The 144179-nt window shown below is 33.6% G+C and overlaps 3 protein-coding genes across 3 annotated transcripts; 2 read left to right on the top strand and 1 right to left on the bottom strand.

The window, feature by feature from the left end:
- Positions 1-17121: 17121 nt before the first annotated feature.
- LOC129803130 (uncharacterized) lies at positions 17122-18765 on the top strand. The gene has a single exon (XM_055849518.1). The coding sequence runs from the start codon at positions 17122-17124 to the stop codon at positions 18763-18765; it is 1644 nt and encodes a 547-aa protein (XP_055705493.1).
- Positions 18766-43735: 24970 nt separating this feature from the next.
- LOC129800010 (somatomedin-B and thrombospondin type-1 domain-containing protein) lies at positions 43736-94891 on the top strand. The gene is made up of 5 exons (XM_055844357.1): positions 43736-44002; positions 56977-57513; positions 87409-87603; positions 87691-87811; positions 91865-94891. The coding sequence occupies exons 2-5, from the start codon at positions 57270-57272 to the stop codon at positions 92193-92195; spliced, it is 891 nt and encodes a 296-aa protein (XP_055700332.1). The 5' UTR covers positions 43736-44002; positions 56977-57269; the 3' UTR covers positions 92196-94891.
- On the bottom strand, positions 64658-66104 carry LOC129800004 (vitellogenin-1-like). Its single transcript, XM_055844351.1, has 2 exons — positions 65475-66104; positions 64658-65402 (listed from the first exon to the last, which is right to left on the bottom strand). Exons 1-2 carry the CDS (start codon positions 66063-66065, stop codon positions 64755-64757), a joined length of 1239 nt encoding a protein of 412 aa, XP_055700326.1. The 5' UTR covers positions 66066-66104; the 3' UTR covers positions 64658-64754.
- Positions 94892-144179: the final 49288 nt, after the last annotated feature.

Raw genomic sequence — 144179 nt, 5'->3', positions numbered from 1 at the left:
TTAATTGGAATGGACTTATCTGAAAATCTTTCTCCGATGATCTCTTTGTACTAAGACCTCCATCCTCACAATTACTTTCTTGAAGAATTCCCCGCTCTTATCTGAAGGCTTCACAATCTCCTGGCTCCACAATACGATGTCTCCTCCGCGTTGGCTTAGTGATCCCGCATGGACTCCCCAGTCATCTGCAGACTTTCCTCGACAGGAATGCTCCATCTTATCTTCTTTGTTCTCGTAGTATCACTGAACTTTACACATCTCGACCACAATGCAAGATTAATTAAAGTCTCAACACAACAACTGTAACAATTAATTCAACTGTTCTTTTCGCGATCCACTTTTGGGGATTGGGGATCCCACTTCTGAATTTGTAAGCCCAAATGGGGCTCACCTAAATAGGAAAATACAAACTTAGAGGGAAATTGGAGAACTGAAGGTGCCACCCATTTTTCACTTCATGAGAGTGAACTGTCCACGGCGACTGATGCTCACTCACTGAAGACTGAGGACATTTACCTAACAGTAAGAGCCCCAAAGCAACCTTTCAGCACCCATAGGGATGGTAGGGGTTGGGCGTGTCATAGGAATGAGGAATTAGGATTGGTGGGTTATGGCCGTCGACTGGGTTGACATACGTCGAATAGGCCATACGCTCTACAATATTTTTGCTGAATCTATTAGCAAAAATATGCTGACCGGTCAGCAATTCTCGACAAATAGTGCTAACTAAATATCTGAAAATGGCACTGCCTGCAAGTGTCATTTTAAAATTAGCAGTATTCAGCTGAATATACATATATTTTCAGCTGAATTGGAACCGGTTAGCATGTGATGCTCGCTGGGATGTTAATTATGCTTGAACTGGTTTGAACTTACCCCTTTCACAAGCAAAAGTTTTGTTTCCTTTTTCTTTTTGAAAATTTTATAAAGATTTACAAGATCCAATACACAATTCAAGTTAGGAAATTTCTTTAGTCACTTTTTGTCAAGTAGCTAGAATTCCAAATGAAATGAAATTGTTGCATAAAAGAGAAAATTTCAAAATCAAAGAGATTAAAGGGTAAATTTGTGATATAACTTTTCTTCAGGCGAAAAAGGCTTAAGGCTACACCCCTTTGAAAAAATCTTATATTTCTTTTTTTTAATGAGGGGAAGATTTTAACTTGGGACATTTATTTGTATAAGAATTCTTCCGGAACTTTTATACTCTCATACACTTTATACTCTAGAGAAGAAAGTATTATATTTTCCTCGGGATTAAAGGGATTTGACGGTAAACATGACATAGTACAAAAGCACTTTGGATAGGTAAAAAAAAAACAAGTTTGTCTGGGCTGGAAATTCATAGCAAAAAAAAAAGATAAAGCAAGGTAAGGCAAGATAAAATGAATGCTTTACTGTTTTTGTTTTGTCAACTGTGCTATTTAAAGTGTATGTTGCTCTAGAGTACAAATATCTTAAGGTTTATATAAATCGAGTATTGAAACTTTGATATGTAAGCAAAGTGAACAAGAACTATAGGGGAAACTGGGGCAGTAGTAATCATGAGCTAATTGTAAAACCTACGATTTATTTAAATAGATATCAATTTTCAGAAGACGAGACCTATATGCATTCATTGATACTATAGGGATCCTTGGCCAATGTAGAAATGGTCGCCATAAATCCAAATAAAGTAGACGTAAAAAAAATGTTTACGACTGCCCTCCCCTAAAATATTTCGAAATTGAAATACAGTAGACCTTCACTCAATCTTTATCTTCGACTCTTTATCAATCATGATACAATTCAGGTGGCTGTGACATTTCAAAAAAGTTTGTTGATAATTTTCACGTTTAGATAAGTTCATTTTTTTAAGCAAATATCTTTAAATTTGCTATTATTTTTCTTAGATCTATCGAGATTCTTTATCACAGACGATTTTATTGTGGAACTATGATTACAAATACGTGTAAATTTAATATAAAGCATACAGGTTAATAAAAAACTGTTGAATTTTGCATTAACAAAACATTTTGTTAATAATTATTTTCTGATGTGCAAAATAAAGTTAAGGGTAAATAGGAATATCTCTCTTGTCAATATACTTACGTCGTTCTCCGATTTGTTTTTCACAAGGACGAGTGATACTACTAAGGCGGTAAGTTTGAAAACTAGGAAATCTTTGCAAAATATTTATATAAGCTATTTATTGACGGCAAGAATCGTCTTGTTTAATGTTTTGACAAATATTATACACAGTGCGAAAATGCTGGTGTGCTACTGCAAAGTTTACGATTGCTCTGCGATTTGTAATACGCCATGAGAGCAAACATATTTGCTTTAATACTGAGTGAAGAAGAATCTCTGCAGCAAAGGATCCACTTGGAAAACATATCCAACATCTCTCTTTCATGTCTCTAAACTCACAGTTCTCTAGTCCATATTGTCAAGCTTTTTGCAGACTTTATTTGGTTGTGCCACTCAGGTCTGGAGGAGATTTTTCTGTCAGATGACGATGAGCGTCTTATGCAAATCACAAAGAGCAAATACTCTCATATTTTTATGCTTAGGATTTTTCAATAAGATTCTTTTCATATGCACTTTGACAAGTTTTATGTCAAATACTACAACTGATACGATACATAGTTTAAATTCTCGGGTTCTGCAGGCTGTCACATCCTATAATATTGCAACTGCTTTCAAAGTAAATAAATATATTTACTTTTATTTTATGTTGTATCAGTATCTTATAGAAATCAGTCGATGAGGATAGGATGGAATTCAATCGATTCCTTTGATTTGGGGTACCTCTGAAATACATGTGACTTTATACTCCTATTTTGTACAATGAAACTAAGTCTTATCATGATACAATTAACCCTTTAAAGACGAGAGGGTCAAAAATCGGGGGTCAGAAAAAATCACTTTTTCTGACTTTTTAAGGCGAAACACAACTTTAGATGACCGTAGGAAAAATTTCATTTTTGGGTCACCGGTGACCCAATCGTCCTTAAGGGGTTAAGCTTCATAATTGATTTGGGCAACTAAATTATATATTGGTAAGATCCACTTCCTTTTAAATGAAAGACTAAAAAGTCTTCTTTTAAAAGTATTCAAAGGTATCAATTCCCTCTTAACTATATGAAAATTTATAAACTGAACAATTGTTAAAGTACTAACAGGAGAAATTACACAGATAAAACTCCATTCGACTACGTCAAGGATGTTTAACCTTTTAGAACAAGAAACACACGGATATTTTTGCCAAAGCTTTCGGCACTACAACGTGCCTTCCTCCATATTGGCTTTTGATCGATATCCAGAAAAAATTCAAAGTTTTCCTCGCTGTATCCTCATTGGAAGAGGAGGGGTTGAGGTAAAATTTCAGAGGCATTACCACAATTTTCACCACTGAAGAAGGCGCATTGTATCGTCGGTCGATTGCTTTGGCAAAACTATCCGTGTATTTCCTGTCCTGAAAGGACAGATAACTCTGAAACAACTGAAGTGAGTTTTATTTTACTATTTTGCATATCAACTGAACAATATACAAGATGGCAAAGGAGCCTAGTGCACCATTAATTTTTCATTCTAATATCCCGCTAGTAAAATTTACTATCCGGATAATAAAATCTACTCTCCGACTAGTAAAATCTACCATCTGACTAGTAAAATCTACTATCTGGATATTAGGATTTACCATAGAGCTATTATAATTCACTATCCATAAAGTAAATTCTAAAGGCGAGCACGTATATTCTACAATTTTTGACAGTCCGATCTAATGTGGCGTTTGCTGGGTGACTTTTTTACTATCCGGCTATTAAAATTTTGTATGGAGGATACTAAATTTTACCATCCTAGTTTTCGCGGTGTGGTAAAGTAAAGAATTATTAGATAACATTTCTTGCTTTAACCCTTCAAGGACGATTAGGTCACCGGTTACCCAAAACCATTGTCTTCGTTTACCGAAAAGTAACTCACTTTAATTTGTATTCGGAAATATCGTTTAAAGGAAGGGGTGAAAAAAATGTGCCTGCAGAAAAAGCGATCGCAGCGCCATAAAGGATACAATAAAGAAAACTGAGTCTTTACGGGACTATTTAGATCCAAAGACAATGCCAAAACTCAAATTTTTCCTACGGCCTTCTGAAGTTGGGTTTTGCTCTAGAAATTTTTTTTCTGATCCCCAATTTTTAGCCCTTTCGTTTTTAAAGAGTTAAGACTTAAAAAAATTACCAAAATGTTTAGGCGGATCAAATGTTTTGGCCAATTAAACACTGTTTTGCGTGCTGCTAGAGGAGGAAATTAAAAGCTTTTTTTCTGAAAAAAAAGCTCAACAGTGTTGGGATCTTATTTTTCGGTGCTATAAGGTTGATGAATAAAAGTGAGATGATCGTCATGGGTAAAATGCAAAGTATTTTTTTTCCGGGAAAAATTTTCGGAAGTTTCGGAATCATTTTGCTTTAAAAAATTCCACTTGACTAACAGAAAAATTAAATAGAAATTATAGAGAAAATTCGAATTGTTTGAAGGTTCACTGTGCGCGAATCATGCCTACATTCCCCTATAGATCTCGTTTATTGAAGACTAATATTTAATTTAAAAAAATTTTGTAGTGTTCAGATGGTTTCACCCATATGGAAAAATGAATTTAGGAAGAATCTCATAAAGTAACAGACGGACAAACATTATGTATTGAAAAATGAAGATGTTTTATTGAAATCGAGCAATAGTAACTCAAGTAAAAGAAAACAAAGAACAAATATGTCGGTAAAATGAGGTTAAAATGAATCAAAACAACGAACTTGGGTACCAATTAAGCGCACCTTGATGAGCCACCCCTCGATCTGTGACATTGAGTATGATATTAAAAGTCACTCAGGGCGAAATGCACATAAAGTGTTATGGTAGGAAATTTCATTTCATATTGTGAAACACAAACTCACAACTTGTTGTGTATAATTAAAATGTCATTAGTGTGTTCATCAGTGTGGCATAAATTAAACCATTAATGTCTGATCCTCATAGTGAGAGACACATCACCGATTTGTCTTATGCCCTTTTCCGGGTAGGTCACGACGGCGACATGCAAAATAATTAATGAGAAGAGTACACAAAAAATAACCTCTCATCTTCCAATTCAGGAGAAAATTTAGAAATACTTTTCATCACCGAAAGGTGATGCGGAAAAAATTACTGTGCTTTCTTTGGACATCGACGTTCTTTTAAGGTTTAAGTAAAACGAAGATTTGTATTTGATTTTGCATGAAAAAATAGAGAAGTGAGACAATCTATTTTGTGCAATTACACGGAGATTTAGAGAGATTTTCTTCTGATATTTTATCTATTTTATGATAAATTGCAGTTCTGTAGTTAATTTTGAAACAATAATATACGAATTTTGTTATAAAACATCACATGATTTATATATAAAATAAATATTACATAGAAATACACTTGCTGTTTAAAAAAATAAATTTTTCGAAAGACAATGCACAAAGTCTCACGGGGTTATCACACTTGCACATTAAAATTTTATTGTGATTTACATTAATTGTCGCTTGTGAGCGTCCAAATATGTTATTTGCGTCTTTGAGTCACTTAATATTTGGGGTTTTTTCTATTTATTGATAAAGAAGTGTACTTGGCCTGCAAAAATAGTTAAAATTTATCTAAAGCATAAATATTTTTCACATTAAAAAATTAAAGAGAAAATCGCATTAATTTTTCGCATTAATGCTATAAATCAATTTATATCAAATTTTGCGGGCCAAGTCTACCTTTTTATCAACAAATAGTTCAAATTTTGAATATAAAATGATTCAAACGCACAAATTACACATTTGGACTCTCATAAGCGACAATTAATGTGAATCACATTAAAATTTTAATGTGGCAAGTGTGATAACGCTGTCAAAAATAGTAATTTACAAAGACCTTATATATACATGTTTCATTATTTTTCTCTAAAGTTTTGTTAATGATAAGTTAATACATATCCCAATGAACAGAGTCATTTGATGAATATTTTTTCTAAGGCAAACTTATAACATCCTATCGTCGAGACAGAATTACCCCTAGAATTTTAAGATCCCTGTTTTCGGGATCCTGATCAAGAACCATGTTTTCGAGATCCTTGGGTTTTAGGACTTCCCCGGGCTTTTTTGGGGTTTAGGATATTCGGAATTAGGAAAGAAGAGATTCAGATAGAAAGCTGTAATTTTTTATACAAAATGAAATTAACTGGTTATTATGAAATTAACTGGTCCGCTAAATATGATTATTTTATTTATTTTGTAAAATTGTTTTTCCTTTCAAACCTCGATACGACTCAAGGTTTTTTAAAATCTCTTTCTCATATCTTTTGTCTGTTTTGTATCAGCAGATATTTCATTCATATTCGAAAATGCTTTTTAACCAGTGTTTTAAGATAAAAATTTCTACAGCTTTTTTTAAGAACGTATTTCTCAACCGATTGGGAGAACCATGGATTTGTTAGAAAGGTCTTTTGTTTCTAATAAGTTCTAATTTTGAAATTACTTAGTTATGAACTATCAATAAATTTAAGCTTGAAATAATTTTGTACATCAACATTTCTTGGTAATTTTAAAGGGGATCTATAAGTCGGATCAAATCAGTTGTCAACCGGTAAACATAAAGCATTCGGCATATGAGCTGAACTGTTAAACAACATCTATTTTTACTTTTTAAAGAACTCGCAGGGTTACTGAATTTCAAAAGTATAAGGGATTAATTGCTTCTATATTCCATAACGCCTTATGTCAAATTTCTGTAAATGTATAGTTTATTTTGAAATTATACACAAGTTAAGTCATTAGACCTTAGATATGATGACTGCATAAGAGTTATTTAGATGCTGTAAGTCAATTAAAACATTTACGTTCCCAAAATTGTGATAAACTGGGATTTTCATGGGGGCAGGAAACAGGGCTAAAATCGAAGGATTATCATATCACACCTCAGTTTAATCAGCCACTGACGTATTTGCTGTATATATTTTGCTATATTAGAGAGAGATGGGTTAAAGTAAAGAATTAATTCTCTGAATTATGAGCTAAATGCTAAAAGCATTATATCCTAAATCCTTAGTGTCAAGCAATAAGAAAAAAACTAAGCATTTATTAGGATATCAGAAAATATAATTATTTAATTAGATTATAAATCAGATTGCTATCTGTGTTGTGTTGTTGGAATCTAAAAAAAAATAAATAGTTAAAATAGTTTGTTTTTCATCTAAGTTATACGAGCGCAGTAAAATTTTTCATGCTTTGAATTCAAAATTAAACTCTCTCGTCTGTGATATAGTAAATTTTGCATAATATTATTGTGATTTATATAGTATGGAACCATGGGCAAAAAGATTAAGAAAATCTTCTGTAATCCTAATACCACCCTAAAAAGCCTCAATTTCTCAATGTACACTCCCAAAATATTAAGTCAATCCGATAGAAATTGCCATTCCGATGGATTACACATAGTTGGGGTCACGAGATAAATGGCACAAAAGTCCGCGATACCAAAAATATCTCCTAGGATATTAGTATTTGTGTTTATCACATAGTCACACTCACAGTGGATTTCCCTGGAAGTGACAAGCTTTCAATCACCCAAAAGGGTCGGCTACAATAATCCATGGTACTCCTAAATAACTTTCTGTTTGTGTAGTGGCTTCTAAAGTAAACGAAATAGAAAACACAAAGTTAAAGTTTCATCGTGTCGAGGTTTTTTGTGTCAAGAAAGAATACTTCTCGGTCAGTGCATTTCACCTTTTCTCCCTCTGAAGTGTGGGTGGAGACCGCACTTGTGATGAGGGTGAATGAATAAATGGATTGAAATCTGTTGCCCTCGAGGGCAAACAAGTCCACCGTGTTCAGTTATAAAATATAATTGCTGACATAAACGATAAGAGATATAAATCCAATATTAACGATTAGGGACAAATAAAAATTTTACTATCTCAGACATTTTATGACACGGAATGGATTAGATAGGAATGGTAGAGCAGACTCTAAGGACAGTTAGGATCAATCAAACTGGCAGAATTTTCACAGATGACAATCAAAGTATTGGTGCGGTATCTTAAGCTATCATGAAAATAAAGAGCCAGACTCTTCGAAAAGACAGATTGGTAATACAACTAGTGATACATAAATCTGACTGTTTACAGCCTATAATCATTTAAGAGAAATACATAAATATTTAAGTTAAGGCAAGGGCTAGATTCAAATTTGGACGTTACTGTAATGAATCTTACTCATGCTTATTTGTAGCAAACATTTTTACAAGAAATTTGAAAGCTAGTTTAAGATAGTATTCAAACGAAACTCTTTCTATGAAGAATTACTTTAAAATAATAATGGACCCATTAGGTATGTATTCAGTTGAAATTTCAGTAATGTGTGTTTTATTCAAAAGTCCTGTATTTCGACTAAAATTAACACTGAATTTTATATTTCTATGATCAGAAAATATTTTTTGTATTATTATTGTATTTTGTATTTTTTAATACAGTAGACTCTCGCTAATTTGGCTCTTTTAAGATCGGGCTACTTTTTAATTCGAGGTTGATTATGATTATCGAATATGAAGCATATATCCTTAAATTTGCCATGGTTTGTTTTAGTAATGATGTTATTTTGCATTTGTAAAAGATCTTCTTGAAATTTACAATAAATATGAGTATGTGAAATTAATTTGAGTATGCAGATAAACTAAAAATCGTTGCATTTCAAACAGTTTGATGTCCGAATTTCTCTCTAATTCGGGTGACATTTCGGTCTCAAATGCCCGAATTTGAGAGAGTCTACTGTAATAATAACCTACTGTTTATGCAGTGGGCAGCAATTTGGTTAAAAATGGTCAGGTAATATCAATTTCCAAACATTAAAGAAACCATATTCATAATAATAATTATTGTTGTAAAGAAAAATTTGAAAACTTTTGAATCATCTTAATATTTCAGATATGGTTTTATGTCATTTCTGATCAATTTTACAATTTTTACTGACAAAAATCGAATATTTTACTAACCAAAATGGAATATTTTACTGCAACTCTTTTAATTTTTTTTTTCAAAATGTCTAATTTCATTTGGACTTTTTTATTAGTAATTCTATTAATCATGATTTATAATTTCAAGATAAATCTCAATATAATTTTGTATAATCCCGGAAATTTGTCTAATTTTAGGAATCACAAAAATACGATGAAATACGATTTTTTGTAAACTTGATAAACAATTATTTTACTTAGTTCCACGATTGTTTTAAAGAGTTAAATTAAATACATAACGTTGGAGACTACTTTTCTCTAGAAATAAGCAAAAAAAACATGCATATCAATGGAGCCCTACCTATCTCTATTTGTTGATCAGCTTTCTTTATGGATAAGGTTAATTTATTCTAATTGAGAATAATGTCTTAAAGTGTATCAACTCGCCAAGACCTTATTGATTTACTGTCTAAGTCAAATTATTTGTAATTGAAAGACACATGATTACGGTGATTAAGTTAGATGTATGTACATTATATATTTTTAGACAAATCCAAAATCGAAACTGTATTATTATTCTTAGCATTGATCTGTTAGAGGGTGTTGAGAGAATGAAAGTGTTATGTTTTCCTCTTGGTCAATTTCCGAAAGAGTCTGCTCATTTAATTGGATTTGCAGTGTATAGAGCAAACCTCCATCAAGTGTCACGTAAACTTCGATACGCACTCCAATTAACTTATCATCCGGCTTCCTGGGATATCAACACCTTCCGGCACTGTTTCTCACCCTCAATCCTTAGCCCTCATCAGTAGACTACCACTGCACAAACATCGTGTTTATTTGTCCGATTTCAATTTCCGCTACTGAGTGTCGGTTTGCTTAAATTGATTATCAGTGCAAACTTTTAACGATTTCCATTTCAACTCTCCCTTGTCCTATCGGAAGGAAACCGTATTGAATGTGAATAAATTTTGAAAGTTCTCTCAAAATTGAATTATCAGAAATATTCTCTGAGCGAGCTCTGGCTATTTCTTGGTGTCACAAATGAGAATTATCCGTTCAATTGCAATAAGGAAAACTTTCCGCCCATATATTTAACATTATAATGCAGAAGCGAAGAAATTTATGGACGATCCCTTGCACAAAAGTTTTTCATTGAAAACTTTTTTCCGTTTTGACGACAGCGCATATTTTTTTAAATAAAATCGTATTATAGGGGAAAAAATGTATGAGTAATTGGCAAAAATATATGGTACATCAGAATACCACTAAAATGAATTATTGACATACTTTTCAGGATTTTGTGCAGAAATTACGGTCTATTTGAAATTACCATATTTCACCACTGGACCAGTTAATTAAAAATTCATTCTGTCAATGAAAAATATCTTTGTGAGTTTACATTTTTATAGTGAGAATTGCAATAAACATGAATTTTTAAAAATATTTTCATTCGTTGATATGTTCTATGAATTTGAAGAAGAGAGTTTCATTGATAAATATTTAAAAGTATTTTTTATAACAAATTTAGAAGAATTCTGGCAGAATCAACATAGAAGATACTCAGGATTACATTTCGTCTATAGAAGATACTCCGTTCTGACTTCCTTAAGTGCCTTCTTAAATAATTTTTATTTAGTCGTTCTCCAAAAATTCAAAAACTTTATCGTATAGAGTAAACTTGCAACGAATTACTGAAAATCTACTTTCTAGGGTGGAGTAACCACTTATCGCCATGTTTAGGAAAAAGAGGAATTAATTTTATTATAACTTTTAAACTCTTATTACAAGTTAACTCAAATTTGACACAAAACTACTTAATGTATTGGCTCTAGGTTCGTGGAAAGTCCTAGAATTTAACGTGGACTACTTAAAAACCTGATTTTTATTAACAAGGCAAAAATAACCACTTCGTCGCCACTTTTCACCACTTTTCGCCAGTTTTATAACCACCTCTCGCCACCCACTTGAAAAGGTCCAAGCTCAATTATTTTAGGTAATGTTATAAAAAGAATACTTTCAGCATTTCTTTTACCTCATGATCACCTTATTATTACTCACTTTAAACGATTTTCGTTCACTTTTATTTAAGAAATCAAATTATAGGTCGCAGAAAGTAAATATTGCAGATTTAACAACTGAGAATCTATGAAGTGAAGTTAGCGTTGGCTATTAAAAATATATGGCGACAGGTGGTAAAATCAATTCCAGAAGATAACCACTTTTCGTCATGCATAATTTTTATATAAAAGTAATATAAAATAAAATATTAATTAACTAAATACAAATTTTATGTATTCCACAAGTGTAATTAAAGGGACAGATAATCCTAACCGGCTTATGTAGGTGAGATTCTTAACGTGAGCTAACTCGGAGTGCATGCAAATTCGATTTAGAGCTGAAATTGTGAGTCGCCATTCAGTTATCTTGAATCAAATTCGTGAAATTATACAAATTTTGTATTTAAACCAAAATATCAAGGATTTGGATGAACTGACAGAAAAGTGATATATGGATGAAATGTAGACCAGAATGTTCTCTACAATTTTCCCATAGAACATGATCTCATCGATTACTCAGAAGTCAAGATAAGCGAGGTTTTTTGTTTCTGAACTCGTTTTTTCACCCAGAGTTCCCCAAGTAGTCATTTGTTGAACTTCAACTATATCAAAGAATTGTTGTCTTTTGTGGGACTTTCCATTTAAAACCCTATTTTAAGTGTCTTGGTGGAGTAGAGGCAGTCAAATTGGCATCTGAGTGATTTCAAAGCGTTATTATGGGAAAAATCATTTTTTCACACTTAAACGGCAAAATCGGAGTGATAGCGTAGTCTGAGCGGAAAATGATGTATGGACGAAATGTAGAGACAAATGTCCTCTACAATTATGTCGAAGTAATCATCAAAATCGGTTCAGCGACAGTCGAGATAATTGAGGTTATGTGATATTGAAATTGGTTTTTCGACTGTGGCGCCCCTGGTGTTGGTCCCACGAAGTTCAAATGTTCTACAGAGTTGTAGTATTTGGTCAGATCTTTCGTTTAAGCCCTCATTCATCAAAATCGGTTACATAGAACCGGAGATATGATTTTTTGAATTTCGTGAACTTTGACCCCTCATATCTCCGGTTCTGTTTTAACCACAGCGCGCTTACGCACCATTTTGGAAACGTCCTAGACTGGACTACAACATACTAAAATTTCATTAACTTGCACAATGCCGTTTTTGAGAGAAGTGACTTTGAATTTCGATGAATTTTGACGCTATCACAGCGCCACCTGTGGTGACTTTTTGAACTTCCATCTGAAAGTGCTCATCGAGACGAAACCAAAAAGGTAAAATTTAGGTCGCTATGTTAGTTAGAACCGGAGATAGAGGCCGGTCAATGTTCGAACTTTGACCCCTTATAGCTCGGGTCAGGGGTTTTAGATCGACTTAAGGTTTTTTTTGTTTGATAGGTATAATCAACGGCTACAACATACCAAAATTTCAGCCCGATGCACAATGGAATTTTTGAGTTATTTAACTTATAAGATTTAAAAATTTTCTTTTTAATAATAGCGCCCCTAGCGGTGGTTTTATGAACTTGCGATGTTAGAAGGGGAAGTGGCATTTCACGAGAGCTTTCCAAAAAGCCCTCATTTTTTAAATTCTGACAATTAGAACCGGAGTTATGGCCATTTTAAGAAATTTTTTTTGGACCCTTATAGCTCGGGTCAGGGGGGTCGGGGGACCTTAAGTTTGGTATTGATGGAAAGCTCTAAGGCCCAGCTATAACATACTAAAATTTGAGCCCGCTCGATACCATAGGGGCGGAGCTATTGAGAAAACAAAAAAAGGGGGGTCTTCAAAATGGCGGAAGGAGGGGTGGAGGGTGGGGGGTCAATGCACCAAGTTGCAATTTTCACCCGATATATAACCTTTGCCGAAAACCGCAAGTCGATATCTTTTTTAGTTTAGGAGCTATTAAGCTCCAAAGAGCGGCCGGCCGGGAACGTAAAATAGCCACATATATATTCGTGATCAGGAAGTGGCGAAACACATTTTGGCCAAGTTTGAGGTCGATCGGACGACATGAAATTTTGTTAGGATTATAGTAGGTGAGATTGTTAAGAATCTCACCTAATATTCAAATAGACAAATTATTTATTCAAAAAGGTATTTTTGCTTGATGTAAATTTAATGACACTTAGTATATTTGGTAAAAAATATTGGATTCGATGCACATGCTTAAAATATTACTCTAAAAAATGTCCAAAATGGTAAATCCAAAAAGAATAATAATTATTTTTGACTCTATACGAAGCAGCAGTAAAAATACAAAGAATTTTGCGGCTAATTTATTTCACAAATCGAGAAAAATAGCGATTTCAATATAAATGGCGAAAAGTGGGGCACTGGCGAGAAGTGGTGATTCCACCCTATGTGAAGGAAATTTAACTTAAATTTAAAGTTTTACATCATACTATCATGTACTTTCTAGAAGAATATCATAAAAGTTTTGATTTAAAAAAACGTTTTTGATTAAAAGAACGATTGATGATTATGGGTTTTTCGCAAGAATTTTTATTTCCTGATTCTTTACAACTTTGTTCCCAAAATGTAGGTATTTAAGTAAGTCGAATAAAAGTATAATAATAGCAGATAGAACAAATATTTTTAATGTAAAATTCCTTGTTTTATTAAACATTTAATATTAAACACGAGATGACGTGCAACTTACCTGAAACGTTATCTATAAAACCCACATCTTAAAATTAAAATTGATTTATAATATCAAGATAAACCTTTTCAAATATAAATAATTTTATAATCATCTTAACATTTTGTGATTTAATTTTATGTTTGTTTTTTTTTAATTTTCTTGACAACATTAGATTTTATTGCTTGAATTCATAAAGCTTAAAATAAGCGTTTTGTATTTTTCTGGGATTTTAAGACTTTTAGAATTCATCCATCGCAACAATAAATCTTTTTAAATCGTTCCGAAAACGCGAAAATTGTTCGTAACTTTTTCATCTTCCTTCTGTACGGAATATTTCACTATTTTTGGTCATCGAAAATTTACGATTACTGTTTTATGTTACATTAGGGACCAAATTTCATTTCTACTCACCATTTTTACCAAAATATTGTCCAAGCTGCTGCAGTTTATAAAAAAATAACTTCCTTTTGATAACTCTTTAATTTTCTCAATATAATATCTTGTTATAAAGTCTTTTTCCGTTTATGAGTCACTGTGTTAACATGAACATACGCCGTAAAGTAACGGAAATTCCTCAGACGAAGCAATTTGGTGTTTATAGCCAAAGGAAGAAAAAAACGATGAATTCGGTGAATAGAGAAAAGGCCAAGAGGTCTCAATAAAAGTTCAATCAGGGGTTAATTATGCATGAAATAATTTTTTCGTCATAAAAAAAATCATACAAAACAGACAAGAAATTAAGGGAGGGACTAAGTGTGAAAACCAATAATGCTGTACGAAGAGCTCCTAATTGGGATAATTTTGGTGTGAAGTGGAGTGTTTTATGGAGTATCATATCCATTAGGGCCTATTTTAGCACAATCACTCAAATCACCCATGCGTTTGACCCAGAAAGTTATTAACTGAACATATCCCCAAGAGAAATTTTGTGCATCTCCCAAGAATATACGAATTGACTATTATTCGTTGAATGTGTCCAAGAAACGTTTTTTTCGTGACACTGTATTTCACTTCTTTTTCTTGAATCTCAAATATTGAGCTTTTAGAGTTACTTCGCGCCATGCATATATTGAAATTCATGTATAAGAGCTTTTCATCATGACATAGTGCCGAGACTGCAGTCTATTCAATATGTTATTACCCTTCAAGCATCCAACGAAGCATTGATGGAGGCTTACGGCAGGCTCCAATCATGCCGCTCAATGGAGCACCATTCAGAAAGTATGGAAGGTTCTCCAATTTTCATCAGCATGCAGAATTTTTGCCTTGGAGCCAATTTATCGCTCAAGTGGAAGAATATGTGTCTCATATAAGATATGTTGCATAGGAATTGTTGAAGTTCAGCTCAAGTATACGAGTATACTCTTCAACATGTTCTGGGATATTTGAACAAGGGTAATCCGCAAGAGAGAGCACTTTATTCATTGAAGTTTTGATAACACATTAAACATAATTATTCAAATATTGTTCCAAATTTGAGGTTAGACCGAATAGCCACGGCTTCCGGGAGATCCCAAGTCCCAAGAGGTAATGTATCCAGGGATGGTGAAGAAACCATAGTTGAGAACTCAAAGTTCCATTTCAATAAAACCCCAAATTTTCAGTTTAACTGAAATACTGTGGGAATAACAAAACATATTTGGGAGGTATCTAAGACCAGAGATTAGCGAAAATAACTAACAAGTACTCAGAAAACATAATAACAGAAAATCTTTCAAAAAATTAATCCAGTATAGTAAGGTGGGGTAACCGGATCGTTTTCCGAAGAGTTCTACTTAAACGCTTGTTTTTGGACTGATGAAATTCCTTTATACTTCTTCTAAATCCATAGAATTATTCACTGTTTCATTCAGAAACATAATATAAAAAAATTTCAAAAATATTAAAGAAAATTTATAAAATAATGATAATACTGAAATAAGTCAGCATGCACTAACTGGGTCGCCTTTTCGCTAATTCACTTTTAATTAAACATTTGAATTTAAAATACTTTTTTTCACAAGGAAAAAACAATAAATGTTTTCAATAAACCAGCTGCCATTAGCGAAAATATCATTACTAGAAAATTTTTAGTGAAAAACCCAGCTGGCACAAGATTGAAATGAGTCGATTAGGGTGGAATAACCGGCTATCGCCATGTTTAGGAAAAAATTAAATTCATTTAATCATCACTTTTGAATCCTTGTTACAAGATAAGTCAAATTTGACACAAAGTTACTTAGATGTATTGGCTCTAGATACGTGAAAACAATAATCCTAGAACATAACGCTGGACTACTTAAAAAACTGATTTTTATTAATAATGCAAAAATAACCATTTCGTCGCCACTTTTTACCACTTTTCGCCAGTTTTGTAAAATTTGTAACCACTTCTCGCCACCCTCTTGAAAAGAAAAACACTCGGTTATTTTAGGCAATGCTATGAAAAGAATACATTCACCATTTCTCTTTCCTTGTGATCACTTTATTATTACTCTCTTTAAATGATTTTTCTTCACTTTTATTTGAGAAATCAAATTATGGGGCTTTTGCAGAAAGTAAACAATGCAGATTTGACAACTGAGAATGTACGAAGTGAAGTTAGCGTCGCCTATTGAAAAGATATGGCGACAGGTGGTAAAATCAATTCCAGAATATTACCACTTCTCGCCATGCCTCATTTTCATACAAAAATAATATAAAATGAAATATTAATTGACAAAATACAAATTTTATGTATTCCACAAGTGCAATTAAATATTCAATAGACAAATTATTTACCCAAATAGGTATTTTTGGCCTGATGAAAATTTGACGACACTTAGTACATTTGGTAAGAGATGTTGGATTCGATGCACTTGCTTAAAATATTGCTCTAAAAAGTGATCAAAATCGTGAATCCAAAACGAATAATTATTATTTTTCGATTCTATGCGTAGAAGCAGAAACAATACAAAAAAATTGCGACTCATTTATTTCATAAATTGCGAAAAATAGCGATTTCAATGTAAGTGGCGAGAAGTGGGGCACTGGCGAGAACTGGTGATTCCAACCTACACTCACTTATTTAATGAATAAAAATATTATTTTTGTTTTTTCTCAAACTTGAATAGTTATATTATGTTACTGTAGTGACTATATTACGGAAATAAAATTAAAAATATTATTTTAAGTGGATCCCGTGTGGTTGGGGTACCCATCGGGCGCGTCCCAGGTGGCGGATAGGGAATGGCTGTAGTTGGTTTTAGAACTGGCTATAGTTTGTTTGGAAATAGCTATAGGCACGTATCGGCATCTTTGCGTCTACGAGAAGTCCTTAGTGAATACTAAACCGCGGACCACCCCAAAACCCGTGTCTCCTGGGTAAGGAGGCCTGTGCATCAGGTTTGCACCCTGTTGTCACAGTAACCTGTCAGCAAAAAAACACAACAAAGAGCCTCGGATGTCGGACGGATTGCACCGGAAACGACCTACGCGAGACAATGGACAAGCTGTTGCTTCAACCGCTGGTCCCGGGGTCGGAGGGCACCAGAGTAACGGAAGAGGCTCTGGAGTGACATCAGGTTTGACAAGCCTACCACGACGACAACGGCACTTCAGAATGGCTACATGGAATATCTTTTCACTCACAGGGAAGCACCAGGAGCTTAAGAGCGAAGCAAAAAGATTCCAATTAGATATAATTGGTGTTTCGTCTACTAAGCAAAGAGGTAGTGGAACTGTGGATCTTGAGGAAGGGTGGCAACTTTTCCTGTCCGGAGTGGCACCGGAAATGTCTGCACAGGCGGGTGTGGGGATACTCACAAGCCCTCGGCTGTCAGACAGGGTTTGTGATGTCTGGACACACAGTGGGAGAGTGATGGGTATCAAGATCAAACTTGAGAGATCTTCCCTGGCGGTGTTGCAGGTGTACGCACCGAACGCATCGTCAGAGTACCCAGCTTTCCTAGATGAAGTGGAGGAAGTCCTGAATAAGGCATCTTCTGAAGCGGATTCAGTTGTGTTGTTTGGGGATTTCAATGCCCATGTTGGTGTTGACTCTGAGACATGGAGGGGTGTGATTGGGAAGAACGGGGATAAGAGTGAGAACCCGAACGGTAAAATGTTGCTGGATTTCTGCGCAATCAAAGGTTATTCGATCATGAATACCTTTTTCCAGCACAAGGAGATTCATAAATACACCTGGGAAGACACAAAACGAGGACTTAAGTCAATAATTGACTTTGTCCTGGTTCCCGGTGTTGATAGAAGAATTGTCCAAGACGTTCGAGTTTTTAACAGTGCTGAACTGTCAACTGATCACCACCTGCTCTTTGCAAAAATTAACCTCAACGAAGATCCTCCCGCTCTACCTAAGGGTAAGAGCAAAGTGCTTAAATGCATTAGGTGGGAGAGTCTCAAGAAGAAAGACGTTGAGGAAAAATTTGTGAAGGGCGTACAAGAAAGGTTTGAACAAATTCCACAATCTCCTTCTGACATTGAGGCTGAATGGGCCTGTTTCCAAACAGCCATTTTGGCCTCGGCTACAGAAGCTTGTGGCGTTAAGCGCATTAATGTGACGAACAACGTGAAACGGTCATCTTGGTGGGGAACACCGGGAGTAAAAGAAGCCGTTTCAGAGAAAAAGAAGGCTTATAAGCTGTACATACAGCGTAAGGATTCTGAGTCTCGTGATCGTTACGTTGAAGCGCGAAAGGCTGCAAAGCTCGCAGTTAAAGCCGCTAGAGAGGAGGCGTGGAAAAAGTTCGGTGAAAAGCTGGAGCTTGACTACAGGATGGCAAACAAAACTTTCTGGCAAACAGTCCGAAGACTCCGAGGGAAGAAGAGCAATTCCATCCAAGGAGTAACATCTAAGGATGGGAATCTTCTGACTAAAGAGGAAGAGGTTTTAAGTCGCTGGAAAGAGTACTTCTCGGAATTGCTCAATCCTCAGCAAGGCACTGATGGTGACGTACCCATGAGTAAAGGCAGGGAGGAAAGTAGTCCTTCAGAGAGTGAAGTCCTGTATGCAATCAGTAAATTGAAGGATGGAAAGTGTTCATACATGAACAATATGCTAGTGAGCAAAGAGAAGAGAATTTATTAGCCCCTTGCGGTGCAACGACGAATTTATTAGCCCCTTGCGGTGCAATGACAATTGACACCGCACGGGCTTTCCTCTATGACGCGCGCGGCTACTTGAGCCATTTGTTTTTCTCTTCTCTTTGCTCATCATGCACTTTTTTAAAATAATTTTCCCACAATAAGAATGGATTAGTTAGCAAAATTATTTGTATATAAACCCGAAATTTTGAATCAATAAATCACTTCCAATTCCACAATCATCGTGGTCCCATCGAGACATCAAGCTTTTGGTTTGAAGAAATACTTTAAATCCAAACAGCAATGGAAACCAGCACCATTCTAAAGGAGCAGGAGAGCATCGCCAAGACCATCGAAAGGCTGCGGACGAACTTCAAGAAGGATGGCCCTAGCAAATGGAAAGCGCCTTACCTTGAAAACAAGGTTAAGGAGCTCAACTCATATTGGAGGCAGTTCGTGACCAACAATGCGACTCTCACATCTGAGCTCCCGGGAAGTCATCCTTATATCCTGCATAAATTATACCAAGAAACCAAAACCGTTTACGAGGATTTTATGCGAAAAATCAAAAACTGCCCTGAGTTTGAGAAAGACTCTAACTCAGAGTCGGACGATACTCCACCATCAGATGCGGGGTTACTTCGACCATCAAAACTTTCCAGTACTATGGAAGGTGTAACAGTGACGTCTGAATCTTCATCTGACGTCATCCCAACAACAACAACACCAGTAGTTACACAGGCCGTGTACACTGGGACAATTCCACGTCAATACGACAGGGTTGCGACAACCAGCAACAACGCAGTTACTACTACTAGTTCCAGATGGAATCATCCCATCACCACGACTGAGCATCCGCTCAATACAACTATGCCAACTTGGAATCTACCTTCTACAACAACAGGGGTGAACAACTTTCCGAACAACTCTCCATTTTTGGGAAACGTCAATACCTGGCCATCTTGGGCTTCATATGGTGTACAGCCAGTCACATCAATCTACAATCCAGGGCAATATCTGCCACCTTACGGGCAATATGGTGGACAACAAGGCCATCTCCCGGCTTGGCAAAAAACCCATTTGCCAAAACTCCCACCAGTTCAAATTCCAAAGTTTAACGGAATTTATAAGGATTGGTATAAGTTTTATGATGTCTTCAAAAGCGTCATACACGACAACTATAATCTGGGGAACGTGACCAAATTTCAATATCTTCTCTCTTACTTGGAGGGGGAAGCAGCAACCTTGGTTTCAACACTTCGGCTTAGCGACACGAACTACATCGCCGCTCTAGAAATACTGGAGGAACGCTACAAGAATCCCCGACGCATTATTACTTCTTACTTGGACATCGTCGTCGACCATAAAAAGTTGGAGCATCGCGTAGCAGAGGACCTTTCATCTCTTCATGGTGCCATTCGGGAATGTCTGACTGGACTAGCTAACATGGGCTACAAAACCAATGAATGGGACGCTATAATAGTGCACATCGCCATGAAGAAGCTGGACAACGAAACACAGCGTCTCTTTGATGAAAGTTTGGATTCCGCAAAAATAATGCCAACATTAAAGGTATTATTGGAGTTCTTGATGAAACGCCACCATAATCTGTTGAATTTCAACAAGGGCAAGAAATCAGCTAAGCCAGAGGCAGCTACAAGTTCAACCAACAAGAAAACCTTCCACTCCACAGTTCAGTCGTGTGGTATGTGCAAAGAACAACATTCAATAACTAAATGTGACAAATTCAAGGCCCTCAGCACATTGAACCGGAAGAAAATGGCTGACAAACTGGGACTCTGCGTAAATTGCCTCATGCATAAGCGCGATGAGAAATGCTTCAGCAAGAAAACATGCTACGAATGCCAAAAACCACACCACACTCTTCTCCACTTTAAGAAGGAGGCAGAGGAGAATGAGCAGTCCAATAATACAAACGAAACTGCTTCCGACACAGACACATCAAATGACGAAGAGGTCAAATCCCTTGCAATCCGCAAGGAACACACTGTCATGTTAGCGACAGCGCTCGTGAAAGTGAAATCAACATCTGGGCGGACGGAGTTACTGAGAGCTCTTGTGGATCCTGGATCACAAGCAAGTTTCATCACCGAAGATGCCGCTCAGAGTCTTCAACTTAGGAAGAACCGAATCAACACTACAATCTCTGGAATAGGAAAAACAACAGCTGGCTCATCCCGTTACAAAGTCCAGCTTACCATGGGTCCAAGATTTCCGTCATCTTTTGCGATGGAGATTTCCGCCTTCGTGCTACCGAAAATCACCAATTCTTTGCCAGAAAAGGCAATACAACTACAAAGCGAAGATAATCACGACAACAAAATTCTTGCTGATCCGACTTACATGACGCCCGGCCCAATTGATCTACTTTTAGGGGCTGACGTGTACACATATATCGTGGAGAATGACTTGAGGAAAGTCAAAGACGGACAGCTCACTATGCAAAATACCAAGCTTGGGTGGACCTTGATTGGGAAAACATCGACCACACCAGACTCTCCACGAGTAATAAGCATGATCTCTGTTATCAAATGGGATCAACCACTAGACCAACCTTGGGATATAAATGACGACACACCCAAGAAGGCAACTGCTGTGACTGCAGAACAACGGGCCACTACTAATAGAAATGCCTTAGAGTTCCGCCCCCCCGCAAGACCCCACTTTGGGGGATTCTCTAAAATTGATGTAAAATCACACTCGGATCCAGATGGAATAATCCAAGTGGCGACCGGGAAGTTCAGAGGATATAAGAAGGATCGACCAGTCCATAAGCTCTGCCAATTATCTACGAACGTCCATGATCAAGATTCCGATCTTTCCACTCGTAACAAGGATTTACCTTCAGGATCTGAAACTGAAAAGGCCAACTCGACAGATGCTCCAGCCAATATCAAAATGTCAAAGAGGCTCAGGAGAAAGAAGACATCTTCAATGGTTTCTAACCTAAAGAAAATTACAAAAGTTGCTCCTTGCAGATGGACAACATCAATACTTCATGCTGTACTCATGATCTTCATGCTGTTCAGCACTATTTTAGCTACGTCTAACAACCCAGACAAACCCAACATTGAAGTTTTTATTCCAGAACCGGGACTTTACATTGAGAAGATGGGGATTGCACGTCTACAACGTGGGAATCTTCAAGTGGAAATCACATATACAACAGCTGAATCTCAAAGAGATCAGGAACTAATCAACGCAATCTGGGACAAGATGTCATTGGCCTGCAAAACAGCAAGCGAAGCCGTGTCGGACGCTGATACTACTTGCACACATAACATCAATCACCTCCAACATAAGAGGGATTATTTACTTGAGGAAATCAACCGTATATCAGAAAAACAAGGTGTACGCAAAAAACGTGGATTACTTGGCCAAGCAGTGACATATCTCTTTGGGGTTAATGATCAAGTATATGCAAGCATTGATCAACTCAAGGAGAGACAGGAAGACACACAGAAGCTGATCAAGGAACAATCATTGATGCTGAGTACAAAGGTGGATCTGTCCAACACCATAATAGAAAACAAACTTCGGAAATTTGATGAAAAAATCATGCAGATCAACGAGGCCATAGGTGAAATGGCCAACTGGTATGTTGGAATAGACCACAACCGAGTGCGCATTGACATTTTAACCACCTACATCAATGCTGCTGACTGTTACGAGGAATTCGACAGGAAACTGACCAACATTCAACTCGCGAAAGATGGTAGGCTAGATTTACATAGCCTCGTCATGGGAAGAATTCTCCAAGATACCATTCAAAGGACATTGAGGCACATCGGTCCAGACTTTGATATACCCCGAAGGCAACGAGAGCCAAGTGACTATATCTTTCGGGACGGTGAACTTGTCATCTTCGGGAAATTCCCCATTCTCGAAAAGGATGAGTTTCACCTCATTCACATAACACCAATTCCCGTTGCAGTGGAAAACGGCACATTCATCGTGCCAGAAATAGAAGCAGACACAATGGGAATCGATTTCAACAAACAGATTTACTTCACATTAGAGGATGGACACAATCAGTGTTCTCCTATCGGTTCCGGGGAATACTACTGTACACTAAGTCTCTTGCACAACATGGATCAGAACCCTAACTGCGTAATCGACGAAATATATCATCGACACCCAAAAACCAAATGTGAGATGATAGCCATTCGCTTAGAGGGGACGTTGTGGAAGAGGTTAGCAATGGAAAACACGTGGTTGTTCATTGCTTCACAACCTACGTCCGTTGCAGTCATCTGTAAGGGGCATCGAGAAGAGAAGCTGCTGAAGAATGCTGGAATTCTCCGGATTAAAGAAGGCTGCGTTATCAAAACCAAAAGGCAAACCTTTCATTCAACGATAGAACACCATATGAAGGCTTCTGCTACATACATTAAGCCTTTAGAGTTTGCAGTCGTAGAGTCTTCTGGACTCAGAAAGATCGCTATAATTGATCCGAAGCCAATCATCAATGGGCAGAACTTATTCCACCAAGCCAAAAATGTGGAAGTGCCCGAACCACCAACATACGGAGAAGTTATAACCCATCCAGCCGTGAGCAGTGGATCCGTCTTGCTCATCATTGGTTTACTTTGTTGGATATCCCGGAAGCAGTGGAAAAGGCTCTGGAGCAAATGCCACAAACCAAAGGAAACACTGGCCGAAAAGTTTGGAAAGCTGCGGATTTCTCAACCAGCTCATACTGCCCCCGGCCAGGATGTTCATACATGAACAATATGCTAGTGAGCAAAGAGAAGAGAATTTATTAGCCCCTTGCGGTGCAACGACGAATTTATTAGCCCCTTGCGGTGCAATGACAATTGACACCGCACGGGCTTTCCTCTATGACGCGCGCGGCTACTTGAGCCATTTGTTTTTCTCTTCTCTTTGCTCATCATGCACTTTTTTAAAATAATTTTCCCACAATAAGAATGGATTAGTTAGCAAAATTATTTGTATATAAACCCGAAATTTTGAATCAATAAATCACTTCCAATTCCACAATCAGAAAGGCTGCAGGAATTGACGAAATACGTCCCGAAATGCTAAAACTCATGGGTATAGCGGGTGCCAATTGGCTCACGCGTGTCATTAAGGTGGCTTGGCAAAGTGGGAGAGCACCGAAGGACTGGCAAGTTGGGGTCATTATACCCATATTCAAGAAGGGAAACAAGAAAGATTGCTCCAATTATAGGGGAATTTCCCTTCTGAGTTTGCCTGGCAAAGTGTATGCCAAAGTCCTTGAGAGAAGATGCCGAGAAATAGTCGAACCCAGACTGGGTGAGGAACAATGCGGGTTCAGACCTGGTAGAAGCACCACGGATCAGCTTTTTACCCTGAGGATGATTGTCGAAAAGGCTTGGGAGTATGCAATTCCACTCTATGCTTGTTTCATAGATTTGGAAAAAGCATATGACCGAGTACCGAGAGAACAACTTTGGGATGTACTGCACGAGTACGGACTGGATGAGGAATTGGTGGGAGCTATCCAGTCATTGTACAGAGACTGTAGTAGCTGTGTTCGTGTAAACGGATCCAAGTCGGAAGGTTTTCAGGTGAGTGTTGGACTGCGCCAGGGGTGTGTTTTATCACCATTGTTGTTCATAATATATATGGACAAGATTATGGAACGCAGTCGGGGGCAGAATGCGATTCGTATTGGGGATTTCAGGGTGAGCCATCTCCTCTATGCAGATGATTTGGTTCTTTTTGGATCTTCCAAAGAAAAGCTTCAGCGCACACTTGACCGATTTGTTAATGTTTGTGCCGAAACAGGTATGAATGTGAACGACAAAAAGTCGGAGGTAATGGTGATTTCCCGAGAATCTGTGGGATGCACTCTACATGTTAGTGGAGCCTCATTGACACAGGTGAAGAAGTTCAAGTATCTCGGGGTGTTATTCACGAGTGATGGTAGGATGGAGGCAGAACTCTCGTCGCGAATCGGTCAGGCTTCTGCAGTTATGAGGGAGCTTGGCAGAAGCGTGTTGAGGAAGGCCGAGCTTAGTCGATCGGCTAAATTATCGGTTTTCAAAGCTGTGTTCATTCCTATTCTCACCTATGGTCATGAGATTTGGGTAATGACCGAAAGGGTAAGATCGCGAGTACAAGCTGCCGAGATGAGGTACCTTCGGGCGGTTAAGGGAATCACTCGTCGAGATCGAGTGAGGAATGTAGCCGTTCGTGAGGAACTAAGAGTCGAGGAGCTGCTTCTTCGGGTCGAGAGATCACAACTTCGATGGTATGGACATGTTCAACGCATGAATGAAGAAAGATTCCCCAGAAAAGCTATGCAAGCCATTGTGAGGAGACCTCGGCCTCGAGGCAGACCTAGGACAAGGTGGCTGAATCAAATTCAGAATCTTGCCTTGGAACGCCTCGGGATCGAACCCGAACATCTTCCTGAAGTGGCGGAGGATCGACAAGCGTGGGCTGCTAATTTGGATGTCATGGGCCCGCGACCCCAATAGGGATAAGCGGTTGAAAATGAATGAATGAATGAATTTTAAGTGGATTAGTCATAAACGATCCAGATAGCGAAGCGCCCGGATTAGCACACTTGACTAATATAAAGAGAAAGAAATTGAATTTTTGTTTGGCGTGAATAAAAGCCTAATTAAGCCTTAGATTTCATGTCTTACCTTTAAGGGGCGTCGTAGGTTTTTTTTTCGAAATAAAAAAATATATTTCTTAATAGTAGTGCAACGTGGCAAAAGTATTTTTGAGAAAATTGAGTGAAATTCAAGAAAATAGTCTTTAAAAATTTCTGTTGCTATAGGTCGCCAGGTGGGAGACATAAAATTTGGGTTATATTTTTCTCAAAACTCAATTTCATACAAATCAGTTGCCAAGATTTCTCGAAAACTAATGAACTGATTTTATTAAAATTTGAAACTCTTCTTATAGGTACCATTAGTACATTAACACTTGCATTTCTCTGCTTACTATTTGTTTTACAAGATGAAACTTTGTTAAAATACGCAGAAAATGGCGGTGGCAGCCAAAATCCCGAAAGCCAAAATCCCGAAAGCCAAAATCCCGAACGCCAAAATCCCGAAAGCCAAAATCCCGAATGGGCCAAAATCCCGAATGTTCGAAATCCTGAAAGGGATGATATTATATGGAGGAAAATGTTTAGAATAATTTCCCAAGACACAGAAGATTTCCCTTTGCCTCCAGCAAACGCGGGTGCAATCGTGGGAGTAGCTATGACACTTTTAAGAATGCGCGATTTTGGCTTTCGGGATTTTGGCTCATTCGGGTTTTTGGCTTTCGGGATTTTGGCGTTCGGGATTTTGGCTTTCGGGATTTTGGCTTTCGGGATTTTGACCGGGACCCAGAAAATGATACATTTTTTTAAAAAAAAATTATCCCAAAAATTAAAATTTCAGTTTCTCTAAAAGCCATTTGTTTAAGTATGAGTTTAACTTATCTTCAAACAGGAAATTTTTCATTTTTTTTTCGGTTTCCGATTACAAATGCGTAATCATAACTCTCGCAAACATTTTTTTTTTGAAAAAGGTCTCCGAAAATTAGATTCCAATGTCTGAATTTTTAATATTTTTAAATGATTTTTAAATGTTCGTAAAAAAATCTAGTTAGTTACAGTCTACCTATCAGGCTTAACCTAAATCAGAGCCTTTAAAGAATACCTATAGTGAGGTATTATCGAGAGCCTTAGTTTTAGCAATAGGATCCCCTTATTCTGTATCAGACGGGGTGTGATATAGTACTGTAGTACGACTGTACAGCTTAGAGAAGTTATAGAGAGAAAGCCCGTCTACTGAGATATCCGAAAAAGTTAAAATAACATTCCGGAAATGTTTATTTTACGCTGCAGTATTGAACCGAAATCGGTGTAAATATTATGATTTTTAGGTGTATTAGGCGTTAAAGTTACCCTTTTTTATATTAATTTTACCCTTAAAAAGGTGTAAAATTAACATTAAAAAATGTTGATATATTTTTACACCTAAAAAGTGTTAAAGTTATGAGGAAAAAAGTTAATCGCACCCCCGTGTTTACTCAGTGTCCTGACGAAGACTCTTCTAAACCAACGGTACCAATCACTGTTCAGCTGGGGTGGTGACTGTGAGAGGTGCCATAACGGCGGCTAACTTCAAGTTACGATAACGCTATAGTTCCGGTAAATAGGGTTGTGAGTGCTCAACGAGTTCTTCCGAAGGCACAATCGAATCGACTTCTCAGTCGCTCTTCACCAGTGAAATGAAAAGAACGTCAGATTCGTGGCTCACTTGGAATGGGTAATGGGTGCTCCAGCATGTTCGGTGTGGGCCTGTAGCATTCTTGCTACAGTACGATTTTATCAAAGACGGTGATGAGTATTGTTGGAATATCCACTCCCTTTCTCCAAAATTTCCGTGTGCCCACAACATCAGAGTTGATTGCAACATTATGCCGGCTTCAGATTGGAGGTTTAGCCTAGTTCCCGAAGGTGTCAAAAATCTTAGTTAGTAACAAGCAATTTTATTAAGTTTTCAAAATCTAATAAATCGTTTGTCCTTAATATTCAATCCTAAATAACAATTTTCCAAATAATCATGCTTCATGAGGAATTAGAGGAGTTAAGTGAGATAGCTAAGCCTTAAGTCTGAAACCCATATTAGAGTAATAAAAACTCATAGTAAAATCTTTTGCTAATCATGGATATTCTAATCACTAAATATGTGTTCAAATTTAAAAGCAGTACCCAGCGAGCACTAATTGCTAACCTCAAACGCAAATTCGTCAAGCAGTGCCATTTCCATATATTTGGTTAGCATTTTTTGTTCGGCGACTGCTAACCGTCCAGCACATTTTTGTCGATGGATTCAGCAAAAATATGCTAAACATGCATCGTTTTTCAGCTAACTGTGCTCGCTGGGTATTACAAAATTAAAATTTTTCAAAGTTTGTCCCTACTTTCTCCTTTAGATATCAATATCAGTCATTGTCACTATGTACCATGTAACTTTTATGTAATCAATAAAATAGTCAGCGGAAATGATTTGCGGAAAGAGAAGGAAATTGATCAAGGACAAATATTGGATTACAAACTTAATGACATCCATAACATTGCAGAAAATCTCAGAAAGCTCTCAAGTGCAATTCTGCGGTTATATTGTATGTTTGATTCCCTAACGGATACGTGTGAAAACAACTCAACAGTGGAATTGATTCTTTTTCGTGGCTGGCGATAAAATTCTAGTCTGGTTTGTAGCACAAGATGTTGAATTCTTTTCAGTATACATCACAGAAGTTTTATCCCTTTCAGGACGGAGAGAGATTTTCCCAATGATTTTGAGAGAGTCTATGTTAACTTTTCCCATCACAAACCCTCTTGACGGAAACTTTATAATTCAGAGTGTGTCTTCCCTAAAGGAGGATGAGTAAAATCAACAAAAGAGACTTACCTTAGGATCTATTGATATTCTTCCCCAGTAGTACACTACAAATCAATTTTATTTTGTAAATTGACAAATAGCGTTTTAGTTTCGAATCACTTGATGGTTTTCCAACGTTAATAAACCAAAACCTCAGAGGTATGAGTGGATGAAAGACTGCGTCATTGAAGTACCGTCACTTTTAATTATAAATGGAAAATTCTGCTATAAAACTGTATATGGCATGGTGGATTATAAACCATGAGAGATGTGCTCTCCATTAGAAAGTTCAAAGTGTTATCCCCACATGAAGATATATACCTGGGGTATGGATGGAAAAAGCTGAGCGATTAAAATAGAGTGAAGCACTTAAGGTTCATTGGATTGAAAGAGAACTTAAAGGTGTCATGTCAGTAGTGAAAACTTGATAAAATCACCCCTCGCTTCATTTCTCTTCAATTTTCTGTACATTCAAGTGCAATCGATATTTTCCGCTTTTCACACTTTTATCACAGTAATAATATGTAGAAGCAAATAAGGAAATTAAGCAGGAAACTTGCAAATATGTGATTTACTTTGAGGAGATATTAATGATAGACTTACTCCATCAATCGAAATTTCAATGTTAAATTAGTATTTCCTATTTCCTAATTTAAAGATATCTTTAATAAATATTGAGAGGTTAATTCAAATCAAATTGACGGCATCTAAATTTTCCGAAATCAGTCACAAGAGTTACTTAACCTTTGAGTTTGGAAAACCATTATTGGGAATGATTCAAGGGCTTTTTCGTATTTGGATTAAATGTCTGCCTAGACATGCTTTAAAAAATAAAGAAAAATCGTATGGCACGTTTTTGAGATTCCCAAAAGACTATTTTTGGTTAGAATCATCTCTGAGAAGAAAAAATGAATAAAAAAGAGATGAAAATTTATTCACATTCAATATTAATCAATTACTAGAAAAATACTTAAATAAAAATAAAGTTAAATGGAACTAAATTAAAAAAAGATCAAATAAAAAATGAGAGATAAATTTGAATGAAATTGTGAATATGAGGTATGTATGTAGTTTTGTCATGAAATTGAGAGGATTTACTCAAATATAATTTCCTGGTATCCTTATTAAGCATAATTCTTCATTCTGCTTATTCTGTTCTACTGATTTCCGTTGTGAACACCATAATAACCTCCAGGATATAGTTTGGGTATAACTTTCATAGATACTTTGAATGGAACTGTTCTTTTCACAAATAAATCTTTACCTTCCAACATTGGATGATGAATTGAGACAGTGAGTTTAAATAGCTATCACATAGGTATTACGTAATAGTACTTCATTTATCAATTCCTCTATTCCAACTCAGGGATAAATTTTCACTATATAACCATGTCAGTTGATATTAGATAATAAGGGGTACAAGAAATAGGGTTGAAATATACGACGAGCAATACCATTTTTCTTTGCCTGTATTTTTTTTATTTTTATTCAGAATAGTGTACATTCTCACAGAATTTTTCATAGATTGACGACCCCCTGTCGCGCCTGGAATGCCGCCATGGGGTTATTCCGGTGTTAGAAGGTGAATTCTAAGGATTGCGTCAGGGCTGAGAAATAAAAAAGAAGCACTTCTGCTAAATCTCCAATGAAAATAGGGGTTGTGTCGAGTTTTCTTTCTGGAAATGTGGTTTGGGTGTGAAAACACGATTTATGAGCTGCAGATGTAAAACAAGTACATTGAAAAAGAAAAGTCGTCTTCTCTTCCGAAATACTTGTTATTCTTCAACCACACAATCCGCAGCATGGTGAAGGAGTAAGAAAGTCATGGAATGTGTGGTGAGGAAGTGCTTGAAGTTAACATGAGATTTCAAAAAAAGAGCCTTCAAGTAACACTTTAAACTGAATGTGAATTAGAAGTTAGAACAAAATTTATGTTTATTGACACAAATTCAATGATAATAATTATATAGTATGGATATTACCATTATAGTTTTGCTATCAGATATCATAATGCTTATTTTGCTGTTATCAATGAAGAATAATAGTGTAGAGCCATATTATGAAATATAACTAGGATAGTTCATGTATTTACTGAAATGAAGACAATAATTGCTAAATTTTATGAGGTCTCTAAAATATAGCATCAACTTACGGGAGTGTGGGATAATTTCACTTATGAAATTTGAATTAAAGATTTGTAAAATTTTTGCAAATGGCTTAGCAAGCAAGCGGTCTTCAGATCGAAGGTTTAGCCCAATTTCTGAAAATCTGGATCTTCTAAACTCTAAACATTAAGCAATTGCAGTTGTTTTTCAAGATATATAAAGCTGATTGCTATACACATACTGAGCAGGATTTTGTCAAAAATATTGATTTTTAAAAAATTACAATAGTTAAGCTATGTGGCTGAGCCTTATGTCTGAAACCCGTATAATACGGGCTTCAGATCTAAGGCTTAGCCATATGGCTTAACTTCTCTATTTTTTTCTTAATCAAGATTTTTTGGAAAATTACCACTTAAGATTGAACAACATGGGCAAATGATCCTTTAAATTTTGAAAAACCAATAAAATTGGTTGCTATTTTGAATTTCTAGATCATTGGGACTGAGCTAAACCTGAGGTCTGAAGCCGGTCCAAGGCCGGTTTCAGACTAGAGGTTTAGGCCAGTTCGCGAATGCCTCAAAATCTTAAATAGCGACCAATTTTATTGCTTTTTGAGAGCCTAATAGATCATTAGTCCTTGATAATCCAATCCTAAGTTAATTTTTTCCAAAAAATCGGAATTGATAAAAAATTAGAGTAGTTAAGCCATATAGCTAAACCTTAGGTCTGAAGCCGGTCTAAGTCTCAGGACGCTGAATCCGTCGCTGACCAAAATCCCGAGTGGTCAAAATCATATTCATCATCGAAATTATATGGAGGATAATAAGTGTAAAAATTTCCCAAAACACAGAAAATCCCCCTTAGCCGCCAGCAAGGGCGGGTGCAAACTTGGGAATAACTATGACAATTTTAAAAATTGGGACTTAGAATTTCGGAATTTGGACTGGGACCACTCTGGATCTTAGATCAAAAAAAAATCTTAATTTTCTCAACTGATTTTTTATGAACCTATCCCATTGTCAAGTAGTTTAATCCGTTTAACCAGTCAAATTCAAACGAAAAGCTTTACAAAATTACGATCAATTTAAGTGGACATGAAACTTAGGAGCTGCGTAGATAACCTGAGAGTTTGAAAAGTCGTCACAAAATAATATTGAAATCTACATATTTAATATAACAAGTTGGACCATAACTCACAGTTTGGATTTTCTGTTAATTTTTTTTTGATGACGTCGGATTGGGTAATGGCCTCTACACACTAGAGATATTTATGTCCATATTGAAGCAAATTCCCTACGCTTGTGTAGGAAAAACTCTCCAATATGGACACAAAAGATGGCAGCAGTCGCAATCAAACCAAGTAATGAGAAGAACTAAATAATAAATCCAGACGTGAAGGAGTAAATAGAATAAAAAATGAAAATATGAAAAAAAAGGCCGAAGGAACACCTGTTCGACAGGGAACCCCTTTTGACGCTTTTGTCAAAATGTGAAATTATTTAATGCATCCAATAAAATCTAAGTATAATATAATGTTTTTTCATTAATCTGCGTTTTTCGATAATCATAAATGTTCGAATTTCGTATTTCAAATGGTACAGAGTAGGGTGTCAATAAGTCCTGACACGAGTTCTTAAAGTGCCAATAGATGTTCCCTTCACCCCATATTTGCCTCAGTTTCTCCTATGGTAGGTGACAAAATATGACAGTTAAATTTCTACAATGATTTTTTGTTATGGACCTCACTTAAATTTCTCTACGGCCAATGAAATTTCTAGAAAATTCACATTAGTAGTGTTTAATAAATAAATCTTACAATTTGTACTTTGTGAATTGAGAGAACGATTGCAAAAGCAATTATTTTAAAACTATTCCCAAAATTTTATAGGCATTTCTGTATTGAGTTCACTGTTACCTGAAAGATCGTTTGTCTTTTAGAAGATTAGAAGATTTTTATTTCAGAAGATTTTTCTCTTGTTTAGAATTAAGGTAAAGTGTTGACTTAATATAATTTTAATTATATATGTTTAAAGCAGACCTATTCTGTGAATGTGACACATTTCCTTAAGTCAAGTACTTTCCGTCCTAACTTACACACCCTTTGACTTTATGTTCGTTTTTCTGTCTTGTCTTCCTCTGTTCCGGTTGTTCGAAATGGAACACGAGTCAAAAGAAAAGTGAGAATAGTTTAGCATTTCCGCATCCGGGACTTGTGTGTGCTTTAGCAAGTGTTGAGAATTGACTTTTTCTTCCAATCTCCCTATTCTTTCCAACTCACGCCTCCACTTCTTTTGCCGATAAGTCCACCCATTTGGCGCATACATAAATACCAAATACATCCCACATCATCTCCCCAACATTCATCCAATTCCTTTTATTTACTCTCTGTGACATATTTATTTCTTAAGTGACATTTTCCTCACTTGTAAGGCACTCTGGGAAAATATTTTTCCAACTATACACCAGGAGGTAGGATTCTACCCCATCAGTGTTCACCATCTCCGCGTGATTCACACGCTGCCGGCAATAAATTTTCGATATTTTGTCTGTGTGGCTGACTTGGGGGGTGGTACGGGATTGTTCTTGCCTGTTTCTGAGGGTTCCCACAATCGGGTTGCGAGTGTGTATATGCAGATAAAAAAAAGAGGAGGAATATATGCTAAGAAGGGTACTAAATTGGGCCACTCCGATTCCCGATATATCGCAACAATCCCTGTATATCTAACGCACATAAGCTTTATTGGAATTTGATGATGCGTCGCACAAAAGAAAAGCCTTTCGCTGCCGATGCTGGAGCAAAGTCGGATACCATGCCCTATACACATTCCAATGATTGAACAAAGCATTCTCCCAACAAATGCCTTGTCCTATCTTATTGACATGATTTGTGATTTTCCCAGGACATATCTGATGAAGAATCTAAAATGAGGTTATGACAATTTTGTCAAAGGTGGACTGTGTTCCATCTTTATCCTTATATATTTATATCCTAAATAATAAGAAATTTTAGTGACATTTCAAAATCAAGTCGATCATTTGCTCTTGATAACCAATATTAAGTCAAATTTTTCAAAAAAAAAGTCTTGTCCGGTAAGAATTTAGAGAAGTTAAGCCATATTACTAAACATTAGGTCTGAAAACCATTTTAGAGTCAGATCCAGATTTTAAAAATTTTGTTGCTTCTTTTCCCACATTTTCTGTAATTCCCACCCTTCTTTTCTTCCTCTATTTAATTTCACAAATCTGTGAAATTAAATAGATAGAAATTAAATAAATCTGTGAAAGCATACTATTGTAGTTTATTGACTGTTAAGCACTTAAATTCAAACCAGAGTGATTGTATGATTTTAGAATTCTTCAACTGAGAAGGTGTGTACAGATTAGTGATTCAGCAACGGGTAACCGGTTCCGAAAATTCGGTTAACCGCCCTATAGTAAAATCGGTTTTGAAACAGGGTTTTAGAGATGAAACCGGTTTTAAAACCGTCTCTTTACTGAAATTTTAAAATTTCTCTTAAACTTAAGTTTATTTCTTGAAATAAAAACATGAAATAAAAACTGCAAAACATTTCCTTTATAAACTTATTCACATAACTTTTTTTCATTTTCCAATATCTAGAATATTTTTTTAAGTATTTCCTCGTTAAAGATTGTCAAAAATAACAACTTAAATAACCAACTTATTTTAAGAGAAATAAATTTTGTGAAAGAATAGGGGAATGCTGGCATGGTTCGCACAGTGAGCCTTCAAACAACGCAAATTTTCTCTTTATTTGCAAAGAACTAGTTCGTCATTTCTTAGCCATAAGATAGATAATTATTAAGCTCATGAAATGAGATGAAAAATGGTAAGTCACCTCTTTGCAAACAAAGAGAAAATTCACATCGTTTAGGTTCACTCTGTGCGAATCATGCCTACATTACCCTAGTTATTTGTACGGCAATCTACATTGCATTAATTTTTCCACGGTATAATATTATTGGAAAAGATAATATTATTATCTAAAAAAAGCTCAAAATTCCATAATCTAATCCAAAATTTGAAACCGGTTTTAAACCGGTTAAACGGTTTCAGAGCCATCCAAAGCCATAAAAACCCGGTTATTTGGAATCACTAGTACAGATAGGGTTTTTAATATAAAAACTGTGTAAGTACCAAAGAACTTTTATATGGAAGTGGTGTACACATTTACATTTAAATCAATACAGTACGGGGAAGCTCGATATTTTTTCAATTCTTTCAATTTTTATTCAACTGCTTTCTATGAATTCAAACTCTGCCTAAGAAAAAGGACTTTGAAATTTTTAAATTTTAAACAGAAAATCCTTTCAGTTTGCGTCATGATTTTTGAGTGAAATCTGTTTGTATCACAGTAAACTCTCTCAAATTTGTGGATTTACACTTCAAAAAAATGTTGAAAAATATCAGAAGTAGGGTTTTAAATAAAACTGTTACCAGAATTGAAGAGTATCATCAAAGGAATGAGTTAACATGAGTCTAATGTACTTCAAAGCTATTTTTTCTGCCATTTATTGCGTGATTTATAAATCAGTTAAAATCGGTAGTGAATATGTTTAGAGCTTTAACGGGAAGTGGGACACCTTTGAATTGGGGTACCTTTGGAAATTAAGTTTTTTTTCTTTTATTTTTAAAAGCGATTTTAAAAATAGACAATATTTCTAGGAACGATTTTTGAAAGCGCTTCTTGACCGATTGGAACTGGTTCAGACTTTTCAGAAATTCCAAAACCCTTCCAATGAGTTCAAACATTTATTTGGTATACATTTGGTTAGCATGTTTTGTTCGTCAGTCAGCATATTTTTGGTGATCGATTCAGCAAAAATATGCTAAAATGACTACCTTTTTCAGCTAACTGTGCTCGCTAGGGTTAATCTATTAGGAATTCAACGCAATATTCCGTTATCCTAAATTATTCCATTTGTGATTTTGTTTATTCCCGTATTCGAATTTCGTGAATTTTAAAAGTTGCAATATACAGCTGAATCAGAACATTCAAACGGCGTTGATTAAGGCGACTTTGGAACTATCGGCTATGTGACGGAAATTAATTTCTGTGATTTCATTTTAATTCTAAGTATTATGTAATTGATATTATTTTAAATTCTTCTTAGAATTTTTATGTAATTCTGTGAATGAGAGAAACTTGGAAAATTTCAGAAAAAATAGTGTCTCCTAAGAAATATTCTTGCATTTTTCCTTCGCAAAACATGTCCTTTGACAGCAACATCTTAAAGATGTACCGTTATTGAAATAAAACAAGTTTCATAGAATTTTTCTATCATAATTTTCTTTTCTTTAAGCTCTTCAACATAATCCCGGAAATTTGACGTGATAGACCAGGAGTTTGTTCAGGAGAAATTTCAGGAGACGCTAAGGAATGCTTTCCTTCCCATTTTTTGTCCACTGCACACTATAATAAGGTAGAGATAGGGTAAGAGTGCCAAATTTCGGCATAGATGCATGCAAGCGACAAAGTCTCAAGTTTTAAATGTAATATTTCTAATAAAAATTGAATATTTTTGTTACTCTTTTATAAGGAATGTTGCTTGGAACCTTGCAAACAATTTTTCATCTTTATTTTCTCTAAAATCATTCTTAATACATTTTAAAATGAATAAAAATGTAGACATAGCATTGGTGGCCTATTTCGGCCATGTTCATTCTCATAGTTCCTTGCCCTTCCAGAATTCTTTCAATATCTTTTTCACGTCATCTCGTTTGTCGAAGCGACATTTTTTGTTATTTTTTTGTACAATCTCAAGAGTGTCCAAAAAATAAAAATTCATGGAAATTCGAGGAACAAAAAATATGGCCGAAATTGCAAACTGGCCGGAATTTGGCACCCTTATCCTATATGTTATTTTGTGATTAAGGGTATTTGAATGGTTTTCTGTTTTAAATATTCGATGCATCGTAAATATTTTTCACTCTTTTGGAATGAGCATATTTAACACGAACCTTCAAATGCAACTCATAAACTGTGTAAATACATTTGCGCAAGTTCCCGTGCAATATGTTATTGCTGGCGTTTTAGAATAGCTTGTCGATAAATTTTAATATTTGTTCATCTTAAATTGGAATTTTTCACACTGTCCTTTGTTTCTTTTTGTGTATAAATCCCTTAGACAGATATCTTTGGAAATTACAGATTTGTCTACTTATTATTTGATGTCAGTCTTTTGATAGGTTTTATTGGGGGTTGTTCTCTTTTCTACTCAAATCTGCGGTTCCGTATAAAAGAGACAAGTACAATGGAGTGAAATTGAACGAAAAGTTCAAGTAATCAATTTCCAATTAATTTCCAATTAAATTCGGTAGCAATAAATAACAAATTTCCATCCAGGGGAATTTTCCAATTCATGTTTTACTCTTTCGCCGCACATTTTTCCCTCCGCGATCCTTTTACCAGCCTCTGCCATAAATTTTACTCTGAAAACTAATAAATTTACCTTTCATATTGACACCAATCGATTTTTTGATACATCCCCAGTGCACGTTATGTCACTGGAGAATTTTCTCATCAGGACAAAATGCCATTCTAATTCTATTCATTGCTACATATAATGCAATTTTCCTTGAGTGGGTGATGACAGAAAAAGAATTGGACACAAACACTATAAAAGCTCTAATGGCATCGTCATTTTAGGAGGAGTTTTCAGGGAAATGTCCCATTTGATATTTGGCGAAATTTAACTGGAATTGCACTTGGAAAATGCAGAATATTTGGTTAAATTGGTCTTTTGCTTCAGCATCTTTCTCTATTCCAATTTTTTTTTAACTTTACGTAGCACCAACGATGAAAAACGTCACATTTTCTCCAATTTCGCAGCTACTTTCTGCATTTTGGCTTCTATTTTATAGAAAGAGCTTCCATCTCCATTGTATACTTTTTGCTCCTTGTGTGTGTTTTTTCTCTGCTTCGCCAGAAAAAAAACAATGATATGATTCTATTATGCAAATGCATTCTTGCAGAAAATTACTTGGTAAATAATTTTGTCATGAGAATGAGTCCACCAGACTAGCGTCCAAAGTTGAACAATTTTCTTCATATGATTTAATATCATTCTAATTTCATGTTTATATATTTTATGCAAATACTACATTTTACTGCATTTTTGTTGTTTTTTTTTACAAAACGTAAAACAAAGTAAAAGTGTTAAAAAATTCGCTATGTGACGCTAACGGGTTCGGTTCGATTCTCACGTGACACACTCATGATGACAAAAATGAAATAAAAAACAACATCTTTAGTAGGGGAGAGCGCGCTACCTTAGGACGATTTATGCTTCGCACAAATCATTTTTTTTTCAATATGTTATAAATTAATTTGGTCAATTATAATATTATATTCTAATAGCTAGTCCAATGCTTCAAATTTTCTGAAAAAGCTGTGGATGAAATCCATAAAAAACGTAGAGAAAAAATTGAATTGTCCGAAACTTAAATCGTCCACAGGTAGCGCGCTTTACCCTATACGTGAGAGAAGCATTTCTCAGTCTGGTTAGTTCTTTCAAACTGAGAAAAAATCGTCCCATGCTTTGCGAAATGCTCGAATTTTTGGCTTCGATTCCATTACTCAAAAGTTTTTTTTCGCAACATTTACCATTTATTGAATCACAATGGATTTAAACTGATTAATAAATTACTCAAAGGATCACCAAAAATAGCACAGAGGTAGTATAATTGACTTTAAGAAAAAAATTAGTTCATTACCCCGTTCAGAACCTATTGGAACTCTGTTCAGACTTGTCAGAAAATCCAAGACTTTTCCCACGAACCCAAATATGACACCATTCGGTCGAGAAATACGCTTTTTAGAGCAGAGGAATGCAAGAACCGTTCGAAACCGAAGAAACATCAAATGAAACTTGTACGTCAATGGTCGAAACGCTAACTGAACGAACTTATTTTGACGTTTATTCGGTTTTAACGGTTCTTGTACACCCCTGCTCTAGACAGAGTCTCCTTTGATGAGTTTTCAAACATTCCATAAAACATGGTATTGAAGGGGAAGGGGAGGGGTGGAGAAAAATGAGGAGCATGTTAACCATCCTTAACTCGACTTATGGGGAGCGGACTCCCGAAGGTCCCAAGTCTCTATCTCAATCGTTTATACTTTAGGGCTGGCAACAGCCGGACGGATAGACAAACAAACGGATAGGATGGACAAACGAATAGACGGACAAACAGCGAGACGTCAAAAAAACTTGAAACTTCAGATTTTCAAAATTCATGACTCTTTAGTAGGGTGTAAGCTGTCGAAATATATTATATGTAAACGACTTAAAATCGAGAGGTTATATTATATATACTGCCCTCTGTGAGGAGTTTTAGTACTAATAAAATAAACGTCTGCTCTTTGTGATGTGTAGATGTAAGTAAATTGAATGACTCAACCTTAACACTAAGTACTTAATTAAGTCATTCGGTCCTTAGTTAAGTAGTTTGTATTAAGAATAAAAATTATACTTCACTATGTACTACATTAAGGACTTTTGCCTATGAGCTCTTTAAACAACTATCCTACAGTTATGAATAATTTTTTTTACTACTCATATTTTTTATTTCTAAAAAAAAAATATTTGTCTAATTGACATATTAAACACGTTACTCTTTGTTTAAAGGCTTCTACACATTGGGAGCAATTTTCGTCAAAAATTGCGTTTTTGACAGAAATTTGACATTTCCCCCTACAACGCTGCTGTGAATTTCCTTCAAAAAAGCAATTTTTGATAAAAATTGCTCCCAATGTGTAGAGGCCATAACCCTTTAAGGACGAGTGGAACACCGGAACCGGGGTCCCAAAACTAAAAACACATTTTTTGACTATAGAAGGTTATTTTGTCCTCTAAATAGTCTGGAAAATTATTTTTATTTTTGGGATCCGGTATCCCATTCGTCCTTAAAGGGTTAAAATCCTTGTTAACATTTGTTCATCTCTTTCCCTATTGCAATTACCACTCTTTATCGCGACACTGGTAAAAAGAATCAAATTGATCCAAACTCCATCCTTTAGCAACGGATGGATAAAACTAACAGGTTTTATTATGATAAATGTGCATCAAAAGTTTGACATTTGATCCATCTTCTGCAAAAGGATCCAATTTGGATCAATTTGATCCCGACAACAGACGGCGATGGGGATTCTCCGAATGTGACATCCATTGTGACTGTGGGGTGATCCAAACCATCTCCCACTTCTGTGTTTGTCCGTTGTCCCCTGCTTCATGCGGAACAGGGGATTTGATGTCGGCAAGTCCGCTTGCCATTGACGTGGCCCGTTTTTGGGCAAAACAAACTTAATTTTAGGCCTCGATACGATTAATAATAATTTGATCCTTTTATTTTTTCAGTGGAAGTCTCACTCCTTTCGCCTAATATTATGCCCTAATAAGGACTTAATAGGTACTTCTTAAGAACTTATTTTATACACTTGCTAGAGGTTTTAAATAAGAGCACGGTTGGTATAATTCCTTTAATTGTTGCAATACGCTACTAACACCCTACCGTGTGTAAGTACCCTGATAAGTTCACCTTGTTTCTAACGAATGTTGACCATATAAAAATATTTAGCAGATGTTTATATACTTTAAAGTTATACATGTTGTTATGGGCAATGCATTTCATTTAACTTGGAAAAACTTTCTGTTATTGACTTTAAATTATTAACAAGATATATCCATGTATAAATCAGAGTTTAAATCAACGTACGGCGTATTTCTTGGATGGTGAATGAAAAGTCAATACTTTAGGGATGTCAATAACTGTCTGAAATCCAACACTCAGTAAATTTTCATTGCTTTTCCGACGATTCGTCAAAGAACCTATACTTTATCCGAAACATTTTGTCGAGAGTTGAGGTAGTGAAGTAGAAAGCACGCGACAGAGCTTTCATTTATTTACCTTGAAGGAACCCCATATAAGATCCCATCCAACTTGTTTCCTTTCAGGGAGAAATTCTTAATATCTTTTAGAAACCAGTATCACCCAAATTGCTAAATACAGAAAAAAAGATCAAGAATACGTTGGAAAGAAATCGTCGCAAATAGAGGAGAACTTTTATTAAATTCTCCGGCAATTCAACAAAAAAGCACACGAGGACATGAAACTCCAAGCGGTAAACAAAATACAGTGCGAAGGAGCAAGCAAAAATTAAAATAATACCTTGTATGTAGGAGTGAAAAAAAGGAAGCCCTAGATGGCTTATAACAGAAGAAAGATCAAATAACTTTTTTCATTAGTGCAGAATGAATTGAAAAATCAAGAAATTTCCACTCATTTCCATTTGGGTGGAAAACTTTCTCTCTCACACAACGGGAAACAATTTCCTTCGTGACTTAATTTAGAAAAAGAACTCATAAACATTTTTTCCTTCCACTTTTTCTTGCCTGAGAAATATTATTAAAATGTAAATAACACTATTGTACTTTTTTTCTTGTTTCCGTCATCATGTTGTCTCAGGCTTAGCATTTTCAAGAGACACTTCTTTTGTGCAATTTCTAAGGAACCAGAAAGTAAAGAGAGCGGGAATATGGATGGAATGACTTGAAAATTTCTGGTTTTCATTGGGTGATTTTCATGAAAATTTTTACATAAATTTACCACACACCGCATCGCTGTTAGTGTTTAGGGTATAATGTACTTTGAAGATTATGAAAATGAAAGAAAACATCTTTAAGGACAAGAGATATTGCTTTGTGCTAGATAGGTGGTATTTTACCTTGGTATTGCGTTATAAAATTATAGATATTACTCTTTAGCATTCTGAAGACTTTATAAAGTGACTTGCCTTCAGATCGAAATACTGGATGCTGAAAACTTTGAAAACAATTATATGTTTTTAATCATTATTCGTTTTTTTAAGTTTAAGTTTAAGGCATATTTTTCTCTTCTCAAATCTTTCGTAAAAATTTTAAATTTTGTGAAATATCTTCAAACATTATTCGAATAGCTCTTTTTCTTTCAGGACTGGTAAAACTCGCCATGGACCAAACTACTGTAAAATGAAAACCTAAAATGCTGTAAATTCCTGAATAGAAATTATCACAAAAAACATATCGTTTTAAATTGAGTAAAAGAAGATACACAAAATAACTATATTTTTCATTAAAACAAGTCTTAAAATCTACACGTAAGTACTTTTAATGGAGATAGTTATTACTATTTACATTATTTTAATATGATTAATGATACGATGTTCGCTTAATTCAAAAAATTCAAAAAATTCTTTTCAATTTGGTTCAATCCAATTCTGAGTGTTTAAGAGTGAGATAGATATATGCCAAACGTCTGAATTAATTTTGAATTCATGACATTTTCCTTAAGCTAAAGGGCATGCTGGAAGTATTAAAATAAAGTTTCCATTTCAGGACAGTAACTCCTGCTTTAACTTCTAATAAAAGTATTATGTCTTGTGCTCCATACTTAAAAATTAGTACATTTCGTGACTAATTAAAATTCATTTTAAAACATGTGATGGAAGTGCTGAAACATGCATAATTACGAATAAAAAACAAAGAAAGAGTTAAGGATTTAGAAACTAACGTAAAAACCTTCTTCAAGAGATTTTTCGAAACATCTTAAAGCCATTAAAATGTAATTTTATAACAAAGTTTCATTTTAATCTTATGAAGTAAATATTTGACCAGGCTATAATATATTTTTTCTAATTCCTGAATAACAATATAACTTTTCTGCTCTCAATTTATAGTCTATATTGAGACATTTCTTCAAAATAATTAGGGTAAGTGAAGTATGTAATGTATTGACCGCGATTACTGGATCGTTATCCAGAAATAAAATATTTTAAAAATAGAACACATGCTGCAATAGATAATTCCTTAAGGGTGACGAATAATTTTCAAAAAATCATTTTCTTTTATGAGGACGATAAAATGTTCAAGATAAAAACTTCATACTTGTCTTACGATTTTGTGAATTTGTCCTACAAAAAGTAGTGGCAAAACGTTAAAAAGTAATTTTGCATCATTTATCGTTTTTCGGTTCATAACCGAGTGATTTAGAAATCCCTAAAAAAATCGTCTAAAATATTTTAGGTTTAGGAAATCTTCAATTGAACTTCGGATAAAAATTACTTTTGGTTCATAAATTGAATAGATTCGGTTCAAGCATGTCATAAATTCCAAGACCTTCCTAATACGTACAAACATGACTCTATTAGATTGAAAAATTCGGTCTATTAAACATTTTTAACATTATCAACCTTGAAAAACTGTTATTGGGAATAATTCAATATTTTTCTTTTGTATATGGACGAAATGTCCTCCTGGGTAATCTCTAAAATATATCCAAAAATAAAAAAAAAATAAAAAGAAAAGGGTGGGGGGAAAATGAAGGGATATTAGTGCTCCCTATGGGGAGGTCCCCCGGATATTCCAAGTCTCTTTATCAACCGCTTGGCCTTTAGAGCTGGCGCCAGCCGAATGGACAAACAGCATGACGTCAAATGAACTCGAAACTTCAGAATTTCAAAATTATACAAAAATATGAAAGGTTAGGGAGTTCATATTGATGGAAATTATGTACAGTATAGTTCCTCAAATTTGAACAATTGGGAGGTATAGATGACATTTCTCACTCCTCAAATTTGAACAATATTTTCAAAAACGTAACGGAATTAATCTAAAATTCACTTTTCGTAAATTTAGGAAAATAACTTTAGCGAATTTTATCAATTGAATTTGTTGTTAAATAGGTGGAATTTGTTGAGGAAATTAATATAATACGACAATATTGAGGAAACACCAGAGAAAAATAGTTCTAATTCAGACTCCATGCAAAATTATTTTACATAACCTTGTATCTTACATTTTGAATGCAACTGTCGTTCAAATTTGAGGAACTCGACTGTATTGCTTTCTCTGTGGAGTCCGAACAGTAATATTTTATCTGCCATTTGACAATACTAGTCTATACTGAAAGTCATTAGCCATTAGAAAGCGCTTATATGACGCATCATATTTTGGTCATCGGGAAGTAATTTAAGGGTCATTCTGACCCAAAATTACTGAAATAATAAGCGACATATTATTTCCAAAATTCCATAATTCAAGTCTATGGCGACCTATAAATATTTTCTTTATGGACCTAATTCAGTCATGGGACCTTAATCTTCCCCTAAATTGCTACTTGGGATAATATACCCATTTAGCAAAAATAAACTAAAAAATAGTTTTTTAGCTTTTACTCCTTTTACTGTTTGGTGGTTACTCACTGAAACTTTCAATCTCATATGCAACTGAAGGGTTAACAGATGTAGTAACTTGAATGAAATCTCCAAGAGAAAACGATGCCACAATTCTCTCACTCTCTCACTGTTTTCATTTCTCTGACGGCGCCTTTCTCTCTTTATGAGACTCCTCCGGGAGAGTGTGAGAGAGAGAGTCCATCGAGTGGCAAAGACTCCACCAAGCAGCAACAATAGTCATTCTACGTACGGACGCCGTACGAGTCGGTAGTGTTCTGTTGGAGTTTATTCGTGAATTTGTTCGTTGGCAGTGTTCTCAACTTGTTACATTTGATACTTCAAAGTTCTGCACATTATTTGTTGATGGTGAAAAGTTGCAAGTGAAACTTTTTGGAAAGTTTTGCAGAATCACAGGACTTTGACGGGGGGATACTGTGGCGATAGAAGTGCAAAAAGCTAAATATCTCGAGATATTATTCTCAGTAGGATAAATCCATTATTCAGAGGTGTGTATCACAAAATACTCCCCCATTCTCTTATTCTTTGTGTCAGTGTTTTGTGTCTTTGAGGTTTCTCGTTTTGTTGTCGATGGGACAACAGAAAAAAAGGACAATTTTCACAGGGATTTTCACAACTTTTCCCATATCAACTTTTACTTAACATCCCCCCAATTGAGGTGGAATAGGCAAACAAAAAAAAAATGTAGAAAGAAATCCACTACCACTCCTTCGTGAGATGAATATAGAACATTTTACATTTTGTGTAGGGGGTTACATTAAATAAATTGGTTTGTAGTTGAGTTTTATTTACTTAAAATGCTATACGATGGAAGTTTTTGCTTTTTCGGTGGTAATGTTGGAAACTTTCTCATGGATTTTAAATGAGAACTTTTTGAAGGATAATTATTATATATGAAAGAGAATCTATATAAGATGTAAGAATTGTCGTTTTCCCTCCTTATATTCAGAATTTGGTATTCGGAGAAATAGAAGACGAAAACTTTTACCAAACTTTCATATTCATTCTTTACACCAAAGAAAATTTTCTCAATTGCCCATTTTCCATGGGAATGAGAACAATATTTGAGAGTTTTGTGGTATTTTCACAAACTTAGACTTAATTTGAAATCCCAAGAGGATGTCTATATATCTCTGGAATTTCCTGTATGCACTTTTTGTCAGTCCAACTCGAATGCTGGAGAATTTATATGCCACACTTGATTTATTTCTTTAAGTTCTTTGGGGTGTTGCATGGGCTTAAAAATCTCCACACATTTTCTCACACAGCGCAGCAGCATTGCTCATTATTTGCTAACCCGGCATAGCACATTTACTGCAATTCTGAACAAACTTTAACTGAACTTTCACAAATTAGGAAAAGTTCCAAAAGTTCGGGAAAAGTATTAAGTAGCAAGTTGGAGAATTATTGAAGAAACTGCTATAAGAAGCTCAAATCTTATTTCTCAAGAAACTGTCTAATTAATTCTTTTTTTTTGGGTTGAATCGCGAGTAGAAAATAATTTTTTAAGTGGTCTGTGTATTTTTTACCTTCATTGGAATTGTTGAACTTTAAGGAGGTATTAGAGAGAGATTAATGATTGTGCTAAATATTCAGGAGTTAAGGTATTAAAAAAGATTGGGACGCAGGCATTGTAACATTATCTCTTAGATATTGTACTGTGTACTGTATTATCTCTTTGTATAGAAGAATTGGGAAAATTATCCAGCCAAGATAATAAAATTGAGCGTAAAATTTGAGAAATAATACCTAGACCCGTGTGGTAGATAATTGTAGTATACAGTATACTTATTTGATAAGATATTAATGCAAAATATTCATAAAGTGATATCAGTGTCAATAATTTCCATATTATTATGAGGTCAATGGTAATACTCACAAAAGATCTTAATTTATGAGAGTTCGTATAATAGTTAATAAGATTATTCTTTTGCATTCATTGCATTTTTGTTCCGAATTTAAAAGTTGCTAGCTTGAAGTATATGTTTAAATGAAAAAACTTACACTTGGAGAATTTTTTGTTGGCATTAATATTTATATTAATTTTTTACATGTATTTTTATGCCTCTAGCAATTTAATAAAATTAGAAGTAATTTATGCAATAATGCGAGTAAATTTTAAAACTTTGCTACAACATAAGTAATACTCTAGGACTCCAGTAATGAAAATTTTCATTTGTGTACACACTCAAGTAGTGTAACATTATTTTTTGCACTATAAGATTTTGTGAACTCCAATAGTGTAAATTGGTGTAAGTGTAAATGGTTTTTTTTTTGATAATAAACTAGATAAGTATATTCTTTTGAACCCATATTCTAAATATCTACCGTATATAGTCTCTTAAATCTGAATTAGGTTATGTTGAAAAATTCCATTTGAATATGATTGAGAACTACATTTCTATACTGCTTCCTGGATATTTACACACATATTAATCGTCCAATCGTATTTCAATCGTTCGATTTTAGAAAATGTTTTTATATAGGATAAGTGTGCCAAATTTCGGCCAGCTTGCAATTCCGGCCACCTTTTTTATTCCTCGAATTTCTATGAAGTTTTAGTTTTTATATACTCTATAGATTATACAATGTAAAAGAAAACAGAAAATGTAATTTCGACAAACGAAATGACGTGAAACAGACATTGGAAGAAATCCCGAAGGGCAAGGAACTATGAGAATAAAGGTGGCCGAAATAGGGAACCAAAGCTATGTTTACATTTTTATTCATTTTAAAATGTACTAAGAATTATTTTAGAGAAAATAAAGACGATAAATTGTTAACAAGTTTCTAAGCAACATCACTTATGGAAAAGGAATAAAAAATCAATTTGTATTAAAAATATTACATTTCAAATGTGAGATTTTGGCGCTTGCATTCAACTATGCCGAAATTTGGCACACTTATCCTGCATAGTATTTTTTCGAACACAAAAAAACTTTTTGTGCATAATGGGTCATTTTCATTGAGAAAAATATACAGAATTTTGTAATTCTCAATTCATAAAAGTTTGCAAAACAGCCCATTTTTGAATACGAATATCTTGTTGACATTTGGTTTGATTCATTTTTTTGTAAAATCAATCGAAACTATCGTGAAATCATTTATAAACAATATCTTTAATCGATTGACACGCAAATTGAAGCAGTTAAAGAGATAATGTGGTGATGTTATAACCTACCACTTTAAAACAACAATGATACTTTCTCCGACGCACTTCCTGACACTTTGCCCGTCTTTAACGTAAATCAGAGTTCCGAGTATGCCATATTTCACATGAACATTCTCTCACTGCACACATTATTTTCACCTCCAAGGACCTACAATCACTTACATTTCATCTAAAAATACTTTCACTGTGAAAGGAAAATAAGTTTTTTCTTTGTGGAAAACCGCTCAACTGACAATTTACTGATGGCATTCAAGTGACAGAAGAAAACTCGATGAATGACGCGATGGCGCTATCTGCACTATCAAAACTGTTCACAAAATTTGTTTTTAAAGTTTTATAAGAAAAAGTTCATTCCAATTGAACTTTTTCGCATAAAATAAAAACGCTACTTTTTTTTTATAAGGAGTTGAAAATTTGTCAAGAAATTTGTCGATGAAAATGGCCGATAATGATCGCATATTTACGATAAAATCAAATTCGTATTCAAAGAATTTGAATACGAATGAATACGAATAGAATTTGAAGTGAATTTGGCGTCACGATTTTATCGAGGATAAAATCGTGACGTTTCTCGGACTTCAATAGGGTGAATAGTGATAGTTTGCAATCATTCAAACAACTTCTAGAGTTGTACTGTAATATTGTATAAAATGTGAAAACACTGAAAAGCGTCATGAGTGTGATTATCTAATTCTGATACTTCTCATCACATTTTCGTTTTACTACCAAACTGCAATACAAAAAAGTCTTTCGTATCTCACAGGGACATTTTAGTACCACCTTAAGTGAGAATGTCTGGACAGGAAGATAAATTGCGAAACTTTAAAGTGAAATTCGAATTTCCAAACTCTATTTTCACGCAAGTTTGTGAAAATATATGAAATATTACTCTAAGAAAGTGTTGAAGGTATTGCTCAGTGATTATGTGGGGAGTTACATAATGGGACAGGAATATTACGAACTTCTTTGCTTTATTTTCTATCACAGAAAAGTAAAGATTGATGTTGTTGTCACTCGACATACTTCGAAATTCGAATATTAGATAACATAGAGGCCCAAATAGACTCAGGTTGATCCTCGAGAATATTTAACTTGTAAAATTTGACCGTAAAGGATTAGGTAAAGAAAACTTATGCAAAGGACCTCTAATCAATGATCCTAAGCTCGAGTGTATGACAGTTGGGGATACATTTTTACTGTCAAAATTTACAGGCTAAAAATATTCTTGAGGATTAGCTTGAGTCTATTTGAACCTTAAGTTCTTAAACGAATTTAACAAAAATCAAACTGAGTGTGAGTACAGTTAATCTGATTGAGTATAATTTTTGGGTTTTATAATCGATTTTTGAATTTATTTTTTTAAAGAAATTACAGCTATATTTTGGATGAAAGCGATAATCAAATAAAGATTTTGCTTAGCAAAATGAATATCTTAACTCCAAGATTGGTTTTAAGTTGAACCAAAAATATAGAATAATATAGAAAATCAAGTTTGAATGATACACATTATCAGAAAAATAGCAAGAAATAAAATTGTGTGTTCTTTGAATTCTGTTATAACATATCAATTACTTCAATCAAGATAACATGTGCTACCTTTTGCAACATTATTGTCAAAATTCACAAGATATACCTATTATCATATTAAAGCATTGAGGATCTCTATAGTAAAAATGCCTGCTGAAAAAATTATCATAATCATACACAAAAAATCGTAAAATTGTTCATAAATGTTTGTTAATTCCCATTGGGAACTTACGAAATGTTCGTAAAAGTTTGTTAAATCCGTCAGGGAATTAGTAAGGGCAGAGCTCTTAAGACTATCGCATGGGTGAGCGCCTTGGTCGACATTGGTTTCTCCAGAACTCTCAGAATCCTACAACGATCTATTGTTCGTTAAATAATCTCTTGACGAGCTTTTTTTTGTTCTTTTACCAACACTTGTTCGTAATGCTTTGCCAGATTAACAAAAATTTACGAATAAATGTTTATAAAAGAAAAAAAATGCTCAAGTGAACATGTTACGAGCCATGTTCGTGAAAAAATACAAGCTTTTACGATCTTTTCAATGAATTATATGATTTACAAAGAAATCGTAAGTCCCCAGTAGGAATTCACAAATATGTACGAGAAATTTTACAAAATATTTTTTTTGTGTAGTTACGGAATTGATCATTTGGGACCAATACATCTTATGAGTAATTTATTGTTGGATAATGAGCTGGCGTGATGGATATTCTATGGGGATACTTCCTGTAATCGCCAGTGGAAATTAATGAAAAACTTTTTGTAGCCACTGAAGAAGGTCCGCATACGGACCGAAAGCTCTGGGCAAGACAGAAAATTTGTTTTTCTTGAGGTGAAATAAATTTCCACTGGCTATTACCGGAAGTGTCTCCATAGAATCCTATGAGTATTGTCTTACGGATAAAGTAAGCGAGAATAGTCAGAGCTTAAGCTTCGTATAATAAATCGACAAAAGGTTATATAACAGAGTACCGCTCGATTCTTTTATCCGGTTTATTCCAAAGCTCAAGTAAATGTTGCTAACTATTCGTTTGAAGCATAAGATAGCTGAGAGTATTTGTTAAACTTTTATTCCGAATATTTTCTTACCTAAAATCCCAAAACACAAACTTCCGTTTTGGTGTTTTATATTTTCTTTAGAGTGTTCTGTTTAATGATTTTTTTGTTTTAATTTAATTTACTGTTCAACAAGTGAAAATTCAATGAAGACCACAACTTTGGTAATTTAATCACATAAATTATTGTTTTATACGCATATGCCAACGTGAATCAAAATGAGCGACATAACTCCTTGCGACAAATTTCTCGTGGTGGTATTTTGTCTGATCTGTTTTTGCGCTTCTTTGTCAACTTTTACCACATTCCTCTCACACAGAGAGATCCATAAATATTCCCTGAGAAATGGCATGGAAGATGATGCCAAAGGGAATTCTATTGTAGTGCACATCGTACTACGGCGTTATAAGTGACGTTTGAAGATTTTTCGATTTTTCGCAAAAAATTATTAAAATAAAAAATTTTATATACTTTCCATGTTCGATAAATGTGCTTTAGAAAGTTTGTTTTGAAGACTTCTGACAATCTTAGATTTTTCAAAAGCTAAGAATGTCTAAGATAAGAATGTTTAAGATCATGTTTTAATAATAATTTATTAAAAATTTTCCTTTAATCTACAAAAGATCTTGTTTTTGCGAAATATCTGTGTCAAATCTCACTTATACTTTTCAAATTATAAGTAGCATTTTCTAAAAATAATAGTGACACATTATGATAGGAGAAAAAATATTTTCACTATTTTTTCATTTTTTTCTTACTACTACTACTTCATATAGAGCCATATTAGAACATAAAATAATTTATAGTGAAACTTTAAAATATTTTTAAAAAACGAAAATTATTTTTTTTAAATTATTTTAAGTGCTACAACATGGTATGTTACTAGTAAGAAGTTCTACTTAAAATGTTAAATATTATTTTATAAAAGAAAAAATCTTTTATTAGGGGAAGGTTGCTCAAAACACAAATCCTCAAAACGTCACTAATAACGCTGCTTTGCGACATAATGTCTTGCAAAACATATTTTGCAATGTATCACAGGATCTGGCAGACACACAATTTTTCACTATAAATTAATAACCATAACGTCGATAGTTATTTCCATGGAGGTGCACAATGTACACCCAAAGTTTATTGAGGTGGACGACGGCAGTGCGAGGAATTGCATAAAATTTTCCGCTGAAATTCTTGTTGGCGTGTTATGCAGCGAAAAAAGTCATCCGCTTGCATCTCCCTCAGTCAAACAATATAAAACATTTTTAGCTCAAGAACTCATAAATATCCAATTATATGCATATGGAGTTTCCACTTGGCAATTTTGCAAAATTAAGTATCTGTGTGGGTTGATTTCACTTTGGGATCCAGAAAAATAAAGTCCCTCAGCCTATGCCCTGTGCCACGAAGAATAACAACAGCATATTTATGAGTCAATTCGCATTAATGGCTAAAGATACAAAAAAAAAGTATATATTTCATCACACAAAACTCATCAATTTATGTATAAATTCCCCTTCTTCACGCGATGAAGCATAAGTGTGATATTTCAAGAGTGTAAAATCAACAATATGTATAACTGTAAAAGAGAGGTTCTGAGATTTATATATTTTTTCCAAGATATGATCATAAACAGGATAAATTGCACCAGAGGATTTGCATGCGGCAAAATCCACAAACAGAGAGTATCCAATCTGGAAAGAACTCATCACTGTGTAGGTTGGTCTGGTTGTTCTTAAAATATCTACATTTGAAAATATTAGAATACCCTGTTGTTATACTTTATATTATAACTTATCATCTAAAATAAGCATTAAACAAGCAATTGTCTCTAAGATCGTCTCTAAATATTAAAAAAAAATTAATTCCTTTTGGCTTATGCTTTGCATCCTTTTGCGAATTAAAAAAATAGTTTTATAATTTAATCGCCCCATATCTAAATCGTAAATTCTGTTATACAAAAGGTATGTGTACTTACAACAAAACTGAATTTATATGTAATTCCATTTTGAGAAAGAAAAACTTTTAAAAATCTAAAATTATTTGATTTCTAAATAGTAAATCTTAAAATATTGACTAGTTGTCCGGAATATAAGAAAATTTTAGATTTAAAATAGATAAACTGTTATATACAACACATCTACAGTACAACTGCATTAGTGTAAACGTATTGAAATATAGTTTCATTTATATAAAAAATTAAAACATACAGTTATAAATAATTAGAAGGTACTTACAAAAAGCTAAACTGCTAGAGAGTAAATAATATTTTTAATTATGAAGCGGAGGATGGGGAAGTTACACGCATGCAGTATTTTAGAAAATTAAGTAGTAAGACTGTTGAAACTAGAAGATTGGATGGAGAACATCCGTCCTGCTGAAGACTCTTCTAAGCTATCAGTACCAATCATTGTTATTGGTACTGATATTGGTGTGCTGAAATTCCCAGCAAGACACAAGACGAAGAAGAAAACCCAAAAATTGTGCCAAATATTACAAAAAATTAAAAAAGACAGTGTAAGAATAGTGCCCCCGTTCCCTCTCATGCCCTGTTGTAATCCTGACCAAAACTCTGAACGAGTCTCAGTGAAAAAAAAATTGTAAGACTTGACCACTGATGAAGGCTTGGAGACCGAGCCGAAAGCTCTGGAGATAGTTTATGTGTTTCCCTGAGTGATTGTCTCTTCCCGACGACTTCCGGATTTCCCTATTATTGATTGCAAATGACGTCGGCTTATTCCCACAATGATGAAATTATATGTGTATAATAATTTCCCAAGCCACAGAAAATTTCCCTTTGCCTCCAACAAGCACGGATGCAATCGTGGGAGAAGCTATGATATTTTTAAGAATTCGGGATTTTAGCCCATTCGAGATCTTGGCGTTCGGGATTTTGGCGTTCAGAATTTTGGCTTTCGGTATTTTGACTTTCGTGATTTTGACTTGGACCCGTGGGGACATTTGATTCATGGCTCGTATGCTTTACTTTCCCGAAGTATAGAGTTAAATATAAGAATGTGCACAAAAATTGATGTTCTTGAAAATTGAACTTCAAACGCATAAATAAGGCTGTAAGAGATTCAAAGGTGTGAGAATAATTCAAAGGTAGGTTTTCAGGCTTTGCGTACACTCTAGCTTCGAACGCTTCATATTTTCTCATATTTTTTAATGAATCTGACCAAACTATATATGGCAATATATTTTAATAGCTAGTCTTAAGTCACACTAATGTTCGAGACCCGAGTGTGTACGAAGCCTAAAAGCCTTACCTTACTACCAATAGATATAGACAATTATTGTTCGTTACTGTATTTTAAACAGTTCAGTAAACGTAAGCGTCATGTTTTTTACTCATATCGCCTCTTTCAAATACATGTTTCCAACATAAAATTTATTTGACCATCAATGTCCATTAGAATATACAAAAAAGATAAAACAATTATAATTGTGTTATATCTAATGGTTTGGGAAACCACCAAATTAACATAAATGGTTTAAAACAGCGAGACTAACTCGCGGTGTAAAGCCTCCCGGTGTACGCACAATTTGATTTATCATCTCACCATTCATCGATCATAACAAAAACACACACATACCGAAAAGCCTCATAAATTCTCCATTTATGCGCTAAAACCCAAAAGTACACCATAAATAATTCCATACACTGAATTTTTATATATGAATTTCTCTTCTGATTCTCTTTTTACGGGTGCTCCACTTTAAGCTACGCGGTTTTTTTTTTCGAGGGGCGCAATTGAAGGGGGTGTTCTTTTGCGTGCGTGAACAATTCGGTGTTGGAAATATACAATCGCCGCCCTAACCAATTTGCATATTGGGATCCAATTTAATTTACATACAACATAGTTAAGTCAGTGATTCGGTAGATTATTGCTACTCTTCAGGGGGTTGTTTTCCACGTATGCTTGTGGGAGTTTAAGTAGACTTGAATTGTGTGAAACAGTTTTCAATCCATTGTTTGGCAATCCTATGCTGCAAATCCGATTTTGTAGAGGGTTTCAACAAAGGAACTTCTTCACTCTGCTGATATCTCAATTTGAAGAATGAATTTCTAAGAGCTTTAGCACAAGTTAATTTTCACTTACAATAACATCTTTTCGTTAATCGAATTATTTTGAACTTTATTACATGGAGTGGATTACTTGTTTCTCCAATAAAGTTTCCATTTGTGAACTCCTTAATCTCCATGGTTGTATCGCTTCTTAGAGTATATGTGTACTACTTAATGTCTCCATCTCAGGACTAAAATAGTTAGCAAGTTTGCTTCTGTTGATAAGTTCTTAACTTGACATAAAATTTTAATTCGACCGAAGTATATCCTCCATGAATAGAGAAATACGGTTTTGTTCGATTTTTAGTTGTTAATATAAAACTATGTCATTAAATTTATCAAGTCATTAAAGCAAGAACTTGTAGAAGTAAACTTTATAAATTTCGTGAAATATTCTGTTCATATAAGCTTAAATCATTATGAAGATCTCACATGGTACATTTGGTAGAGTCGAGTCTTAAGAAGCTGTTCTTTGTTTTGCTCCTACACATCACAATGTTCTTTAACTATTATATTTTGTTTATATGCTGTTTTGTATCATATTATCATTTATTTTTCCGGTTTTAGTATACAGGACATAAATAGTTGTGCTTCAACATTGTAGAATGATGTTTGTAAAAAAAAGCCCTGGGAGCGAAAAAAACCAAAATATAACTAGAAATTCTAAAAAAAAATATTTTAAAGAGGAATTTTAAATGAATCACATAAAATAACTGTTCTGATCCCTCTAAATGTCTTATTTTTTATTTTGATCTTACATATGAGGCACCGGAAATATCTGAGAGATTCAGTTATTTTTTCGCTCATTATCTACTTAAGGATAGATAGATACGCAATATCTATTTACCAAAAGGCATCCTTGTCAAAACCTTGACATCCGAAGTTATTAATCTGAAATCCAATTCGAAAACCTAAAATTCCGAATAAGTCGAAAACCCGACGAGGAAAGGTAGAGAATAGATCAAAATTCAAAAAGTCAAAATAACCAAAAAAATTCTATAAGGTAAAGTACCCTCACTCAACCAGGTTTCTCGATTCGACAGGTCGGTGAGTTAATTTTTGAATGTTTGATGGTCAATTTCGTTAATTCCTATAAATTTGTCACTGGTTTGTACTATTATTCATGGAATAATTGACCTATTAGTGTTAGATCATTCGCAAGCAAATATAAATAAATTGAATAAATAAATCTACCGGTCGAGACGAGGAACCGGTCGAGCGAGGGAACTTTACCTTATCATTAAGAATTTCGATTTATTCGGTTTTTTTTTAGGATTTTGAGATACATAGTTTTTGGTTATTCGGATTATCCGGCTTCTTGGCTTTCGGGATTTTGTCTGCCGTGAATTAAGGAACTATAAAAAGATTTAAAAAGTAGCTTTCTCATTTTTTCTTTTTTTTCCGGTATAATAATACACTTAAAAAAATAAAATTGAAAGCGGAATTGGTCTTTAAATTCTGGATTTTCGTGAAATTTATCCAAAATGTTCAATCGATTTAAAAAGTTCATATTAGGGGAGATCGGGGTACAATTAGTCAGGGGTAGAATTAGACAGTGGATTTTTCTCGTTTCCCTTAAAATGTACATTGAGCAAAATATTTTTTAATGAAAGTGGGAACACATCTCTATATTTCCAGAAATATTTATAAATCTGATCCTTTTATCCTACAATTTAGAAGTATTTTTATAAAATTAGTATAAAATTGTAATTTTGATGTTACAACTTTTGGCCCAGCATTTTGTTTTCTGAGTTTCAGGTCATAATTCTATTTTGTTTCTGGTTTAATAAATTAAAAGATATTTTTTACTGGGATAATAATTATCTCTTTTTTTTTATATAAGATGAGAATCATTGAAACAGCCCTCGGGGCAGGTGTAGCCACTCTTCCGTGGCAGGCTATAACTACCAATGATTTTTTACTAATACACGGATAATTGTTAGATGAAAAAGTACTATTGATATTCCTAGCAATATTGTCACTTGGATGTACGATTTATGAAATAGATTTTTTTCAGGATCTTTGCATCAATTTTGACTTAATTACAAAAACTGCATAAAAAAGTCAGCTAAAGCCTTATCCTTTAAGTTTTAGTCACATATTTAGCATTAGTGGGCTTCAGTGTATCAAGTGAAACAATATTTGGTATCTCCAATTTAAAATTTCTTCTGGAAAACTGGTGGCTATCAGTGGCCCAAAAATGGTTATATCTACACTGAGAGAAATCCGAAAAAGTTAAAATAACATTCCGGAAATGTTAATTTTACCCTGCAGTATTGATCCAAAATCGGTGTAAATATTACCCTTTTTAGGTGTATTGGAGGTTAAAGTTACCATTTTTCATGTTAATTTTCCCCTTAAAAAGGTGTAAAATTAACATTAAAAAATGTTGATATATTTTTACACCTAAAAAGTGTTAAAGTTACGAAGAAAAAAAGTTAATCGCACCCTCTTTTTTTCTCAGTGTACCCAGACTGGTGTAGTTGTAGTCAATGTGTCACACTTTTTTCATTATCCTCTCTAGAAAAGGTCAAGGATTTTAGAGCTTTGAGCTACACGGTTTTATATAGCCAATATCTTAATGCTACTTATAAAACATAAAAACATTAGACAAACTTTATCATTTTTTTTCACAAATTATGAGCGAAGAAAAGGCTTCATTTACTGGCTTAGTCTACCCCTGTCTCCCCTACTAATTATTATCAAGATAAAAGCTTCCCTGTTTAATGGAGTTTATCCGAAAAACGGGCTAGCTTGAACCATCTTTTCCTTAACAGAGGTTAATTTAATTGGGGATGCATAATGGACCCAAAAGACGGCCTGGGTGCAGTGGTTCCTGCAAGGAACTGCCCCTGTAAACCAATCTAATCTAATTATTTCTATTTCATTCTAAATTTTTGTTTGATTTGCATCTTATGATTACGTCAAAATCTATGTAAATTGCTATTAAAAAGCTACTTTTGTTGAACGATGAAGAATTCACTAAATAATAGGCAGAGAAATTATAGAAAATATTTGAGAAATTTTCAATAAGATAGAAGATATCCTAAAAGGAATGTGTAACCTGTAGGTCTTCTCAAAGTATCACAAAGAGAAGAAGGAGAATTGTGCCAAAGAGGAAAAGGTGAAGGTCGAATATACAAAAAGCCTTTTCAATATATCATATAATTTCATACGTCTGCAATATTTTTTGGTATTCTGCTACTTAGTGAAAATTTGGAACAAAAAGCCGGATAAACCTTCAGAAAATCTAAAATTATCTTCTCATTTCGATAAAACAACACTCAAAATCTCCCCTTAAGCCATGATATTTCTACTTGTAGCCCAAAAATTCCAGCAAAATTAGATTATTGTGTGAGAAGGGGCATGATGATTTGTTTGCTAAAATAATTATACCATTCCTTCTCGAGTGTGCTTGGGTGTATTCGTGTTGATGTGGCAGGAATTGTGGCAAGAGTTTAGGGTTCACATGAAAATGTCTCGAAGGATATTTCCATGTGAGAAATCACGGATACCTCCATGATAATTTAATGGGTTTCCCTTCAAGGAGAAATCCCTCTTCCCATCTTTACTATACCAACATTTTATTCAAACATTGCTCTGCTATACTCATTCCCTTATGCTTGTCTTTTCCTATATTGCAGATCTGAGAACGAAGCTGTAGCATTGCGTCAAGTGCATCAGTTTCACTGGAAAATATATATTCTGCATTAAATTTCATCAAGTGGAACTCCTGCTCATGAAAGGATTACACTTTTGGCTGGAGATTGAGTGGTTTAGCGTTTGAAAATTTTTGTGTTGTGCATTTTTAATTCACAATTTGCTGGGTTTTTTCTCACATTCTTTTTATTACAACGTCGCGAAGAGCTTAAAAGATTTTAAGGGATTTAAAAATTTCTCAAGTATAGTTGAAGAAGAAAAGAAAAATTTGAAAAAAATGGTGTTTGACAAGACTTTTGTGGCCATTGTGCTTATTTTGTGTTGCCTGGAGGCATCGAGTGTTTTGGCGGGATCATGCCGGGAGTCATCATTGTGCTGCAACGGACGCGATTCCTCATGTGTTGTGCAGAAAGCCCCCATTAATGCCATCATCGAGGATCTAAGCGATAAGCCATGCTATTGTGACCATGCTTGCTTGCGACTGGGCGATTGCTGCGAGGACTTCAAACAATACTGTGGAGGTATTTATGTTTAAGCAAACTATCGTTTTATCCACTCTCCATGAGACATTCCATGGGCACCCATATCGATGTAACCACCCCCTTATTCATCCGTATCCCTTCTCTCCTCAAACTGCAATGCAGATATGCTCAATATTATCGTCATAAATTCTCTGTCCTCTCATTCGCGAGATTATCGACTGGTTTCCCAGAGCTTCCAGGTCACGTTTTTCGCCCCCGAAAACTGCACATGAAATCGCCCATCAAAATGCAACAATGTGCTTCTCATTCACATAACTCTTCAATGGAACACAATTGTAATCTCAAACGGTAAATTTTTCAAGAGATTCTCTTAAAAAATCCATGAACATTTCCATGATGAAAAAGTAAGCTCGAACATTACTTTAAAAAAAAATGAAGAAAAAGAGCCAACAAATTGGGCAATAAAGACGATTGGTACTAAATTGCTGTGTAACTTCTTGAGATCATGCAGTTTTAGGAAGCTCCAATTGAAGTAGATTTCCAAAGTCTCTCTCTTCAGTATTAGGAATTAAAAACGAGTACGAGGGGGGGGGGGGAGGTTAAACGGTTATGTTTCAATTGAAACTTTCTCGTTGATCTTCATAACTTGATTTTCCAATGCTTAATGGCAATTGTGAAGGGTTTATTAAAGCTTTGAGAGTCTCTCGAAATATAAAATTACTTTTCTCGTAAATCCAAACACATAGTATACATAATAATTTAATGGTACTTTTAAAGATGAAGATAATTTTTCTCGAAAAATGCACCATAAAAAGTGTAACGAGATATTTATTTAGGTCACAATATCCAAACACTCAAGTGTTTAAGGGTTAAGGATTATACATATTGTAAGCAATTTTTTTTTCCTAAAAACACTTGTAGGTGAAAACGTCATTCCCAAAATATTTCTACAAAACACAAAACTTGATCAAGTGATTATAGTAAGGTGGGGTAACTGGATTGCTTTCCGTAGAGTGATACTTAAACGCTGGTTTTTGGACTAATGAAATGCTTTTTTACTTCTTTTAAATCCATAGAATTATTCACTGTTTCATTCAGAAACATAATATAAAAAAATATCAAAAATATTAAAGAAAATTTATAAAATAATGATAATACTAAAACAAGTTAGCATGCACTAACTGGGTCGCCTTTTCGCTAATTGGATTAAATGGTCTCTTAATTGGATCACTCAATTTAAAAGCATATTAAAACGAGAAAACAATTTTTTATTACATTTTTAAAATTTGTTTTGGATTATTGCATTTGACATTTAATATTTGACAAGACTGCTAACATTGATTCTCTGCACATGCACAGTGGTTAGGCCAGTAATCCAACCTGTCTTTCGTGATGGAAAACCACGTTTGGTTTCATGAAGAAGAACCCAGCTCCCAATATCCTCCTTTGTCTCTTCTCTTTTGGGCTTTATGAAAGCCTCGGTGATGAAATGTTTCTCCCGGAGAGCTTCCGGAGATTTTAATGTAGAGTTTGTGTGGGGATTGTGGTACAGCTGAAATGACTAGAATACTTTGGTCGTGATCATTCTATTCTCAGTGCTTCTCAATACTCCTTGCATCCTTTGAGTTCAATAATAATAGGGCTTTTCTTCTTTTCGTATTTTTCATTGTCCTAAGAGGGGGAAAAGAGAAAAAGTTAGGTTATTTACAACAAAATGCAAGGTCATGGAAAAAATCAATAAGATTATACACATTACTCATTTATAAACAATTTTATGTTACAATTGCAACACTTACCATGAATTTTATTAAATTTTTGCTAGTAAACTCACATTTACTGAATCAAAATAACACGACTGACAACTCACTAAATCAAATATCTGCGAGGGCGACACACGTCAAATGCTGTGGCCACAAGTTAATATTCTTATCAAATAGGTCATAACTTATGGCCTTGTCAATATTTTAAATATTTTGTTTAAAAAATCATCAAAATCAAGTGGAAAAAGAAAATATAGTTACTAAGAAACAAGTTTTGAAAAATAGTACCAAATATTTTTGATTGAAGATATAAAAATTTAGTCATTAAAAATTGTGAGATTGTTAGTGAATTTCTTAACGATTTGACGCATATTTGATCGTCACGCGAATCAGTTTAAAAGTTTCATTTACTAATAGCACATCAAATATTTCTAATTTTGTGGTTCTTCGAAATAAATTTGTGGGAAATAATTGAAAATATCTACGAGGTGGCCACAAGACTGGCCATAAGTAATGCCGCCACCCTATAGAGACCATAAGAAATGTCGACTTACGATCTTTAGTGGTGCTCTATAAATCGATTTTTGAGATGTTCTTTATTCAATATTAATACTTTTTTTTTTTCAAGAAAAAGACGGTCAATCCCATTTTTAAGTTTATTTTGAAAAAGATTTGAATTCAATGTTTATAATGATTTTTTAATGTGGAAGCTTTTAATTTTTTTAAATTATCAATATGCATTAGGAAAATTAAAAATTGACATATGATTCAATAATTCTCATTAGGGGTTTCTGATAATTCATGAACTAGGTTAAATCGATCCGTAAGCTCCCAATGGCACTGGATAGCGAAAATCTGCTTTGGTAATTAATCTCATGAATAATAATATTTATTATGATTTATTATTAAATTTTGTCACTTTAGTTTCTTTATTCAATTCGGATTTATAATTTGGGAAAGTAAAAAAAAGTATCTATACTCATCATTACTCCATCAAGAACAAAATATTTTCGGATATAAACTGTTGTTCCCAAAAAAACTGTAGGGGGAAGTGGGGCACCTTTGAAATTGGGATTTTTCATCTATTTTTAAATAAAATTGGGCCTTATCGTGATATAATTTAGTTGCAAAAACAGATTGAGAAGCTAAATTATATCAAGATAAGACTTAATTATCTTTAAAAATAGGTGAAAAATCCCAATTTCAAGGTGCCCCACTTCCCCCTATTATTATGATAGTTACATTTTCGAAAATACAACTTGATTAATGTTCTTCTTAAGCTACTGGTTAGGTCAAAATAAATAATTGTATCCTCATTGAATACGAAAGAAATTTCCCATGGGGAAAAGTCCCTGGCGGGGCAGGAAATCAGAAATTTATGCGTGCGAAACAGCAGGGCAAGAACTCTCTCACTACAGTTGACTTCTTTAGTGGCCCCATCGTCGGCACAACAAACAATCCGCTTGCATGGGTGAGTGAGAGGGTGAAATTATTGGATTGGAAACGGTTGCGGCATTGGGACGGAAAAAGGGAATTAGAAAAGTTGTACTCGCAATGAATTCCGATAAATGGCAATTTCTTCAGTATTATTGGCACGTTTTGTGTTTCACGAAAGGCTGAATGAGGGTGCAAAGGGTTTGAGAAATAGGTCTATTCTTTTGCTTCTTCCGGCCTCATATATGCAAAGACGTTGCAAATTTGTTTGGAAATTTGTTTGGATTAGGCACCAAAAGATTTTTTTTTACTCGAGTTTCCTTGAAAGAAAAATTTATTGGTATAGAAAAGCAATTTAACGTATCCTGGACAATGGCATTGTTGAGGGAGGTGCTAATGTTATGGGAAGGCCATGAAAAGAGTTCTCCATTAAATCGTGCATTACACCATCATTGTATGAACATAAAATCCTGAACAATTTATGTGCGCGTTTGTAGGAAAAGCTTTGGAAAAATCGTTGCAGCTGCGTCATTGTAGAAATTCTCAATAGCGTCCCCTTTCTTTTGTTATCTGCCATCCAAGAGACAATAGAATATTCTAGAAAACATAAACATTATGCTCTGATGATTATGTTGTCTTATTTTTAAAATGCTAATGCAAAAGCGTTGGTAATGGAATTTTTTTGAAAAAAGAATTTATCGCTTCGCATTTAGGTTTTGAAAAGTTCTTTTTGAATGTCGTACAAGTTTGGTCACGTAAAACTATTTTTTCTATTTAGAATGATCTTGATAAGATCTTGCTGCACTATATATAAGCAATTTTCTAAGAAAAGAAGCAGGGCAGTGATTAAAACTTTGTAGGGGAGACTGGGGCAAAATTTGTCAACGCATATTTAATTCTTTCACGAGCTCTAAGAAAACTTAAATGTTTTATAATGAGCATAGGAAATTTACTTATAGGAAATTTACTGCTCTACAACATTGCAGAAGACTATTTTCCTCTGTGAAATGTGATTTTCCAATCATTTTCTAAAAGTCTATTTTGTGGAGATTCTCAAAATTGCTGGGGCAAATTTTGTCAGTCTTCGGATAATTTGTGACGTTTTACTCTCGCAAACGTTGCTAATATCAAATAAACATATTTTTATTGGAAATTTATTCCTCTACAACTTTGTCGCAGATAATTTTTCTCTATCTTAACGAGAAATGTGTTTAAATTGAGCTAATCAGAATTGATAATTTCTGTAAGCCAAATATTCCAAAAATAGGGCTCAAGATTTCATTATTTTTTATTTTACATAATCCTTCCTCGAACCCTTTAAAACTTTGTAAGTTTAAGGAGGTTCATGAAGGCTATCTATAATAAAAATTTCAAGCCTCAGTCTCTTTTATTTTAGAAAATAGTGAATATTGAAATTTTCGTTTTGACAAATTTTGCCCCAGTCTCCCCTACAAAGATCGAATGCGTAATTTCGATGGTTAACCTTCCATTTGAATTTAAGTTACGCAGCAATAATTCGTGCTCCCAAAAATGTTATTCATTACTTTTTTTAAATTAAGGGTTACCGGTACACATATGTTTTAAATGATCCCTAACCATTTAAAGACAAGTTGGTAGAAAAATGGGAAAAATCAGTTTTTACTTTTGTAGAGCGTACGGCCTATTTGACACATGTTAATCCTTCCAACGGCTGTATCTCATTAATCCAAATCCTTTATTCCTTTCACATGCCCAACCACCACTATCCCAAGGCGGTCTTTGTTTTGAGTTCTTCATTAAATTGTAAGAATATTTAAAAGTATAACCTTGAAAAACAAATATTTTTAAAGATTTGTTTTCAAATTTGCAGTGTCAAAAAATTAATTTTAAAAACGTATTTCAAAATTCAGTATTTTGAAAACGATTTGAAAAATTAGTATCAAATAGTAGGCAAAAGTGTCCAATGATGTACTTAGAAATTGCAATATGCTACTAATTCTGATATTTTTAATTCCGGGACATGTTCTAATCACAATAATTAGGGTTAGAAATTAAGTAGGGGAGACTGGGGCAAAAAGTCACAAAATGGATATTTTATTTTTTTACAAGCTACTCGAACGCTTCAAAAATTTCTAATTTGTTCAGTTTTATACGAAATTTACCGTTTTACAACTTTGTGAAAGTAATTTTCCTCTATTTTGTAAGGAAATAGTTTATCGAGCCAATTTCTGAAAGGTAATTTTGTGACTATTCTCAAAAATGCTGGGGCAAATAGTACCAGACATTGGGTATTATCATATTTTGATTCGCTTCATTACGGGCTTCCGTAAATTTGAAAAAATGCCTAGAGGACATATTTTCATAGAAAATTTATACATCTACACCTTTGTAAAACACAGTTTTCTCTACGAGAAAAGCGCTTTTCAAGCTATTTTAGAAAAACGCACAAAAGACTGCAAATCGTTTGACCAATGCAAACAACAAGCGGCGAGACATCAGAAATTGCTTCGCTTTTTTGTTACTTTTTGCTCTATACCTTTTGTTGCTTTTTACCCCAAATGGCCATTTTTAATAAAAGGATTTCTGGAGAAAAGAACTTTTGTGAAATTCTAAAACAGATTGCGGATTCGTATTCAAAAAATCCAAATTATTTAGAAATATTCACCCAGTGCATCAATTTTGGAAAATAAGTAGGTAATAATTGTTATCTTCTGCAAGAAAAATATTTCAAAAAAAAGGGCTGAAAATTTCGATATTTTTTATTTTCTAAATTCCTTGTTCGAATTCTAAAAAACTTACGACATTGAAGAAGGTCTGTGGAGGCTATCTAAAGAAAAAAATTTGAGCCGCTATCTTTTTTACCTTGGAAGATATTGAATTTTGAATTTTTCGATTTGTGACTTTTTGCCCCAGTCTCCCCTATTCATTCAATTATTCCCTTAATAACTGGTTTAGCTTGTTGAGACAGGTTCATTTTCGTTTTATATTCAAAGAGCTTTCATGTAATGTGTAAAGAAATGGCCACACTCTACCCTATCTTGTTCAATCTCAAAGGTAGTTTCGTAATATATTTAAAAATGAAAAATTTCTTTTGTGTTAAGTTTTTGAATCAAAATGATAAAACACTATTTTTTTACAAAGATAATGGTTTACAAAGTCTGAATTACGGAATAAATTTAATTCAAAATTTCGGTTTAAATTTAAGATCTAATCAAGGAGAATATATAAGGTGTTATATAATGAATATTCAACCTACATTAAATCAAGTGTTAGTGCTCTAGAATTTCAGTAGTTGTTGTAATATATTACTCCTTGATATATGATAATGAAAACTCTTAAAGAAAGGTTGAAGGTCTTTACTTAATCTCTGTCTTTGCTTCTGGAATAAACCCTGAATATTTCACATTATTATAAGCTATTTCTAAACTTGAGATGGAAACTGAAGTCTCAAGTGATGTACGTGAGAGAATTTTGTGTAATTTCAAGCGAAAATTTCACATTACTTTCCATGAATCATAATCCTTAATTTAAATGACGTAGAGAGAAATGTTCTCGCGTATTATGTAAAGACTTTCATTCTATTCTTACATGAACACTCAAATCACAAAAGGGAAAACACGTACCGAAGACTTCGTGGTGACAGGTATTAGAGAAAGTAATTCATGAAAGATGAGAAAATATTCCTGGATGTAATAACACCATCTAAAATCTTGTTACATATTGTCACATTTTATATACACATTTTCTCACATTATTGTACTTTCCGATATTAATTGATGGTCTTTCAATTTGAGGTGTAAAAGCAGAAAGAAAAGCTATGCATGTTTTTTCCTGTGTCTGACGTATACTTCACGCTAGCCTGTGAATAGGCCATTGTTTGCGCTGATACATAATTGTGTGACATGCGGTTTTCAATTTATGTCCTGTGTATGCGGTTATAGATATTTTCTCTGTGTTTATTATCATTCTAGTGGGATTTTTTTTATTGAAAAGAGTTTTAAGCACCTATCAACCTTCTGATTATTTTTTATTTATAATTCATGTATAGAATAAAAATTTTACATCAACATTGAATATTCACTCACTTTTTGTATTGAGCTTCAGTATTTACTGGTTGCATTTGGTTTTGCTCTTTGAATGGTAACCGTACAATCCATTGGGATTGACTTCAAGGAAGTAGTTACCCTTAGCTGTATTAGGACAGGCATAACCCATAGGGACGAAATTGCTCTTGCACCTTCTGGTAGTAACACCCCTGAGGGAGTTGCAACGGATGGCTTGGAATCCGTTATCATTTTCTGGGTAGACACTTTCGGCAAAGTATTCGTAGGCCCTTAAGTGTGAGCAGACGATACCAGCACATCCAGGCATAAGGACTGACATGCCATTTGGATAAAAGTCAGCATCACCGATTGGATCTCTCTTGCCCAAGCCTCCATTGTTTGTGTGGATGATGTCGACAAATTTGGCATCACCGCGTTGAAGGTTAGTCATAGCCTCACCCTCGTTGAAGCAAGGACGGGCGGGATCAAGTCCAGTAATACGGGGCAGAGGCTTCTTTTTCACCTCGATGAAGTGTCGTCCAATAGATCCAGCCACATGGGCTCCAAGACTATGCCCGATAATATGGAAATTCTCAATGCTGACATAGTTCAACAACTTAGCAATGTAAGGAGCAACTGCCTCTCCAATATCTTCGGTGTTGAGAGCTGACCACATGTAGAAGTTGTTGAGATAATTATCCGTATCGAGGTGCTACGAGAATCGTATTCAGAAACAATCAACATCAAACAACTTTGTGCTCGAAAATATAATGAAAATACTTACGATGAACGTGTGGTTGCCACGGCACTTGTAGGCCTTAGCCATTTCACGAGCGGCGGCATTTTCTGTGTTTTCTCTTGTTAGCCAACCAGTGATGAAGATAACAATCTTGTTGCCCTTATTGAATCCAGGATACTGCGTCAATCTATCTAGTTCATCCATGCCGAAGGCCACTCTTCTATCGTTATCATAGAGGACGAAGCTCATGTTCTGAATGTTTGGCATGTATTTTGAGGTACGACCTAAGTTCATGTCGTACTGCATGGCCATCGAGCAGAAAGCATTGACGCCTTCCATAAGGACACGTGGAGGTAGTCCAAGGAACGTTTCCTTGCTCATACGAGCAATGTCTTTGGGATTTGGAATGTAGTTGAGAACATCTCCAGCCATATTGGACATTGCATTGCCACCAGTATTAATGGCGTTACCACCCTGCTGAATAATGTCCCACATTCCAGCATCACAGACAACCAGTTGGTGACAGATTGCCAAGATCGCAGTGAAAAGGATAATCCTCACTGCCATTTTGTTGACGATTTTCACTTTAAGTTCAAACACTATCACTTTCACTCCCGGACTAACCCAAGAGACCATACATCGCTTCAGCTTATATACGCGTCAGTCCTTATCTCTGTATAAGATCATTATTAATAATAGAGGGTGCATTTTGAGAAGTTCTTCGAGAATAAAAATTAGATTATGCATAGAAGGCAAAATTTTGTAGTTGCTATCTCTTTGTGAGTAATGTTTTTTGCAGATTTTGCAAATTTAGCAAAACGTAGTAATTTTAAATGAGAGGTATATCATTTTTATAACAAAACTTAGTGGTTTTACTAATAGCTTTACTTACACTTACAGTTTTACACCTTTAAATGCAATTGAAAGTACAATTATAAACTATTAAAAGGACTAAGAACGTGAATTTCAAAATAAATCTGCATCTTATATACAGTAAGAAGCAGAAAAGATAAGGAAAAAACATTAATTTCACCTAAATCGCAGTGCTTGTGTTTTGTTCTTGAACTTCGTTTCTTTTTCTTCTGAAGTTGAAAATTTTCTCAGACAACAATAAAGTTCTACGTTTTATTAAAATGAGTAACACTAGACTTTCCTGGGACGTAATAATTTCTGAAATTACCCAAGCTGCACAAATTGACTAAAGCCGTGATATTACGTCAAGACGTTGTTTTAACGTCATAAATGCCACGTCAGCACAACAACTTGAATTTTACTATAATTTTGTATAAAATAAATGTAAACTTAATGACGAATCATTGACTCCACGATTACCATTAATTATGAAGTCCTTTAGGCCGGTTTCAGACCTAAGGTTTAGCCCAGTTCCCGATGGTCTCGAAATTCAAAATAGCAACCAATTTTATTGGTTTATCAAAATTTAATGAATGTCTTACCCATGTTGACCAATCTTAAGAGATAATTATCTAAAAAATCTTGATTAAGAAAAAATTAGAGAAGTTAAGCCATATGGCGAAACCTTAGGTCTGAAACCCGTATTACGATCTTCGAAATAAGAGATCATAGGAATGACCATTGGAGTTAGTATATCAGTTAATACAGAGAAATGATTTCTCTTCTTGTCTATCCCGTTGTTTTGCAATATTTTCACACGTTTACTATTTTTTTATTTTGTTATAGGAAAGTAAATACTCAAAACGCTACAGTGTTCTATACTTTTATTCAAAAATACAGAAAATTTTGTAGAAAATAATTAAAATTTATTTTCTTTCATTTAAGAATATTGTATTTGAAAATGTTCAAAGTTCAAATATTTCTCTATAGAAATGTATCGTATATAACAGTTTTTGCTATTTATGGATAAAAATCATCTATGTCGGTTTTCCATAGTATGGTTTTTAATTTAAACAAAACATATAACTAATATTAAGGTTACAATATTTTTAAATTAACTTTTACTACAACATTTTCGTGTAATGACAATCCCCTCTTTAGCTTTGTTTTTAAATATTCTGTTTATATTTATTTCAAGCGAAAAATACGCTAAAATATACCATGTAGAACAACACGATCATGCAAGAAAGTTGATCAATAAGAAGCGACTTCTTATCAGGAGAGTTCATTGATTTCACGTGTTGATCACTTTCTTGCTTTGCTATCAGTGTACAAAAGTGCTTAATGTCGATCGCAACATAATAAGAGTTTCTCGGTCACATTGTGCACGCGCCTATGCATTGAACTTGATCTTGGACTCCTTTAGGATCGAAAAGAAACCGGATCGATAGTTTGCCTCCTACAAAATTGATCGCGCGATTTAACAATAAAACGTGCAGCAAGTGTTGGGAATAACTTGCAGCATTGTGTAAATATTTGAAACACAGTAACTCCATCAGAGGAAAGGCGACATGTGTTAACATATCCGACTTTTGGGGGCCTGATTTGTGACTAGCAAGTATCGAGTGAAAGAGGAAACAGACTCCCCATTGCGATTGAGAAGAGCAAATAATTTCATCTCAATGTTGATTTTCCAATACAATATGGAGACATATTGATGTTTTTCTTTACATAACTGGACATGTCTTACAATCTCTATGCAGTGGGTCCGTGTGTCATTGCATTTATATAAACTTTACTTGGGTGACAAAATGAAAATTTCCTCCGGATAAGCGTAGTGGGGAGTCTCTTGAACAACAAAATTTTCAATTAATGTGGGTTTCAATTTGAAGGTTTAATCCTAGAACTTGCGAAAACCTCAAATGGTGCTCAATCAAAAATGGTTCATCATAATAGTCATCATCCGTTATCTTTTGCTTTCTAACTGATTTTTGATTTCCTGATAGAAATATTCACGATTTCATAATAATTTCTATTCTTTATAACACGGGAAAGTAATTTAAAAGTAGTAGGGATAATCTACAAATATAAATGATGAATTTAGTAGCAGTAGCGGGTTATTAAATTTGCAAAAACTTAATTTTGCAAAAAATGTAGCAAAATTAGGTTTTTCTGCCTTGGATGAGTCAGTTAGAGCTACCGCGACTACCAGCTTTTTGGGAAAAACGAATGATAGTTTAGTTTACAGTTCTACCATTGCATTGTCGAAAGGAGTAATTGGTCTCCACTATCTATTCACTATTCACAGTAACTCCTTGATGAAGATGGGTGGCAATGTAAATGTGTAGCAAAATGGTCAAATTTGTGATAATAATGCTTCGCTCCATTCGTTAGTAGGGTGGAATCACCACTTCTCGCCAGTGCCCCACTTTTCGCCACTTAAATTGAAATCGCAATTTTTCCATTATTTGTGAAATTAATTAGCCGTAAAATTATTTGTATCTCTCATGCTGTTTCCTACGGAGTCGAAAAACACTAATTTTTTGTTTTGAATTTAAATGTTTGAGCATTTTTTAGGGAAATATTTTAAGCAAGTGCATCGAATCAAATATTTCTTATCAAATATAATAAGTGTCATGATTCTTTTATCGTACAAAATTTAAGATTTTGAATAAATAATTTGTCTATTGAATAATTAATGACATTCGGCGAATACATAAAATTTGTATTTTGTTAGTTAATGTTTCTTTTTATATTACTTTTATGTAAAAATGAGCCATGGCGGATAGTGGTAATATTCTAAAATTGATTCATCACATGTCGCCATTGCTTTTCAATAGGCGACGCTAACTTCACTTCATAGATGCTCAATTGTCAAATCTGCTTTGTTTACTTTCTGTAATAGTCTAATAATTTGATTTCTAAAATAAAAGTGAAGAAAAATCAATTAATGTGAGTAATAATAGGGTGATCATGAGGGAAAGGAAATGCTGAATATATTCTTTGCATAATATTGCTTAAAATAATCGAGTTTGAACTTTTCCAAGTGGGTGGCGAGAAGTGGTTACAGAACTGGCGAAAAGTGGTAAAAAGTGGCGAGGAAAGTGGTTATTTTTGCATTGGTAATAAAAATTAGTTTTTTATGTACTCCCGCGTTAAATTGTAGGACAATTGTTTTGACGAATCTAGAGCCAATATATCTAAGTAGCTTTGTGTCAAATTTGAGTTATCTGATAATAAGGGGTCAAGAGTTATAATACAGTTAATTTCACTTTTTTCTAAAAGTGGCGATAAGTGGTTATTCCACCCTACCATTAAATAACATAATTAAATTCAACCGAATAATATGAAAGTACCTTTCAGCGCTTAGCATTGAATTAACGAGTTCGAGCATTCTACAAAGTCCTATATATTATATCTCACTATCAATTGTCAATTTTATTTTTAAAGTGATTTTATTTGTGGTATAATGAACAGTATAAAAATGATTTTCTTTTGACTTTCAGTATTGAATTTATTTATTACTGATATTGTTGGAACTCGACCGAGAGAGCAACGATCTCTCGATTTCTTGTTATGTCGTAATTTCGCTGTTTCTATGGCCAAATATTTAACCTCTTTGGTAATTCAAAGCCTTTAACATCATGCGCACATTTTACTTACAATAGCCTACAGAGCATAGGGTACAATATTCAAATTGAATATTAGGGTCGAAGGAACACCTCTTCGACAGGGAACCCCTATTGACACTTTTGTCAAAATGATGAAATTTATTTAATGTATTTGGTAAAATGCAAGTAATATTATATATATTATCTGTAATCTACATTTTCTTATAAAAAGAGATGTTCGAATTTCATATCCTAAAACAGTACTGGAAGTGTCAATAAGAATGGCATGATAAATTCTTAAAGTGTCAATAGGTGTTCCTTTCACCCTACTTTCAACAATTAGACACATTTTCCAGATTTATTGTGTGTTCCTGAGTAGGAATTCTTGTTTTATCATTAGGTCGAAGCACCTTTAAAAAATATTTTTATTATTTTTTTAGATTTACAGGATCAAGACGGATTTTCAATTGAAATAAAAAAGTCCTAAACATGACATATATTTAATTCAGAAACATTCATATTCAATATCTCAGATTAAATAACATACGGAAATTATTAAAATACTGGATTTTTTCTTAATTATTATAATTTTCGTATGTGAATTAGATTTAATTTATCGTATAGGAATGCTATCAGAAAATACATAGTTGTTCTTTTAAATATTTTTATAGAAAGATTCAGTTGGTAAACAACTTTTATATAGTCTTTAGGCTGGAGGTTCAACCCAGTTCCTGAACGTCTCAAAATCTTTAAGCAACCAATTTGACTTTTTTTTCTAAAAACCTTGATTGATAACAAATTAGAGAAGTTAAGCCGTATGGCTAAGCCTTAAATAGATCTGAAGCCCTATTTGAAAGTCACTAATGCCCTAGACACATTTACGACTTAAGCCTAGAGACGGTTTAACGTGATTATAATCAAAATAATGATTTGAGTAAATTCCCAACAGTTTCCTACTAACTAAATCGTTTCTCGGTTTAACCCTTTAAGGACGAGAAGGTCAAAAATTGGGCGTCAGAAGAAATCACTTTTTAGAGCAAAACATAACTCTAAGTCTAGAAGGTCGTAGGAAAAATTTCATTTTTGGGTCACCGGTGACCCAATCGTCCTTAAAGGGTTAAACCGAAAGACGGGTTAGTCAGAAAATGATAATTACACTAATTCGTCCCTCGACTTAAGTCGTAAGTGTGTCTATGGCATCAATCTACACCCTACGACTCGATCTATAAGCGGTATTTAATAAAAATATAGCTCAGGATTTTGTTATATAAGCCATGAATTTGAAAATTCTATAAAACGGAAAATGGTAGTAATATATAGTATCTTTTGTAGTAATTAGTTCCTGAAAACATAAAGAAATAACAAGACAAAGAAGGATATCTTCTTTAATATATTAATTAAAATTTTATTGAGGGCTTTACGATATTTCCACCTTTGTATTCAGCTATATATCGCCGTCGTTGTCTTCAGTGCACCATACCTCAACGTTTTGTGCGACTCACAGTGTTTTAACCTCAATCGAAACTATTGTGTTGTGAGATGAATTCTGACAAAATTTCAAGAGACGTCTTGACACTTTTATTCCTTTAAGAATGTTTTTCTTAAGCTTCTCCTTTTCTACTCATCTTCGTTTTTGGTATAATTCCTGTAAGTGGTTCATCGCAGAAGAAATGCTTTATATCACTTTTCTGACAAAAATATGTATACTTACTTACATAATCATTCCACAGGAGAATCTTTTCTTATTTGTCGGAATCTTCTCATTTCATTGTCCATCAAGGAAAAATATGTCGGGATACTCCTTCTGAAGGAGACTCTTGTGGAATGTCTTCGGGGAATAAATATAGCCAACAATTTAGATTGTCGGCATTTCTTCCATGCTCAGACTCTCTCTCTGTCTCATCGTGTTTTGGGATGAATTGGAGGAACTCTGTGAGAGAAAAGATGATATACAAGATCGAGTTAGTGAAATATTTATAACAAACAAATATTTAGCAACTATCTTGCCCAGGTAGAAATTTACACTCGGTAAAACTTGAAGAAGCACTAACGATGTAATGTGATATCTTACGATAGCTAAGTCTCGTCGATTGTCTTTTCAAGGAATTTATGGAGATAGGGTGCTTGTTATTCCAAAAAAAAAATGCAATAGCTCACAAAGTTTATTCACTTGTCTCTGTAGGGATGAATATAAATTGGTACAGAATTGTCTTAAATCAACTGAAGAGCAATGTCTCTTATTGCTGCACTATATTTGCTGCAATACATGTATATTGCACTATATTTTAGATCATCAGCACGCGATTGCATATTCACGAGTGCATTTCATATCTAAATTTTAACTTAAACATATTCTCACGTTCTTCTGAGCACCATCCCCAAAAAAAAACAAGCTCCCAATGAGGATTATTCGCATCGTCAGTCGAAAAACACGGACTTGAGAGAGAATTTAATCAAAAATCTCCAACGGCGTACTTGTAAAAATTAATCGGTTTATGTTGCGATTTATTAATATTTTAATCTCAATGCTGTCTGATAGATTGTCAAATTTTATGGTAGAAAAACTCTTATTGAGTAGAATTAAAGTGAACATGTATATTTTATTGTGAGAATTCTATCGAGAGAGCAGTTGTAGGGTAAGTGTGCCAAATTTCGGCGTAGTTGCATGCAAGTGCCAAAATCTCAAGTTTGAAATGCAATATTTGTAGTATAAATTGAATTTTTTATTCCGTCTTCTTAAGGAGCGTTGCTTGGAACCTTGTAGACAGTTTATCGTCTTTATTTTTTCTAAAATTATTCTTTTACATTTTAAAATGAATAAAAATGTAGAGATAGTTTTGGTGGCCTATTTCGGCCACCTTCATTCTCATAGTTCTTTGCCCTTCGGGAATTCTTTCAATGTCTTTTTCACATCATCTCGTTTGTCGAAGCAACATTTTTTGTTATTTTTTGCATTGTATAATCACTAAAGTGTGCAAAAACTAAAAATTCATGGAAAATTGAAGAATAAAAAAGGTGGCCGGAATTGCAAGCTGGCCGGAATTTGGTACACTTACCCCTAAGCTTTCAATGGTTGACCCTCCAAAATATCGACTTTACATCCCCACCACTCCCCCATGGATCGCTTTTCAGGGAAATTCGCGAATCAGACGATTCCAGAGAAATAACGTTATGCTGTTTGTTCACCTGATCCATATGATTCGTCTGTCTAAGTCTTTTATGTGACATTGGGTGTAAAAGGTTAGATATGACGACTGAAGACCTTTAAGGGACCCGACATAGATCAATGGGATCCATGCAACGATTGTTAACATGACCCTTACTTATCTCCTATACTTCCAAAATCATGATATTTCTAACACCAAGAAAACTAGGATGGTAAACTTCAGCACCATTCATAAGAATCGGGATATTTATTGTATTTAAAATTTACTATCTTTTGTATAGTAAAATCTAATAACTGAATGGTAAATTCTACTATCCTCTTTTAGATTTGACCTCGATTCCCTCCTAGATTGTAATATCCGGATTGTAGGTTTTACTAGTTGGATAGTAAACTTTACTAGTCGGACATTAGAATGTATAATCTTGGTAAAAATTATTTTGTTTTGTTTGAAATATTTTTTAGCCATTGTTTGGGGGCTTGTGTTGTGGCTCTACCTGTTTTGTATTTTTTGGATTATAAAGCCTTTGTGGTGCGTGAATTTTTATTCCAATATTCATGAATTTCTATTGTCTATACAAAGCATATCAGTAAATCGTTGCATCATAACCTAAGATATTCCAAGATGACATTCAAACAGCAGAATGATGAATTTTACTTGGTTGGATAATAATTTCAATTCAAATTACTATCCTACGTTAAATTTTACTGTGTTTAAATTAAATTCTGATAATTCGGCTAATAAAATCTAGTATCTGGAACTAGAATCTAATATCATTTTATAGTAAATTTAAAAAAATCTAAAGGAGTGTAGTAGAATTTGCCATCTGGCTATTAGGATTTAATATTCTTAGGATAGTAAATTCATAGTTTCTACTATCTTTTGAGGCAGTGGAATCTGAAGACACGATTTCTGGAAAATATCATCGATTTTTTCAAGATGTAAGATTTTTCGAAAAGGCAATATTACAGTTTATTTTTCAATTTTCAAAGTTAGAAATAAGAGGTTTAAAAAGGTTCTAGAAGGTGTATGCCTCAATCGAGTGGGATTATGTTAGTATTCATGGAAAATTTTTTGGAACCGTTTTATTTATTTTTTTTTTATTTATTCACACTTCAAAAATATCTACAATGTACAGTATCAATTTATCAATTTATTCTTTATTTAAAAAGAAAATAGAAGCGTTCTCAACTAACTTTGAAGATGGGATTTTAATCGGGACCTCGTAAGTCCATAACTCTTACCTTTTAAACCTTTGTATATGTGCTTAGAGGAAACTTGGGTAGGGGAAAGTACTCTCTCTCTTCGAATGTTCATGCCTTCGAATAATGTGAATTTTCATTTATTTTTCCTAAGAGACTTACACATTTATACTACATATTAGTTAGCATATTATTATTGATAATAGTGTGATAATTTTGTGTAAATCTCTTAGGAAAAATAAAAGAAATTCGAATTATTCGAGGGCATGAACGTTCTAAGGCAGAGTAGCACCAAAGAGTTTTTTTATTTCTGAACTACTTGGACTATGACATACATTCCTTCAGTGGACTGGACGGACAAGCATCGCTAGTATCTACACTTTGTAAAAATAAAAGGATCAAATTGGATCACATTTGATCATTTGAAAGGATCAATAATGTCTTATGAAATTTAATAAATTTTAATTTATGTTTTATCGTAAACTTATTATTCATATCATATTTCTCTCATCTGAGCGAACACCAAAGATGACTTCAATTTTTTTTATTCGTTTATTCCAGAGTTGAATAAGAGTCAAAACAGGGAGACTTTCAAGGATCCTTGGTAGTCCTTTCATTTTTACCAGTGTATGAATTAATACAGGTTTCGTCCTCTAAAGTCTTATATCTACATTGAGAAAAAAAGAGGGTGCGATTAACTTTTTTTCCTAATAACTTTAACACTTTTTAGGTGTAAAAATATATCAACAATTTTTAATGTTAATTTTACACCTTTATAAGGATAAAATTAACATGAAAAAGGGTAACTTTAACCCCCAATACACCTAAAAAGGGTAATATTTACACCTATTTTGAATCAATACTGCAGGGTAAAATTAACATGTCCGGAACGTTATTTTAACTTTTTCAGATTTCTCTGTTTAATTAAAAATCGCAGTGTTCAGACCAATTTTACGTTTATCACCGACCAAAACAGAATATTTAACTGATCACAAATATTTTTGCATTTATATTTACTCTTTAAAAAAATTCTACGGTGTCGTTTAAAGTCCAACCTGATTATCACAGCGAATATCGCAGCTTCAACATAAAAGAATTTAATACTTTAGAAATGCTCTAAAAAAAACATTTTCAGTTATATTGTATTATATATTTTAGTTGATATTCTTTGTATTTTTATTTGATTCAAATTAAAATCCCATTTGTCGAGAATATGGAACAATAAATTTGAAAAGTGGAGAAGTTTTGAATAGAAGATTTCGCTGGGATTTCTAAAGGTTCATCCGACACAAATTTAAGAATATCCCTCACTCAGTCATTTGTCTTCCAGCCGCAGCGGAAAATTGCAAATTAGAGACATAAGACTTAATGCTTGAATCACGGCTTAAAGATCTTTTTGATCTCTGGGAAACACGTAGATGGGCTTTTTTGTGGCCCGCAGCTTCAAGTAGTGGCTCACCGGGAGTTGTCGCTGAAAAAAAAAAGAGGTTGATGTTTCTTTCCTGTTTCGTTAGATTGCAAATTATTATTCCGGCAGTGGTGGACAAATCTCGTTGAGTCTCTTTGTGTTGTTCTTCCTCGTCTTTTGCCAGCGGACAAGAGAGTGCTGATGTGGCTTTTGTGTGAGCTATGAAGATGTTTTCGGTACGGGAAACTTGTGTGTAGCATACATAATAAGGATTTCAATTAACGTCAGCATTCATCTAAATTATACACGCTCTCAGAGACACCTTTTCGGGTGGAAAATGTCAAGTCAAATTGTACATGGTTCATGTATTAAATTAATCACGGTAGATCCTCTGCAGACGCGCTTTGGAGATGATTTAATGAGATCCTTCGGGTAGGTCACTTACATTCTACATCATATTCGTCTATTAATATGACATTAAAGCGCATCATCCAGAATCACGTCTCAAAAGCTTAATCCACATACATCTGCTTTTTTTCTCATCCAGAATTCATTCTTTCTTTAGATCATACAAAACTTCTTTCTCTATAATATCAGCCTCACACCCTCCGCAGCATAAACTTCCCATTAGCGCTCAAAGGAAGATGGGATGCGAAATTATAGCGATAGAAAGAAAATTTACATAAAATCGTTGATGGTGAAAAGAAGCTTATGTTTCAAATATATCAAACATCAAAGTTCAACCGCAAATTAATGACTTTGATATGGAAACTTTAAGTATATAGCCATACTCCAAAATGTAATTCAACCAACCCCAAATGCTTTTAGAACCAACATCCCACTTTATACCAAAAGCCTTCAATATCTTTTGAGCGAGTGAGAGGATGTCATTTGGCTCTGAAACGAAGGCAATTTCATTGCTTCAATTCAACAAAAAGAAATGATAGAATTTGTTGACACGGCCAAATGTTGCTATATACTACGTTCTATTTATATTTTGATAACGCAAATGGATACATTGATGAAAAAGAAAAGACATTCTATGAATTGTGTAATAAAATAGAAAAGAAATAAATATATGCAAAAAAAGCAAGAACTCATTTGCAAAAATAATATTTTTTAAATCATATACTAAAGCCATGTAACTCCGATGATTTATAATAATGGTTTTACTGAGTCCGGTGAAATTTACTTTTTTACCTTAAGTTCTGAAGTCTCAAATATTCCTTTTTCCACCCCGTTTCTCCCTATTTTCTCCATAGCTGCAGAATTTCTCCCACCAAAACCCCGCTCTTCACTTTTCTCTCAAGTCAAGTAAGAAAAACTCCAATATTTAAGTGGAAATTTCGAGTAAGAAGCCCATTTATTGAAGACAATAAGAAAACTTTAATTTACGTTAAAAGGCCCATATAATTGATATCTATTTTCTTAAATACCGGTTTTTCACATTGAACAATTAAAGAGGGTACTTAAGGTTTCTCCACGGTGTCCCAGTGATGTCTTCTACTCCTTCAGAGTCGTGGGGCGCTCTAATTTCCTTGACCAACGGAGTACAAGGTGGAAAGACTCCTGAAGCTATCCCTGATGGGCCGAACCTCATTTGAAAAGATTCCCGGTAATCATCCGGAAGAGTTGAGTCTCGAAACGACAGGCTCCCGGTGCTTTATCCACAGAAATCAGCCAGTGTAGACTATCCCAGTGTCTCAGTGGTAGCTCCAATTCTGTGCCAATAGCCACGCAAGATCAGCGCAACTTGGTTCTCACCAATAGCCACGTTTTCCACACGTGGGAGCGGTACAATCTCCCAGAATCCGTTGCCCTGAGAAGCCCCGAAGTCCGATGGTGCCGAAAAGCCTCACAGAGTTGTTGATTCGTTGGGAAAAGATGCTTCCACTTCCGCCGGGAATTGCCTCACCACTTCACTTTACCGCCCTGCCTCTTACTCCACTCACTTCTATTTTCTCTTCCTGGGGGAGAAACTCACTTCAGAAAACTCCTCTCCACTCTAATTCCTGACCCAAACTGATCCCACCACCCAATTATGCAAATTTTATACCGCTTGGGCGGTGAGACGAAAAACACACACACACATAAACAACACAACACAAAATTGAACGAAGATCCGGACAATTCTCCGCCAACTTCGCACTGTTTCCAACGCTCTCGATATTGAATTTAAAACTCAACGGAAAACGCATGTTATAGATTGCAAAACTCGGATGCCGCGACCGATTTAACTCCGATAAATCCACTTAAAATATAATTTATATTTTTATTTCCATAATTAATCACTGCAGTAACATAATATAACTATTCTACTTTAAGAAAAACCAAAAATTGTATTTTTTTTATCGGTTCAATAAGTGTGTGAAATAAACTCGTATCAGCTGGGTTGTGTACTAAAAATTTCATTCCCGAGAAAATTTTGCTGTTGGCGTCGCTATCGTAACGTTCTTGCGCATATATTAATATTATCGTAATTTTATTAATTTTCTTCAATATTATTGCTAAAATTCTTTTTCTATCATGATTCTAAACGAAACAAAGAATAATTCTATTGATTTGGAATGGGGAAAAATATTTCATCAGTCCAAAAACAAGTGTTAAAGTCGCACTCTATAAAAAGGATTGGAATTACCTCTCTTTAGTATAGTCTTAACGAAGTGGTGAAATTCATATTAATCTTAAGTATACCGCAATATTTCCAAAACTTAACGTCCTCTGATTAGTCTCAGTCTTCGTCAAAGTAATTCTCACAACACCCTGATTCCTTTCACCCTAAATATTTGTGAATGCCTATTGAGGACTTACGAAATGCTCGTAAATCGTAGAATCCAGAAACAAGTTTGTAAAAGTTTGTACTTGAAAAACTTTACGAACAAATGACAAAATCTTATGAACATTTTTCTGTATGATCGTATAATTTTCGTATAATAATGTTTGTGGAAAAATACAAACGTTTACGAACTTGTTTGTAATTATACGATTTACGAGCATTTCGTAAGGCTAAAAAAGGAATTCGCAAACATTTACGAACAATTTTATGAATTCTTTTCTTCTGTGGAGGAAAAATAGTCGAGACAGGAACTAATAAAAAGAAAAGTCGATAATTCAGAAGCAGTTGAGAAAAATTAAAAAAGACATGTTGATTTTTCATTGAAATAGCAATATAATTAGAGATTTAAGATTAAAATTTGTCTATGGGTAGATTTGATCCTTTCGGATGAGCTTTAATTCCCGTTCGAAGTTCGAAATCAGTCACCTAGGCAACGATACTGGAAATAAAAGTTATCACAAAATTACTATAAAAGTTTAAATTATTTAAAGCTCGCCATATTTACAATTTCGATGCCTCTTTATAAAAATTATACTAATCTCAAAGCAGGAAATAGACGGAGACACTGAACCTTTCTTGATTTTCACAATTTTATTCTCTACGACGTTTCGAGGATGGATGTCCTCTTCATCAGGTATCGAATATGGCAGGGAAAATCACGTACAGGTGGGAGTTGTTACACTGCACTTGAACTTTGATCACAAATTGATCTGTGATGTTCACCATTCGACTGACCGACACAGAATTCTGTGTCATTCTGTGTCGGTCAGTCGAATGGTGAACATCACAGATCAATTTGTGATCAAAGTTCAAGTGCAGTGTAACAACTCCCACCTGTACGTGATTTTCCCTGCCATATTCGATACCTGATGAAGAGGACATCCATCCTCGAAACGTCGTAGAGAATAAAATTGTGAAAATCAAGAAAGGTTCAGTGTCTCCGTCTATTTCCTGCTACATTCTGTCGAACCGAAATTCTTCTGAAACTAATCTCAAAGTATTTTTTTCTGGAAACTGATTTGGACGTGGATAAATTTCGCATAATTGTAGAGGGTGTTCTGCTCTATATTTGGTCAATAAACCATTTTATCGTTTACTTTACTTTACGTTACTGATAATTGTGTTTAATAAGATAATCGGATTTGTTGATAAATTTACTTGGATTTTCCAGTATTTATGTCTCCAAAGTGTATTCCCGAATCGAATGCTTACGAATTTTAAGTTTGTTAATTAAAAGAATCTCACTTAAGACAAGGTGGTTTAGATTCACCTTCAACTTGTGATTATAAAATTCACTAGAAAAGTCTATTTAAATGCTTTCAACAATCTGTTTATTTTCCCTGAACTTTGAGTAATTACAAATTGATTAAAATTAAATAAGCCTTCAAAAAAACAACAAACTTGGGCATTTAATATGTTCTGCTGTAAGTTTATTTTGCTGAAAATTAGATAAACACGACTATTCTACAGCTCTTCAAATATAATCATTTTTACTTTAAATATGACGATTTCATTTAATGATATGAGTGAGTCTAAATTAACGGCAAAATTAACTAAATTTTCTAACAACTCAATACATACAATTTCGCAAATTAATTAATAATAATATAATATAGTTGCACAGTGACCATAAAATATCCAATAAGTGGGGTCATAATTAAATAATTGAGATGGATTTTGTTCAATACGACAAACCATGCAATTTTCACTCCTCCATTGACAATTTACCACTGAGATGCATTGATGTGGTGTGGTTCAAAGCAATTTTATGTACAAGGATGTTAAAATGTAATATGCCGAATATATCCTAAAATATGATTGCAATTGTTTAATCAATTTCTGTCGTTCAACATCTCATTTCTTCTATCAATTTATAAAACACATTTAGATACATTCGATCGCATGATATATTTAGGCGCATGATGTATTACGGAGGCCGCATAGACTTCATCCTGAGAATAAATTTGCATTTATAAATAAGCAATGAATTGCTTAGGGCATCAGACATTGGCAAAGAACCAGACATTACTTCCGCAAATTTCTTCCTAAGAATACTCACCCATTTAGTGGAGTATTTTAGGGAAACATAAATTTGAAAATAATTTGGTTTTGACAGTTTGTTTTATGATGGAATTAATTGTGACATAATATTGGTAATTTGACAGAAAATATTTCTTTTTGTTTGTAATAAACAGCAATATGGACATTATTTTGCAAGAAGAAATTTGGCTACATGTCAAATTGAAATTTATTGTTGCAGAGAGAGTAACGTACATTTACTCGTATAGTTTTTCAATAAGGAAGGATAGGAAGCTTTACGGGTCATAACTTTTTTTTTAATGACATTTTCCCTAATGGTCTCTACATAATAGAGAAATTTATGTCCATATTGATGCAAATTCCTTATGGCCTCTACATACGAGTAGAAATTTCTTTAAAAAATGGCTTTTTAAAGAAAATCTCCCGTGTCCTTGTAGATAGAAACGTCAGAATTTTTTTTAAAAAAATGCCATTTTTGACGAAAATTGCTTCTAGTGTGTAAACACCATTACGCTTGCCAAAAAAAATTTCTTCAATATGGACATAAATTTCTTCATAAATTCTGTGTAAAGGCGATAAGTAAATAAGAAATAGAGTGAAAAGCACACCTATCTACCTACACTTTAAGAACTTGCCATTTTCAGTACCATTTATGATTATGAAATTTTAACATCTCGCTCTTTATAGGACAGAGGTAGACTACGGGAATAACGTCATACTATCTTTTTTATATTAAATAAATTTTAACATTTTGTCAAAACTGTGAATAGGGGTTCTCTTTGGAAGAGGTGTTCCTTCGACCCTGTATTCGAATTAATAATTCAATTGAGTAAGCAATCTGGGAATGCAGCGGAATCGACTCCAAACACCTTCCTGGCAAAGGATTAAGAGACCTCCTAATAGGCTGATTTTGAAGTTCTGAAGCGTCTGAACCTGAGATGGGAAGTGTCTCGAGTTCCAATCTTTTTTAAGTCATCATGATTTTCTGGCGTTAAATGTGTTCTTCAAATTACATCCAGTGTAGCACACTGCATGTAATTCCACGGAACATGGGAGTAACAATCATATCCCTGCACAGGAGTATATAATAATGCATGTCTAAAAATCCCAACTGCAGGAAAACCCAGTTCCTCTGTGATACTGTCAGCCGTCAGCAATTATTATTATCTAAGTTACAAATTTGAGTGTTTCTTAATACATGGGATGCTTTTTGGAATACTTTTCATACGTGCTTTAATGAATCTCATGGTAATATATTTTATTGGAGAATTTGTGATACAATTGGTAAAAGCGTAGGCTTTTAGGCGCGACAGATCCTTGGCTTTGGCTTGATGTAAGTTAGAGTTCCAATTTTACCCGGTGTAAGGAACTGAACACTGACTGAGAGAAATCCGAAAAAGTTTAAATAACATTCCGCAAATGTTTATTTTACCGTGCAGTATTGATCCGAAATCGGTGTAAATATTATATTTTTTAGGTGTATTAGGGGTCAAAGTTACCCTTTTTCATGTTAATTTTACCCTTAAAAAGGTGTAAAATTAACATTAAAAAATGTTGATATATTTTTACACCTAAAAAGTGTTAAAGTTATGAGGAAAAAAAGTTACTCGCATCCCCGTTTTTTCTCAGTGAGTGATTTTTTAAGTAATCCTCATAGTAAAATAGCTAAAAATTAAGTATATCGGCTTAGGGCAGAATCACATTGACAGTAAAATGCTCACCGTATTTCGTTAATGTACGCATTTTCATTGCAATTCTTACGTAAATTCTTGATTACCGTATTACCTTACCACATACTCGGTGGCACTAGGTGAAAATAATATAAGAAAATTGAAGAAATAAAAAATTGAAAATGCGACAAACGGTGAGCAAAAAAAATGTACGAATCATTTCTCTAACAGTTTTTTTGCTCACCGTTTATCGAATTTTCGTTTTATTTCCTCAATTTTCTTATATTAATTTCACCTAATGTCACCGAGTATGAGATAAGGTAATACGGTAATGGAAAATTTGCATAAGAATTGCAATGAAAATGCGTAAATTAACGAAATACAGTGAGGCTACGACGAGAATTTTATTGTCAATGTGATTCTGCCCTTATATTTATAAGGACTCTAGAATCAGGTGTGGCGGAAGCGAAGTAAATTTTGGGAAGGGCCGGAACTTCTGTGGAATACCACCGATCTCCGCAACGATCAGTTACCCTTTGACTGGTCTCACAGAGGCAACCCACCTGTGGGAATCAGTTTCCACAGTAGCACAGCTACTCGATACAGAAAGGATAGAGAAGGATATGGAGATATATGAGCCTTATCTACTCGTAAATGGGAAGAGGAAATAATGGAAAGTTTTTTTTGGATGGTATCGCTACATACGGAACTCGGAACAAACATCCGCATTACGGAGAGCTGATCCTGGGCGATCTAGAATCCTCTCGTTCAGGAATAACCTTCCCGATTTGAGAGCTCTCTCCGGTTAAGGTTTTGCTTTAACGATTCGAAGGTGTATCAGAGAGACCTAAAACCCGTTGGATGTTCGAACGTTTAAACCGATGTTATTGATATTATTGACGATTGAACTGTCAAGAATATCGAAATTCGAAATGGTAGAACAATCAGCACTAAAGCGACGAGTAAGTGAACTTGCACTTTAGGCTTCCGATAGATTTTCGAATAGGTTTGGCTAGGCTTTGGAGTACCTTTGGCTCTTCGAAAGGTTATTACTGAACGGAGCCAACACGGACTTTTAGCAGATTATCCAGATTATCCCACTACGGGATACAATAATGCAAATATGATTATCTTGAAATACTTACTAATACGAATAATAACTTTATCAGCTGGTCCGATATCTCATAATCCCTGATGAGGACCTTGGGTCAAACCTATTTATGAAACATAGGGAAAAATACAACGGACAAAACTTTCGTCATCTGCAGTTACGAAGACTTCTCGTATTTCAAAATATCTTAAATGTGAAGGACTTTGATCAATTTCTGGGAGATGCGTCTCCTGAAAACACGAAGAAACCGTCTGCATTCATTGATTCAATTGAAGCATTTTACACAAATCGATACATCTTTCTCAGGAATTCAAGAATCTTACAAATTCATTACTGGTTTTAGTCCATTTGCTAGTTCATTGTTTATTTTTTAGCATATCTAGTCGACTAATGTCAGAATTTGTTACAATTTCTTTACTGTATGCCATGTATAGATGGATTGGTCGAACAGTGGTGATGTTCTCACTATAGTGCTATTTGATTAAATTAATAGAGTCATGCGCCAAATGAGAGAGATGAGACGTATGGAAAATTTGTAGCAGATGCTCCAGGGATCGGGAGGAGTGACAAGAGAATAAAAAGACACAAAGAATTAAGAAAAAAAGGGAAACGATGGATAAATTTGTAATTCAAATCGTATCTCTGGGATTAAAGGTGATTTTCATATGCATAAATTCCCCATAAGTTGTGGGATGGGATTTAGCTGAAAGTACTGATAAATTACATGTTGTCTACATTTGATAGCGCTGATGGGTAATTAATTGAGGCATCCTCTGTGATTTAATGGCTCAGCCTCAGTTTCCAGAGGGATTTAGAATTTTCATGCAATTGTGTTTTATGTGATCTATTTTAACAAATCGCTGTTTTTCAAAAATCTATGTATACACAGCATCAAATTGCATTCAAGTTAATAAATCCGTTACACTTGATATTTTACTAGTGAGAAAAATTGGAAAATGCCCCAGTCAAATGCACATTTTCAGTATTCAACCTTTTGCTATAGGAAATTGATTTGGAATCGTTTCATGAGTTGGAAAACGGAAAATGTGAATTTAACATGCTTCGTCATTCTTCATGAGATGGCACAGATTGATTGTAGTAGAGTGATTCAACATTTTACACGTACAATCTATATCCAGGTGAAAATCTTGGTGGTGAAATAAATCTAAAGGAAAAAAAATCACGTTTTTACTTTGCTATGAAAACTACTAACCAATGAACTGAGAAATTTAGTAGAGAACTAAGGAATTTCAGTTGCCAAAATTCACTGGCAAATTATGCTAAACATCCACTAGAGTTTCCTGTTTCACTCTGCACACAGAATTGTTAATGTACTAACGTTATTTCAAGTCATTGGGCAATCTACATGCATAATTTGAATAATTAGACTATTTAATCCTATATAGTTAGAAGTCAATTTCACAAAATTGCTCTGATACGATAAGCCAATACATCACTCAAATTATGAGCATAAAAGTAATTTATTTAGATTTTTGAAATTAATATTAGTTTCCAGAAATTCTATATAGGGTAAAGTGGTACAAGTTGGACAGTGGTACAATTTGGACAATGGTACAATTTGAACAGGGCTTTTTGGCTTGATAAATTTAATACTTCATTTTTATTTGTATATTTTTAATTCTTTAGTTTTATAATTTGGTTCCTTGTGATTAAAAACAAATTTTGTACTGTATTTAGCCATGTCCAACTTGTACCGGCAAATTGTCCAACTTGTAACACTAATTCCAAATTATATCACTTTACAAAGGCAGAAAGAAAACAAATTTTTCTTTTTTACTTCGCTTAAATAAAGTGCTATTTTGCAGCACTTATTTAAACGATGATATTTCGAAATGCACAATTTAGTGTTTTAAAATTTGTCTTATTAGTGGTTCACTTTTCTGATAAAATATCCTTTGTTACTATTTCTGTAAAGCATATCTCGGTAAAAACGATAAGTCGAAATAATTTTTTCTTATTAAAAAATAACTTAGAGCTTTCGGAAAAACAATATCAATATTAGAAAAATAAATTTAAAAAAAAAACTGATGAAATAATTTAATATGCTTGATGATGAAATTTTAAGAAAATATGGAACTTTATCTATTACTGAACTCTTCCTACCTAGCATGATCGTTAAAAGAAACCAAAACGCTGGACAATCTAACGTCTCTGCAAATGAAAACAGATTTTGAATATTTTCGAACACAAAGCTATTCACATTGTAGAGCGTATGGCCTATTCGACAGTTGCCAACCCAGTCGACGGCCAAACCCACCAATTCTAATCATCCATTCCTATGACATACCCAACATACCATCCCTAGGCGGGTGCTGTAGATTGTTACATGGTGCTCTTGTTGCTTATGGCGACTAACATCAGTACTTCAGTGAGTGAGCATCAGTCGCCGTGGACAGTTCACTCCCAGGAAGTTGAAAGATGGGTGGCACCTTCAGTTCCCCATATTCTATCTAAGATTGTAATTTTATATAAGTGACCCCATTAGGGCTTACAAAATTAGATTTTATACGTCGAAAAGTTAGAAGACAAATAACCCGAGATAAAACTTAACCGATTCCTTCCCAGCTGGGGCTTTAAAATTCGAAGATCTGTTTCGAAAACGAAAAAAACCGAACCAAAACCTATTAACATTTTATACATCACTTACCTTACATCCAAGGCACTATTGAAGAATCAAACTCCAGCTATGAATACCCTAGAAGCAAAACAGCTGCCCTTTAGAACAAAGTATTAGACAAGTCTTTTAGTGCACTTTTAAAAGACTTAAAGTGAGAATTTTCTGTTGAAATTCGTATAAAAGCTTTTAAGATCCTTAAGAGTGCGCCACTTTACTTATAGTAATCTCAGTGATAGAACCAAGAGCATTATAAGCAAATAAAAAGTTTTTTGGTTCTATAATGCCTTACTTAGGGAATTCTATATGACTATATTAAGAAAAAATTGCTTCTTGTGCAGGAAGAATAAAGGGATCTTTTTCGAAATGAAAATTTCGTATCAAATCCTGCATTAAATGGCTCTTACGGCGTTATCATACTTGCACATTAAAATTTTAATGTGATTCACATTAATTGTCGCTTGTGAGCGTCCAAATATGTTATTTGTGTCTTTGAGTCACTTAATATTTGGGGTTTTTCTACTTATTGATAAAGAAGTGGACTTGGCCTGGAAAAATATGTTTAAATTTACCTAAAGCATAAATATTTTTCACATTAAAAAATTAAAGAGAAAATCGCATTAATTTTTCGCATTAATACTATAAATCAATCTATATCAAATTTTGCGGGCCAAGTCTACCTTTTTATCAACAAATAGATCAAATTTTGAATATAAAATGATTCAAACACACAATTTACACATTTGAACTCTCACCAGCGACAATTAATGTGAATCATATTAAAATTTTAATATGCAAGTGTGATAAAACAGTTAAAGTGTGTTATACGTTATATCTTGTTATTGTAGTTTTTCGTGTGAGTCCTAATTTCTTGTTACAAAAAAAAATATTTATTATCCCTGTCTCATAATGTTATTTTACATAAATGTAGTATGAGAAGTAATCAAGAAGTAAATTTTATACTTGCATTGCAACCCCCTTATCATCATACAAAGTTATAGAGATTTTTTACCATACGAAGTAAAGGACTTTAAGCGAAACGCTTCATCCTAATATTAATATCCATGATTTTTCTTAAAATGTAGCACAATTTTATCTGATCCAAGAGACACAAGAAAGACACAACAATATAGTCATGAATTCTGCAAAGTCATCAACCTTTCGCCCCTTATGATGTAGTCCTCGGGTGGTTTTTTTTTCTTGTCTGTGTGGCATCTGTGGGATTAAAAGATACCTTTAATAAGTTAAAAGACGACGGAGACATGAAAAATTCTAGCAATTTTACCATCGTCCCAAGACCCCCAAAGACCCAATTTGATGAGTAGGGATCCCTTGAGGAGTTTCAGTGGTGGTGCAAACAAACCATAAAATATTTGTGAAATTCCCCATGAGATGTAGAATGAAATATATGGCGATTAATTTCTGGGGGGGGCTTTTGAATTTCTTACAGTTTTGGACTGCTTGGTCAGCGAATGGGGTTCCTGGAGTGAATGTGATGCTACGTGTGGCACGGGTATGATGTCCCGCAACCGAACTGTGGTGCGGCCGGCACAGAATGGTGGCAAACACTGCCCATCGTTGGTGCAGAAGCGTGGATGCCAAGGATTCAAGTGTCAACACCATCAGGACCGAAGAGTAATGCGAGGTGATTTGCCATGATTCTTCCCACGTCTTGCACTAATTGAGCAAATTATTCATCTTGGGCTGTGCTATGTTGTCTTGTGAATTACAGAGATGGCCCTCCTCCTACCAGCATCTTTGTCCAAGAGCCGCCATGAGAACGACACCAGTGACATACGACGGAACCTGAGACTTCGCTATCGGGACTCATTCAAACACAACCGCGGAAATGAGTGAGTATATTTCATGTATTTCTTCTACTTACCATTAATTAACACCAAACAATTTCACTCCCCAACCCTATTGTGTGAATGAGTTCCTTTCAAAGCCTCTCCCCCATCAGCCTCTCTGGATAAAACTTTTATTTGCCAGAAGTGCCATGAAAGCAAACAACACTTTTGTCAATTTAATTAATTGAGCCATTTTTCATGTAATGCCGGTTTTGATTTATGAATGTGTACGCTCAGCGTCTTACTGTCTCCGCCGGGATGCCCCTTACAATTTAGGCGCTCAATTTTATCCCAACACATTATAGGAAATGGATGGGAGCATAGTCATTATTATTCTGTGTTTACACAATTGTGTGATATTTTCTTAATTTATAAATTAGTTAAGCAGAAACGGGCCATAATTACTTTAAAAATAATTTGAATTGATTTTTCTCTTCTTTGTGTCAACTTTGGCAGTGTTCAGTGTACCATAAATCTACGTACAATTGCTCTTGATCCATAGAATTACCAAAAAGTTGTTAACACAGTTTTAGAAATATCAAAATAATAAATGTTGTGCTGTTTTTCTGCTCTTTTTTTGTTCTGGACCCATGATCTTTCCTTGCGGGGTAACAGTAACGTTATTGAAAAGGCTTTTAATGTAGATTAGAATCCCATACTTATACTTGTTCATACGGGTTCTTACGAGTTACAGTAGACTCTCTCAAATTCAGGCAATTGGGACCGAAATTTCACTCGAATTAGAGAAAAATTCGTGCATCAAACTGTTTGAAATAAAACGACTTTTTGTTCATCTGTATACTCATTATTAAGTTTCGGTGGCAGCCAAAATCCCGAAAGCCAAAATCCCGAAAGCCAAAATCCCGAAAGCCAAAATCCCGAAAGCCAAAATCCCGAAAGCCAAAATCCCGAGAGCCAAAATCCCGAATTTTAAAAATCGTGAAAAGGATTAATCTATATGGAGGAAAATGTATAGAATAATTTCCCAAGACACAGAAGATTTCCCTTTGCCTCCAACAAGCGCGGGTGCAGTCGCGGAAGTAGCTGTGACACTTTTAAGAATTCGGGATTTTGGCCTTTTCGGGATTTTGGCGTTCGGGATTTTGGCTTTCGGGATTTTGGCTTTCGGGATTTTCACCGGGTCCCGACGAGAGACGAAAAGTCTCTTAAAAGCGCTACCCCATAAACCTATTACAAAAATTATCGTAAGCAAAATATAATTTCTGCGTTATTATTAGAAACGATGACGGAAAAACATATTCACAATTCTGCTTACAGTAAGTTCATAAACTTGCTAAATGAATAATTATGGAATGGGATATTTATTTGATCCTATCGATCTTAAAGGGTTCCATTCCTTAAAGTCCTCCATTTAGGGGTAATTTCATATGGGGAAGTTTCTGATAAGATGAAATCATGTGGAATACCGGTTAATTTACTACCATAGATGCGAAGATTTTGCATTACGAATGTGACTTTGCAACCGTGCTTTTTGTAAGATTTTCTTTAGTTCTAGAACTTGAGGATAATGGTAGTTTCATATGGTCTAAAGACCCTCTCTCTGTGTTAGAATTAAAGAAAAGTTTACAAAAAGCAGTGATGTAAAGTCACCCTCATCTACGGTACATTAAAAATCTCTAAAACTTTAAAATATAACGATTTAATTCAAAGAGAATTCGAAACCAAAATTTTACCACTATTTGGTTTCTTGGATTTCTAAGTAAATGATGTTTGAAACACTTAAACTCACTTAATAATTGAAAGATTGTTAGATTGCTTTAGTATTGTTTTCTTTCATTTATCAGGTTAATAATATTTTTACATTTTAAAATAGAGAATTATCAAAATGCTAAAAAAATTACTAATTTTCATAAAACGTATTTGAAAATTGTTATTTCAATTATTTCAATAATTTGTGTCACTCTTCTGTTAAAAGACCTTTGAACTTTGAGAATTATGGCAATTAATTTTATTGAATGTATTGTCAATACTGTACATCAGATTAAAAGTCAAAGTTGATATTCATTACTTCTCCAACCGCCCTCAACATTGTTTTTTCTTTGACATCTGTTGAGGTGCTTCATCTTGACATAACGACTTACCAAAGTATCAGAATCAATATATTTCTAATATCTTCGTTAATGCTACAAATTGTGTAATGGAATACCTTAATTTTCTCTGAATTTTAGTACTTAATTCCCATCTAATTCTCACAGATCATTTACCAAGAATGTATAGTCTTTAGAGTCTGTTCAGTATCCAATTTTATGTAGTGAGTATTGAAGTATCGGTTTCATTGAATTGAAAGTGAATGAACAGCAAAAATTAATTTTTACCTCATACCCTGTCTGGTTTTCGCCCAAAGATACAGCTTTCCTTCCTTTCCTTCTGTGAGTGAAATAGAAAAGTGAAAAGATGTCGTCGAACAACGTGGAAATTTTATAATTGAATTGAATCGGTTCCGAAATGGAATTGGGAAAAATTAAGTAATTAAGACACTGTTCCATTTTCCCACATTAACACCCTTTTCGATGAATTTTCCTCCAACTCCAAGACCCAAAGGAAATTAAAGGGTTCAAAAAGGTACTATGGACTTTAAGGAACTTATCTAGAGATAATATCGCTTCACGATTTCTTTTCGTGAAACTCTTTGTAATTAATTTCTCTGGATTTTTTAATTTCTCAGGATGAAGTGACTCTCGAATTTCTATTTTAGATTTTTTTAAAGGATTTTTTGGATATTTGCTTTAGTAATTCTTTGTTAAAATTGAATAACTTAATCAAGACATTTTTAGGTCTTACCTAAATTTATTAATTTTAGAGTTATCATATTTGAAATATGTATTCAAACACTTCAACATGTTTTACTTCATTGGATATTAACAATAATTCATATGATAGCAATATGTGTCATAAAAAATTTAGAAACAATTTCTTTAATCCAAAGCTTGTTAAATGTAAGGGAGCATCATCGGTTGCATGGACTCTTGGCGTATCTGCGTTTATCCTCTCCAAAACCATGTTTTTTGGGATTGCTCGAAAACGCGCCGTGCGATTTTTTTCATTTTTGGATATGTTTTAGAAATTACCCAGGCGAACATTTCGTCCATATACGAAAATCCCGTTGAATCATTCCTAATAACGGTTTTTCAAGGTCAAAAGTTAAAAAGGCTCTAGAAAGCGCATTTCTCAAGCGAATGGAGTCATGTTTGGGGTCGTTGGAAAGGTACTGGAATTTCTTATAAAACAGAACCGGTTCCAATCGGTTTTGATCCGGTTCATAACCGATAACTAATTTTTATACGAAATTCAATTAAATTACTCCTGAGGTGTATTTTGGGAAATATTTCGAGTGATTTATAATTCGGTTCAAATCGGTTGTAAACCGGTAATGAACCGGTTGTTTACCGATAAGTAATTTTTGTTCGAATATAATTTTTATTACTCTTCAAACTATTTTGTGGAATCTTACCGGTAATCGGTTAATTACCGGTAAAAGGTAAATGATGCGAAAGTACTCAAAAGTGTTTTGAAAAATTAAGGTTTATAGTTAGTTTACAAAATAGTTTTACAAATTTACCTTAAAATTTGTAAAACTATTTTGTGGAATATATGAAGTGATTTATGAATCGATTCAAATCAGTTGAGTACCGGTAAACGGTAAATGATTCGAAAGTACTTTTGCGGTATAGCATCTAAGTCACGAGTTCGAGTATTTCGCTAAGCCTGGGACGCATTGCCACCCCTGTTCATAAACATTTGAAATATTTTCGTTATTCATTGATTCTTAAAAGTTCCAATTTCGATGAGTTTAACAAATTCAGTTGCAAGAATAAAATTTAATGATAAAATGTTCCGTGAAAGGTTTAAATTTAAATGCTAATTTAAGTGACGATCCATTAAGGTGGCAGGAGCAGGGCGAGATGGGGATTTAATTCAATTAGCGTATGCAAGAGAAATGTGTAATTAGAGTATGCTAAAAGGGTGGCTGGATAAATGATCTCAATAATTAATAAAATTCCGGCAAATTTTTCCCCATTTACCTCTCTTCTTCAGGTATTGTGTCGAATTTGAAGTTCTGAAAGCATCAAAGGCCTGTCACAAGTTACCACCGTATGACAAGCTTCTGGAGGGGGACCGTGTTGTAGTCCGATGTGATCTAGAGGCTCTGCAGAGGGACACAGTACTTCCGACAGAATCAAGCAACTCGGTGCTGGATGAGGATCAAAAGCCAAAACAGGGCAAATTCCGATGTCGAGGTGAGGGTATGCCAGGTCGCAATACACGATGGAGCGCCCTTGCAGCTCCATCGTGTCACGGCAAATGGCTACGATTGACTCTGGACCAACCTAAGAAGTGCACAGAATCCCAATTTATTTTCGTATAATTGGAATAAAGTGTACGCGTGCCCCATTAAAATTTTCATTATGCAAGCCATTGCATTATCTTCAAATTCTTTTTGGTATTAATTTTTTTCCCCTTAATAAATTCTTACGTCTCTGCTACAAAAATCACATGAATATAGCATTATTTACTGATAGTGTTAGGATAATCGCAAGAAAATAGTCCCCACAGAGAGAGAGAACCTGTTGATGGCAATAAAGTCCATGTCCCTATTTTTACATGACAAGTTAGGTGGAGTGAAAGTGGAGATATGATGTGTCATAACTGATTATAATTTAAGTTATTTTAGGTGAAAAGAGCAAAAAAAAAAGATATATAATACTCAATCCCAAGCAACAAAACACATCCAAGTGAATTTTTCATCACTTGACAAAATGATATTTCACATGAAATTGTACATAAAAAAAAAAGTAATATGAAGAAGGAAAAACGAAGAAAAATTCTCAGAATGAGAAAATAAAAGTGTCAAACATCTTTACATTCTTACTGCTATTTTATATTTCATTTTCATGTCATTTCGTTACATTCGGAAGAGTGACAACTGCCATTTTTTTTTGGAATGCAATAAAAATATATTTTAAGCATGGTAATACATAGAAACTTAATGTGCATTTACTTCCCTTTCCGGTTCTCTCTTCTACGTTCCATTTTCACTTTGTTTTTTAATGTATTCGAATATAGCATTCAATCTGCGAGAGTTCTGAAATAGTCAACAATCGAAAATATTTCAGCTGAAGATATTGATTGTTTTCAACCTTATGGTATGCGCACAATTTCATTTAATTTGTAAACATGTTTTTTGACATTTTCTTAATTGCGTTTGCTGTTAGGCGACAACCTTACTGAAGTTTAAAAAGTATTTTATTACTGATTGGGGTTAAATGATAAGGTTTTTCAGAAGTAGATCGGTGAACGAATTGCATACAAACAGTATAGAGGTTATAGCACATAGGGTGCTATATAAGTAGAGTCATATACCTTAGGCCCTTGACACACTTAGGACTTAAGCCAAGAGACGGCTTAGTGGAAAATAATAGAAATGCGGTTTAACCCTTTAAGGACGATTGGGTCACCGCTGACCCAAAAATGAAATTTTTCCTACGGTTATACAAAGTTGTGTTTTGCTCTAAAAAGTCAGAAAACCCGATTTTTTCTGACCCTCAATTTTTTACCTTCTCGTCCTTAAAGAGTTAACCATTATTTCGAATAAATTACACTAAGCCGTCTCTCGGCTAATCCTTAAGTCTGTCAAGGCCCTTACTCTCCCGAAGTTTAGGCTTAAGTGCAAAATTTAACACTGAAGCCATTATACTTGTAATTTAATCCCAAACCGAGTATAAAAGCTATGACAAAGCCAAGGATAGGTTGTGGGGCCATGAGTAATTCATTGACCCAAGATTTTCGGGCGTTACATTCATAAGAATATTTATTAACCCTTTGAGGGCGAATGACAGTCAACCATTTGTAAGATCTTAATTTTCTACTCATACTTTCAATGACAAATAACAAATGAAAAAATTAAATTTGATTTTCACTAAATTATCAAATTTAATTTTTAACTATTTATTTCCTTTTCGCTTCCATAAATATGAATAAAAGAATATTTTACTAATGATGAATGAATCACTTGTTCTCAAAATGTTAAACAAAATTAATACAGTACGACTCCAGCAGGGGAATTCTCGTGGCATTGTCACGCGTGAGTTCGAAACCTGACAATGCCATTCGAACTTTTTTCTGTCATATTATATGAGTTCGAAAATTCAATTCATTGAATTTTTAATGAAATACCTTTACTTGATGATTTTATGAAAATACAGTACGACTTGGTTGATTTGTTTAACATTCATTGTCATTTTAATTGCCAGAAATCTCAAATATGTGACTTCTGACAATGCCACGTGAGCTGAAATGGCAATGTCACGGCTACAGAATCGCATTTTCGAAAAAGCTCTCCTAAGATTCGAACCCAATTTGTCATATGGCATTGTCAGAGCGTTACAGAATTCCCCTCCAGGATAAATGTCAAACTTTTAAATTCTATTGATTCTATTGATAAGGATCTTAAGACTACTTTTACTGAGTGAACTAGTAACTTCAACAACTAATAACTCAGAAATATAAGTACAATGAGGATTAAAAGTGTTGACACAATCGGAGTCGTACTGTAATGTTTTCAACATTGAGCAGAGATATATTTTGTTTTATATTGAAACTAAATAAAAAAACAAAATAAAAGTAATTTTTGATATTTTGTACTACTCATTCACACGCGAAGTACAGAATCATGTTTATAAATTTTAAATAATTGTGCGTTCTCTTATAAGATAGAATGAATCTTTTAAGCTATCTTGCAGTTTGAATGCTTTAATTTAGTCCCTCTAACATCATCGAATTGTTCACCTTACCAAGACATCACTCACAAAAGACGAAATAGGCATTTAATTTAAACATCCAATATGTTTTAATTTGTGGACCGAAAGCTCTTGTAACTTAAAATTTAAATAAATAAAAAAAAATTATAGAAATAAAAGTGACATTAATGGCATTAATGCAACATTGTAAATAAAGAATGATATACTTAAATAAATGAATCTACTAGTTAGACTAGTTGTAATTGATAAGGAAAACTATTGGAAATGAATTCTGGAAAATAATAAGAAAATCACTGAATATCAAGTGTTTTTTGTTTTGTTTCTTTTTTTATCATCGAGAACTTTATCGCCAACTGTCATCAATTATCGCTTATTTATATGCTTTTTTGCAGTGTTCTTTTTCTGTTTTCTGAATCGTGCTCGAGCCAATTAGAAGCACCAGCACAAAGAATAATTGAAATAAATAACACATCACATAAGGAAGATGGACTGTCCTTCAGCACCGTCACAAGAAAAACTTTTCCTTTTTTGCACGGTCTCTTCCAAAGTTTATTTTTTTTTTCGTTTAATAGTTAGCACCAAGTGTATATCTTTCTTTGGACACCAATATGACTAATAGAGTACATTGACACTAGAGAATAGAATCCAAGTACATTTTCAGATCAAAGAATAATGAAGAATGTATCATGTCTCCTTAACATTGAATGTAAATTGAAAAGTTAGTAAAAAAAAAACATTTGCACAAGAATTCCATCAAAATGAATATTAATTGAGAAGTGATTCATTGATGGAATTGAGAATATACAATGTGCTCTTGATAATGAATTTGGTATTGAAAAGCACTGACCATTGCTAATAAATATCCAATTGACTGAAGAAGTCAATTTTAGGTCATTCGATTGATGACTTTCCGCTTAAATGGAGAATATAATCTATATGGAATTCATGGAGCCACGGTCCAGACAACTCAATCATACCAGAACCATACATCATTCATATATTGTTACATGGATCATAAGTCAGTTGATTTTGAGATTTTCAGTTTGATTTACTAAGAATTGAATTGAAAAGACATTTTTCGCATTTGCAATTCCTCTGGTTTATTCACAGCAACAGGTTCTGCCGTAATTCTTAACTTACAGTTACAGAAACTTAACCAGATTTTCCAGTAAATATCAGAGAAACAATTTTTTATTGTTATTTATAGCCATTTGAAAAAGGTAAGTTAAAATGTTTTGCTTACGAAAAGAAACAGATAAAACGTTAGAATATTGGAGAGAGCATTTGCTAATATTTTCCCATTGTACCTAGTTTTGGTAATGAAGTGAAGATGAATTTTTGCAGATTTCACTATGCAAACTTTAAAAACTTTTCTTTGCATTAAAAGATTCAAATTTGCTTTAAGACGTTTCGTAAATATTGAATTCAGTTCAACCGAAATTTGAGTTAAAAGTTAATTTCTTCTTATGGTTTTGTCTTTAAGTTTGAAAGTTTTAGTTTGAGTGAACTTCCCCAAATGCTTTTCGTGGCTATAAATCCATTAGAGTTATAAAATCCCTATAGCGTTTCCCACACATCAAGTTCGGTTATTCGAATATGGTAAAGAATGACGAAGGAGACTAGACTTTGTAGAAAGCATGAATTAGTAATTGAATACTTTTCCTTGTTTTCTTTTGAAATTACTTGGACGAACTTAAGATGTATCGAAAGTCTATTTTTAGTCGACAGATCTTGTTTGCTTTCAATTACAACTTTTACGATTCATTATAACTTCAATTAAATCAATAATAAATTTTCTGAGTAAAAAAATAAATTAAATTATTAATATTATCATAAAACTTAAAATAATCAACATCTCAGAATTTTAGGAAAAATATTTTTATTTCTGAACTATTTCGACTATGATGATCATTTCCTTAATAATAAGTATACTTGACATCTTGGCGAGTGCTTTCATGTTTACGTCTTCTGGAAACTAACAATATTATTTTTATCTAATGGAAAATTGCAATATTCACATAACTATCCCTATTCACTACTGCCTAAGTTTCATCTACTTCACTAGCAAAACATGCCTTAAATTGAGCCCATTTTAGCATTTCTAACGATAAATTGACTTGAAGTTGGGACAATATCGTGGCAACCCCTAAAATGAGTGATATTACGACCACTTCAACTTATGTTTAATATATTACATTCAATCAGAAGTATAAATTGAACGCATTCCACGTATTTACATTTGTTTTGTCAGTTTTAATTCAGAACATTTTAATCTAAGCTCTGAGTAAATATACATGATTCTAAGTGTAATTAGGGAAAAGTGGGGCTACTTTGAGCTATAGGGCTACACTGATATACGACTTTTCCTCATATTTTCAAAAAAGAAACCGGGCTTTGACGTAATGTAATTTAGGTCTTCATGGCAATTGCAGTCACGGGCAGTCGATTTCTTGTAGAAGTAAATTCCTTTATCAAGATTAGGGGAGACCGGGGTAGATTTAGCCACGCATGATATTAGACAGTGGGATGTTATAGCTTGTCTCAGAAGGAATATTAAAAAAAAAACACTTTTTATTCCAAAATTACACTTCCCTTCCTATTTATTGAATTATTTGTTAGCACGATGTAAACATTTTAATAAAAATTATACGCAATGAAAAATTTCATTTACTGGCTAATTCTGCCCCGATCTCCCCTACTACGGTCGTAATTTGAAAGTCGTGAGCCACTTCTCCTCACAACCATACAACCTGCGAAAGAGCTTTTCCACCGTTTTGCTCTGGATATTGGTAACCAACATTAAGACGACGATGGACGCTTGTTACTTATCTTCTACTTCCTATGCTACCACACTATGCTTTCAAGAGATTTGTGACGCACAAGTCAAATGAAATAAAATAAAATTGCCGACTAAATAAAATAATTGTAAAGTCCAATTTCCTTTAGAAATATGCGAAAAATTCATACGCAATGTAGGACCACAACTCAAAATAGACCAACCTCCTCCATTAACTTTCTGTTTTAAACTATCAATTTTGTTTTATGTCAAATGCAAAAAAAATCTTACTATTAGAAAAGCTCAGAAATGAATTCCTACTTTTTGTCGAATTGAGCATTTTAGTTGCAGGGTATATATGTATATCGCACTTTTGTAATGGGAGTTACATACTCAATTCTTTTAAGTATTTCGAATTTTTCATATGTTTGTGGATTTTTTTTTATGAAACTAAAATTATTTAATGATAGTGTTTCTCTTTACGAAATTGTATGTTTTGTGAGAGTAAAAGTTTTATTAAACAAGCTTTGAAGCTAAAGAGTTTCCCCTAATTTAAATAAGAAAATTATCTGTTTTTCTTGATTTTTTTGGCAGACTTTTTATTATTAGTAGGTATCTTAAGTGAAAATTACTATCCATGTGATAATATTGAGGTCCATCCACGATGTTAAAATAAGCAAATGTTGTCTTAAAGATTTCTTTTTTCCTTTTTTTTAGAAGAGCTCCGGTAGATATTTAATTGTAGAAAATTCTGATGCTTTATTTTAAACTTTTTTTCTAAGAAAGAAGAAATTGATAGTTCTTCTATTCGTTATGACATAACTGTGGCTCTATACTTCACAAAAAGAGCAATGAAACCATTTTTTTCTCATTTTCTTCTTGTACTGAAAAATGGGCGCTAAATGGTTAGAGATATCTACTTGGAGTCTTCAGATGACCCCCTAATAAGTCAACCTGGAGGATTATTATTATGACCCTCATTTTCTATCTACCCCTCCCTTTTACCGCCAAAATCGTTTATTTTTGTGATTACAAAAAACAAGTCAAACGGGATCATAGGGTTTAATCAAAAATCTTAAGACAAGAGAGAAAAGGCAAGCAAGAATTTTCATTCGGTCAAAACGCTTAAAATCACGAAAAGAAAATTATTTTGTCGATAATTGATTACACGGTTAATATACGAATTTTATCATAATATTGTTTTTCTTGTGTTCAAAACTTTACATTGATGCACCAAAGCACTGATTTAAATTTAGAAAAAGTCATACAATATGATTAGTTCAATAATAATAAAAAAGCTGACTCTATTGGAGTCAATTTGGGTCCAAGTTGACTCTATGGAAGTCCGTAGAGTAAAAATACAGTTGTTGAGTCAATTAGAGATTGACTCTATCGGGGGTTGATTCTATCGAGGTTCCACTGTACTTTTATAATATTATTTGAATTTTTCCGATAAAGAATATTACAAAATGGGAGACTAATAAATAGTTCACTAAAATATCACGTTGCAGCACTCGGCACGTAATGGAGAGAAATATGAAGCTCGTAATTCTTGTCTGAGAAAAAATCTAAAAAAAACATTTTCATTTTATATTAAACTAAAAATTGTGCTATTCCAATGAAAAATTAACATTTTTTAGCACTTTACTGTTCTCAAATGCTTCTGCACTATCGACGTTTCGTCGCGTTGGTTCCTGTCTCGACTGTTTTTCCCAGTTTCCGCTATATTCTGAAAGCTCCAAACAATAGTCACAGGAACCAATACAAAAAAAGTCGATTATATAAAAACAATTAAGAACAGTAAAGTGTCAAAAAACATGTTTATTTTTCATTGGAATCACACCAGAAAACATGAAAAATAATTCTGAAATCGGGAGATTTTATTAGAGTATAAAAAATATACATTTTTGCACAACAAAATATTAGAAAAAGAAGTTTACAACAATTTTTTTAACGACGAGACAGTTTTCGCTGACCGAAAATCAGCAATAAAAATGAAACAGATAAACAAAATCAGTAATAGATCTTATATCTAACCTTAGGAAATCCAACAAATTCTGATTTGGTGTATTTTTTGTGTCTATGAACGATAGGGACAAAAATAACCGAAAAATTAAAATTATTTTTCTGACAATATCAATGAATGATAAATTTCGCTCTAATGAAAAATATTATGTTTGAGTATTGTAGTTTCTTTTACCAAAACGATTTTGCTTAAAAAAATTGGAAGTATGAAAAATATTTAAAATCATTTTTCAATATGAGAATTTAAAAATTCGTCATTTTTGAGCTTAAAAATTTACTAAGCAAATAGTCGTAGACTTGCAAAAAATATCCTAGATTCCTTCAACCTTTTACTTTGTAATTACGTACAAACTTAAGAAAAAACTATAACTTTAGGTAGTCAGGAAAAATTATTTTCTTTATGGGACACCGGTGTTCCAATCGTCCTTAAAATGTTAATGTTTAAGAACAGAATTTAATTCTGATGAGAATAATTCCTTATTCGATTTATTCGATCAATAACTTTTGCTTTCTTTCCCGCCAATTCGACTAAATTGTAAAAATGGAGACTTGAGAAAGCGATATTCAAAGTTTTGGATGTTCGCCCGAGCACTTGAAAATCTGCTCGGTGCTCCTTTGTTTTCGTCTGTGAATCTTCGGAAATATATCGAATTTTCTTTTGATATTTTTTATTCTTAGAAAAATGTGGTTAGATCATTACAATAGATAGATATTGTTAGATCATTTAGTTAGGGAATCTGTAAGAGCGGAAGTCATCGAGACAGTTGTGTGGATGAGTGTCTTAGCCAGCGAAGGTTTTTTTTGAAAATCCTCCTCAGCGTTCCTCCTAAGGGCCTTGAAAACCTGAGGATTACCCGGGAGACGGCTTAACGGGCTTAACGTAATTATATTTAACATAATGGTTAAACTTCATTTACATCATTTTCCATTAAGTCGTCTCTCGGCTTAAGTTGTAAGTGTGTCTAGGGCATCAATCTACTCCCTACGACGCGATCCAATGAACTAATTTCTCAATCTCTGTACGATATTCCTTTAATCAAAATTTTCTACACTGTTCTGAAAATTTGCTCAAATTGAATTTAGTCTATTCTATTGGAAAATAGCGATACATGTAACCTAAATTCAAAGGGCTATATTTTGCTTTATATTGTGTGTTCTATCAATAAAATGCTCATTTTAAAAGTACTGAAGTATCTGACTCTAGTAGTGTTGTGATCGTTCTGATAGTATACCGTGGTTATATATACCTCGAGTGGGTGGAAATGTTGTATTTAGTACAGTGTGTGTTGATTTAGGGGGTACTTCTGCTGGTGCGTCCCCATCGATGTGCGGAGCAACGAGCATGGGAAAGTCAGTTTTAGAAACATCTCTGGGTGCAGTGCTGTTGATATTGGATATATTTCAGCACGTTCGTTCGTGTTTGAACTACAAACACGATTGATTAATCACCGCGGATTAAAGTGCCTCACAGACAGTTTATTGGATGTTTGCACGCGTGCCAATTGACTTGAAAACATGTGATGGATCCAGCTGTTTTTTGGTGTGAGGTGAACAATTAGGCATCTCAAATAATACATATAAATTGGGACCAATTGCCGCGTGAAAAGTTTCTGTCAGCAAAATGAATTCCATGTTGTCTGCTTCGTTGAACAAAGTTTCGTTTCATTGAAAATCACAAGAGACAGAGTGTCTGGGCACTATCCACATGAGGTACTGACTATAAATCAATCGTCATCAAGTTTTCTGTGTCAAAAGAATACGGTTGGTGGACAGAGAAAAATAGGTCAATTAATTAAAGCTTTTGAAATAGTCACTCGAACTAGCTTCTACCGCGCGTATTCGTACTTGATTGGATAGATTGTCTCACTACCTTTTGTTCCCCAGAAGCAATTGAATAAACCTTTGACTATCCAACCCCATATTCTTACTACCCCTATTTCAAAAGCTCATTTCGCTTCAATAAATCAGTCATTCGCTTTTTACAGCACAATCCGCTTGCCTTTTTGCCAGCAAAATGCCAAATTAAGCACTGCACTTTCCAACATTCGACGAATCACCGGAAAATTCAACTAAGCTTTCAAGATGTGTTAAAGTTATAGACCACATATCTAAGTTAATGTTTTCGTAGTGCTCTCGTACCAATAAACTTTGAGAACTTATCAAGTTTCCCAACCTCACAAGAAAAAGTCTTCAAACTAAATTCAAACTGAATGAAATAAAAGTTTCTTTGAGGTAGGTTTGTCTGATAAATTTTTAATTTTATGTAAGTTTGCAAGAAGGAAATTTAAAAGACAGAAAAGTTTAAAATCAGTTTCTTTTATGACATGAAGAACAAGACTTTGTGTGAATCATTAATGAAAATTTAATGAAAATTGATTTCACTATTACTATTTTGGACCATTTCTACTGACTCTTTTTTAGTTAGGTAACTTCTACTAAAAATGTAATTTAAATTTAGACATGAGAAATTGGACAGGGGATTGATTTTTAAACTCTTAATGAATTAAAGTAAATTAAATAGTTTTTTGTGTATTTAGGGGAAGAATGGAATTATTCAGTTTTTGTATTCTAATTTTGTATTTATCTATTTTTTTGCAAATAGACAAAGAAAATATTTCTACGACATTTTTGTTATACCTGATACTTCTATCTGCAAACTAAACATAAAGACCTCTACGTATTACTAGTAATTGTCATCAAAAATTTCTTTTTCAAGGAATGACATTAAATTTTTATCAAAACACAACTTTTGACGAAAATTTTGGTCCCAATGTATGTTCACAAACCTTTACAAAACTATGTTCTTTTTTAGTAGTATTTGTTTTATTAGTCAGTCTACTCTGAAAAAAAGTTATGTCAAATTAACAAGACAAGTTTGTCAAGAGGATGTTCTTCCATACAGAATATGGAAAAGTTTTGTCAAATCGGTGGCCAACTAGATCTTGTTAAAAGTTTGTCAAAAGGGTGTTTTCCTATATAAAATTCGAGAAAAAGTTTTGTCAAATTGCTAAGTAACATCATCTTTTGACAAAATTTGTACAAAATCTATTTATTTGTTTAAAAAAACCTTTTTTTCAGTGTAGTTTTAATCAGCATTAATTCCTGGTATAGTGAGTCCGTGGTGCAATTGGTAAGAGCGTTCGACTCTTGGGTGATGTGACCCCCGGCTCGATTGTCACAGTTGTGAGTTCGAGTCCTACCCGGTGCAACAAATGATCGAAGCGTCCGAAAGAACATGTAAACACAATGTAACCACAATAATGATACACAGTAATAACACAATGTAAACCAAATAAATTATTGTAAACTGAACAATGTACAAAAGTAGAAACGAAGCTCGGTAGATCTATATAAATAAAATAAAAAATAATTCTTGGTATAAATTTGATCTCAACATTACGTTATATCGGGATCAAAAAAAAAACAGTTTGGCCCTTTCCTCAATTTCTAAATGTTATTTTGAAATCTATAAATCTTAAGGTTTATAATATTTAAAAAGAATTTTTCATCACGAAATCTGGTAAAAATGCTGACATTCTTCGGAATCCATAAAATACCCGAAACACCTATAGTTAAAAAAAAGAAATTTACAACACAATACCAACAATGGTTTTGCCAAATGGAAAATTGACTTGAGGTGAAATTTTTAGAAAAATTTTAAATTAGGATTGTGTTTAAACGGAGTTGTGCAAGAACAGTTTAAAACCGAACAAATCGGCAGTTAAATCAGCATTTGTCGTAACTTCCTTTTGACAACTTTTCAGGAGACGAAATTTTCAGTTCAATATTATTTTTCTTAAAAATGAGCCCCGAATGCGATACTTTTGAGTCAAAATAATGAAAGTGGCACTAATAAACTGTAAGTTAACTCAAGAAAATCTTTATAAAATTATTTAAAAGCTGCAATATTGAGAAATATGTTAGAAGAAACACAATAATATTTTATCGTAACTTCCATCATTTATAAAGCCGTAACTTCCAATGTATGGAGATTCTGGAAGTTACGACAATTTTCTAAAATGCATTATATCAATTTGAATTATTCTAGTGATAATAAGCGCCTTTATTTGACTAAATTAGTCAATAATACTGTTATCCCTGTCCCTAAAAGCTTTTATTTCATAAGTTTTATTGAATAAATTTTGTGCGCCACGTCGCTTGTTTTGTTTTGAATTAATGACAGATGGGTAGGGATTTTTTCTCACTTTTTTCTCGCAAATATTGAATTAAAATGATTTCATGTTACACTATTCGCACTGTCTTTGGATATTTGGAAGAGTTTGTGAACGTTTTATTGAGAAATATTGCAATTTTGCTGCAAATTACAAGCCACGCAAGTAAGCAAAAGAAGTTACGGCAAATGCTGATTATTGAAAATTTTGTATGGAAATTTGTCGTACTCTGAAAAAAATAATTTGTAAAAAGTGGGCAAAGTTTTGTAATTTTCCCATAGAAAAATGACAAATGGAGGTGAAAAGGTGTTCCCACCGCCAAATTCGTAAAAAATTGTTAATTTTTCACAACTGTTTTGTAATTTTGCGGATTCACAATCCAGGTTGTACCAAATACAAAATTTTACCCCCTTGTTTGTAAATACATAGTTTTACAAAATAGGGGTCACTATCACCAAATTTTACCCCCTGAATGCTATTTTTTTGTTCCAAAAGAATTTCGAGCTGATTTGTAAATCATGCAAATCATAAAAGTAAAACAAATTTTTCGTTTGCATATAATGTATTTCACAACTTATCATTTAATAACAAATGAATTATTTTCAATCATTGCTATTGTAAGTGTTGTGTTATAATTTTGTATAGTTTTAGATGAGACTTATTGCAATATCAGTTCTTCTAGTCTAGATATATTTAGTTGATTTGTTCTTTAAGGATTCGTTTTCTTTAATCACAATTTATTACACGATGCAAATAGCAAATCTAAATAAAATCTATGCAATTAAAATTATTTTTTTACGTTTAGAACTCTGCTTGAAATTTAAATTTCGACTTAAAAAAGTGATTAGGCACAAATTTATATTCACAAAAATATATGGATTCTTTTCAGTTGTGATAAACTGATAGAGTCGTGATTTTTATGGTCACAAGGATAGGTCTTTTCTTAAATAGAGCTCTGAAAATTAGGTCCTAAAAGATGAATTTTTGGAGTTTCTTTTAATAAAAATTTTAGAATCACTGAAGTTACCTCTCAAACATTTTTTCTTTGTGTATTATATAATATGAACTTATAACAGAAATTTTATAGTTCTGGAAAATTATGCACATTATTAATTTTTGATGCATTTTCATTCTTGGTTACATGTTTTAATTTTATGAGAAACTCTGAAACATTGTATGCTTTTCATAGTTTCTTCGAAAAAACAGAAAGGACATCTTCTAGTATTAGTTTTTGTGCTTATTCTTACTGTGTTAGAATATATCCTAATTCGTTGGCAGATGGTTTGCTCCTCTTCCTGTTGCATTTTAGATGAACGTCAAAGAAGCTCTCAATGTTCTCAGAGAAAAATTGATTTTTGATTGATTCACCAAGCCACCTCGCGAAGTTTGTCAATACTTCGTTGTTATTATGGTAAATCTTCAGTATTAAGTCTTCTTCACGTTGGACGTTGCTGGACAATCAAGGTTTCTCCGTCTCTCAATATTGCGGATGTTAAGGTTCTGTCTGACGCAGATTGCATTTCCAAGGATTGCTTCCACTTCTCCCAGCTTTTCCGGAAGCGTGCCCTGTATATCTATGTCCAAAACACCATTGATATCTGTCTTTCAGAGGTCAGTTAATGTATCTGAATCATCCGAATGGATACCTTACCTGTAAATAAGAAAAAATAAGTAAATTGTGGTAATTAAGGTTATGTGACCCAATAGCGAATTCAACTCACCAATCGAAGTCCAATACGATTCCTCGCAATCTCACTCGGCATACTTTGCATAGTGCACAGCATCCACTACATTTTCTATTAAACTCATATAGTAAAATGAAGATTGAATCAAAGAAAATAGATTTTTTCGCGTTTCACGTGAGAGAACTTCCACTAATTCCAACATTTTTTCTGTCAATTGACAGAAGAGCTCCTAGCGGCAAGTTCGAGAAAAATGTTTGTGCTAGAAACAAAAGGTTCGTAAAAAGTGGATCAAAGGAGGTATTTTCAATTATTCACAATCGCAGTTCGTAAGATTTTGTGACAATTTTGTGGAAAAGTGGTGTCCAACACCAACTGTTTGTTCGAATCACCACTTTATACCTCCATATGTTTTGTATTAGATACAAAATTAATACAAAATATCTCATCTTTTTCACAAAAAGCTTGTAATTATTGAAATCACCCCCAAAAATAACAGTACTCCGACCAAATTTCACAAATTTTAACAAATTATTTTTTTCAGAGTAACTTCCCCAAAAATGGAAGTTACGACAAATTCTGATAAATTTTTGTTAATTAAAGGCACTTACGATAATTTTTGTTTAAAATAATTTTTATTGGGCTTATAAAAGTTTCTTTTTCACAAGTGCGTTTAATAAACAAAATTACGCTGATTCCAAATATGTATATATCTCAAAATCGCAAAAATGAAGTTACGATAAATGCTGATTTAACTGACGAAATTTAAAATGAAACGTGTACATCAATGGTCAAAACGCTGCCTGAACAAACTTATTTTGACGTTTATTCGGCTTCAACGGTTCTTGCACTCCCCTGGTTTAAAGGATAATTAATCTACCACATTTTGGAAAGTCTGGAATTACTTTATGTTTAGCTATTCAAGATATTGGGAAACTGGAATAAACCTCCATTTCGAAGACCATATTACTTCAGATTCACAAACTGAATTTTGATTGAAAGAATCACAGCTTCCATGAGCTTCAACAAGCTTATCAGTGGATTCATTTCAAATTGACAAATTTAAAATTTAATTTAATACCCTATAATAGTGACGTTTTGAAGGACTTACAGTGAAGGTAAAAAAATTACCTTTTTGTGTGACAATTTTAGAACTAGAACAGCTGCGATATATAAGGGCCCCAACATATAAGAAAGTGATTAGTGGGATTTCTGTCATCTAATTCCAGATTCATTCAAGAGCACCATATTACAATAGAGATTTCAAGGAAAAGTGACAGTGAAACGTGCCAACAATTGTGCTGAAGGAAAATATTAAAGAGTCATTTGAGACAGAAGCAAAAGACTTAATCCACCAAGATGACTTTGTCCTCTGCTTCCTCGGTATTTGCATAATTCTTGTCGCCTCATTAGTCCCCCATGTCTCGTTCGTGAGCATCGATATTGCGAAATGATTGCCCGGTTCCGCAATAAGATGAATGGCTCGGGTGGTATCTTGAGGCTGGGCATTGTCAGCTGAAGAGACACAATGTAAGAATCTCAGAGAATGTTTAGTATAGCAGGTCGAGAGTGAGGAATTCGCTGCATTCATCGCGGACATTGAGTATCTCGAGTAGTGTTCCACTAATTAGTCATCACGTGCCCCTCGAGCATTGAGTAAGAGCCTCTGTTTGTTCTGCAATTACTGCATTGTCGGTGAACGGGCAAAGGCGCCTATAAATAACTTGGTGACAAAAGGTCACGTTTGGGGTATGTGGGTGGGAGGCCTCTGGGGACCTTCGTGTGCTTAGCTTCATCATCTGAACAATGGTGCTAAATTTGCTGAGAGAAAGAAATCAAGCTGAATAGGGACATGACATGGAGAGGCCCAGCAAAAAATGCTCGAATCCGCACATCTTAAGGGCTACTCGCAAATTTATGGTGATATCGTAAAATCATTTTTTTTTTGCTTCTTCATTGAGAAAAACGGGATTGCGATTAACTTTTTTTCCTCATAACTTTAACATTTTTAGGTGTAAAAATATATCAACATTTTTCAATGTTAATTTTATACCTTTTTAAGGGTAGAAATAACATGAAAAAGGCTAACTTTAACCCCTAATACACCTAAAAAGCATAATATTTATACCGATTTCGGATCAATATCAATTCGAATCAATCAAAGGGTAAAATTAACATTTCCGGAATGTTATTTTAATTTTTCGGATTTCTCTCAATGTTTCTACTGAACTTTATTTTAGAATGTACAATACGGAAAATTCTTTAAAAGTATAATATACTCTTATTAATTCTGTCCTTTAACAATTGGGCTATTTTTTTAATTCGGCCAGCAGTTGAATTGTAAGAAAAGTTTATTAATATGTTTCATATTTGAATATTGTTATAGAATGAAAAAAATATGCTCAAATTTTCCATGGTTTTTCTTTGTTGTGATGTGATTTTAAGTTACTGAGGGGTTTTCATGAAATTTACATAAAATATGAGTATTTAGGAGAAAGTGACCATGCTTTGCACGGTCCCAAGCTTCATAGTGACGATTTTTTTTAAAAATATTCTTCAATAAATGTAACTCATCGCACCCATATTTTAAGACTATGGGAAATTGTCCAGTTTTTAAAATATTTTGCGGAGTCACATTTATTCAGAAACATAGAAAAAATTAGTCATGAAGCTTGGGACTGTGCAAAGTATAGGCACTTTCCCCTAGATGTAGATGAATAAACAATCGTTGCATTTCAATCAGTTTGATGCCCAATTTTTTTTTTCTAATTCAGGTGATATTTCCGTCTCGAATGCTCGAATTTGAGAGAATCTACTGTATTATAAAGGAGGCAATCATACATGCAAGCTAGGTTGAGACTATGAATATATGAGCATCTCAGATAAACAGTGGACCAATTTAGTAGGTAAATACATTTGCGATAGATCCCTTTAAATCTGACCATGATCTGTGAATTGTCTATACTGGTAGAGACAAAAAAAGTTTGCCAGTGAAAAAATTTCAGATCGAAAAGAATTGAAACCAAGTTTAAAATACCTCAACTGAAGTATACGTGTTGTTCTTAAAAATTTATTAAACCATTATTTCAGTATTAGCTGGGACATATACAAAGTTTCAGCGGCGATCAACCCCTGAACAACTCACAGTTGGAGGCTATATTCACGTCTTGTGTGTGGAGACAATTAGTTCATGTACCTTGGGCTGCATCTCGACAAGGGCCCATTAGGGGGTGTGTTAGTCCATCTCCTCTCACCCATTCTCTTTGTGCTTATTTGTGTTTTGCGTCTCAATGAATAACATGCCCCACTCTCTCGGCCCCAAATTGCCGGCGCAGCATAAGAGGCTTTTTTGCCTCACTTGTGCACATTTCACTGTTCGTGAATGCAAGTGAGGACCCCTTGTTGACTCCTAGTTCTGTAGCACAATGCTTTCCATACCCGATGTACTTATTTATTGCAATGCAAATTTGCCTAAGCGTCATGTTGCTTCTCACTCCATGCATGTGCTCCAATCGTTCACAGAGACACCACCAATTCGCATTTATTCGAATTGAGCTTCAAGGGGGGAACTAGCAAAACAACCACTTGGGAGGAATGTTCCCTGTCATGCACTCTAAAGCGTATGGAGGACCACGATAAATTGCATTTAAAATTCACCACAGAAGTGGAATGTTTAGCTGAAACACAGGAGACTTTTGTGCTTCCGACATCAATGTCGATGACCAATTAATTAATTAAGGTAACATTCCATCCAAAAGTCTTCTTGATGACTCTTCGTGGATGCTAAATCACACAATTGCGGAGATAGTTGATGGCCAAATATGGGAATAAAGGAAGCGATAAATATAGGCGAAATAGGTTGTTCTGCAAATTTGAAAAGGGACAGTAATGTTCTAAGTTCAATTCAATTTATTTTCATCTCATTTCGTCTTTTTAGCCCCCTTTAAAAGCGTCCATCGCCGTCTTAACGTTGATTCCAGCCTCTAAGACGAAACGATGGTAATGTGACAGTTTGTTACGAGACATTTACGTACATTTATTTGGGAGTTAAGTCAGACAGAATTGAGAGAGGAAAAAATCACTTCCGAGCCAAGATAAGATAAGATAAGATTTTACCAGGGGTCAGTTCTCCATTTCGGATATTCCGATGCATCCATCCCAACAATTGGGCCCCTTATGCTTCCCCACTCCTATTCTATCTTATCCCCCGATACGGGTAGCCGCTCTATATCGCAGCTCTGTGTGGACAATCAGTGCCGTTACTATATCACAGCATCCCTTCTCGGTGTGTGCTTGGGATCAGTGACAGCGTATACTTGTATCGACTGAAGTACCACTTTCATGTCGAAACTCGTTTTCGTACCAGCCTCTATTGTTTTTAGGCGGTTCACTTTTTTGCCAATATGCACCATTGACATTACTATTCATTCATTCACTGGACGAATTCGAAGCCGATATGGCATGAGAAATCTTTTTTCTGCTGCCGCTCAGCTCCGAACCCACGACCTCGCAGTCACAGAGCCACTGCTCTATCCACTGACCCACTCGAGGAACTTCCGAGCCAAAGTCTGCACGGTAAAAAATTTCAGCACATATTTGTTCCAAAAATTAACTTGTCCACGGACACCATAATTTTTGGAACAAATATGTTACAGATGTAGGAATAATATTGTTACAAAAAAATGTACCAATATCTTCTTGACCGTAGGAACAAAACAGCCGAGTGCAACAAATTCTGTCCAACTTTCAGGAACAAATTTACATGAAACGAAATCAACTCAAACTTGTAGACATTCCACCGTATTAAAACGGTTCCAAAATAAATCTATAATAGAATTGTAACTATATTTCGTAGCAAAACTGTAAAGAAAACTTTTTGAAACAAACAAATATCTTCTCTAGGTACAAATTTATTCCATGGAAAACTTGTTCCAATATTTTGGTCAGTGTCCAAAAGTTTTTACCGTGTTATTTGGCCCACTTTTCCTATAAATAATAATATTAAAAAAACTACAAAAAATGCATTGCCCAAGAACTAATAGCTAGTTAGAGCTATGCTATGCTTTGTTCTTCAGGAGTTGCATAAACTCATATTTACTGTGAAGTTTTAGTTTGTATTCATTCAAAATTAAATGGTGAAGGAGTTCAATCAAGTATCTCGGGGTGTTATTGAGGAGTGCTGGTAGGATGGAAGCATAACTCTCGGCGAGGGTTGGTCAGACTTTTGCAGTAATGAGGGGAGCTTGGCGGAATCGTGATGAGGAAGACCGAAGTTAGTCGTTCGCCTACATTATCGGATTTCAAAGCTGTGTTCATTCCTATTCTCACCTATGGTCTGGTCATGAGATTTGGGTAATGATCGAAAGTAAAGATCGCGAATACAAGCTACCGAGATAAGATACCTACGGGTGGTTAAGGGTTTATCACTCGTCGAGATCGAGTGAGGAACGTAGCCGTTCTTGAGGAGCTAAGAGTCGAGGAGTTTTTTTCTTCGGGAAATATCACAATTTCGATGGTATGGGTATGTTCAGCGCGTGAATATAGATAGATTCTTCAGAAAACCTATGCAAGCTGTTGTGAGGAGGCGTCGACCTCGGAGCAGACCTAGGACAAGGTGACTCCTGTGTGTATTCATTCTGTTTTCAGTAATCACTACACTCAGAAAAATAATCGAGTAAAACTTACTCGAATCGATGTTGAATTAACTCTTTTTCCTTGTGATTTTCGATTAACTATATTTTAGAGTTGATTTTACTTCTATTTAGGTGTAATATTCGGAAGAGTTGTTTTAACTTTTTTTTCCTAAAGTTTACATGACAAAGGAGTGTAAATAACTCTTTTTAAGACTGAAAATAAGTCGTTTTAAGAGTTAAAAAAAATATTTTTTGAGTTAAAAACTCTTTCAAATCCTAAAATGAATATGTTTTGCAATTTTATGTTTTGTTTTTATTTTATCATTTTCTTTATTAATATTTTCTTGACCTCAAGTTCCCTATGTTCCGAGCGAAATATCACGTATGATGTACGCACATGTCTTCATGAAACACTGTTAGGCAGCAGGAAATAGACGGAGACACTGAACCTTTCTTGATTTTCACAATTTTACTCTCTACGACGACGTTTCGAGGATGGATGTCCTCTTCATCAGGTATCGAATATGGCAGGGAAAATCACGTACAGGTGGGAGTTGTTACACTGCACTTGGACTTTGATCACAACTTGATCCGTGATGTTCACCATTCGACTGACTGACACAAAAATTTCTGTGTCCTACATTCTGTCGAACCGAAATTCTTCTGAAACACTGTTAGGCATATTTTTTCTAATTGATGTTCCTTATGAACTTTGTCACACGAAAATCTTCTTGACTGAAGTATATTCTTAAAACGTAAACACTTAAGCATATACTTCAGTTGAGATGAAATTTTACATCGAAAAAGAGAGAAAAATTACATCCATATCCGACGAATTAATTCAACTGTTGTTTCAACTCTATTTACTAAAATTTACAACGAAAAAGAGTAACAATTGCATCGATATTCGTAGAGTTAATTCAACTCTGCTATAGAGTTGTTTTAACTTTTTAGATTTTTTCTTAGTGTACGTGAATTTTCTCTTCGCCATCGTACAAAAACCAATAATATTATGAAATATCTTTGATATGTAAATCGTTATTTTATTAATGTTTTTCTCACTCATTGGATGTTATTCTCAATTTGAAAAACACTTTTGACTCAAATAATTTTTGGTAAATGTAATTAAATATTTAATTTTAATCCCATATAATGTTTCATAGATACGATTAAATTTTTAATTGCACCATGAATATGTTAATTTAGTAATTTTCCCCAGTATTGGTATGATAAATTAAAAATTGCAATTATAACTATGAAATACTAATATCTCTATCATTTATTGAACTCACCTTTTATGACTTTCTTATTAGAAAATATGTTACTTTTAGACAAAGCTGAAGAATTTTAAGGATGATGTTTTATGTTGACTTATTTCCGAGTGTAGCGAGATTAATGACTAACTACCAATGGAAAGAGTTTAGCAATACAAAATATTTAAATAAGAAATAAAATGATTGACTTAAAAAAAATCTGTTTGAGATATCTGACACTTGTTGACACTTTCATTACTATTCTTGCATATTAATTAGAACCGTATATTAAAACCGTTTGTTTGACGAATTCGCTACAAGTTTATTTTTTTCACCACACCTTCCATCAGTAAAAGTTATAGCTCAGCTGCGAGTGTCTGTAAATGGAAATGGATTAAAATTAACACTTTACTCATTTCGCTGGAAGACATAACTTCTCCCGTTAAAGATTTCGCGCAATTGGATGTTAAGACAGTGCCGTGGGCTTATTCATCTACAAATGGAGATGGGCTTTGGGGTGCGTGAGAAGGAGCGAATTGTTAGTAATTTAGTGTCGACAGTTAATAGCTTTCATTCATTTCAATCTCAATAAATCGTGTGTTTGGTGATGCCATAAATAGAGAGAATCTAACCACAAAGCAACTACAAAACATCTCAATTGACATGGTGGAATGTGTCGCTGGAACAAAAGTTGAAGAGCCTCAAATACCAATGTTGATATCAACATGGAATATCTTGGAGCATAATAAATAATTTATGGGTGTATTATATCTCAATGCTAGTCACCCATAGTAGAAATGCCATGATTGGCATCCTCATTCGCCAAATTAATTAACTGATTCCATCTACCGAAACTCCATGACTTCGTGATGTTACCTGTCGCTCGATATGGAGATGCCAGAATTATTTCACATTATGAGCAACTTGATTGATGATAATGACTATTGTTGTTTGTGTTTATGGATGTCTCGGTAGATCTTGAATACCAGAATTATACGGATGTGGAGCAAGAAATTTGCCATCTTCCTTGATGTTTGCAAGGACCCAAATATGTGAAATGAAGTGGCTGCAAAGTGTCCACCCAGGGAACAACACAATTATCAAATCAATCAACCGAGAAGCAATTAACAGTTCATTGTCCTTTGCCAGCCACATCATCCAGCCCACTCACAATGGATCTAAAGGGCCCTAGAATATGCACACATGCCACTTAGGAATCCATCTGATATCACGATGATGAGTGTTTGTGGTATTTGCAAGCGAGTTCTCCATTCTCTGTTTGTGGCTCTTCAGAAAATCTTGCAATTCTACGTAAATCAAAATTCATTCCCTTCATTCCAATTCACCACAAAATCAATTCTAACAATATTTTCATTGACTCACAGCCCTTGACAATAGGATGCTTCCTATATGAAATACCGAATTCGGTCAAAACGAATTTCAGAGTCACAGGAAATGAGAAACTGCCAATCTATAGAATCTGTATCGGGTTCCTTTTCTAAAGTACGTCCTTTATACTGTGTATTGTGTGTTAAAATCAAGTAACTACAAAGACATTGATTGTACAGTTTACGATCATTGAATCAAAATCAGTCTGACGAGAAATAGCACAACCAAATATATAAATTTCCTTTTTGTGATTTTTTCACCCAGAACCAGAAATGCTTTGGATTTGGATCATGTCCAAGAAGAATCTTGAAAATCTCTCACTGTTGTCTAAACCATTTGTTATTGAAAAATCAGAAAAAAGTAGAATAAAATGTAGAAAATCGGACAATTAAGAAAAACTTCAAATTCAAATGAATTTTTAAGCTGAATACATTTAACTTTATTTTTGTCGTAGTGTCATATTAGTATTTAATATTTTAACAGTTTCTTTATAGCTTGTATTAAAAATTTCAACTGAATAATAGAAAAACTATCGCTAAAAAAACATCCAATTTTTAAAAATCACTTTCTTACCAGAAAAAAAATCCTTGAAAACATTCACAAACTACACAGAAAAAAATATTTTGTAAAATTGTTCGTAAATGTTTGTGAAATCCTATGGCAGATTTACGAAATGCTCGTGAATCGTATAACCCACAAACAAGTTCGTAAAATTTTGTACTTTTTTCACAAACCAGACAAACAAAAATTTACAAACAAATACGAAAACATGACAAAATGAACATTTTTTGTGTGTTTACGAACATTTACCAACAAATGTTTGTAAAAGTACAAAAAATGTTCGTCAAATGATCATTTGACGAACAATGTTTGTGAAAAAAGTACAAAATTTTACGAACTTGTTTGTGGGTTATTTGATTCACGAGCATTTCGCAAGTCCTCCATAGGATTTCACAAACATTTACGAACAATTTTACAAAATATTTTTTTCTGTGTAGTGAAAAGATGTTAATAAACAAAATTCAAACATTTACACTTGACAGAGTTTCTTGGCCAACCCGCTATCTTCATTTCTCTCGTTCAGTAATATAACCTTTCCGATTTGTGAGTTCTCTCCGGTTGAGCTTTTTTCCTTTACTGATTCGAAGGTATATCAGAGACAACGTAGCTAAAAACCCGTTGGAAGTTCGAATGTTTAAAGTTTAGACCGACGAGTTACACAAAAGTGAGTAACTTCATCAAAAATAAATTTATTTTAATGAAATTGCAATTCAAATATTCTGCCATTCAGAAATTCCACAAACACAAAAAATCACTTTTTGCAGCAAATGTTTGCACATTGTTGTTGACATTGATGACGATTGAACTGTCTAGAATATCTAAATTCGAAATGGTAGAACAATCAGCGCTAAAGCGATGAGTAAGTGAAGACTTTAGGCTTCCGGTAGATTTTCGAATAGGTTTGGCTTGGCCTTTCCGAAAGGTTATTACTGAACGGAGCTATTGTTTCGTACACCGTAACAAACTTTTGATAGACGAAATATTGCAGTTTTGGCACAATTTTATTAGAAATGAAAAATTAAAAACAAAAGCCATAGAAAAAATGTGATCAAAAATTTAATTTTTAAAAATAGTTACAATTGTACTTTAAAGCTTCTTTCACCTTAACAAACTTATGCTTTCTTTTAAATTAAGAAAATTATATTTTACTTTATATAAAATATAAATTTAATATATATACAATATTGTATTACACTTGTTTAAATTAAAATGATTTCTAAAATAATATTACAGTAGAGCCTCGCTATAGGCCATATTTGGTTCCAGATTTGACACTTGGGTCGCACTATAGTCCATGTCATTTTTTAAAATTATCAACGACTTTTAGTATTGAAATTGCTCGACGGCTTCCACTTTCTTTGCGATTGTGCTACTTATGCTCGCTCTCTTCATTATGGATCACAATTATCACAACTATACTCAATAAAGTTTAGCATAAATATTAAAATAATTATGACAACATTGCATGTCAGGTACTAAAAAACGTAACCTAACTTAAAATCAGTGTTTTGAAATTAACGGTCGATAAATTGTGGACTATAGGGTGATGGCCTATAGCGGGGTTCTACTGTACTTATAATATTACAGATACTTTATTACTGGCAGTAATCTTTTTTTTAGAACTACTAAATACCAACGTGTTTACTGTACATGTTCATTATTTATTGTGCTTTTTTCCAACTATGGAATACATATTTTTGTAAATTAAACTTGGCTATTAAATGCAGTGTAGCAGAAAACAATTTACCTGCCGGAACTCTATGGTAATTTATTCGTAGAGAACTTTTTTATCATTTCCCTCAGCAATGCTCTATTTCCCATTCAAGTCTAAAGGGGGTGGCTCAAGTGGCAAATAACTCGAGTGAAATTTATGCATAGAGCCACTCAAGAGCACCCCCTGTGCACATGAGACGCTAATTTCGAGCTACGCGGTTCTAACATGTAGTGCGCGCTGTCTTATAGTAGAAGTGTTGTCAAAGAAAGCTCATTTGAACAAATTTAATGACTCTACCTTTCACGTCACCCCATCTCATTTTCTTCCTTATCCTGATGCAAGAAAATTCCTCTTTCTTACAAATTCTCATTCAGCTCTACGAATGTATTTCAATATTTCTTTTATTACTTGTTCTAATTATATATTCATTTAAGGTCTTATTTGTACGTCGCATTTGCCCTCTTTGAGTTTAATAAGTATAACTGTGAGTTAGTGTTGGTGGTGCAGATGAGAAACAGAATTTTTTATGATTTACATAGCATTTTTTCCCCATTCCCATCGTAAGATGTAAGAACCACGAAAGAGCAGTAAAATTAATAAAATGAATCTCATAAAATTAGGATGGTTGGGAATAATGTGTACACAAGAAGCCCCCAAAACGATGAAATTTATCGCCAAAAAGCCACCTTTATTTCGATAGTAAATAAAAGTACCACTCATTTGAATTTAATTGCTTAATTCCCCCATCTTGGTCATTCATTAATGTCACATTTATCATTATGCCTTACAACACTTGCATGATGACAAGAAGAATGTTTATGCATTCAAATATAACCTCCCCATAAATTTATATTTGCTGTAATCACAACATTAAGGAGAAAAGAGTGTTGGGTGTGTTCCTTTGAGGATGGAAAAGGTGGAGCAGAAATAAAGAGAATAATGGGGTTTCTGTATAATTTAAGAACTACTAAATATTAAGAAAGCAAGTTGCGTTACTTTAAAAAAAACTGCATGAACTGGAATAGCTCTGAAAAATTATTGGAAATTTAATAAATTAAAGAACATGCCACACTTTTGGTTAATCGATGTACAATTTTTTGTCACTTTTATTAAAACCAGTAAATTTTAAATTCAGATTAAATTTGCAGGGGCACCTGTGGAAAAATGTGACGATTCTGATATAATATTTATTACATGCTATCCGTGAATACCTGAAAGTCTTGAAATTAGTACAGTCTTTTAAGAAATTTGCGATATAAGTTTTCTGAAAACCATTTCTCCTTTGATAGAAAATATAGTTTTAAAATTATTTTCTAAAATTTGATTTAAGAGAAATATTTAATCTCTTCATTGATTCATGAATGGTAGTAAAGGCGACCTGGAGACAAGTAATCACTTAAATAAGCAAATCTCATAATCTGCGCATTTCCCTATTATAAATTTATTAGCCTTTAAAAGCATTATTGATTAATATATTACTTATCCACCTACCTCTTTCTATAAATAATTTATTAAATATTTTATGTCATCAAGCTAATGCCAAGAGCTATAAGTGAAGAGTCTCCCCTATAGTAATACATAATTCATTTATCAATTATTCATTAAATTTGTGGAATATATCATGACCTATCTTAATATACCCTCCCCAATTTGGGCAGAAGAAAAATGAACCTTATAATTTGGTTGACGATGACGTTAATTGAAATCCTCACTCCTCCTCTGCAAGTAAATCTTACTATGGTGTTTTTGGATAGAAATTCTCACCACGATTAAATCCCACATATTATAGACTGAACCCACTAGCCACACTCTCAATCAAACCACAATGCTCAACCAAGGAGAATTATTAAATATTAATTTCCCTTCCTCCCAAACGAATAGATACAACATTCCGGGAAATTGAGGGGGATTTTATGAGTGGCAGTTTCGATAATTGCTTACAAGAATAAATCTTGGAGGTGTGACCATTTTAGTGGTCAAGGTGATTCTTCTGCTCTAGGTCAAAAAGTGCTCAATCCAGACTTTTGAAAAATCGCCAGACAGAGAAATCCATGCTCCTCCTACCATCTCAAAAATGATAGATTGCGTGATTTATCTCATTTAGGGAGTCACTGAAAGGCATACAAGAACGCCAGTATTGACATACAAATTATTTATAGATTTTTTTTTTTAATAAAATTCCCATCACGATGCCACCCTTCGAGCCCATCTTCAAGAGCGCCTTTCTCAATCTCATGAAACATGATTGATTCGACACTTGAGCAATAGAGATTGTGTATAATTTATGTATCTTCCTTCCTGGTAGTTCCTCCGATATTTCTGCACGCCACCAACTCTTGCGCCAACATCATCAGTTTTCAATCATGTTTTTTTTTTCTGCGCGTGGCAAAAATACATTAAATCGAAAGAATTTTTAAGGTAGATCAAGATGTTTCACACAAGCCAATATTTCATTGCACGTAGTCATGAAAATTTCCTGCTGTGTTGGACAAATTCAATCAATTCACATGAAACAGTTCTAGACTTCAAAAGCAATAACTTTAACGTTGATAACACTATTCAATTTTTGCAGAAAGTTTTTAAGGCACAACAATTTTATTCTATTCTGAGAAAAAATATATTATTTTGGCTGTTTCCTAATAGTTGATTTTGTGTTGAATTCTTTAAAATGCTGTACCAAATATTTATAGACATGGAGGTTATTTATGGTATTTTGATTTGCCTCATTACAGGCTCTATTATGCCAAAGAAATATTCAGTTGACAAATTTAGATCTATCAATTAATTCTTTACGATTTTATCGTGCACCTTTATATGTATATCTTAACGCTGTGCTCTTTTTTAGTAATCGTTATTTCTTTTCATCGTTATTTATTTATCAGTGCGATTTTTGTTTTTTTCTTACCCCAAGTGATCGCTTTTGAAAAAAAAAGAATTTTTGGTGGAACACCTTCTCGAGCAAAGTTTTGTGGAAATAACTAAAGAATAGCAGAATAGGACCAGATGAAGTGTAATGTAGAAATATCAATATTTAGTTTGTAACTAGGGTGATCCATTTAAGATCTAGGATACATTTGGTTAATTTGGAATCTTTTCAAAATGTAAATAGTAGGGGAGACTGAGGCAAAAAGCCACACATCGAAAATTTCAAAATTCAATATCATCAAAGATAAAAAAGATAGCAACTTAAAATTTTTTCCACAGATAGCCTCCGTTGACGTTCTTCAAAGTCGTAAGTTTTTTAGAATTCGAACAAGCAATTTAGAAAATAAAAAAAAATATTGAAATTTTTAGCCCTGTTTTTGAAAAAATTTCCTTTCAGTAGATATCACTTTTTACCTATTTTATTTTCAAAATTGATGCACTGGTGAATATTTCCTAAATGATTTTTATTCTTTGAATACGAAGTCGCTATGTATTTTAGAATTTTACAAATATTCTTTTCTCTAGAAATTTCTTTTATTAAAATTTACCACTTGGGGTAAAAAGTAACAAAACGTATGGAGCAAAAAGTAAGAAAAACCGAAGTAATTTTTGATGTCTCACGGCGAAAAGAAACGTTATTACCATGTCTCGCCGCTTGTTGTTTGAAATGGTCAAATGATTTGCAGTCTTTTGTGTGTTTTTTTTCTAAAATTAACTTAAAAAGAGCTTTTCTTGATCAGATAGAGAAAACCCTGTTTTACAAAGGCGTAGATGAATAAATTTCCAATGAAAATATGTTATCTAGGTATTTTTTTTTAAATTTACGGAAGCCCGTTATAAAGCAAATCAAATTGTGATAATATCCCATGCCTGGTACTATTTACCCCAGCATTTTTGAGAATGGTCACAAAATTGCCTTTTAGGAAACAGCTCAATAAACGTATTTCCTTACAAAATAGAGGAATATTACTTTCACAAAGTTGTAGAGCGGTAAATTTTCTATAAAACTGCGCTAATTAGAAATTTCTGGGGCGCTCGGGTAACTTGTAATAAAATAAAAGGGACAGATAATCCTAACCGGCTTATGTAGGTGAGATTCTTAACGTGAGCTAACTCGGAGTGCATGCAAATTCGATTTGGAGCTGAAGTTGGGGTACGCCATTCAGTTATCTAGAATCAAATTCGTGAAATTATACAAATTTTGTATTTAAACCAAAATATCAAGGATTTGGATGAACTGGCACAAAAGTGATATATGGGTGAAATGTAGACCAGAATGTTCTCTATAATTTTCCCATAGAACATGATCTCATCGATTACTCAGAAGTCAAGATAAGCGAGGTTTTTTGTTTCTTAACTCGTTTTTTCATCCAGAGTGCCCCAAGTAGTTATTTGTTGAACTTCAACTATATCAAAGAATTGTTGTCTTTTGTGGGACTTTCCATTTAAAACCCTATTTTAAGTGTCTTTGTGGAGTAGAGGCAGTCAAATTGACATCTGAGTGATTTCAAAGCGTTATTATGGGAAAAATCAATTTTTTCACACTTAAACGGCAAAATCGGAGTGATAGCGTAGTCTGATCGGAAAATGGTGTATGGACGAAATGTAGAGACAAATGTGCTCTACAATTATGTTGAAGTAATCATCAAAATCGGTTCAGCGACAGTCGAGATAATTGAGGTTATGTGATATTGAAATTGGTTTTTCGACTGTGGCGCCCATGGTGTTGGTTCCACGAAGTTCAAATATTCTAGAAAGTTGTAGCATTTGGTGAGATCTTTCGTTTAAGCCCTCATTCATCAAAATCGGTCACATAGAACCGGAGATATGATTTTTTGAATTTTGTGAACTTTGACCCCTCATATCTCCGGTTCTATTGAAACCACAGCGCACATACGCACCATTTTGGAAACGTCCTAGACTGGACTACAACATACTAAAATTTCATTAACTTGCACAATGCCGTTTTTGAGAAAAGTGACTTTGAATTTCGATGAATTTTGACGCTATCACAGCGCCACCTGTGGTGAATTTTTGAACTTCCATCTGAAAGTTCTCATCGAGACGAAACCAAAAAGGTAAAATTTAGGTCGCTATGTTAGTTAGAACCGGAGATAGAGGCCAGTCAATGTTCGAACTTTGACCCCTTATAGCTCGGGTCAGGGGTTATGGATCGACTTAAGGTTTTTTTTGTTTGATAGGTATAATCAACGGCTACAACATACTAAAATTTCAGCCCGATTGCATAAGGAATTTTTGAGTTATTTAACTTTTAAGATTTAAAAATTTTCTTTTTAATAATAGCGCCCCTAGCGGTAGTTTTACGAACTTGCGATGTTAGAAGGGGAAGTGGCATTTCACGAGAGCTTTCCAAAAAGCCCCCATTTTTTAAATTCTGACAATTAGAACCGGAGTTATGGCCATTTTAAGAATTTTTTTTTGGACCCTTATAGCTAGGGTCAGGGGGGTCGGGGGACCTTAAGTTTGGTATTGATGGAAAGCCCTAAGGCCCAGCTATAACATTCTAAAATTTGAGCCCGATCGATGCCATAGGGGCGGAGCCATTAAGAAAACAAAAAAAAGGGGGGTATTCAAAATGGCGGAAGGAGGGGTGGGGGGTCAATGCACCAAGTTGCAATTTTCATACGATATATAACCTTTGCCGAAAACCGCAAGTCGATATCTCTTTTAGTTTAGGAGCTATTAAGCTCCAAAGAGCGGCCGGACGGACGGACGGACGGGAACGGTTTTTAGCCATCCATATATTCGTGATCAGGAAGTGTCATGTCATAACACATTCTGGCAAAGTTTGGGGCCAATCGGAGGACATGAGATTTTGTTAGGATTATAGTAGGTGAGATTGTTAAGAATCTCACCTAATATCCCTTTTTGTGACTTTTTGCCCCAGTCTCCCCTAAACTTCTTACTGTCTCAGGTGGGCAGAGAGTAAAAAAGAACTGCAAGAGTATTTTTTGTTGTTTTTTTTTTTTCTTTTGTCCATCTATACAGTAGACTCTCACTCAATCGGCTCTTTCTCAATCGGGCGTCAAATTTTGTTGACAATTTTCACGCTTAATTATGAAGCTAATTTGCTCAAATTCGCTGTAGTTCTTCCTATTTTATCGTGATTCTTTATAATTGAGCACTTTGTGGAATTTACAAAGGCTTTGACGCCTAAATTCTATCGCTAAACCGGATGACATTTTGCCCCATATTCACGATTGAGAGAGAGTCTACTGTAGTCCAAATTACCCAAACGATTCCAAATTATCCCGTACCCTATGAGTGTCGAAATATAATTATAAAAAGAGGGATCTCGATCAGATCTGACGAGGTCGTATTTCACGTTAGACAACAGAAGTTAAGATTATAAAGAATCTAAGAATCTAGACGATTCTTTTGATACTCTTCCGAAATTTCATCAAAGAGAGACATTCTCCGGGAATTACTTCATAGTTCGCAAATGGATGGAAAAATTTCCAGACAGGCGATTTAAATCAAATTTATATTTTTATTGCAAAAAGAAATTTGAAGAATAATAAAATACCTCATTCTTCTTATGAGCACTTCTTAGCTGCCACCCATGAGAAAACACCTGAAGATGAACGACTTGTAGCTTGGGGTTTGAGGGAGAATTACATTAGAGGAAAGCGTTCAATCCAATACATCTTCCTTCTTTTCTCCCACACATACACTCCATCACCATGAAATGGCAGTTTAAAAGGGCCCGAACAAAATAAAATAGAATATAAATTATCCATGAAAATGTAGAGGGATGAGAGAGTTTTGTACAAAACCACTTTACCTAATACCTTCTGCCACAGTCTGATACGATTGTCGCCAAAAACAGTGATTCTGTCTTCGTCTGCCAACCACCTCAGAGTGGCGACCACTTGCCAGACAATGGTGCTTGAGGAGCAAGAAGAAGAATTTCGGACGACCCAGAGAGATTGAAGAAAAAGCCAAGGAGTAGTTTGTGAAGAAGGAGAGAGTTGAGGAACAAAGACTGGGTATTGAATGGTCTGCGATCAATATCTCTTCAGTCCTAACAGACGCATAAAAAGCATATTTAAATGGTGTTGAGATCTCCTTCCATTTATTGCCTCACATGGGCATTCGCTGTTTAAAGAACAAGGTGATTTACTATGAGACTTTTGTATAACCAAGACTCGTGCTTCCTTTCAGTAATACACCATTTTTGTGTCCACATACTTCACGTAAGAAGCAGAGAACAATAGTAAATTCTCTTCAACATTTACCTTCCTCCTGGCCTCTGAACTTCTTATTTTATTCAATGGTGCAGAAAGAAGGCAATAATGGGGTAGATTTCCGACAAACGATACCTCCCTCAAAGAATTTTGAAAAAAAAAGTTCTCGCGCTGAAAGCGACAATCTCGTCATTGGAACGAGAATGAAAACGACCGAGGAAAAATAAAATTGTAACACACGCAAAAGTTTCCACATTGAATTATTTTATATTATATTTTCTTTCATTTCCTCAACCAATTTTTGTTCAGTTTCTGTCGATATCTTTCTTTCACACTTTTGAACAATTCAGACTTTCTTTTATTCCTCAGGGATTGTATGGAAAAGTGATTTAGAAAAAAAAGGAAATATAAAGTCAATTCTTCGATATATCCTTAGGGTAAAACTATTTAAAGTTAATGATGAGCCTAGAGGATATATCTTTGCTTCCATCAGTCAGAATCGTAAATTTATTTGATAACTTTTCACAAGACTAGTTCAGAAGTAGGGTAGGGTAAAATTTGGAAAGGCGGACACTCACACCGCAAAGAAAGAGTTCAAATTTGGATGATGTTAGTACTGAATCCATCTTCCATAGTGCGACTTACCGAGTGTCCGACTATTAGCAAATTCGTAATAACAAATGGACATAAATTTCTGTAGAGTCTGTAAAAGTCTGTAGAGGCCATAAGTGAAGTTTTCTCAAATAATTCCGCAATTTAAATAAATTTAATAGTCATAAGGGAAGAGCACCCTGGATCGGAATGTTAAGAGACAGGCTCGACATTTAGTTTCAAATAAAAGCCTCTAAGTACTATTTGGTATTTTTGTGTATGGTAATCGGTATATTAGTGATCGGCTTAACTATCTGTGCATTTGAGTTTTAAATTTTTACAATGAATTAATAAAAAAAATAGATGTAATTGCATCTTTGTATACTCTGTACTTCGGATCGTCACGAACTTAATCAGGGTGATTATAAAAATTCCGGTGATCACCAGTGAGAATTTCTTCACCTCAAGACTAAAAACACCTTTTTAATCTTGCCCAGAGCTTTCGGTCCGGATATGGACTTTCTTCAGTGGTAGACTAAGACTAAGTTTTTGTGATTTCTTGAGGATTCGTTCACTTTGTGGGAATTAAGGGTAAACATCACAGCAGGAAAAATCAGTTGGGAAGGTTTGTATGGGATAAATATTTACAATTTTCTATTTTTTTTTTAATTTTTCTTTCTGCAAAGACTCTTTCAGTGACGTGTTCAGTGACGGACCGAAAGCTCTGGGCAAGATTAAAAAGGTGTTTTTAGTCTTGAGGTGAAGAAATTCTCACTGGTGATCACCGGAATTTTTATAATCAACTTATGACACCAGTTCCATTATATATTAATCAGGGTGTTTCATGGAAAATTGATTTTATAAATTAAATTTGAGCTAATGCACTGCATTCTTGTGTGAGTTAAATGGTAAAAAGTAGCTAATGATATTTAAAAATTTATTTGAATTGGTCAAACAATAATGGTAATAACCTGACGATCCGAGGAACAATGCCGATCGCTGGTGCTCTTCCCTTATCCAGTCGTATCTTGGTGGCCGATATGGCAAGCATTCCGAAATAATGCTCTGATACCCTATAAATTCTTTTCATACATCGTGTACTAATATTCATTATATTACACTTAAAGAAATTATTAATTTATTAACAGATGAAAGAGAAGTCAATCCAATTTTCTAGCAAAATATTTCAATTTAAGCAGTGAGTGCTCAAAATTATATTGATGTTATTATAATCGACTAGGAGAAGTATTCATAATTTTGGACAGGCTGCTTTTCAGAAGGTTTGTTTAGAAATTTGGTAAGCTCTTTATCGTGTCTGTTTTTACTAAAATTTGTCTCAATACGTTTAAAAATGAATTGACAGATGAATTTGTCTGTAATTTCGGACACATTGATTGTAATTTTGGACAGATAATCCACCTAAAAATATGCCCATTGTTTTTTATTTTAAGAACCTCTCTTACCAAGTCCTCTTCCTGTTTATGCAAGGGAACCGTAGAATATCACATGATGCCCTGAAACTTTCTATATCATTCAGTGAGTTGACTTCGGTACTCCAAGTACGCGCGAATTCGCCCATTCCCTGGCCTTTCCGGGACCCTTTTAAGGCTTTGCAAACTACATCTCGTTCGTAGAGATGACGCTGTATTATTTCTCTAAGCATATATTCAACCTAGTCATCACATAAGCTAAAACTTCACAAAATTTTGAGAAAAAAAGCACCTGCCCAAAGTAACAAGTATCACCAAATTGGTGAATCTTAAAAAAAAATGCTCGTTTTTCACATGAAAAACGCAATTCACAAGGCAAATCTCACTTCAGGTCAAATGTACAAAACACCATACCGTGGATACCGTGTATCAACATGATATTCAATGAATATTTAATAGTATTACTTAAAAATATCGAGGAAAAATTGTTAGTACTTCACCTAAGTAAGCACGAAATTCCGTCATATTTCTCGTAAGCAATTGCTCACACCCTCACACTGAAGTTTCGACAAAGCAATTTTAATTCAAATCATAGTTAAAATTTAACGAATTTATTTTTTAAAATCTCTCAAAGAAAAAAAAAACAAATATTTAGATAGAATACATTATACATCAAATATTTGAAGAAAATTCCATAATTTTAATCAATTTATATTTCGTGTCCAATTTTACCCTCAAAGCGTCCAAAATTAGAAGCTGTCCAAAATTATGAGCACCTCCCCTATAACTCTGTGAAAAAGTGCCATAGTTTTGCGGAATGCTCGAACTTGTGCATCAGATGCTGAGAAGTTTGACTGACTGAGTGATTTAAAACTTCACTTCTCTTATTACAAACTTTAAATTTTAGTAACGAAACTTCTTTTATAAATCTAATTCAATCTATAGAAAATGTGCCTGAAAAATTTTCATTACACTGTTCTTAATCAAAATTTTCACAGCACAACTTCCTCAAACCATTTTCCAACTAGTGCAATTGAAAATTTATAACTCTTTCCTGTTTGTCAAACTTTTCTGTATCCATCCGGTCATTTCTCGACAGACGATTGTGAAAATGTCTCAAGCCTTGTTGAATTTTGTCAGCTTCTTGAAATACCCTTTTCTATGTCTGTTATCTTTCTCATCCTTCTAATCCACACTCCACCAGTCTCACAACACTTTTCTCCATATCCTCTAAGATCCAACCACTGAGCATGAGAGCAAGAAGTTAGGATTTGCTGAGAAATGTTCACTTCAATTCACCCAGCAATCGTCTCATCCTCAGCTCTCATCCCACTCCTACCACTTTGGTGTGAATCACCTTTCGCCAACGTATAAGAATGGAGAAGTTATCGGTCATGATCTCTCTCTTCAGCCAGGACAGACCCATAGGGTCTTGGTACGAATTCATCTCTTGGAATTCAGCCAAGTAGAAGAACTTGTCTCTCTTTCTTGCCACACTCCAGCAAACTCCAATTTCTTGAGGTGGCTTTTGGGTGTTTTGCCAGAGATAAAAATTAACTGAAATTCCTATGTAGTGCTGTCGGCTGTATAGAAGTCCCCAACTTCTCCAATGTCTGCAAAATTTACTATTTTCTGGCAAATTTAATCCACGTGCGCCATACCAAAAACACATTTCAAATTCGCAATAATCGCAGTCAAGGAAAGTTTTTGAGGGTGCTTGTCTTGGCCGCGAAATTGACGTGCTAATAGCCTAGGTGCAAACTGTTTCACATCACCGACCACCAGGCTTTCTAGGTGGTTGGGGTTGGGGGAGAGAAGTGATTTGGAAAACATCTGGTGGAATTCCGTTCGTTTCAATTTCGCCAAATCACGCAATCAAATTTCATGTTTTTCCACCCAACCGAGAAAAAGGGGAGCACTATGCCAAATTTCACCTGCCAGCACAATCAAAGGTGAAAGCCGTAATCTTGGGAGAAAACCCAATTCCGTCCAGAGTCCGTTTAATTCCATAACTTTCGATCCGACACCACATTGCGGCCCTTTCCAATTGAATCCACGAAGCCCCCAACTTCGGCTCCTCTCAAACCCCAAACAACTGATTGTATTTACACAGTCGACAATGGTGCGGTGGGTTTGGCAAAAGAAACAATTTAGCGTCCCCTTCCTTAGCCATTTCTTACATTCATCCGAGAATTCAGCTTGATACATCACACGCATAAATACACGATCTTTATTCCTTTCTACTTCATCTCAATTTCTTCTTCACGAAATCCCTTCCGCCTCTCGCGGAAGCACATTCATCTGCTCTGGACACTCCATCCTAACTGAATTGCTTCCTGCTGTTCGTAAGCATCAATTTTTGGTCAAGGAGGGTAAGAAAATCTATACAGACTACACTGCACCAAGATTACACTTCATTGATTTTTCTTAAATAATTTAAAGCGCAGACAATTTCCATACACTGAAAAGTGATACAGTGGAGCCTCGTTATAGTCCATATTTGGTTCCAGATTTGACACTTGGGTTCACTTTAGTCCATGTAATTTTTTAAAATTATCAACGATTTTAATATTGAAATTGCTCGATGGCTTCCACTTTCTTTGCGATTGTGGTACTTGTCCTCGCTCTCTTCACTATGGATCACAATTATCACAACAACTCAATAAAGTTTGGCAAAAATATTAAAATAATTATGACAACATTGCATGTCGCGTACTAAAAAAAAACATAACCTAGGGGGAACTGGGGCAGTAGTAAACAGGGGTAGTTGTAAACACTGTGATTTTTTCATTAATTTTAAGACTCCAGAGGATAAAACCCATAAGCATTCATAGATACCATGGGGATGTATGTCCACAGATGAATTGGTCAATAAAATCCTAGTAACTTTAAAAATAAAAATCATTTTTCTCGAAAATGTTAATATTTCGATTATTTTGGTCATTTGGATTTCCACCTAGAAATTGAGAACTGTGTAAAATAATCGAAATGTAGCAATACCAGTTCTTTCCTACAACCTTTAGGGTTATATTAATGTATTTACTAAAGATGCTGAGATTCTCAATTTTTTAAAAGAATTAACAATTGGACAGAAAACAGCATTTGTGGTAGATGTAAACAGGCAATTTTCCTGTAATTGCAGATGTCGTGAGTGTAGAATAAATGGCAATTTTTTTTGTTTTCATGCGAAATTTCTAATTAATTGACTACGAAAAAATTGGTGGCTCTGTTTTCAATAAAAAGTCACATGATGTCAAAATATAGGGAAAATCCATTGAAAAATGTCTTTGATTTGCATGCTTTTAGTTTTTTTTTGCTATTTTAATTATTCTTTGTTAAAGTGTAGTGATTTTTTGAAAATATACAGTCTTTATATATCTCTGAAGTAATTGAAATAATTGAAAGTGGTGCAAAGTTAATTTAAAGGGTGGAAAAAGGGTGTTTACATCCTCCCCAGAAAGTGTTTACTTCTACCCCAGGTATTTTGTGAAAAGAGAAAAATGCATACTAACACAAATTTTATTTTTATGGAAAACTCAAAAGTTTTCCAGCATCCGCATTACCCTCGATGTATTGCCTATACCCAAGGGTAAAACATGAGATAAGAAAAATTTTCCAAAAAACCACTGTGTGCTTGGAAAATCGCCTCAAATACGCATCTATCGAAAATGGTTACATGTGCCCCAGTCTCCCCCAAACTTAAAATCAGTGTTTTGAAATTGACGGTCGATAAATTGTGGACTATATAACGATGGCATATAGCGGGGTTCTACTGTAATCGTTATACTGTAATTGCTTTTTCTAACAAAAATCTATCATCAAACTGTCGATTTTTTTATTATTATTTTCACAAGTTTTTTTATTAATGTGAGTGATCATAAAGCTGAAAAAACAAACGGAAATTGTTTGCAGACACACTAAAATTAATTTAGAACTTTCATTGAAGTTTTGTTTTGATAGTTTTAGGATAATGTTACTTCGTAAATTGAGATTTTTTTTTTATTTTGAGAACGCATTCAACAAAAATATAAATTGAGCTCTGTAAACAATAAAATCGATAATTTCATAATGAATATAGTTTGAATATCGAGTTAAATAAATTAATTTTATAGTGATACAGAAAAAGAACACTTTCGAGAAGATCTGAGAAGAATGTCAGACATTTTCGGGTATTTCCAATTCATTCAAGCCACATCTTTCCAGTAGTTTTTTATCGGCTTCACGATTTGAATGTTATTCTTAATTTAATATGGTTTATATTAGTTCCAATAATTTTACTTTTAGTTCTTAAAGTACAATACTTATTCTTATATTTCGATGGACCTATTTATCGCGCCATTTTGTTTAATTCAGTTTATCTGATCAGCCGTTGGTTAAATTTTTTCTAACTACAGTGGGACCTCGATAGAGTCAACTCCCGATAGAGTCAACAGCTATTTTTTTACTCTATACGGACTCCGATAAAGTCAACTTTTCCTTTATTATTTAACTAATAATATTATATGATTTTATTATGATTTTTTCCAAATTAAAATTAGTGTTTTGGTGTATTAAAGTAATGTTTTTAATAAAAGAAAGACATTTATGTAAATACATGATATAATGATAAAATTCGTATCTTAAACAATGGAATAAGTTTTCAACAAAATATTATTCTTTTCGTGATTTTAAGCGTTTTGACCGATTGAAGGTTATTTTGTCTTTTCTCTATTGTTTTAAGATTTTCTGATTAAACCTGTGATCGCAATATAAGGATATTTGTAATGTAAGGAAAAACGTACAGGATGCTATATTTTTTGAGTACAACATTGTGAAGAAACTTTTTCTAAATTTATTCAAACTTTTTAAACAACTTATTTGTTTAAAAAAATATACATGATAAACGATCATAAAAATTACCATTTCTAAAGAAAACGTGTAAATTAATTTTATGTTACATTTTTTATTTAAGAAAATTTGGATCAAAAATAAGCGACAGAAAATTATTGATCAGCAAAAAAAAACGGTCAAAACGTCCTTCATTTGTAAATTTTAGATAAAAGTATGCTGAATCATTAAAGATTTTGACTTTGAGTCTTCGGACGACCTGGAAGATTATTAATACGACCCTGATTTCCACCCTATCTTTCCCCTTAATCTTCCGAAAAAAAAGTATGACGTGATTTTCTGTAATCACAAAAAAAAACGATCTTAGAGATGAAGGGGAGGGTAGGGAGGAAATGACTGTCATATAAAAAACCCTGAGGTTGACTTATTAGGGGGTCATCTGAAGACTCCATATTATTCATTTATTTATTATTTATTTATTTATTTAACCATTTATCGCGCATATTACAGAACAAGACGAAAATGAGAAGAACTGGTTTTATTGCTGTTTTTGTGAAGTTTAGAACCATGGCATAACGAAAAGAACTTTTAAACTCTTCTTTTATACACTAACAGTTTAAAAGAAATTCTAGTAAATAATGTTATTTGCATCAGAATTTTCAATAATCTACCGGAGCTCTTCTTAGGATACCATTTCCTTATCTTTATTATTTACTAATAATAAAAGCATTCCATCAAATAATTCCTTAATCTCCATCTTTTACCCATACATATGACTTTTTTGGGCCAAAGAGTATAGAATTTATGGGTTAATTAAGTGATCTAGAACAAACATAAAATAATACATCTTTCTTTCAAAATTTCACATTTTAAGTAATTTTTTCGGACTGGAAATAATTAGTCAACAGGTCTGGAAATAATTAGTTGACTCTATCGAGGTCCTACTGTATAACTTTCATCAAGTCTTAAGTTTCATTGAACTTTAACTAGAGCAGATGAAACTTATTTTACTTTACTTTAAACATTAACATTGCTAGATCCCGTTTTATCAGAGATTTAATCAACTTTACATCTCTCTCTTCTGCGGTATAAAGCTTTTTGTAAAAAGAAAACTCATAATGTCGCCTGAGACAATGAGCAGAGCAGCGCGCAGCTCAAGTGAGGAAATCCAAAAATGCTTCTGAGAGATGCATGACCTGAAGAAATCTCGTGTTGATTGAGCAGCAATCGCGTTTATTGCCCAATTTGTTTACTCTGCTGGAGTGACTAAACACATTTCCTACACTTGATGTGTTTGGATGTTAATTTATATTTCCACTCCATCATCAACACTTCACATACATTGAGACATCGGCATGGTAGTTTAACTTCCCAAAAATCGCACTTTCAGTTCTCGCTGAGTTCCTTAGAGTACCTAGGGTAAGACTAGAGTAACTTACCAATTGGATTGCTCTAGGTTAGAGACAAATATTTGTCACGTGAAAGAGCTTTAATTCATAGTTTGTGTATTGAAAGAATTCCCATACTTTTTCGATATGCTAATTCAGAAAATGCCATACAATGCAAAATTAGGAAAAGGAATAGATCATTTTTTTCAGAATTTTGGTTAGAAAGTGAAAAAGTGCTATTGAGAATGGTCAAAGTGTATCCAATTAGATTTATAGCTTGAAGCGAACCGCATTGCAGAATCTCACATGATACATTTCATCTCCTTCTGATTTACAGTATGGTTAACTGTTGCATTTATCCTTGTGCAGATTCGTCTCTTATTCGCTATGCAATGTGAATAAATTTATACCCTCCAGTACCACAAGGAAAAGCGTATGATAAACCGAGGTCACATTAAGATCGTTGAGATTCTTAATGTTGCAAGACGGATCATCTCCTGGAAGATGTAATGAATTTTTAATAATTACTCGTTACATTTTATCAATTATCTTGCGCATAAAATATTGTATTTGTTGATATTTAATCTACATGGTCAATTGGAATCAATTTTCTCGTCGACTTTTAAAGAAAATTGTATAGTATTCGACTCAACTGTTGAACTCCCATTATCATTTATTTAGAAGAAAAAGCTTGATTTCAAAGCTGCCCCAATTCAAGGGTACCGCACTTCTCCCTACGTGGGTAATGAAGACTAAAAAAAACAGAATATTTTTTGTAATTCTTTTATTTTGAATAAAAAATATTTAGGGTAAATTAAGCTAATTCAAAACCTGCTCCAAATGGAAATTTTTCGCTACTCCAAATGGAAACGTCACTGTTTTCATGATAAATACAGTACTAAATTATTATATTTATATATTTTCTATACCACAGTTTCATTATTTAGTTAATTTTGCCCCAAATAAAACAAAAATTCATTCATATTCACAAATTTTGATTTGTTAATTTCTCAGAAAAATTAAAAGTGTACCTTTTCGCTATTGAATTTTTCATCGATCGACCACGTTTTCTAATGAAAAACACAATGAGGTGACTGTTGTTTATTCGTTTTGTTTAACATTTAAGTCATATTTCTGGATAATTTTAGTTAAATTAAGTGCTAATCTTTATTGTTAACGGTACGTGAAGTTTTCAAATGAAATAATTACCTATTTCGTGAGCAAAAAGGGTTTTTCTGAAGTGTCTGCAAATGCTTCAATAGGAAACCCCATAAATATGATTTTTTGGGGAGATTTTCTTATTGTTTTAGATGGAAAGGCAGAAAAGACCAGGAATGGGAACAAATCCTGCACTCAAGAGCAACTCAAGAAGGCTTTGGAAGCTTTTCGTCGCGATTTCAATTACACTGTTTGTCTCCAATTAGAAAATTTCCCTTGTCTCCATTTGGATTAATTTGTTTCCAATAGAATCATTTTGCACTCACGTATTTTTCTTGTATTTAGGAAGTTTTCAAATTATATTTTTAAAAAAATCACTAAACAGTAGCATTCCAGAAGAATCAAGGAGCAAATTTGTGTAATTGTCTTCAGAAAAAAATTGAACTTAACGTGTTGAATCTTCTGTCAAAGTTAAAGCGTCTGGAAATGGTTTTGAATTAGGACATTCACCCTAATTCAAGCTTTTAAGCATATGAAAGTACAATATTTTAAATCATATTTTCTGAAATTTTCATTTGAAAATTTTAAAAATTCAATTATTGATAACTGATTTTAGTAAACATTTCTGAAAAAAAACCTCAAAACCTTACCTCACTCGGAGGTAAGTTCATCTGAGGTCAAGAACTAAATATTTTCTTTTAGCAAATGAGTAATGCCCAACACACAATAATCTTTGTTTTGTAAACAAGTTTTTGACATTTCAATGAGAATGAATGAAACAGATATCTAGTCATCTCGCTCTCTCTCACAGGAAATTTTGAAAACACGTTTACAAACAAAAGTTATTGTGCATTGTGCATAATGCCTAATGCCCAACGCACAATAACTTTTGTTTGTAAATATATTTTCAAAATTTCCTATGAGAGAAAACGAAATAATTAGATTTCTGTTTCATTCACTCTCATTGAAATGTCAAAAACATGTTCACAAAACAAAAGTTATTGTGCGTTGGGCATAAAACACAATAACCTTTATTGTAAACATGTTTTCAAGATTTTCTATAGGAATGAGCGAGATGGATAGATCTAGATCTCACTCACTCTCACTGAAATGTCAAAAACATGTTTACAGAACAAAAATTATTGTGCGTTGGCCATTAAACTCTTTAACAAAATATTTTGGACTTTTGGGAAAAATTTATACAAGAAAAAACCCATTTTCGGCATATTTTACAACACTTTTCGTTTTGAAAATAAGTTATGATAAAAAACAAACTGTTTGTTTAAGTACTGGTTTAAATTTTCTAACAGCAAATACTTTGGATTTTTGATTTAGAATAATCTATTCTGAGTAATCTGGGCGACCGAAAAATCAGTTTCTTTTTCATAAAGACTTCCGAACATCAAGTCCCAACTGGAGATTTCCTTAAATTTTTAAATGAAAATTTCAGATAATTTAGTTTAAACATAGTGCGCTTAAGGGCTAAAAAAGGCTTAAAAAGGACTATGAAAAAAAAATTAGATAAAAAATGGTGTTGTTAACCCTTCGTGACTCATGGAACCCCTCGAGAGATAGAGAGAGAGGATTAAATCATTTTATGGTGGATAATTCTAAGGTCCAACTTATAACAGACTAAGGTTCCAGTAATCCATAATTCTAAGCATTTAATTTTTTTTCTACATGAACTTAATTAGAGAAATCAAAGAAAATTACCCATACAATTTATTGGCAACTCTGTAAAGAAAACCATCATAAATCCTGTATTCCTGAAAACTCTGAAGATTTATGTCAAATAGCATTAAATTTCATAACTTTTCTGATTGAAACTGTTTAATTGAGACTTAATAGAAAAGAAGTTTTACAATAAAAGTAAAAGTAGTAACAATTTTATTTCCCGGAGTCAAACTTTTGAGAGCTTTTGTCAATATTCTTTTAGCGTTTTCACAAATTCTTGGGCAATAAAAATAAGTTTACAAGCATAAGTTTATTTTGGACCATGCTAAAGGAAATATAGAGTACCTCTAACAATAAGAAACTATTGACATTTTAATTATATTGATGTGAACTCATGAAGTCAAAAAGCGTAATTATAAGAACTTTTCATAACGCAAAACGAGTGTTTGGAAAGTGGACGAGTGTGTATTGCGTTCAGTTGAAATTTTTATAAATATAGGGGAGACCGGGGTAGAATTAGCCACGTATAGTATTAGATAGTGGTACCTTATAGTTTGCCTTCGAAGGAATGTTGAGGAAACCACTATTTATTCTAAATATATACTTCCCTTACTATTCATTAAAATAATTATCAGCCTCATACAAACATTTTTTGTACAAATTATACGTAATCAAAAATTGTATTTAGTGGCTAATTCTACCCCGGTCTCCCCTATTTATATTTTTCCACTGAAAATTCACAATTGATATGATAATCCCTCTAATAAATATTTCCTTTTCACGTTCTAAGAATCTCAAGATAGTGTATGCACTGATTATTATAAGGTAAAGTGCCCTCAAGTCAACCGGTTCCTCAATTCGACCGATAGAGCTATTTATTCAATTTATTTGTATTTGAACTAATATTTGGCGTATGATCTAACATTAATAGGTCAATTATTCCATAAATAATTACGAATCAGTGACAATTTTATAGAAATTCACCATTAAAACATCCAAATATTGACCACCGGTCGAGTCGAGGAACCGGTAGACTCGAGGGCACTTTACCTTATTGATTAAATTGGAAGAAACACTCTGATAAAGTTTAAGTTTAATCGGAAAACATAAAATATTTGACGATCACAATATTCGAGAATATATATAGTATTTCTCAATTTACTGTCTGCTTCAGAGAGAGATACTCTGTTCCAAAAGGAATCCTAAATCCAATGCTTTGGTGTATATTTGATCATTGCAATATAGAGTAACACCCGATTGACTTTTCCTTCACATTCACACACATTACTCTCTTGAAACCCTGGCCTCAGGGAGCTGTTTTCAGCATTAACAGTCGATTTATGTAATTCACTGGCATTTGATGCATTCGATATACATCAGTTACACTATGGAGATTTTTCATATGAATGTAGCTTTGTGAAGTTCACCATAGGTACAACATCGAACAATATAGGACACATACCTACCCTTAAATATCAAATTTATATACTCATTGTATTACAATTACATAGGATATAGTTTTCTATTATTCGCATTACCACTTTAAAAGTGTTTCGATCCTTTTTAGGACAACAGATTTTTTTCTGATATTAGAGTTTTTCGAATTATTTCCAATGGCTTTACTGAATTTAATTCCTCGAGTTCTGTATAAGAAAAATAATATAATTATAATGTATAAAATTCCCGCTTACAGGAAGAACTAATTCCTATATGAGATATTGTTTCAGCATTATTCTCATGATTATTAATATTTTAAAGCACTCTATATTTTAGGAACTCTGTTTGAATCCCAAAAACCGAAAATAAATGTTAATTCAAAATATTATTGAATAAAAATCTCGGTAACAAAATAGAAACATTTAACCGAAAAATAATAAGAACATGATCAAAAGAAACATGATAAGAACATGATTCCTGGACTGTGCTGCTGCCACCATAGTAATGTCATTTGTAAGATAGAAATAAAAAAAATAGAGAGATTAACTCGTAAAAAGCATCGCTTTTGATCTTGAATGGTGATGGTAGTACATAACAATCAATAACAGGTGAAGTGTGGGTGTATTTGCAAATTTATAATTTTCAATTTATTTCGCGGGTGTTCGATAGATCTCTTCAGTGTTATAATTTATTATGCGAACTTATATACCCTACAATCAGTAGTTACACATTTTAAATGAGTTTACATGAGCAAGGGATGAGAACTTTAAATTAATGGATCAACTACAAATCCGGTCTGTAATCTTCTATATCAGGAAAAATTATCCCCGAATCAGCTTTATTGGAAAGATATATTGTTCGAGATGGTAAAAGTTGGAAATATCTTTAATATAGTGTTTGACTGAGTTCGATAAATTTGGCTTGGTTTCAGTCCATCTAAAATATTACGTGAATAATCTCTTCGACGAGCTACACTATTTAAGAAATAGAACAAATAATAATTTATAGTGTAAAATAGGACAAAATGGATATTTTATTATCACTGAAACTCTAAGATAGTGCAGAATTATTGCTTGAACATTCTGTTTTTTTTTAGGTTGTCACCGTAAAGTACAAATGGATAATTCACGGAGAGATCAATCTCATTAAATTGGGCATTCCGCAAATCTGGGACGATTTATTATTTCTTTTTTTTCCATTAACTCCAAAATAGGTAAAAAAAAATTACAGGATCATAATCGATTAAAACCAGTTCGGAATTGTTCAGGATTCTAAAAGAGTTTTTCCGATCAAACTTAAACTTTCCTTAATTGGTTGGGAAATAATACTCATTAGATTAAATTAAGTTAATTCAAAACCTGCTCAAAATGGAAACTTTTCGCTACTCCAAATGGAAACATAATTTTTTTCCATGATAAATACAGTATTAAATTTTTATTTATATATTTTCTATATCTCATAGTTAGTGAATATGAATGGATAGCGAATATCCATTCATATTCACAAATTTTAATTTATAAATTTCTCAGTAAAATTAAAAGTGTACCTTTTGACCATCGACTTTTTCATCAATCAATATTTTTCTCTGTGAACCATGTTTTCTAATGGAAAACATAATAGGGTGGTTGTTCTTTATTTGTTTTTTTTTTTAATATTTATGTAATATTTCTGGCAAAATTATGTGAAATTAAGTGATAATCTTTATTGTTAACAGTATGTAAAGTTTTCACATGAAATAATTACCTATTTCGTGAACAAAGAGGATTTTTCTGAAGTGTCTGCAAATGCTTCAATGGGAAACACTGGAAATATGATATTTTTGAGTTTTTCTTATTGTCTCAGATGGAAAAAAAGAAAAGACCAGGAATATGAACAAATCCTACACTCAACAAGGTTTTGGAAGCCTTTCGTCACGGTTCCACTTACACTGTTTGTCTCTAATTAGAAAATTTCCTTTTTCTCCATTTGGATTAATTTGTTTCCAATAGCAGCATTTTGCACTTGTGCATTTTTCTTGTATTTAGGAAGTTTTCAAATTATATTTAAAGAATTTTTACTAAACAGTAATATTATAGAAGAGTTGAAGAGCAAATATGTGTAATTTTCTTCAGAAAAAGTGAACTTAATGTGTTGAATCTTCTGTCAGAGTTAAAGCGTCTGGAAATGGTTTTGAATTAGGACGTTTACCCTAAAGTTTATTTTCTATCTTTAAACCTTAAAAAAACGTTATTGGAAATGATTTATCAACAAAGTCCGATATTTACGAAATGTCCGCTCAAACACGAAATTTAAAGAGAACAGAAGTTTTGGAAATTAACGTAGGTTATGTTAATAATCGTTATGTCGAATTATTATGGAAGCCTCCTCTTTGAAAATCTCTAGTCGCTATAATAACAGTTTAGGCTTTAGGGTATAACAGGCTAATAATGAACCAAATCTGATCCTAAACTTTCAGATTTTCTGTTTATATTTGTCCATCTGAAATAGTGAGAAAATCTAAAAGTTCAGGATAAGATTCGGTTCACAATTAGCCTTCTGTACCTTAGTTCTTCATGATAGCTGGAGGGACAGACAAACGGATAGATGGACGAACAAACCAACGTTATATTATTTTTCAGAAATTATCTTCCCAAAGATCTCTAGAAGAAATAGTTCCTCTGCGGGTGGAAATTTGAAATTTCGAGGGATTGAACGATTACATTCTTGGTTGTATATAATAATATAGCTCTGTCTTTAGAATTTTATCATGTTCTTTAAATAGTTTTGAATACTTTGATTACTTCTGAACTACGCTCAATAAGAAAACGTGATGGAATTCAGGCCTAAAACTACATTTTAAGGTTTATAAATAAAGTGAAAATGAACTATTAAGGATTAAAACAACAATATTATGACGAAATAAAATTAGTGACACGACAAGAGAGTTGATAAATAGCCACATATAAATCTTGTAGAAAGATAAGAGACACAAGAATAACATGCATTAAGTTGAGAAAATAGACTTAAGAAGTATTTAGTCGATAATGATAAATTTTGCCTCATGTGAAACATTTATGGAATTAGCACTTATCCCTCAAATTAATCCAAACTAGACAGCAAATGGGGAAGGAAGTGGTTCGACTCACTTCATATCTTGGTTCAGAAGGAAGCATCTCTATAGTTTGATCCTATTTATTTATCATTGGACCAGCAATGCCTTCTCTTGGGAAACAGTTGTTTGACACTATACAGTTTCTTATTACCCAAATATCTGCCTATATCAAGCAAATTAGGCACATCCAGATTCATTAGTCTTCATGAAGTCTGATGAATGAGCTGAGATGTGGTCTAATTGGCAGAATACATTGAATCCTTTGAATATTCACTCATTCAAGTAGATTCATCTACATTCTATATTGTCCTGGTCCTTCTTGAGAGGCATTCAACATACCTAAAACCCCAATTTCTGACCAATCACTTTATTGTTCAATAATTTACCGAGGTGTCTGGTTCTGGAAAGATGATCAATATTCAAGTGATACTGAAAATGAACAAGAAATTGAGTATTTAAGCATTCAGCCGAAAAATGATATGACTCCTACAAATAAATTAAATTCAGGTTAAATTAGCAATTAATCTCTATATCCAATTTCATAGAACCACTCTAATAATTGTATAAACTTCGACTGGTAAGTATAAAACATTTCTAATGGAATGTCAGTCTCGTATGTACAAGTTTTGTAAATAGTTTCAAAACACACAAAACTCCAATGCAATTTCATTTTACTCTGAGTTTCTAAATGGTTCTGGTCCAAATTAACATTCAGGGTATTTTCACACTAAAACTCATAAACAACATTTGAATTTAACACCTCCCATGGCGGGTAAAGAATGTCACTAACTGGAGAAGGTTACTAATGGGAACAACTTTGGGATTTCTACATGCATGAATTGCTCTTGAACTCACCCTTTGCTTTGAAACTTTATCCTTTACAAAATGTAACGAATAACTAATGAACAGTCCTGTAACATTTACCTACGGTTGATGCATCTAACGGGAACTTCAATGAGGAATTACATGAAAGAAGAGTCCGCAAAACTAAACACTTCTGTTGTTTAATTATACAGCGGGGTATTCAAATGCGTATACAAGCCACAAAGATTATTTAAAAAATGGACTAAAAACAGTAATGTCTTGAATATTTTGTAGAATATGAGATTCTGCAAAGGCAAAAATTAAGAGGCGTTTACAAATTGAAAATTGTTGCGTGAATCTATTGTAAGCTTAATTCAAAAAGAATCCAAAATATTATTTTATTTTGCTTTTTTATATAGCGGAGACTGGGGCAAAAAGTCACAAATGGAAAATTTCAAAATTCAATATCTTCCAAGATAAATAAGATAACAGCTTAAATTTTTTTTTCCATAGATAGACTTCATAGACCTTCTTCGATATTGTATGTTTCTTAGAATTCGAACAAGGATTTTAGAAAATAAAAAATATCGAAATTTTTAGCCCTAGCCCTGGGAGTCAATGAAATTCAAGTCGTCTGGTGGCGCAATTGGTAAGATCGTCGACCCAAAAGTGGAGATATGCCAAGAAGTTGTGAGATCGAATCCTGGCCGGATGTATGGTAAGGTATGAACCCTAATGCTGATGCATTATTATTTGAATAAGCATTTATTGGATTTATTATAATTACACTTTGTACTTTTGAAGAGAGTCAATAAATGGAGTTGGAAGGAGAAAGATCGTGGCGTTCTCAGTTACCACATGGCGATCCTTGCCAATGTGTATGTGGAAGTTGCGTAGACAAATTTTATTAGTGAATCACAGTGGTTTTGCAGTTTTTAATTATGGAAATCATTAACGGAAAGAGCGAAGAAAGAGTGTTTATTGAAAACTGTATCGTAGGATTTTTTTGCACCAAAGCAGTGATTTTTCTGATAATTTTAACAATTTTAGTTATTAAACAGAAAATTTGTTGTAAAACAAGCGAATTATAAACAATTAAGCAAAAATGGGAGGTAGTGCGAGCCCTACTACTTCGAATCCTATCCAATATTACAGTCAAGAAACTGAAAATAATAGCCAAGGACAGAATTCAAGTCCTGCTGTAAACTTTTTTCGGTATGAATAAATTAGATATACTACAAGCAAATTGGAGTTCTTGGGTTCCATTCTGGAGTTTTTGTTACAATACTACAGTACATTCTGCTACAAATTTTACGCCTTTCGAATTAGTTTTTGGAAAGCCCTGCAAATTACCATCGAATTTACAAAATTCTGTGGATCCGTTGTATAATTTTGATAACTACCCATTAGAATTAAAATACAGATTGCAAAGAGCTCATGTAGAAGCTAGAGAAAATTTATTGAAACAAAAATATACAAGAAAAGAAAAATTAAATATAAATTCAAGAAATGTAACTTATAAAGCAGGAGATAAATTATTAATCAAAAATGAAATTGGAAGTAAATTACAACCAATTTTTAATGGTCCTTTTGTTGTAGTAAGAGAAGAGAATCCTAATGTTATAGTAATAAAGAAAAATAAGGAATACATTATTCATAAAAATAGGACTAAACACTATTATGAATAAATTTGTATAAATACATATATCCATTTAATAAAAATATTATACTAATAATTGGGGAAAAATGAAAAAAAAAACTAAAAAAAAAAGTTATTTTAAAGTAATATTACAATATTTTAATCTCATAATTCATTTATTATTTGGGAAGTTATATTTGAAAAAAATTATATAAAAAAAAATTATTTGAAATATTTTTTTTTTAATTTTTTAATGAGGGAGATGTATGGTAAGGTATGAACCCTAATGCTGATGCATTATTATTTGAATAAGCATTTATTGGATTTATTATAATTACACTTTATACTTTTGAAGAGAGTCAATAAATGGAGTTGGAAGGAGAAAGATCGTGGCGTTCTCAGTTACCACACGGAGCGAAAAAATGTGAATGCCTGGCTGGATGAACATAGCAGAAATCAATAGCAAAATGGGATGAAATCAATACCAAAATGAGATAAAATATATATCGGAATACCTTAAAAACAATCCCATAATACGATAAAAACAATCTTAAAATGCGATAAAAACAATCCCATAATGTGATAAAAATAATCCCAAAGTGGGATAAAAACAATCATAAAATGGGATAAAAACAATCCCATAATGTGATAAAAAACAATCCCATAATGGGATAAAAACAATACCGTAATGTGATAAAAAACAATCCCATAATGCGATAAAAACAATCCCATAATGCGATAGAATCAATCTCACAATGTGATAAAATCAATCACATTTTGGGATAGATTCAATAGCATTTTGGAATAAAAACAATCCCAAATGGGATAAAAACAATTCCATTATGCGATAAAAACAATCCCAAAATGGGATAAAAACAATCCCATAATGCGATAAAAACAATCCCAAAATGGGATAAAAACAATCCCATAATGCGATAAAAAGAATCCTGTAATGCGATAGAATCAATCTGAAAATGCGATAAAATCAATCCCATGATGCGATATATTTGATCGCATTATGGTATAAAATTGATCGCATTGTGGGATAAATCTATTCGAAATATTTTCGAAAATTCAATCGCATAATGGGATGGATTCAATCACCAAATGTGATTGGAGCCATTTCAATCTCACAATGGGATAGAATCAATCCCAAAATGCTATCAAATCTATCACAATATTTTCGAAAAATCTATCGCAAAAATGGGATAAAATCAATCACAATATGCTCTAAAATTCAATCACAAAATGGGATTGAATTCAATCGCAAAATGGTATTGGAGCCTTTTCAATCCCAAAATTATCCCATTTTGCGATTGAATCTAGAGCATAATTTCTCTGCGTGTATTTTTGAAATATTTTCCTTGAAGAATATATCAATTATTACCTACTTATTATTCGAAATTTATAAATTGGTGGTTATTTCCTAAATGATTTGGATTCTTTGAATACGAATCCGATATTTATTTTAGAGTTTTACAGATTCTTTTCTCCAGAAATCTTTTTATTAAAAACGACCATACCATATGTCGCCGCTTCTTGTTTGAAATGGTCAAACAATATGCGGTCTCTTGTGTGTTTTTATTCTAAAATAGATTGAAAAGCGTTTTTCTCATTCAGATAGAGAAAACGATGTTTTACAAAGGTCTAGAGAAATAATTTCCTATGAAAATATGTCACCTAGATATTTTTTTAAAATTTACGGAATCCCGTAACAAAGCGAATTAAAATGTGATAATATCCCATGCCTGATACTATTTGTCCCATAATTTTCGAGAATGGTCACAAAATTACCTTTCAAAAAACGTCTCGATAAATGTATTTCCTTACAAAATAGAGAAAAATGACTTTCACAAAATTGTAGAGCGGTGACTTTCCTATAAAATTGCGTTAATTAGAAATTTTTGGGGCACTCGGGTTGTTTGTAAGAAAAGAAAATATCCGTTTTTGCCCCAGTCTCCCCTACTCAATAAATATTTCTTTTAAAATTTCTTTTATGTTTTATTTTTATTTTTAAATTAAATGAATGAATTAGATAAATCATAATTTTGATTATAATTACGTTAAGCTGATTAAGTCGTAACTGTGTTTAGGGTATTAGTCAGAAAAATAAAAGCTTAATACTTCACTCTTAGTAGTAGTAGTTGACTCATTGTTTGAAACAGATTTTAAATGCAAAAAATAAAAAAAATATATATTTTACTGATCATTTCATATTTTGCCATTTAATTTTTTTTGTGTACTAAACTATTTTTATAGCCAAACTTTTAACTAATCATTTAAATACTAAAGAGTTTATTATATTAAATATTAAAGAAAAAATGAACTTTAAAAAAAATGTAAGCTTTATTTTTATTCCTTTTTCAACTTAAGATGATATTAATATAGCGAGTTCAGGATAAATTTTATTATGTTGGATGCATATTGCATAAGCTGTAATTATAAAGAATCAGATGAATACCTAAGGCGCTTATTTGTTGCTCTGCAACTTTGGGAAATCATACGGAAATAAAATTATTTTGAGAGGAAAAAAATCCTATTCATTTGTATTTCAACTGACTGACTAAAAATATTCCTATTAATTATAAATTCTTTTGCCAGAGAAATTTTAATTGAAATTTATTTTCTGTCAGACAATTGGAAGAATATTGATTATTCATCACTTCACGGAATATTATTCCAATTTCAGATTTTTCCGCATCACATAAATCATAGATGGAGGGAGAAAAAAATAGATAATATTATTACACAAATAATGGCCTAATAAGTAACAAAGAAAACTCTCAGAGAAATTTATGGATGAAAAGATTCTAGTCATTGTTAGAAAGCGAAAAATAGAGGAAAATCTAACATGGGAAAATCTTATTTTTTTCTTGAAGTTAGTGCTTACACAAGGTTTTATCTATTTCATCCCACTCATTCTCTGGGTTTTTGTCCTGATTTATATATTTTTATTAAGGTCGTAAAAAATACTGTTTTCTTCAAAGTCAATAAATACTGCGAAAATAAAATGAAACAAATAACAATTTATAATTTTACATTTTCCACGAAAAAAATATCATATTTTTGTTGTTATTTTACGTACATAGCATACTTTTAGCTTTCTCTACCACTATTTAAGCTGCCTGTGACAATGTTTCATGCACGTTCCTGAATTTGTGTAGGTGGAAACTTCAAATATCATACTGGGATAACGCAAAAATGATAAATGGTGA

The sequence above is a fragment of the Phlebotomus papatasi genome, chromosome 1 (genome assembly GCF_024763615.1).
Source record: "Phlebotomus papatasi isolate M1 chromosome 1, Ppap_2.1, whole genome shotgun sequence".
Taxonomy (NCBI): Eukaryota; Metazoa; Arthropoda; class Insecta; order Diptera; family Psychodidae; genus Phlebotomus; species Phlebotomus papatasi.
The sequence above is the reverse complement of the archived record's forward strand: the minus strand, read 5'-3'. Positions and strand labels throughout refer to the sequence as shown.

Coding starts and splice junctions, on each gene's coding strand:
- LOC129800010 (XM_055844357.1), top strand. CDS start 57,270: ATGGTGTTTGACAAGACTTTTGTGGCCATTGTGCTTATTTTGTGTTGC. Junction 57,514..87,408: donor CTTCAAACAATACTGTGGAG/GTATTTATGTTT, acceptor AATTTCTTACAG/TTTTGGACTGCTTGGTCAGC. Junction 87,812..91,864: donor AAACACAACCGCGGAAATGA/GTGAGTATATTT, acceptor TCTCTTCTTCAG/GTATTGTGTCGAATTTGAAG.
- LOC129800004 (XM_055844351.1), bottom strand. CDS start 66,065: ATGGTCTCTTGGGTTAGTCCGGGAGTGAAAGTGATAGTGTTTGAACTT. Junction 65,403..65,474: donor GTGGCAACCACACGTTCATC/GTAAGTATTTTC, acceptor CGATTCTCGTAG/CACCTCGATACGGATAATTA.
- LOC129803130 (XM_055849518.1), top strand. CDS start 17,122: ATGTCGGACGGATTGCACCGGAAACGACCTACGCGAGACAATGGACAA.